Source organism: Oncorhynchus clarkii, chromosome 29 (assembly GCF_045791955.1).
Source record: "Oncorhynchus clarkii lewisi isolate Uvic-CL-2024 chromosome 29, UVic_Ocla_1.0, whole genome shotgun sequence".
Classification (NCBI taxonomy): domain Eukaryota; kingdom Metazoa; phylum Chordata; class Actinopteri; order Salmoniformes; family Salmonidae; genus Oncorhynchus; species Oncorhynchus clarkii.
In genome coordinates, this window is record NC_092175.1 from 1,583,822 (window position 1) to 1,728,000 (window position 144,179).

General features: G+C 42.1%; 3 protein-coding genes across 3 annotated transcripts; 1 reads left to right on the forward strand and 2 right to left on the reverse strand.

Moving 5' to 3' along the window:
• The first annotated feature begins 1,927 nt into the window (after window positions 1-1,927).
• Window positions 1,928-29,034, forward strand: LOC139388124 (serine/threonine-protein phosphatase 2A catalytic subunit beta isoform). The gene is made up of 7 exons (XM_071134697.1): window positions 1,928-2,337; window positions 22,337-22,546; window positions 22,866-23,039; window positions 24,911-25,000; window positions 25,505-25,666; window positions 26,440-26,558; window positions 28,195-29,034. The coding sequence occupies exons 1-7, from the start codon at window positions 2,236-2,238 to the stop codon at window positions 28,265-28,267; spliced, it is 930 nt and encodes a 309-aa protein (XP_070990798.1). The 5' UTR covers window positions 1,928-2,235; the 3' UTR covers window positions 28,268-29,034.
• A 10,783-nt stretch (window positions 29,035-39,817) lies between these two features.
• On the reverse strand, window positions 39,818-105,048 carry LOC139387925 (3',5'-cyclic-AMP phosphodiesterase 4D-like). Its single transcript, XM_071134309.1, has 15 exons — window positions 104,980-105,048; window positions 93,147-93,338; window positions 80,439-80,475; window positions 76,521-76,597; window positions 69,508-69,560; window positions 62,618-62,730; window positions 49,266-49,356; window positions 48,287-48,456; window positions 45,678-45,776; window positions 45,402-45,566; window positions 44,900-44,999; window positions 43,508-43,662; window positions 43,218-43,340; window positions 40,240-40,422; window positions 39,818-40,106 (listed from the first exon to the last, which is right to left on the reverse strand). The coding sequence occupies exons 2-15, from the start codon at window positions 93,287-93,289 to the stop codon at window positions 39,831-39,833; spliced, it is 1,785 nt and encodes a 594-aa protein (XP_070990410.1). The 5' UTR covers window positions 93,290-93,338; window positions 104,980-105,048; the 3' UTR covers window positions 39,818-39,830.
• Window positions 105,049-137,809: 32,761 nt separating this feature from the next.
• LOC139388577 (zinc finger and BTB domain-containing protein 43-like) lies at window positions 137,810-140,903 on the reverse strand. The gene is made up of 2 exons (XM_071135321.1): window positions 140,842-140,903; window positions 137,810-139,328 (listed from the first exon to the last, which is right to left on the reverse strand). The coding sequence occupies exon 2, from the start codon at window positions 139,307-139,309 to the stop codon at window positions 137,894-137,896; it is 1,416 nt and encodes a 471-aa protein (XP_070991422.1). The 5' UTR covers window positions 139,310-139,328; window positions 140,842-140,903; the 3' UTR covers window positions 137,810-137,893.
• Window positions 140,904-144,179: the final 3,276 nt, after the last annotated feature.

Here is a 144,179-nt window from a genome sequence, read left to right on the forward strand (position 1 = left end):
CCGCCCCCAGGTGGTGAGGGTAGGTAGCAACACATCTGCTACGCTGATCCTCAATACTGGAGCTTCCCAGGGGTGCGCGCTCAGTCCCCTCCTGTACTCCCTGTTCACCTACAACTGCATGGCCAGGCACGACTCCAACACCATCATTAAGTTTGCAGACGACACAACAGTGGTAGGCCTGATCACCGACAACGACAAGACAGCCTACAGGGAGGAGGTCAGAGACCTGGCTGGGTGGTGCCAGAATAACAACCTATCCCTCAGCGTAACCAAAACTAAGGAGATGATTGTGGACTACAGGAAAAGGAGGACAGAGCACACCCCCATTCTCATCGATGGGGCTGTATTGGAGCAGGTTGAGAGCTTCAAGTTCCTTGGTGTCCACATCAACAACAAACTAGAATGGTCCAAACACACCAAGACAGTCGTGAAGAGGGCACGACAAAGCCTATTCCCCCTAAGGAAACTGAAAAGATTTGGCATGGGTCCTGACATCCTCAAAAAGTTCTACAGCTGCAACATCGAGAGCTTCCTGACTGGTTGCATCACTGCCTAGTATGGCAATTGCTCGGCCTCCGACCGCAAGGCACTACAGAGGGTACGGCCCAGTACATCACTGGGGCTAAGCTGCCTGCCATCCAGGACCTCTACACCAGGCGATGTCAGAGGAAGGACCTAAAAATTGTCAAATACCCCAGCCATCCCAGTCATAAACTGTTCTCTCTACTACCGCATGGCAAGTGTTACAGGAGTGCCAAGTCTAGGACAAAAAGGCTTCTCAACAGTTTTTACCCCCAAGCCATAAGACTCCTGAACAGTTAATCAAATGGCTACCCGGACTATTTGTATTGTGTGCCCTCCCAACCCCTCTTTTACGCTGCTGCTACTCTCTGTTTATCATATATGCACAGTCACTTTAACTATACATTTATGTGGATATGTACATACTACCTCAATTGGCCCGACCAACCAGTGCGCCCACACATTGGCTAACCGGGCTATATGCATTGTGTCCCACCACCCACCACCCACTCTTTACGCTACTGCTACTCTCTGTTCATCATATATGCATAGTCACTTCAACCATATCTACATGTACATACTACCTCAATCAGCCTGACTAAACGGTGTCTGTATGTAGCCTCGCTACTTTTATAGCTTCGCTGCTGTTTTTCACTGTTGTTTTTATTTCTTTACTTACCTTTTTTTGCACTATTGCTTAGAGCCTGTAAGTAAGCATTTCACTGTAAGGTCTACTACCTGTTGTATTTGGCGCACGTGGCAAATAAACTTGGATTTGAATCAAGGCGCCCTCTCTGAAAAGGTTAATTGACCCACAGTCCCACACGGTGACATGCAAATGAGTGAAACCGATTGCACAAGTGCCACCATTCTGGAATTTATATTTTTTTTTTTGTGCGGGAGCCCCATGCCACCCCTGGCAAGATACTGCCCTGGGTGGCTGCCCATGTCGCCTATGTCTAAATCCGCCACTTCCAACAAGTGATATATGTTTCAGCAATATTGGATTTTTTTGTATTAACAGCAATGATTATTGACTATACTCCACGGATGGAACGTAAAGTCGCAGAAAATAAAGGTTGTGTTGGCAGCTGCAGAGAGGTATTTGGGTGTGCGAGACTTGACATTAGAAGGAAGCGTTAGTGTGTTTAGCAGTGATGTCCCATCCTTTCAGGCTGTTGGCCTGAAGTAGGACTAAATACATTTAAATTGTGGAGTAGGGTATTTATTATTATTATATCATTGAATTTTTGGTGAGTGTAGTGTTATATGATAGGGTATTTGTTGTATTATATATATTTTTAAAACTAATTAAGCAAAGTATAAGGGAGTTATACTCCAGTCTAGTAGATGGCGGTAATGCCAACATTTATTGGATGCCAACTGCCGTTAAACCTCATCGATGAAGAAAACGTCGATCAGAGCGGCCATTATACAGCGAGTTTCCTTTGTAGGGGGCGACAGGGAACCAACAGTGCCGTCCCTGCCGCGCCACACGGTGTATACGTGGGACATACAAATACCAGGAAGATTAACTAGCTTTGTATTGAGGATATCGGTACCGACAATAATCAGTGATTAGCTCGTTGATGATAGAGAGCTGCGCATCGTTAAGTTAGCTACAACGCCATCCATAGTTCCGGTTGACGTTATTTCATTACTTCACCATATCCACCAGTTAGCTAAAAACAGTACATCTGATCAGTTTTCAAAATGGACGATAAAGTCTTTACGATGGAATTAGACCAATGGGTCGAGCAACTGAATGAATGCAAGCAACTATCGGAGAATCAAGTGAGAACGCTCTGCGAAAAGGTAAGGACATCCAACTGAGTGCGTTTCTTCAACGCCGATAACTAGCGGACAATTTGTATGTCAGATAGCTCTCCCTGACCGAGGTTGCAGACCAAACACTAAGACACACCCTATCCCCTCAGCCCTCAAATGAAGTGGACACGTCTGATGACGTTTCATGACGTCTGACGAGTATACAGTTGCAGGGCGAGGGAGGAGTGATTTTTAAATGGACCGCCCTTGCCCGGAAATGTGTCACTAGTTCATCCCGCGATGGTTGTGTTTTCAGCCACCGGTGGTGCTTTATATGCGCTACAGTCAATTATGAGTGCATGTCTACTTATATTGACTATATAATTATTAATATATGCCTACTGTATGATAGCTAGCTAATTAATTAGCTAACTAACGTTAGCCTGCCTATCTGGAACTTCAGAAGGAAAATGTTTTACTTCTGCAATTTCCAAAAGATAACAAAAAACCATTTGCTTTTTACGAGATGTGTTTGTGTAGTCATGTGTATTAGTAGCACAATTTCTAGTTATTTGCATTTGTTTTTACTTACAATTGCATGTAGACTCCTCTATTAATGTTGTTTTTAAGGCTTTTCTTAGCGGTTGTGCAATTGCCACAAATTGTATTCAATTTGTATTCAGGCCCCGGAGTGAACATAACATAATTGTACACTAGCAAACTCAACTAAAAACGAGGGCTGTGGAGCTTACGTTGCAAACTTCCCTTGGTTGGCTAAACATTTGTACCGCCCTCCAAGATGGTGATGGGGATTCCCCCAAGGGAATAAGTCATGGGTAAGTGGACGAGGGTATGTCTTTTATGAGTTTGAACCGCAGCCCGAGTCTGTAATATCTACATGTTTCAAGCAGACCACAATAGTCCCTGTACTCAAGAAAGCGAAGGTAACCTGCCTAACCTCTTTCTAAAAATTATCAGCTGAAATTGTTGCAACCTCTGTAGCCTGTTCTACCTCTTTTGTATCGTCTGAGATCCCCAAAGATTGGAATGCTGCTGCGGTCATCCCCCCCCTCTTCAAAGGGGGAGATGCTCTAGACCCAAACTGCTACAGACCTATATCTATCCTTCCCTGCCTTTCTAAGGTCTTCAAAAGCCAAGTTAACAAACACATCACTGACCATTTCGAATCCCACTGTACCTTCTCCGCTATGCAATCTGGTTTCAGAGCTGGTCATGGGTGCACCTCAGCCACGCTCAAGGTCCTAAATGATATCATAACCGCCATCGATAAGAGACAATACTGTGCAGCTGTATTCATCGACCTGGCCAAGGCTTTCGACTCTGTCAATCACCACATTCTTATTGGCAGACTCAACAGCCTTGGTTTCTCAAATGATTGCCTCGCCTGGTTCACCAACTACTTCTCTGATAGAGTTCAGTGTGTCAAATCAGAGGGCCTGTGGTCCGGACCTCTGGCGGTCTCTGGGGGTGCCACAGGGTTAAATTCTCGGGCTGACTCTTTTCTCTGTATACATCAAATTATGTCGCTCTGGCTGCTGGTGATTCTCTGATCCACCTCTACGCAGACGACACCATTCTGTATACTTCTGGCCATTCTTTGGACACTGTGTTAACTAACTTTCAGACAAGCTTCAATACCATACAACTCTCCTTCTGTGGCCTCCAACTGCTCTTAAATGCAAGTAAAACTAAATGCATGCTCTTTAACCGATCACTGCCCGCACCTTCCCACCTGTCCAGCATCACTATTCTGGGCGGTTCTGACTTAGAATATGTTGACAACTACAAATAACTAGGTGTCTGGTTAGAGTGTAAACTCTCCTTCCAGACTCATATTAAGCATCTCCAATCCAAAATTAAATCTAGAATTGGCTTCGTATTTCGCAACAAAGCACACCTCACTCATGCCGCCAAATATACCCTCGTAAAACTGACTATCCTGCTGATCTTTGACTTCGGCGATGCCATTTACAAAATAGTCTCCAACACTCTAATCAGCAAACTGGATGCAGTCTATCACAGTGACATCCATTTTGTCACAACTCCATATACTACCCTTCACTGCGACCTGTATGCTCTCGTTGGCTGGCCCTCGCTTCGTATTCGTCGCCAAAACCTCTGGCTCCAGGTCATCTACAGCGCCGGCTTTACCTAGCAAAGACTTATCTCAGCTTACTGGTCACCATAGCAGCACCCACCCGTAGCACACGCTCCAGCAGGTATATTTCACTGGTCGCCCCCAAAGCCAATTATTCCTTTGGCTGCCTCTCCTTCCAGTTCTCTGCTGCCAATGACTGGAACGAATTGCAAACATCACTGAAGCTGGAGACTCATATCTCCCTCACTAACTTTAAGCACTAGCTGTCAGAGCAGCTCACAGATCACTGCACCTGTACATAGCCCATCTGTAAATAGCCCATCCAACTATCTCAACCCCATACTGTTTTTGTTTTTTTCTTCTGAAAAGAAGTCCTTTGCACCCCAGTATCTCTACCTGCACATCCATCACTCCAGTGTTTAATTGCTATATTGTAATTACTTCGCCACCATGGCCTTTTTATTGTCTTACCTCCCTTATCTTACCTCATTTGCACACGCTGTACATATACTTTTTTTTCTATTGTGATATTGACTGTTTGTTTACTCCATGTGTAACTCTGTCTTGTGTCGCACTGCTTTGCTTTATCTTGGCCAGGTCGCAGTTGTAAATGAGAACTTGTTCTCAACTAGCTTACCTAATTCAATAAAGGTGAAATAAAATGTTAAATGAATGTCTACCACCCGTATAGCACTCACGTCGTTAGCTAAGAAGTTGGCTCACATCAACACCATCATCCCTCAAAGACCCACTCCAATTTGCATACCCCCCCCCCAGAATGCTGTTAAAATCAAACCAACCTTTGTCACATGCACCAAATACAACATGTGTAGACCTTACTTTGAAATGCTTACTTACAAGCCTTTAAGCAACAGTGCAGTTCAAGGAAGAGTTACCAAAATATTTACCAAATAAATTAAAGTAACAAATAAAATAACAATAAGGCTATATACAGGTGTACCGGTACCGAGTCAATGTGCAGGGATTCATTGACTACAGCTCAGCGTTCGACACCATAGTGCCCACAAAGCTCATCCCTATGCTAAGGACCCTGGGACTAAATACCTCCCTCTGCAACTGGATCCTGGACTTCCTGATGGGCCACCCCTAGGTGGTAAGAGTTGGCAACCACATCTGTCACGCTGATCCTCAACGCGGGGGTGCGTGCTTAGTTCCCTGATTTGATAACTATGGGTGTGTTCTTAAATTCAATCTGGAGTGCTGGAGTGCGCTCTGGTCGTTTGTAAATTCATCAGTTATTCTGCGCTCTGGCACACTCAGATGAGAGCGCTCTGAAATCTAAGTATATTTATTTATTTATTTTTTATGTAACCTTTTATTTAACTAGGCAAGTCCGTTAAAAAAATCTTATTCTTACCCCGGCCAAACCTGGACGACACTGGGCCAATTGTGCGCCGCCATATGGGACCAATCACGACCGAGATACAGCCTACAAGCCAGAGTGACTTTATGAATGCACCCTATGTTACCATTACTGGGTGTTACCGGTTAGTTTAGCTATCCAAAACGCCACTATAGTATCGCCCAGAGCAGGTTAGTTTAATAATCTGTCTATATTCTCGATTTGGGGTAAAAAATGTATCTTATAGACGTCCGTGACCAGTTGCAGGTGATTCTACAAAAAAGTCTTCCATGTTGTGCAGGTCTTTGTTTTGGGCGAACTGTGTGGCACTGTCGTCCACTTTCTACACATGTCTGCATTACATAAAACGACTAGTTCCTGCAAAGATGCTGTGAAATGCTAGATGTGCGGCAGCTAAGATGACGAGTTGCCCGAGGTGCCTCCTCACGCAGTGCAAATAGGTTGACCACATTTAAAATACCCAAATGCGGATAACAGGATGATTTTGTGGGACATTCATGGAACAGTGTATCCAACATGAATCCATTTTTTGGGCACAAGTTCTTGAAATTGTCCACGTTGACTGACTTTCATGTCTTAAAGTAATGATGGACTGCTGTTTCTCTTTGCTTATTTGAGCTGTTCTTGTCATAATATGGACTTGGTCTTTTACCAAATAGGGCTATCTTCTGTATACCATCATTAACTTGTCACAAAATAACTGATTTGCTCCAATGCATTAAGAAGGAAATAAATTCCACAATTAACTTTTAACAAGGCACACCTGTTAATTGAAATGCATTCCAGGTGACTACCTCATGAAGCTGCTTGAGAGAATGCCTTGACAGCTTTGCACAGTATTGGCAAAGGGTGGCTACTTTGAAAAATATTAAATATATTTTGATTTGTTAAACACTTTTTTGGGGGTTGCATGATTCCATATGTGTTATTTTCATAGTTTTGATGTCTTCACTGTTCAACAATGTAGAATATATATATATATATATTTATATATTTTTAAACCTTGAATGAGTAGGTGTGTCAACTTTTGGCTGGTACTGTACATATTCAAAAATGTATCAAAACGAGGACAATATTCAGAAATTATTTCAAAACCCACACAAAGTAGGCCATTGGATTGGCAAAGATTCTTACTTCTGTTAGTGTAAAAATGCAAATGACTATTCAGACAATTTCAAAATATAGATAACCTCTCCCAACACAATTTAATAGAGACCAGGCCTGACACAAAATGTAGAAATAGTACTTTGACAACAATTTAGAGAATGGAACAAGTATTAGATAAACACAACTGTTCAGAGACTAATTTTAAACATACACATTTGCTGATAAGATTTGTAGTAAAAATGAATGTCACGCAAGTGTTTGCATTTAGTCAACAACATGTCATGGAAGTTGCTGAAGCGTGTTGCTCAGGGGCAGAACAACAGATTTTTACCTTGTCAGCTTGTGGATTAGATCCAGCAGCCTTTCGGTTACTTGCCCTATACTCCTACCCGCCAGGCTACCTGCATCCCCTGTTAGGCTAGCTTAAGACTTTTTTTAAAACCTATTTCACATGGGTCACTTTAGTGTTTGCATTTAGCCTACAACGTGTGGAACTTCTGGAAGCACGGCCCCATCCATCAAAGGGGCACAGAACACGTAGAGCACCCAAAGGAGGTTTCTACACATCTCCCACTTTTTGCCCTGCTTCCATTCCGGATGCACACAGCACACCCTCTCTTGCGCCCTTTAAACTTCACCAGGGAGTGGCTGCTTTCAAATTATGAGATACAACTCGATCTACACCCCCTGGTGCCACATTCTTGGCTTCCCGCTTCCTGCCACTATATCCATCACAAAGCGAATGCGCAAGCTGCATTTTGAATGCCTTCAGGGACATGCGCCTGTGGTTTCTGGGAAGGAGCCTTTGCAGGGTCCCCCACACAATGTAAGCATGATAATAGCAATTTTGAGCATCCCCCAAAACACTTGCTTCCACTATTTCTTGGCTGTGCGTCCAACGTTATAGTAGCTCCAGAACTGGTCGATGGTCAACCCCAACCAGTTTCTTTCTTGTTGTAATCCAGGACCAGCTCTGGAACACAGAACTGAATGTCGTTCCTGTGTTTTGATACTGGTTTTAGGGTGTCATTCTCTGAGCTATTAGAACATAGAAAGTACACCTCATTTGTCCCTCCCGCAGCACACCATAACATTATCCACAGGCCATTTTAGAATCTGACCTCTGTGGAGCTTGCATAATGGCCTTGGGGGAATTCTTCCTGTTGTGCCTTACTGTGCCACAATAGTATGTGTTAGTGCCAAGAAAATCTCTCACCAGGGGTTTGAGGGAAAATAAGATGTCATCATAGACCTGGTGATCTGACAAGAGAGAGCCCCACATGAGCTCCATGACACCTAAGGCTAAGCCAAGCTCTGTTGCTTCATCCCCCTGACCTGTGTACACACTGAAAGCAAGGCAGTAGCCAGTCAAGGAGTCAGACACCATATTTTTATCCCCCACTGTTTAGGGGCATTTACTGCTTTCACAGTAGCCTACCGTCAAATGCTATCATAGTAGTTGAAGTAGTTTGGGGAAATTCTCTTACAGTTTTCTGATTTAAAAAGCCTGACTTTGTAATTTCTGTCACATTGGCTGAATTTGGATCGAAGAAGTACATGTATTTACTAGGGATGCACCGATATGTCATTTTGGCCGATACCGATATTTTCCTTGCCAAAAAAAACAATACCGATTTATTTAAATAATTGTGGCCTTTTTAAGTATTATAGTACAGTTAAATAGTTGAAACACACACTGACCAAAAAGTTATTTTGTTGCCATCTACATATGTCCCCATTTCCGGTAAAACATAATCAAAATCTATTTCTTTCACCTACTTGCTGTGTTGTTAATCTGTTCATTCTCAACCAGGATTTCATCATACATGTCAATCAGTGAAGTTTCAGCTCTGTCTTTCCGTGGCCTTTCTTCCTCGGTTCGCACTGTCACTGTGTCCGTTTTCATCTTGTCCAGCTGTATCTAATATTTCACGTAAACCCTGTTTCTTGTCTGCATCGAAGTAGCGGTCCTTGTACCTAGCATCGAGCATGGTGGTGACACAGTGGAGGCTCAGAGAGAATGCCTGTTAAAGAAGTAGCGGTCCTTGTACCTAGCATCGAGCATGGTGGTGACACAGTGGAGGCTCAGAGAGAATGCCTGTTAAAGAAGTAGCGGTCCTTGTACCTAGCATCGAGCATGGTGGTGACACAGTGGAGGCTCAGAGAGAATGCCTGTTAAAGAAGTAGCGGTCCTTGTACCTAGCATCGAGCATGGTGGTGACACAGTGGAGGCTTAGAGAGAATGCCACCGAATCGCTTGTTCAGTACTTTTGTAAGTTTAACCCCACGGTCTGTGTCGGCAGTTTTGTTGAGCATGCGTTTCAATGCCATGACAGGGCATCACGTCTGATGCAGACACAGTTGATGAGCTTGTTTCTCCAGTCAGTTGTTTGAATGGAGCTGGGAGTGTGTTCATGTTTCAAACATGTTCTCAAATGCCATTGAACTGGCAGCAGCGGTATGAGAACCAGCACAGTCTTGTGCTTTCCTCAGTACTAAATCCTCGTCGACCCACTGTACTGTCAGACTCAGCATGTTCATGGGGCTGACATCGCTCATCCAAATGTCAGTTGTGAAGCTAATAGCAGTGACACCCATAACAAGTAGCTCATGGATGTGCTTTTCAATAATAATGTGTAACTCCGCCAGGGCAACATTTTTTTTCAAATGACTGCTTGACTTTAACTTGTTTAGTTGTTGGAAGTGTGCACTTAGTATTTTTCAGCTTTTGTTCTGTGTAGCTCTATATTTTTTTTGTGGCGTCGTTACGTCATCTACCTACGTTATATAGGTATGCACGTCATCTACCTACGTTTATATAGGTATGCACGTCATCTACCTACGTTATATAGGTATGCACGTCATCTACCTACGTTATATAGGTATGCACGTCATCTACCTACGTTATATAGGTATGCACGTCATCTACCTACGTTTATATAGGTATGCACGTCATCTACCTACGTTTATATAGGTATGCACGTCATCTACCTACGTTATATAGGTATGCACGTCATCTACCTACGTTATATAGGTATGCACGTCATCTACCTACGTTATATAGGTATGCACGTCATCTACCTACGTTTATATAGGTATGCACGTCATCTACCTACGTTTATATAGGTATGCACGTCATCTACCTACGTTATATAGGTATGCACGTCATCTACCTACGTTATATAGGTATGCACGTCATCTACCTACGTTATATAGGTATGCACGTCATCTACCTACGTTTATATAGGTATGCACGTCATCTACCTACGTTATATAGGTATGCACGTCATCTACCTACGTTATATAGGTATGCACGTCATCTACCTACGTTATATAGGTATGCACGTCATCTACCTACGTTTATATAGGTATGCACGTCATCTACCTACGTTTATATAGGTATGCACGTCATCTACCTACGTTTATATAGGTATGCACGTCATCTACCTACGTTTATATAGGTATGCACGTCACCTACCTACGTTTATATAGGTATGCACGTCATCTACCTACGTTTATATAGGTATGCACGTCATCTACCTACGTTTATATAGGTATGCACGTCAGCTTTGACATCGGTTTTGCACATCGGAGTTAGACTAGACATCGGGCCGCTATTGGCATTTTTAGCTAATATTGGCCGATTGGATGCGTCTGCATCCGCCTATGTCACACTTCCATATCTGCGTTGAAAGGTGACCGAGTTAGAGCGTTGTTTGTCAGACCATAAGAAAACCATTGGAAATCGGTCTTCTCACAAAATCATCTGGATCATCGGAACGGTATGGACTACAAACACATCTATGGAAAGATGAGACTCAAGAAAACGATGGCGCTCTACAACAAGCGTCTTAGGACTTGTCTGAAGTCGGTACAGCCGATCTGCCAACTTCTGTCTGAAGCGTCCAAACAGTTTGGGCTACACACTAGTATGATCCCTCTGTGGAAAGGTGAGACTCTCACGTACATGTTTTTCTCTAGGACGCCCACAGGCCTCACAAGACTTGTCTGAAGGTCCCCTGTACTGGAAGTATAAATGTAGACTGTTTTAATGCCAAAAATAAGTGGTTAAATACATAAATTCATAAAAAATTCATAAATTCATAAAAAAAATATAGGACAGACGCATCAGAAGGACCTTCCTATGGAATTCTTTGGTTTGGGCTAATAGCAGTAAGGTCAAATAAAATTTACATGAAGTAGCCCTACAAAAAATATTTTAAGGGGTCGTAAAATTCTAAATCAAATAAAAAAGTTATCCTTAGTATAACCTTCTTTTAAACAATTCCATGTAGCTTAGTAAAAAACCCCCTCCTCCCCCTGCTTAGATGGGGCGTAGATTCTTATGGGTTAAACACCATATCTGCTTAGATGGGGCGTAGACTCTTATGGGTTAAACACCATATCTGCTTAGATGGGGCGTAGACTCTTATGGGTTAAACACCATATCTGCTTTCAGATAACCACTTCAAAACCCCATGCCAATGTCACTTTAGGCCCAGGCTGGGTTGTGCAAGGAATGGTGAGACACAGGGCAGACACAACAGGCTGGGCTGTTGCTCCCCATAGATGCTCTTCCTCTCCATGCTCCTCCTCTCTACTCCCCTCTCCTTCCACTCCTCCCTCCCTCGTCCTCTCTGACGGATGGATAATCAGACAGGATAGAGCACACAAAGACGTTCATGGATGACCAGCAGGGTCTGATTATAACCGTAAAAGCTGTATACTCAACACAGGGCTGTTACGGTGACCGTATTACTGTCACACCAGCGTTCACGAATCATGACCGCAGTCAAATTCCACGTGACCGTTTAGTTACGGTAACTAGGCTTCTCCAAGCTCTGATGCTGCTGATGCTCATGAGTAGCCAACCAAACTTGCTAACTACCTGGTACTCAGCACTCTATTGTCCCTCTAGTTACTCTGACATCAATGCAAATGTTATCGAAAATCAGAGCCCGTATGCTCATGTTGCGCAATATTTCTATAGGCTATGCAATTGTTTGAGAAAACCGAGTGATGACCTCTATTAAAAAGAGGTACCATCAGCTTTCTATAGGCTAGGCCTACTATATTTATTTATCATTTCCTAATATTAAGCACATTGCCTTGCTTTACAACAGGAGTAAAGCCTACCTGGTTGGTATGAAAATGAACCACAGGACAACGCATCCTCCATTTGCTGTTTAAGTGCATATGATAAGTGTTTTTTTCCACCTGGCCACTGTTTCTAGACAGGTGCATGATAATGGTCCAGTCTAAATCAAAACACATTTCACACACATTATTTAGTATTAGTGATGCACCGATATTATATTTTTGGCCAATACCGATATCTGGTATTTTCCTTGCCAAAAAAAGGGTACCAATAACTAGGGCTGGGCGATATGGCCAAAATCTCATGTCCCAATATAGGTCATTTCATATCCCGATAACGATACATATCATGATATAGCACATTTTCTGTAAATGTATTTAATGACCACATGTAAAGACCTATTTCTTATTACATTTGTTAATAATGCTCAACAAATAAAAGGTACTTCTTTTATTTAGAACCTTTGTGGAAATGTTCAATTAAGCATGTAATACAATATGAATGTATAAAAGGTAAATATAGTTGTAACTATGGTTGTAAAGAATATAAATATAGGCCTAACATATATATTTAGAGGCTTGCCTGTTTTGCATGTTTTTTTGGCATTCATACGTGTCACATCAATTTGCATTTGGTACCTTGGGTCGAGTGTTGGCACCAGCTCACGAAACCCCTGTTTCTTGACCCTGTAAATTGGGGCCATGTCTTTGCAGATGTAAGATCTCTTTCCAACTTTGTGGTTCTTTGCCATATGGTGTGACGAGGGCAAAAGCCTCTTGCAACGTCTGAGTCGGGGAGTTTGTTTTGAGCACTCGACCGTAGACTCTCTCCGTACTGTTTCACATGATACTTGCGTAGGTGGTAAAAGAGGTTAGTGGTGTTTGAGCCTGTTTTCGGGACCGGCCTGCAGCATATTTTGCAGAGGACGGTTTTCTGGTCCGTCAGACTTTTCATACCCAAACCACATCCATGTGACCGAAGTAGCACCTCTTAGGTACGAGCTCCGTGTCTCTGTGCTCTCTGTCACATTCACTCTCCTCCATGTTTGTTTGTGTTGCAAATCTCTTTCCACACAATACGTGTGAAAGAACACAGAGCGTTGTCCAATTGACAAAAAAATATTGCCGAATTGGATCAGGCAGCGCACAGCAGGGCAGTGCATGGTTGACATTGAGTAAATTGCCAAGACTCCTATTTGATATAGGCCATTTCAATGAATATGTTATATTTACACAAAGAGAGAGAACAATGTAGACAGAGCTAAGAGTCTCACCAAAGCAAAGGAAAACACGTTTCTCGCTCTCTCTCTCTCAGATGATCTGGGCCAATAGCAGGAGTCTATTTTTATACTGGACACTCCAGTGTCTTATTGTTATACAAGCCAAAATGCTATATTTTCTCTCCATACGATACACAGCATAAACAGTTGAAGTCGGAAGTTTACATAGGTTGGGGTCATTAAAACTCATTTTTCAACTACTCCACACATTTCTTGTTAAAAACAATCTAAACATAGAATTGACTGAAATCGTACATCTATGCATTCCCCCCAAAATGCAGTGCATTCTTCACATCTCAAATAGTGTGAGCTATACAGCAATTGGAATACCAAATGATTTCATAAATACAGCAGTACAAATGTTTATGCAGCCTTGACAAACACATTAGTCATACTGTGACGTTCTCCTTGGGTATAATCAGGAATCGTGGCCGATATCTGACGTTATGAATATACATTGCTGTCATGTGTTGAGATAATGAAGATCACCAAATGCAGTGGTTGAGATATTACCTTCAGATTACGTTGCCTTAATGTTTTGGGAAGGTCATGACATTATCAATCCATTTAGTTGGGGTTGGTTGTGGTTACGTAACGTGTTTGCTGGGTATTTGGCAAAGGAAACATTTCTGGTTGGTCTTGGAATGTAAAACCGTTAGGAAGGGAAATTTTAAAAACGGGATTAAGTGAAGTAGAAGCAAATATGTTGAATGAGCAACTAATGAGCAAGTTTGTCAAAATCCTTTAGGCTTATACCTTTCTTGCCTGGCGACTCACCCTGAAATGAATTCCGCTGCTCAATCGATCGCTACATGCATTCATTGTGGAAAGAAACATCACTTGGCCGACGCGATGTGGATGGGTAGCCAGGAAAATATCTTTCAGCCTAATATGTATTTTTACTTAGTTTTGTAGCTCTTTTTTAGAAGCATGCTTTTTGTAATTAATTGTCTTCACCAAGTTTACCTGGAATTTAGCCCGAAAGGATTTGACAAATGTGAAATGTCCAAACTACATCTCCATGCCAGTCATTTGATTGTTTGACCTCAACCAGTTTCATGGAATATGCATTTAGATCTTGAATTACTGTGTTTGTAAGCGAATTAGAGCAGGTGTTCACTATTAGCCTTGTATTTTTTGAGGACTATTCAGCTTCAGCTAACCACCCTAAAATCTTGTTAGAAATGAACAGTAACATTATAGGTCTACTATGATCTGATATTATATATTCTGTTATGTAAAATACAAATTAATCATTGTGATCTTGCAACTTTACTAAACAAGCACCATTGTGAGAAGTGATGCATTTTATATTTATTCTAATAAGTGTTGTGACTTGATGCAATGATGTTAACCCTATCAGTCCTGAGACCCCAGCAAAAATCTGCTTTTAATGTATCTGCATGTCCAGCCCTCACATTTAGCCTTACAATGAAGAGTTTTACCATTTTCTTTTCAGGACAGTAGAAGTAGAACACAAAACAATTTGACATAAACAGTTACATTCATGAGTTTTATTGACAAATGTCAACAACAAAAAGTCTGCTAAAGCAAAAACCTGATTTAAATATAAATGTTTATGAATTCTGTAAGTACAGAAATTTTGCGCTCACTGGGAAATTAATATACTGGTCGGTGACAACTGAGTGGCGTTTGGGACTGCAACTATGTGAGCTTATTACTGTATTATAGACTAGAGGTCGACCGATTTTATTTTTTTTTTAATGATTTTTCAACGCCGAGGACCAAAAAAAGCCGATACCGATTAATCGGCCATTTAATTTTTTTTTATTTTAAATAATGACAATTACAATAATACTGAATGGACACTTATTTTAACATGATACATCAATAAAATCAATTTAGCTTCAAATAAATAATGAAATATGTTTTTAATTTGGTTTAAATAAGGCAAAAACAACGTTTTGGAGAAGAAAGTAAAAGTGCAATATGTGCCATGTAAGAAAGCTAACGTTTAAGTTCCTTGCTCAGAACATGAGAACATATGAAAGCTGGTGGTTCCTTTTAACATGAGTCTTCAATATTCCCCGTTAAGTTTTAGGTTGTAGTTATTATAGGAATTATAGGACTATTTCTCTCTATACCATTTGTATTTCATATATCTTTGACTATTGGATGTTCTTATAGGCACTATTGTATTGCCAGTGTAACAGTATAGCTTCCGTCCCTCTCCTCGCCCCTACCTGGGCTCGAACCAGGGACACATCGACAACAGCCACCCTCAAAGCATCGTTACCCATCGCTCCACAAAAGCCGCGGCCCTTGCAGAGCAAGGGGAATAACTACTTCAAGGTCTCAGAGCGAGTGACGTCACCGATGGAAAGGTAGTAGCGCGCACCCCGCTAACTAGCTAGCCATTTCACATCGGTTACACCAGCCTAATCTCGGGAGTTGATAGGCTTGAAGTCAAACAGCTCAATGCTTGAAGCACAGTGAAGAGCTGCTGGCAAATGCACGAAAGTGCTGTTTGAATGAATGCTTATTAGCCTGCTGCTGCCCACCACTGCTCAGTTAGACTGCTCTATCAAATAGGTCATTAGGTTTAGGTCATTAATATGGTCAAAACCGGAAACTATCATTTTGAAAACAAAACGTTTATTCTTTCAGTGAAATACGGAACAGTTCCGTATTTTATCTAACGGGTGGCATCCCTAAGTCTAAATATTGCTGTTACATTGCACAACCTTCAATGTTATGTCATAATTATGTACAATTCTGGCAAATTAATTACGGTCTTTGTTAGGAAGAAATGGTCTTCACACAGTTCACAACGAGCCAGGCGGCCCAAACTGCTGCATATACCCTGACTCTGTTTGCACGGAACACAAGAGAAGTGAAACCCTTTCCCTAGTTAAAAGAAATTCATGTTAGCAAGGAAATATTAACTAAATATGCAGATTTACAAATATATATACTTGTGTATAGATGTTTTTTTTTTAAAGGCAATTATGTTTATGGTTAGATACACATTGGTGCAACGCCAATGCTTTTTTCGCAAATGCGCTTGTTAAATCACACAGCGAAGTAAGCTGTGATTCAATGATAAATTAACAGGCACCACATTGATTATATGCAACGCAGGACAAGCTAGATAAACTGGTAATATCATCAATCATGTGTAGTTAACTAGTGATTATGTTAAGATTGATAGTTTTTTATAAGATAAGTTTAATGCTAGCTAGCAACTTACCTTGGCTTCTTGCTGTACTCGCGTAACAGTCGGCTTGCTACGCTGTCTCCTCCCACAATCGGTGTCCAAAAATGCAGATTACTGATTGTTAAGAGAACTTGAAATCGGCCCTGATTAATCTGTCACCATGTCCTGGGATTTCCAATGATCTACTTCAATCCAGCCCCCAAATTTCTATATTTTTTTATGCATTAAATATGATATTTGAGTTACGATTTTGAGAGTGGGTATAGGAAATAGGTATGTTCCTTGATACAGTTGGTAAAGCTGACGACTTCTCCGAGTTGAGACAGACTTAGCTTTCGGTGCGAACATATTGGGGCATCTGAACAATCTGAATGTGAAACTGCAGGTAAATTGTGTTTTTGTGCATGAACGGTATTCCAATGTGGAAGCATTCAAGGCCAAACTTATGTTGTTATCCAGACAAATGAACAGCCGTTCTCACTCATTTTCCAACATTGCCTGCACTGAACGCGCCCACATTGCAGTGCCGCACTGAGACATACAGTAGCACTTTAATCGACCTGCATGCTAAGTTTCCCCCCCGCTTCACCAAGTTAGAGACCTGAGCTGGAGCTTGTCTTTCGACAGTGAGAAAGCACCACCAGCCCCACACCACAATTGGAGCTCATCGATATCCAACGTGACAGTGCTTTGAAGGAGAAGTACAAAACAGCAACAATAGACCAGTTCTATGGCTCACTGAATGAAACAAAGTTTCCAAACGTTAAAAAGCACACACAAAGGATGTTTGTTTTATTCGGGTCCCCATATGTGTGTTCTCATTCATGAATTACAATCCCGTCATAGGTCAAATTTAACAAATGACCACTTGTCAGCTGTTCAAAGAATCTCTACATCAAAGATGACACCAGACTTTGATGCCCTTGCCCAGAGACGTGACCAGACCCATTGTTCACATTAAGACTTGAATAACCGTGACTGGGGTAGGCAAGAATTATGCCTGTTCATGGTGATTGTTATGCAGTGAGAATTCGGGCTCCAGTTCGGACTCTACAGACGTTTTTGGATAAAAGCCCCGGTCTCACAAACTGCACTTGCTCAGCCCCCGTTAATCATGCAGACTAATGGTTGGTATCTACGGATGCAGAAGAAATGGACAAATCCAAGTGTACAACTATTTAAAGTCTGTAGCTCAAACACACTATGTTTAAAAGGGGTTGGAAGTCCAAAATGCGCCAGCCATACGGTGTGACTCATTGGGTTAAAGAAGTTGAACAAGCTTGTGGTGCTGAAGGATAGCTCTGCACATTCGACCAGTTAAGGAACAACAACAATATGCCTATGACTACGTGATATAGCTATTTATAGGCTATAACCTAATATAAATGTAAATATCATTGCACTGTTTGCGAGGAGAGCTTTATTGCGAGTAGGCATTTCATTGAATTGTGTAGCTTCAATCTTGACCACATAGTGATTAGCTTGACCACATAGTTACAAAACAGTGCATTCGGAAAGTATTCAGACTCCTTGACTTTTTCCACATTTTGTTACATTTACAGCCTTATTCTAAAATGTATTAAATTGTTTGTTTTCATCAATCTACACAAAATACCCCATAATGACAAGACAAAAACAACTTTTTAGATTTCTTTGCAAAAAAAACTGAATTGACATTTACATGAGGATTCAGAATATTTACTCCGTACTTTCTTGAAGCACATTTGGCAGTGATTACAGCCTCAAGTCTTCTTGGGTATGACGCTACAAGCTTGGCACACCTGTATTTGGGGAGTTTCTCCCCACAGCATGATGCTGCCACCACCATGCTTCACCATAGGGATGGTGCCAGGTTTCCTCCAGATGTGACTCTTGGCATTCAGGCCAAAGAGTTCAATCTTGGATTCATCAGACCAGAGAATGTTGTTTCTTATGGTCTGAGAGTCTTTAGGTGCCTTTTGGCAAACTCCAAGCGGGCTGTCATGTGCCTTTTACTGAAGATTGGCTTCCGTCTGGCCACTCTATCATAAAGGCCTGATTGGCGGAGTGCTGCGGAGATGGTTGCCCTTCTGGAAGATTCTCCCTTCTCCACAGAGGAACTCAGGAGCTCTGTTAAAGTTACCATTGGGTTCTTGGTCAGCTCACTGACCAAGGCCCTTCTCCCCTGATTGCTCAGTTTGGCCGGGCGGCCAGCTCTAGGAACAGTCTTGGTGGTTCCAAACTTCTTATATTTAAGAATGATGGAGGCCACTGTGTTCTTGGGAACCTTCAATGCTACAAAAAAATATATGGAACCACACATCTGATCCCCAGCACGGGGGCCCTTCAGGGGTGCGTGCTCAGTCCCCTCCTGTGTACTCCCTGTTCACACATGACTGCACGGCCAGGCACGACTCCAACACCATAATTTAAGTTTGCCGATGACACAACGGTGGTAAGCCTGATCAACAATGACAAGACCGCATATAGGTAGGAGGTCAGAGACCTGGCCAACAACAACCTTTCCCTCAACGTAATCAAGAAAAGGAGAACTGAGCACACCCCCATTCTCATTGACAGGGCTGTAGTGGAACAGGTTGAGAGCTTCAAGTTCCTTGGTGTCCACATCACCAAGAAACTAACATGGTCCAAGCACACCAAGACAGCCATGAGGAGGGCATGACAAAACCTATTCCCCTCAGGAGACTGAAAAGATTTGGCATGGGTCCTCAGATCCTCAACGTTCTACAGATGCACCATCGAGAGCATCCTGACAGTTTGCATCACTGCCTGGTATGCTCGGCCTTCGACCGCAAGGCGCTACAGAGAGTAGTGCGTACTTCCCAGTACATCACTGGGGACAAGTTTCCTGCCATCCAGGACCACTATACCAGGCGGTGTCAGAGGAAGGCCCTAAAAATTGTCAAAGACCCCAGCCACCCCAGTCCTAGACTGTTCTCTCTACTACCGCACGTCAAGCGGTACCAAGTCTAGGTCGAAGAGGCTTCTAAAACAGCTTCTACCCCCAAGCCATAAGACTACTGAACATCTAATCAAATGGCTTTTTGCATTACCCCCCTCTTTTATGCTGCTGGTACTGTTATTGTCTATGCATAAGTCACTTTAATAACTCTAACCACATATGTGTATATTACCTCAATTACCTTGACTTACTGGTGCCCCCGCACATTGACTCTGTACCCCTGTATATAGCCTCACTATTGTTATTTTCCTGCTGCTCTTTAATTATTTGTTACTTTTACTTATTTTCTTGTATTTTTCTTAGCTGCATTGTTGTTTAAGGGCTTGTATATTCCGCTTCAGGCTTAATTTGAGCTTCAAGATTATATTATTCCATGTGAAAGCCTACACTATTTTTCTTACAAAGAATGCAAATGTTACAATGATACAACCATGAGAAATTAAACACAATGGGAAGTATAAGTTCTGACAGTTTCATTATTCTTGATAAAACGAAATACAAAAATGTGGATTAAAAATCAAGAACCGCTTCACCAGACACCGTAACTAAAGTTGGTCGTGTGCAGTAGATCATCTACTGGGTGTCAACCAACAGGAGCATAAGGCAGAATCTGTGACGGCCAGCAGCAGTAGGCAGTGGGAGGAAGAGTGTCAAATGTTCTTCTGGTTAGGGTATATTAATCTCTGGCTCCCTCTTCAGTAATTTGTCTGTTAATTTTTGGACAAACTTGCATTGTCTCCATGGTGATAATGGAGCAGCTTTCATTGCATATGGTGGGTTGATCGAGGAAGCTACAGTATCCTTGTAGTCAAAGGAATGAATATAGAACTGATGTTTTTTTTTCTTTTTTTAGAGGGGGGGGTCAGCTGAATATTGTGGAAAGATTGTTGATTCCATCAATGTAATTCTCTGCATAATTTCCAATCCCCCATTAGTTTTCTTTGGTAAATATATTTATTTCCATATACAGTGGGGAGAGCAAGTATTTGATACACTGCCAATTTTGCAGGTTTTCCTACTTACAAAGCATGTAGAGGTCTGTATTTAAAAAAAATCATAGGTACACTTCCAGATCCACATCCACATCCACATCCAGAAAAAAAATCCATCTAAAACAAAAATCCAGAAAATCACATTGTATGATTTTTAAGTACTTAGTTTGCATTTTATTGCATGACACAAGTATTTGATACATCAGAAAAGCAGAACTTAATATTTGGTACAGAAACCTTTGTTTGCAATTACAGAGATCATATGTTTCCTGTAGTTCTTGACCAGGTTTGCACACACTGCAGCAGGGATTTTGGCCCACTCCTCCATACAGACCTTCTCCAGATCCTTCAGGTTTCGGGGCTGTCGCTGGGCAATACGGACTTTCAGCTCCCTCCAAAGATGTTCTATTGGGTTCAGGTCTGGAGACTGGCTAGGCCACTCCAGGACCTCAAGATGCTTCTTACGGAGCCAGTCCTTAGTTGCCCTGGCTGTGTGTTTCAGGTCGTTGTCATGCTGGAAGACCCAGTCACGACCCGTCTTCAATGCCCTTACTGAGGGAAAGAGGTTGTTGGCCAAGATCTTGCGATACATGGCCCCATCCATCCTCCCCTCAATACGGTGCAGTCGTCCTGTCCCCTTTGCAGAAAAGCATCCCCAAAGAATGATGTTTCCACCTCCATGCTTCACGGTTGGGATGGTATTCTTGGGGTTGTACTCGTCCTTCTTCCTCCAAACACGGCGAGTGGAGTTTAGACCAAAACGCTTTATTTTTGTCTCATCAGACCACATGGCCGTCTCCCATTCCTCCTCTGGATCATCCAGATGGTCATTGGCAAACTTCAGACGGGCCTGGACATGCGCTGGCTTGAGCAGGGAGACCTTGCGTGCGCTGCAGGATTTTAATCCATGACGGCGTAGTGTGTTACTGATGGTTTTCTTTGAGACTGTGGTCCCAGCTCTCTTCAGGTCATTGACCAGGTCCTGCCGTGTAGTTCTGGGCTGATCCCTCACCTTCCTCATGATCATTGTTGCCCCACGAGGTGAGATCTTGCATGGAGCCCCAGACCGAGGGTGATTGACCATCATCTTGAACTTCTTCCATTTTCTAATAATTGCGCCAACAGTTGTTGCCTTCTCACCAAGCTGCTTGCCTATTGTCCTGTAGCCCATCCCAGTCTTGTTCAGGTCTACAATTTTATCCCTGATGTCCTTACACCCTCTCTGGTCTTGGCCATTGTGGAGAGGTTGGAGTCTGTTTGATTGAGTGTGTGGACAGGTGTCTTTTATACAGGTAACGAGTTCAAACAGATGCAGAGAATACAGGTAATGAGTGGAGAACAGGAGAGCTTTTTAAAGAAAAACTAACAGGTCTGTGAGAGCCGGAATTCTTACTGGTTGGTAGGTGATCAAATACTTATGTCATGCAATAAAATGAAAATTAATTACTTAAAAATCATACAATGTGATTTTTCTGGATTTTTGTTTTAGATTCCGTCTCTCACAGTTGAAGTGTACCTATGATAAAAAAAATTACAGACCTCTACATGCTTTGTAAGTAGGAAACACTGCCGATTTTGCAGGTTATCAAATACTTGTTCTCCCCACTGTATAATATATAAAAAGATATGCGAAGAAAATATTGTGTGTGTGTGTGTATATATATATACACACATATACACATATATATATATACGAGGACAAAGGACGTCTGACTGCTATGTCATCTTGGATGTCGTTAGTAATGTAAGAAATAAAAATACATGAATAAACAAAATACTGCAAAGTTTCCTAAGAGCAAGAAGCGAGGGAACCCTCTGTCGGGTTACTTGTCTTGCAGCTTTTCATTCACCCTCTTGAATAAATGTTTACATTTCTATACACCAGTCACTGATGTTTTCTGTAATCCACTTTTTGTTCCCCTCTTCAGGCTAAAGAGATCCTGACCAAGGAGTCTAACGTGCAGGAGGTGCGCTGTCCCGTCACGGTGTGCGGAGATGTGCACGGCCAGTTCCATGACCTCATGGAGCTTTTCAGAATCGGGGGTAAATCGCCCGACACCAACTACCTATTCATGGGGGACTACGTAGACCGAGGCTACTACTCGGTGGAAACAGTCTCGCTGCTTGTCGCACTAAAGGCAAGTGAACTCTGAACTTGATGAGTGGGCTGAAACCACAGTATTTCAGTTTCTGGTATAAAGTCTGTCTTGCCGTCAGGGGTTGGAACCGGTTCAGTGAACAGGACCAAAAACCGGAAAATGACGTAATTTTTAGAGGAACCGAAACAACCAGGAGCGAAAGTGCGATTTTCATGATTGTAAATGGTTTTGAATACGATGCAGTTTAGTTTTCACATGGTGGCACCGTGTTGCTGTCACATTCTGTGTAATGAAAAATGCCTTTAATCAAGTTTTTAGGCCTAGAGCTTTTGGAGCTAAACTCTCTCTCGCTCCGCAGGTCCGTTACCCAAAGCGCATCACGATACTGCGGGGGAACCACGAGAGCAGACAGATCACCCAGGTGTATGGATTCTACGACGAGTGCCTGAGGAAGTACGGCAATGCCAATGTGTGGAAATACTTCACAGACCTCTTCGACTATCTCCCCCTGACGGCCCTTGTGGACGAACAGGTAACACAAGTGCATAAAGTGGTGTTATTTTATGTCATTGTGTGCATCCCAAATGGCACCCTTTTTCCTTTATAGTGCACTACTTTTGACCAGGGCCTGATTTTCACCAGGGTCCATAGGGCTGTGGTCAAAAGTAGTCAGAAGTTTACTTACACTTGTAGGTTGTCATGAACTTGTTTTTCAACCACTCCACACATTTCTTGTTAACAAACTATAGTTTTGGCAAGTCGGTTAGGATATCTACTTTGTGCATGACACCAGTAATTTTTCAAACATTTGTTTACAGACAGATTATTTCACTTATAATTCACTGTATCACAATTCCAGTGGGTCAGAAGTTTACATACACTAAGTTGACTGAACCTTTAAACAGCTTGGAAAATTCCAGAAAAGGATGTCATGGCTTTAGAAGCTTCTGATAGGCTAATTTACATAATTTGAGTTAATTGGAGGTGTAACCTTGGATGTATTTCAAGACCTACGTTCGAACTCAGTGCTTCTTTGCTTGACATCATGGGAAAATCAAAAGAAATCAGCCAAGACTTCAGAAATAAAATAGACCTCCACAAGTCTGGTTCATCCTTGGGAGCAATTTCCAAATGCCTGAAGGTACCACGTTCATCTGTACAAATAATAGTAGGCAAGTATAAACATCATGGGACCACGCAGCCGTCTTACCGCTCAGGAAGGAGATGTGCGAAAAGTGCAAATCAATCCCAGAACAACAGCAAAGGACCTTGTGAAGATGCTGGAGGAAACAGGTACAAAAGTATCTATATCCACAGTTAAACGAGTCCTATATCGATATAACCTGAAATGCCACTCAGCAAGGAAGAAGCCACTGCTCCAAAACCTCCCTAAAAAAGCCAGACTACGATTTGCAACTGCACATGGGGACAAAGATTGTACTTTTTGGAGAAATGTCCTCTGGTCTGATGAAACAAAAATGTTTGGCCATAATGACCATTGTTATGTTTGGAGGAAAACATAACAAGCCAAAGAACACTATCCTAACCGTGAAGCACGGGGTGGCAGCATCATGTTGTGGGGGTGCTTTGCTGCAGGAGGGACTGGTGTACTTAAGAAAATAGATGGCATCATTAGGATGGAAAATTATGTGGATATATTGAAGCAACATCTCAAGTCATCAGTCAGGAAATTAAAGCTTGGTTGCAAATGGGTCTTCCAAATGGACAATGACCCCAAGCATACTTCCAAAGTTGTGGCAAAATGGCTTAAGGACAACAAAGTCAAGGTATTGGAGTGGCTATCACAAAGCCCTGACCTCAATCCTATAGAACATTTGTGGGCAGAAAGCGTGTGCGAGCAAGGAGGCCTACAAACCTGACTCAGATACACCAGCTCTGTCAGGAGGAATGGGCCAAAATTCACCCAACTTATTGTGGGAAGCTTGTGGAATGCTACCTGAAATGTTTGACCCAAGTTAAACAATTTAAATGCAATGCTACCAAGTACTAATTGAGTGTATGTAAACTTCTGACCCACTGGGAATGTGATGAAATAAATAAACCTGAAATAAATCCTTCTCTCTGCTATTATTCTGACATTTCACATTCTTAAAATAAAGTGGTGATTCTAACTGACCTAAGACAGGGAATTTTTACTAGGATTTAATGTCAGGAATGGTGAAAAACTGAGTTTAAATGTATTTGGCTAACGTGCATGTAAACTTCCGACTTCAACTGTACATAATAGGGTGCAGTTTGGGATATACATTGAATGTTATGCATAAGTTCAAAGGAAGCCTTCCTAATTATGTTTGTGATTTACATGTAGGGAACAACCCTCTTATCCAAAGTGACTTGTCTCACGTAAAGGTAAATCAGGTCTTCTTTCGTCCTATGCTGTAGATCTTCTGCCTGCACGGTGGCCTCTCCCCCTCCATAGACACACTGGATCACATCCGGGCACTGGATCGCCTGCAGGAAGTTCCACACGAGGTCAGTGTTGCCTGACAGAGGACCTAATTAGTCAGCCCTGTCAACCACGCAGACAGTCGGGGTAGAATACTAGCTAGCTGTCAGCACCGAGAGGGGCTGTCAGATGGTATGAGGTCGACTGCATGATGGTGTGGTGGTGTTGACCTACCTCAGTGTTAGAGCCAAGCCCCAGGTTGTGTTCAGTAGGCACCAAATGGAGTACAATAGGGAGACCTTAACTGGACCACGGTGAAATAATCATTTTGTTTTGTCTGTTTTGCTACGTCGTGCCATAATGAACATGGCCCTGGTCTCTTTTCGAGGCTTAGGCTATTCAGGTTCCAATGCATCACTGTCATTGATGGCTGCAGTCTTGTGACAAATATTAGGATTATTTCTCTCCTTTGCAATCCTACTGCCCATTACATATTTAATATGATCTCTGTGTTCAAGCCGTCCTCCATAAGGTCAGAATCCCTGTGCGGCAATTTATTGAGGGCTGCTTTTCGTGTCTGTGTGTTTCAGGGGCCCATGTGTGACCTGCTGTGGTCAGACCCAGATGACCGCGGGGGCTGGGGCATCTCCCCCCGAGGTGCTGGCTACACTTTTGGGCAGGACATCTCGGAAACCTTCAACCATGCCAACGGTCTTACCCTTGTGTCCCGTGCCCACCAACTTGTCATGGAGGTAACCCCAGTTATGCTTTTAGTTTAGGCAGTTAATGTTTATGCTCAGTGTCTTTATATACTTGGTTGGTGTAGTTTTAGTATCAAAGCATTTAGCAATTACACTGATTCTGGGAGTAAAATGCTTCTGCAGATGGTTTAGAATTTGAATTCTCCCATGGAAGAGAGGACAATTTTTCCGTTCTGTACATGGAACCTGAAGGTCTGTTAAGACTGCCCAGGGGGAATTGAATTTGAGATGTCAAAATGAACAGATATCGTGGTAAGAGCAGATGTAGCCTACACACACTTGAGTTAGCTTGCCCTCCATGTCTTTGTAGATGTTTCAGCTGGAAGCCACTGTGCAAATGTTAGCTGTTTAACATGGATAAATAATTCAGGAGTCTTGTGTACGCCGTTTTCATTTATAGTATTATCCACTACCGGCTTTGAGGGAGGAGCTGGCGGCTTGTGTCCAAAATGGAACCATATCCCGCACGTAGTGCACAATTTTTGAACAGGGCTCTCTTTTTAAAATTTGCTGAGGGGAATAGATTGCTATTTGGGACGCATCCTGGGAGTTCACCTGGCTCAGAATTCCAGGGCCAGAATGTAGAGTTGGAAATTAAGCCGTGTACTGTATACATATAACTAACTACTTCTTGTAAAGGAAGGGTTTAAGTACCTAAAATACATACATTGGATATTCCCTCAGAAAGATCTAACTAATGATTAGAATAAGCAATTTAAGGTTCACTTAACTTTTTATGGTGATGCTGATTTTTTGTTTTCCAGGGCTACAACTGGTGTCATGACCGAAACGTCGTCACCATCTTCAGTGCACCAAACTACTGCTATCGCTGTGGCAACCAAGCTGCCATCATGGAACTGGACGATACTCTTAAATACTCTTTGTAAGTGACATTGAGGTTATCTGAGGCTCTAAGGACAGGTGAACTCAGATTAGTGTTTATAACCAGGTTTCCATCCAACCAGTTCATACAGATGAATTACCTGATGCATTAGAGTCACTACCAGACTGATGGAAACAGGATATGCTGGGTACAATTGTATAAATGTCGACAGACAATTTGTTGGTTCGACACGGGATCTTTTCAAATCAAATTTTATTGGTCACATTCACATGGTTAGCAGATGTTATTGTGAGTGTAGTGAAATGCTTGTGCTTCTAGTAACAACAGTGCAGCAATATCTAACAGGTAATATCTAACAATTCCACAACAAATACCTAATGCACACAAATCTAGTAAAGGAATGGAATAAGAATATATATACATTCATGGATGAGTAACGTCAGGGTGGCATTTTTGTGTCTGTAAAATGTATAAAGTGAGGAATGGCGGTGGAAATGCATTTTATGCGCAAATATTGGTATAATAACCATCATATTGAAGTAAACTTGATGTGTTGTGTGGTCCTCCCACTATGACTCGGGAAAGCGTGCAGTTTATTAGGCCACAGATTAAATAAATGATAATGAACTGCACAGAGTGGTGAAAGTGCATGGTGAGGAGCTTGATACACCTTACTTATTCTGGTGATGTTTATTTATCAATGCATGGCTGCCGTTTGACAAAAATTGTCCTTAATAATCTCATCCAGGCACCTGCACTGTATCTGCCAGCTGTTGGCTATAGTGCACGTGCCAAGACCAGAGTGGACACATTTGTTGTATAATTCAACAGTATTTGTGACACTACATTATTTTTATTTGCAGTACGTCTACACGCATAGTCCTGTATCCGCAATAAGTCTGTTTGATTTGTGCTAATTTTCCAAAATTCAATGCATTTTTCCATGAATGCTGTGTTCTTTTGCTCATAACAATCTATGCACAAACATAACTATCAATGCTGCTGAATTCATAGTTGTTGTTTTTTTCAGCTGTGTAGCATTTATTTAGGTGATTTTTAGTTCTCAGTGATTATATTATAAATAAATAAGATATACAGTGACTTCAGAAATGATTCACACCCCTGGACTTTTTCCAGATATTGTTGTTACAGCCTGAATGTAGAATGGATTCATTTGAGATGTTTTGTCACTGGTATTGTCACACAATACCCCGTAATGTCAAAGTGGAATTAGGTGTTTTGAAATTTGTACAAATTTAATTACAAATGAAAAGCTGAAATGTCTTGAGGCAATAAGTATTCAACCCCTTTTGTTATGGCAAGCCTAAATACGTTCCAGAGTAAAACAAATGTTGCTTAAGTTGCATGGACTCACTGTGTGCAATAATAGTGTGTAACATCACTTTTGAATGACTACCTCATCTCTGTACCCCACACATACAATTATCTGTAAGGTCCCTTTGTCGAGCAGTGAATTTCAAACACAGATTCAACCACAAAGACCAGGGAGGTTTTCCAATGCCTCGCAAAGAAGGGCACCTATTTATTGGTAGATGGGTAAAAATGCCGGCATTATTGTAATTGATTGTAACTGTTCTGAAATGTTCAAATGTGCCAGTTCTGTAATGGTCTTCATTGGAGTCATCCTAATGTTGTATTTCCTGTCCTCCTCCAGCCTTCAGTTTGACCCTGCACCTCGACGCGGGGAGCCCCATGTCACCCGCCGTACCCCCGACTACTTCTTATAAACACCCACTGGCCTGGTGGTGGAGGAAGAAGACTGCAAGACCGCTACAGCAAGCAACAAACCCCAAAAACCTGTGTGCATATGACCTGTTAAAACATGAAAGCACTGACATGGACCAAAATGTGCCATATAAGCATTTAGTACATAATACAAATTGCCCTGTGTCTCATTAATGCAACACAGTGTTCCGTTTGAGCCTTTACTGTAGTTGGCTGCTGTATAATATTGATCGTAATGTTATTTTGTTCATGGGCTCTATACACAGAGAGAAAGCATCCCTATATACAGTATTTCCCATTATTGCGTCTGAGCGCACAGGCACTGCCATTGAGGCAATCTCTATTTTGAAGTGGTCGATTTTCTTCACGATTGGCTGATCTCTCCTGATTACCCGGTTGGCCATGATTTCCAACAGGGTCAGCGGGGGGGGGGTCAGCCAATGAAGTTGGCTAAAATGGCCTTTTGGCCACTAGAGGCCTCTCTGCAACTGTACATTACTCTGCACAAAAAAGGTGATAACTTGCTTACTTTCCCCACCCAAATATCACTGGACAAGGATACATTTTCCATTGGCAATGCCTGCAATGTGAATAACGGTATTTTATACAGATGCACAAGCGTACATCCCCAGCCCACTCTTCTTCACCAAACTTCTTCCTACTCTTCCCCTTGGGCTAATCTACCTGTTTATTTTTCCTCTGTATATTTGTCATGAAATGATTGCCTCTTTGATGCATCTGAACTAATAAAGTACTTTTTAATTGTAAATGACACCAAATCACTGACTCCCGGGGATATTTTCAATCAAAATGGTCCACTCATACAGTAAATCTGTGTAGCAAAATGTTTTAATAAAGCTTGGGAACCACTGTTTGAGCATTGGGAAGAGTACACTAGGCAGAGGTGGAAAAAGTACTCAATTGTTATACTTGAGTAAAAGTAGAAAGTAAATGCTATACATAAAATTCCTTTTATATTTAGCAAACCAAATGGCACAATTGACTTTTTAATTACTTTTTTTGACAGCCAAGGGCACACCAACACTCAAACGAAGCATTTATGTTTAGTGAGTCCCAGATCAGAGGCAGTACGGATGACCATGGACGTTCTCTTGAAGTGTGTGAATTGGACCTTTTTCCCTGTACTGCTAAGCATTCAAATTGTAACTAGTACTTTTGGGTGTCAGTGAAAATGTATGGAGTAAAAAATAAATTTTATTTTGGAATGTAGTGAGGTTAAAGTTGCCAAAAATATTAAAAGTAAAGTAGCCCCAGAAAATGACTAATACTTTCCACCACTGACACTAGGGTTGTAGACTGTCCTGACATTGAGCTGTAAAATCCTGGCAATATGGATTTATTTAACAGGTTTATATACTGAACAAAAATATAAACTCAACATGTAAAGTGTTGGTCCCATGTTTCATGAGCTGAAATAAAAGATCCAAGAAATGTTCCATATGCTCAAATTGTGTCCACAAATTTGTTTACATCCCTGTTAGTGAGCATTTCTCCTTTGCCAAGGTAATCCACCCATCTGACAGGTGTGGCATATCAAGAAGCTGATTAAACGGCATGATCATTACACAGGTACACCTTGTGATGGGGACAATACAAGGCCACTCTAAAATGTGCATTTTGTCACACAACACAATGCTACAGATATCTCAAGTTTTGAGGGAGCATGCAATTGGCATGCAGACTTCATTAATGTGCACCAGAGCTATTGTAAGTTAATCAAATGTTCATTTCTCTACCATGAGCCGCCTCGAACGTCGTTTTAGAGAATTTGGCAGTACGTCCAACCGGCCTGATCAACTCTTTGCGACGGAGATGTGTCATGCTTCATGTGGCAAATGGTGGTCACACCAGATACTGACTGGTTTTCTGATCCACGCCCCTACCTTGTTTTAAGGTGTCTGTGACCAACAGATGCAGATCTGTATTCCCAGTCATCTGATATCCATGGATTAGGGCCTAATTAGGGCCTAATTAATTTTTTTCAATTGACTGATTTCATTCTAACACAGTAAAATCTTTGAAATTTAAGAGCAGTTGGAGGCCATGGAAGGAGTGTTGTATGGCATTGAAGCTCGTTTGGAGGTTTGTTAACACAGTGTCCAATGAAGGGCCAGATGTATACAGAATGGTGTCATCTGACTAGAGGTGGATCAAGGAATCACCCGCAGCAAGAGCGACATCATTGATGTATACAGAGAAAAGAGTCGGCCCGAAAATGTAACCCTGTGGTACCCCCAGAGACTGCCAGAGGTCCGGACAACAGGCCCACCGATTTGACACACTGAACTGAGAAGTAGTTGGTGAACCAATCATTGGAGAAACCAAGGCTGTTGAGTCTGCCGATAAGAATACGGTGATTGACAGTGTCGAGAGCCTTGGCCATGTCGATAAAGACGTTTGCACAGTACTGTCTTTTATCGATGGCGGTTATGATATTGTTTCGTACCTTGAGCGTGGCTGAGGTGCACCCGTGACCGGCTCGGAAACCAGATTGCACAGCGGAGAAGGTACGGTGGGATTCGAAATGGTCATTGATCTGTTTGTTACCGTGGCTTTCAAAGATTTTAGAATAGCAGGGCAGGATCGATATAGGTCTGTAGCAATTTGGGTCTAGAGTGTCTCACCCTTTGAAGAGGGGGATGACCGCGGCAGCTTTCCAGTCTTTAGGAATCTCGGATGATACGAAAGAGAAGTTGAACAGACTAGTAATAGGGGTTGCAACAATGGCGGCGGATCATTTTAGAAAGAGAGGGTCCAGATAGTCTAGGCCAGCTGATTTGTATGGGTCCAGGTTTTGCAGCTCTTTCAGAACATCAGCTATCTGGATTTGGGTGAAGGAGAAGCTGGGGAGGCTTGGGCAAGTACAGTGCCTTGCGAAAGTATTCGGCCCCCTTGAACTTTGCGACCTTTTGCCACATTTCAGGCTTCAAACATAAAGATATAAAACTGTATTTTTTTGTGAAGAATCAACAACAAGTGGGACACAATCATGAAGTGGAACGACATTTATTGGATATTTCAAACTTTTTTAACAAACAAAAACTGAAAAATTGGGCGTGCAAAAGTAATCCCCTTGCAAATGTCCATTCCCTGTATCCCTAATAATTTTGTATAATTAATGATTTGCATTATTGTTTTAAAGAAAAACTGTCATCAAATTATTGCAGGTGATGCCCTATTTGGGCTTCCTAGAGAAAAGATTGTCTGGGACCAGCATTGAGGGTCCCAAACATGCTGGGTGGTTATTTTGTGACAAAGTCGACTGCTTTGTAGGTGGAGCATCAGATACGCCAACTGAGGTATACTGGATTTTGAAGAATTGGATGTATCTCACAATCAGTTAGTATCTATTCTGTGTGACATGTGTGACGTGTGTGTGTGTATAACCATCAGCTGGGCTAATGTTGGAGAAATAGTTGGATTGAAATCAGGAGAAGCCATTTACCCTTGGTGATGCGACTCTAGCATTGAACTATTCTGTCCATATTTTTTTTGGGGGGGGGGGGGGGGGGGGGGGGGGGGGGGGAGAGTTGAACAGATTAGATGAAACTTGAATTGCTTAGTGAACGTGACTTTTTTCACTCATGCTTAAACACTTCATTTTACAGGGGTGCCCGGGATTTCAAGCCGGGGATCCGCTGCGATCCAAACCTGGACATAACTGGTGTGTTTGGGATGGCGTGCAGGCACGAGCATCCGCTGAAGTTCCTGAACCTGAAGAGAGGAGAGAAGTATGTTGATGGATACATGTGGATGGATAGATAGATTGATGCCTCAGATGTGTAGCTGACGTATTTTAGTTATATAACATTGGCTACGATGACTGATGTTGAACTGTCATTTCAGGTTTGCAAATGCTGTGTTCCTGCTGGGGGACCTGAAAGCAATGCAGGGACCAAACATCACAACGTTTCTTCACTTTGACATTGCATGCCAGCTGAAGCCTCATTTAAAGGTATAATTTATTCTGTTAAAAAACAATTCATTACAGACAGTGGCCCTAACAGTATTAAGAAACAGCTAGTTGTAATTTGTCCTAGTCCCTTAATTAATCATCACCATCCATTGTAATGCTCATTATGGTTTCTGATTGTACTTTACATTTCAGGTCAATGATGGTACCAGGTGTGTGACTGGTAGTGGGCTTGCTGACGGAGAACAGCTGGAGAGGTTATGGACCTACCTTTAGAAACTTTAGGAAGATCACAAAAGAGATGACACCATCTCATCGTGTTGACACCCTCAGTGATGCCCTCCTCTACTATGCAGCCCGGGTCAGGGTATACATGTATGACTGAAAATCAGTTAAGTGTTGAGAAGACCCATTGTTCAGGATTGTGTTCTATATCATTTTGCAAAAAAATGACTCTGATGTATTTTAAACAATCTATGAAATGTATGTTCACCTTCATATGTTATAGTACCAGCAATACAACTCTGTCGGTAGAAGGTCCTAAAGGAGGAAACCGAGGCAAAAGAGGAGTTGGTGGTGCTGCTAGACAGCATTCCAGGTTAGATCCCATGTGTTTTGCTCATAATTCTTGTTAATATGTAATTATCCTTTTCTGCTAATTCAATCAGATGATTTTGAAGCAGGGCTTCAGTAGTGTTACAGGAATTAAATTGCTCTATGTTTTAATACCCAATTAAAATTAAACACTCTGTCAATTCATAAGGATTTGTAAGACCCTTATTCTATAATAATGGACAGAGCCCAGTCTTAAAGTCCATCAGCAGAGTTTATTCACGAGAGTACTGAACACGATACAGTTTACCACAGGTTACAAACTGAAAATGACATCACTAGTTTCAGCACCAACCCGTGCCATCTCCGTTCCAGTACAAAGGCTGTAGCTCAAGCCTTCCCACATCCGTCTCTCTACCAATTTAATATAATTTATGAGCCAAGGTCTTCTCGTGTAGATAAGCATTCTAGCCAGTCTGAAGATATCGTTCATTCATTTCTACCAAGGAACAGACAGTCATTGTTCTAACACTTGACCACATTTACACACATTATATTCAGTACTGGGATCAAGAAAGAAAACTCATACATATACAGCAACATAATAGTATTCTGATTAGTACATATACAGTAACATAATAGTATTCTGATTAGTCAGTCCTGATTGAAATGTATACATAATTAGTCATCATTGATAAAAATTCCCTTAACATATCCACCCTTTGATTAAATATTATACATCCAATCACAATAGTTATATTGTAATATTAATATTCCCTGTTGCAGTCAGTTTTCTTTCATTTTATGCCTAGTGAATACAACCCTGGTATAGTTTGGCTCACTCCCCTGGTGCCCCAATGAAAAAGCTCTAAGGTGAGGTTTCATTTCATTTCATCCACTTTTATCATTTTTTGTACAGAAGAGCATTTATACGTTGGATAAGAAATAAAACATTCAATCAACACAAGCTTTTCCAAATACGGCAACACCATTAAGGAGGATAGAGTAAGAATCTGTCATTTAAATCGTAAAGAAATTGAGCATTATCCAAGATTAAAATATTAAGAGTTTTACTTTAAAAGCCATGTTCAATTCTTTATTGAATTTTTAAGGGGTGGATCAGCTTAATATTGCGGAAAGATTGTTGCTTCCATCAATGTAATTGTCTGCATCATTTCCAATCTCCCATATCTTTTTTTGTAAATATACATATCCATATACACACACAACTATATAGATATATTACATACTTTTTTTTTGTTGAATATACCTTTATTATTCCCCGCAAACCCTTCCCCCAATTGGAGTAAACTAATAAACAATAACACTTAGGCTTCTACCTTCAGTTTATACATCTTATACACATTTTACAGACACAATCTATTTTACAATTAGTTATAAATAGTTATATAGTTACAAATAGTTATATTTTGTTTTGTTTTTAGTCCTTCCTTTTTTCTGTTTTTCCATCCAGTTTGATTTCTATTTGTAATTGAGCTATTTCACAACATTTCTGAACCTATATACATTTTACAGACCCCGTATGTTTTACATTGGTTATCTTGTTTTTAGTTCCACCCTTCAGCTCCATTCAACCCCTCCCATCTGTCTCTCAACATCATCCATTTTGGATTTCTATTTGCCATATATTTTTCAACTGTGCTGTGATGCTTGACAAAAGTACTGAACCTTTCTATTCTCTTAGCTTCTACAGATTCTAAAATAATTATTATATTATTGATCGATTGACTATGACTTTTCAAAACACCCAGTATTGCTATCTGCAGTGTTATTTCTAGGCAAATGTTGCAATTCTTCAGCCATTCCTGGACCTGTGACCAAAAACGAGCTACACATGGTCAATACCAAAATAAGTCATCTAATGACTCTGCCTCCTCGCAGCAAAATCTTTAGAGCTGGGAAGATTGTATCCCCCATTAATATAACATTCTATTGGTTGCAAGAATTTTGTATAATAATTAAAATGGTTAAATTTGAAGTTTTGAATCCAGTGTTTTGCGTGTCAATTCATAAACCATGTGCCATGGAATGGGTACATCAAAAATCTATATGGCACAGCTGTCAGTTTTTTGGTCCTTAAATGAAATTGGTATATGTTTTTATTTATCACACTTTTCTTGAAACATTTATGTTCTTTAATACAGGGCCGACAGACAAGTTCCTTACTTTTTCCCCCTTCTACTTGCCTCTTCCATTTTTGTGGTAACGCTGCAATTAGTTGGTTGTAATTTTGGGTAGAGCAGACATTTCCATATGTCTGTGTTATCTGCATGTGTGACAACTCCACCAGTCCTATTTATGATATCATTCACTAAAATGATACCTTTTTTAAAAATGTCTTAGAAAAATATGTTTGTTTTTTTAAATCAGTGAGTATATTTGAGTTCAACCACAATATTTGTTATATTATTTGTTTTGTCTTTATAGGTGGATTAAACTGAAAATAACGATATTTTGGAGATGATTTCCTTTTCAATCAACCGAAAGTGAGCAGGTGAATAAAGGGAAAAGGGCCATTCTATAACATGGGGTGAGACATTCTTACTAATTTACTAGAGAACAATCTTACTAATTTACTAGAGAACCATTTAAGGATTTAAGGATAACTTTTGTAGGACTGATGCCTTTAGTGAGAGGTATTTTTTGTTCATATAATTTAAAAAGCATGTCACTAGGTGTAGGCAAAAATCATAAGCAAATAGGTAAACTGTGATATGACTAAAGATTTTTTCACAAATAGACAGGTGGTTTCCGTCCATGTTAGCAATAAAAATATATTGGAGTGAGATAATTTCTTTCTTTTGGGATTTGTACAGACAGAGTATGTCCACATCCTCATCAGACCATTTATTTGCTAAACTACACGGTAATGTAAAATGTGCATTTTTTTTGTGATCCAATACGTAATATAGTTACTTAATAGTTCATTTGGTTTTAATTCAGAGAAGTTAGCAAAATTATATCGATCCTCTATGAGGCCGTGGAGAGATTATATTTGTGGTTTTAAAATAAAACATGAATCATCAGCGTACAATGACACCTTAGTTTTTAAGCCACAGATTTCTAATCCCTTAATATTATTGAGAAACTCCCAAATACAGGTGTGCCAAGCGTCATACCCACGAAGACTCTAGGCTGTAATCGCTGCCAAAGTTGCTTCAACAAAGTACTGAGTAAAGGGTCTGAATACTTATGTAAATGCAATTTATCCTTTTTAAAATTGTTATAAAATGAGCAAAAATGTCTAAAAACCTGTTTTTGCCTTGTCATTATTGTGTGTAGGTTGATTAATAAGGGAAAAAAAACAATTTAATCAATTTTAAAATAAGGCTGTAACCTAACAAAATGTGGAAAAAGTCAAGGGGTCTGAATACTTTCCGAAGGCACTGTATGTATGGTATGTATGTATGTATGTATAAATATATACATAAATATTATTACACCCTTATTATTTACGTTTTACACTAAAGAAATCATTAGCTCAAATCCCTTTGTACTTAAGTTTTGAAATGACGAAATATAAAAAATATAATCATGTGACTGCACTCTAAAGTGTAACAGATATAATTGATAATAGTTTAGTTTAATAGATATAGTTTACCAAGCTAACAGTTACTTCACAATGGAATAATTAAGCTGCACTAAAGCTACCCTTTGTTACTTTGAAAAAAAAAAAAAAAAGTAATTCAGTTCATCCAAACTACTTGGTGAAAACTTATGTAAATCTGAAATTTCATAGATAACAAATTGCAAGGATATGTTAACCGGTTGTAGAGAATAGTGAACTATATGTAATTCAACTAGTAATTTAACTAGGTTTTGCAGTAGATTACTCATTGGTTATTACTGCATTGTCGGAACTAGAAGCACAAGCATTTCGCTACACTCGCATTAACATCTGCTAACCATGTGTATGTGACAAATAAAATTTGATTTGACTTAAAACATTTACAAATTATGTAAACTACAATTTCCTTTCTTTTTCGTCATCAGATCTGCACAATTCTCACTTTAAACATTGTTTTTGTGTTTAATAGGCAAAATTACACATGACCCCAAAGTGAACTGACCTTGCAATTTAGATTTACATATGATCAAATCATCTTTCACAAATTAGTTTGGATGTAGTGAACTACATTTTCAAAGTAATTTTAGTTAAGTAAAATATATTTTATTTTAGCTAAACAAGTAGTGTGTAATTCCAGTAGTTTGCTACACCTGGCAAAAAAAGTAATTAACTGCTGAAAATACTACCTAGATTTGAATTTAGTCATACTGCAAATTGTAGTTAAATTACTAGCTGAACGAAATGCAGTTCACTACTCCCCAATGCTGTTGAGAACTAGAAATGTTTATGGAGGCTTACTGAAGGTCAATGGGGGTTATTCATAAACCTTAAAGATAGAGTCGGCGAAATGACATTGCCATGAGCAGCACCACAGATATTGCGATGAGCAAGATGAATGACTTCGCTCTCGCACAGTCACACATATTATCGGCGCATCTGCATGAGTTTGCTTCACGCGTTCACAACGTGGTTGCCACGGGACCAAAACAGCGTTTCAACACTCTTAGTTGTTACGGAAATTAACCCACTTTGCTGTTTACTTTCTGCTTATTGCCAGCAGCATACCACCCTGCATACCACTGCTAGCTTGCAGTGGTATGCAGCTAAGCAGGGTTGGTCCTGGTCAGTCCCTGGATGGGAGACCAGATGCGGCTGGAAATGGTATTGGAGGGCCAGTAGGAGGCACTCTTTCCTCTGGTCTAAAAAAAATATCCCAATCCCCCAGGACACTGCCCTGTGTAGGGTACCGTCTTTCGGATGGGACGTTAAACGGGTGTCCTGACTCTCTGAGGTCATTAAAGATCCCACGGCACTTATTGTAAGAGTAGGGGTGTTAACCCCGGCGTCCTGGCTAAATTCCCAATCTGGCCCTCAAACCACCACGGTCACCTAATAATCCCCAGTTTACAATTGGCTCATTCATCCCCCTCCTCTCCCCTGTAACGATTCCCCAGGTTGTTGCTGCAAATGAGAATGTGTTCTCAGTCAACTTACCTGGTAAAATAACAGATAAATAAATATATGTCATATTGCTGACTCTACCTTTAACAGCTGAGAAACATGTACCACCTATTTCAAAACATATTTAACAATGTATAGATAGATTGAATAGTCTATTTGGATAGAACTGATCGCTACATGCATCATACTCAGGATGTTTACAAGACATATCATATTCAAATGGAAAAATGGCATACGCACATTATTCATAATTATTATTAGTATAATATTCTTAAGGTCAGTAGTTACCAGCTTCTTTGTGTTTTGAAAAATAAAAACAGGTGGTAAATTTAAACCTGCAGTAAAGTTACAGGAATAACCCCAAAGCTCTCAAGCAGAATACCACACGTTCATATAAGATACCACTATCTGAAATACCTGGGTGAGACGTTATAAAAGACAACAAAAAAAGCAAAGACCTTAGTCATATCTACTCAGTACAAGCACACATTGCAGGAAAGACCACACCCATTATGATGCTACACACCTCTTCTCCAAATGGTTGCAATAAATTACAACGATTCTCAATTGAACATCTTCCTCTGCCTTTTCTCTTTCTGTCTCTCTGTTAGCAAAAGTACAATCTAGAAAAATGTCTGTTTTACGTACAAAACTGAGGTCAAAATCAGCGTTTTGGCTGTATTTTCTACCAGTACGTTTTCAAGGAAGTCGAACTTCAGAAAAAAAGCTATCTTTGAAATCATCTCGCAACATATGTCTTTGTCTCTCCTTATAATATAGGTTTTTATATAGGTTTTTATATAAGTTTTAATATAGGTTTTTATATAGGTTTTAATATAGGTTTTAATATAGGTTTTTATATAGGTTTTAATATAGGTTTTAATATAGGTTTTTTTATAGGTTTTAATATAGGTTTTAATATAGGTTTTTATATAGGTTTTAATATAGGTTTTAATATAGTTTTTTTTTATAGGTTTTAATATAGGTTTTAATATAGGTTTTTATATAGGTTTTTATATAGGTTTTTATATAGGTTTTAATATAGGTTTTAATATAAGTTTTAATATAGGTTTTTATATAGGTTTTAATATAGGTTTTAATATAAGTTTTAATATAGGTTTTTATATAGGTTTTAATATAGGTTTTAATATAGGTTTTTATATAGGTTTTTATATAGTTTTTAATATAGTTTTTTTTATAGGTTTTAATATAGGTTTTAATATAGGTTTTTATATAGGTTTTTATATAGTTTTTAATATAGGTTTTAATATAGGTTTTTATATAGTTTTTTATATAGTTTTTTTTATAGGTTTTAATATAGGTTTTTATATAGGTTTTAATATAGGTTTTTCAGATCGTGTTAGTGGACTGGGGTCACCTTGCAGTCCATCTTTCCCCGTCTTTGTCTGTCCTCCAATGATGCTACAGTTGGGACTGTTCCAAGCATCTTATTTGTTGCCCATGTGCTCAGTCAGGGAATCAAATAACACTTCCTGCACTGACTAGAAGTGAGGAGCTAGAGGAGAGGTGGGAGGTGGAGTTTGGCCTTTGAACTCAAATCCACTGGGCATCGACAGACATACACCTCACTCCAGACAGGCCGAACAAACAAGAACGTAAACAAAAATGGAGTCAATAAAGTTGACACATTTTCTTGAGTGCAAAAGTGTGGAGCTCCAAGGAAGAGAGTCTTAAGGGGAGGGGAGGAGGGGGGGGGGGGGGGGTCTGTGCCCCCATATCGCATCTAGTCGGAGTGTAGTGAGGAGAGGCCTGGGCTTGAGCAGGGCAATGTGCACTTTGGAACTCATGATGACTCAGTGTTACTGACATCATGGCAATTACTAGTATTCACCTCATCCCTTGATGTTGTTGTAACGTGACAGTCTCTCTTTCGCAGTTTGGCAACCCGCACCGTTTTACCTGCTGCTATGTATCAGCTCCTCTCTGCTCCTCCTCGCCCTTCTCTTTCTCTTTCCCCTCTCCCTCCACCAACTCCACCATACTCGGTACAGCGTTTTTCGAGTCACAACTATTCTTCTCCTCTTCCCCCTCCTCCGGTTGACTCCCGCTGTCTTTCTCCGTGTCCGTCTCTGTCCTCCTCCAGTGTGAGCTCGAACTTCAATTCGGCCCCAGGGAGGCAGCTGTGGTCAGATTTGTTCGGGGTGGGCAAGGGGCTCTGGGCGATGGTGCTCTTGTACCACTCCCTGTTGTCCTCCAGAGTCTCCAGGATGTCCTGGGCGTCAGGGTGCACCAGGTCAGCCCAGGTCTCCCACAGTGGGTGGACGATGCAGTCGATGAACCCCACCTGGAGAGAAAATGTGTATCAGCTTGAGTTTGTACTGAAATAAATTGTCAGGTCAGATATTGACTTTCTTTGTGTGTGTGTGGGCGCTCTTGTGCACATGTGTATATACACTATATGTGTGTACTGTACTTACCTGGTTCTTCTGGAAAGACGTGTTGTGTTTGTCACACATGGGGCTGATCTCCATGCCTCTCTCCCTCTCCCTGTCCCCCTGGCTGAAGAACTCTTCCATAATGCGGTCGGTCCACTGGCGGTACAGCTGCAGGGGCTTGGTGGGATTACTGAGGTCTGCACAGTGCACTATGTTCTGGAGTACCTGGAGAGAGAATTAGAATAGAAAATCCCCTTTATGCAAACACATGAACAACCATCACATTTCAGCCCTCACATATGTAAAACAGCAAAAGAAGCAATGATTAAAAGATCAACTGTAAACCTCTCGCATTATCAACGGCACATAAAACATTCTGCAGGCCCCAAGAGAGAGGAAGGGAGAGAAGGAGAGGGTCAGGTAAAGATGTAGTCACAAAATTAACATATGTTCTTAGTTTGACCCAGCATGCAGCATGACAACCACTGGCTAGCTACTTGTATGACTGAATGATGGAGAATGCTAGTGAGGGCAGGCTTAGCTAGAAGTGTTTGCGCGCCGGAGGCCTATGGACATGTCGACGAGCAGCAAGCTAGCACAAGCTATAGACAAGTGGATAGCTACAGTTTGCAGGCCAGTCCACATTGTGGAGGACAAAGGCTTGAGGGACATCGTTCAGATCGCATCAAACGACTCAACTTATGAGTTACCCTCGAGAGCCAGAGCCACCGTTGTTACAAGAACACACGAGCTGTACGAAAGCGGAGCAGTTGAAACATGCAACAGCTGTTGCTCTCATGGGAGAGCACTGGACTTTGGTGAGTAACCACAACTCGCTTGGGGTTACTGCGCACCACATTGAGGAATTCACACGCTCTGGCCGTATTCAAGACAGAAGAGAGGTACTATGCTGAAAAGTGCGCAGACCATTTCATGGATGTTGCAAAGCAGTCAAACATTGGAAAAAAAAGTTACCACACTTTGCACAGGCAGTGCACGGAACATAATTGCAGCTGCGAGACATCTGCCTATTGAACACCTGTCCTGCACTGCGCACAGTCTCCAAAGGTCCATCACAATGTTGGGTTTGACAAGGCCTTAGTCAAATGCAGAAAACAATGTGTGCATTTCCAACACAGCCCACCAAATTCTGCAGAGCTAGGACAACAGCAAGTTACAAATGGGTCACTCACAACAAGATGTAATTCCACTCTGGAAATGGTCAAGCGTGTCCACAGAAACCAACAACCACTGAGAGATGCTCTGGCCCAACAGAAAACAAACATCACCATGCCAACCACAGCTGAACTGGAGAAACTGCAGAACCTGGAGACACTACTGGAGCCCTGCAGGTTATCTTCTTTCTCACACTATTAATGTTCTAATATGATTGTGTGTGTCAGTGGAGGCTCTTCAGAGGAGGAAGGGGAGGACCATCCTCCTCAGTGAATTTCATAAAAATGTAAATTGTAAAACATAAAAAAAGTTATTCAATACAAAACCTAGGAGGCTCATCGTTCTCACCCCTTCCCATAGAGTTACACAGTTAGAGCGCTTGACATGTCCACCCAATCAAAGGATCAAATAATTAATCTAGTACTGAAAGCATAAGCCACAGATAGCTAGCACTGCAGTGTATAAAATGTGATGAGTAGTTGACTCAAAGAGAGAGAAAAACAATAGTTGAACAGTTTTGAGTAAATTAATTTCTTCCAAAATGAAGAAGCCAGAGAGAAAGATTTTGTCATTTCACTTATTTAGCTAGCAAATGCAGCTAGCTAGTTTAACCTACTGAAACACCCTGCTCAAACAGAGGGATGCTATGTTAGCTAGTTGGCTATGTGAGAGGGATGCTATGTTAGCTAGTTGGCTATGACAGAGGGATGCTATGTTAGCTAGCTGGCTATGACAGAGGGATGCTATGTTAGCTAGTTGGCTATGACTGAGGGATGCTATGTTAGCTAGTTGGCTATGACAGAGGGATGCTATGTTAGCTAGTTGGCTATGACAGAGGGATGCTGTTAGCTAGTTGGCTATGACAGAAGGATGCTATGTTAGCTAGCTGGCTATGACAGAGGGATGCTATGTTAGCTAGTTGGCTATGACAGAGGGATGCTATGTTAGCTAGCTGGCTATGACAGAGGGATGCTATGTTAGCTAGCTGGCTATATCAGAGGGATGCTATGTTAGCTAGCTGGCTATGACAGAGGGATGCTATGTTAGCTAGCTGGCTATGACAGAGGGATGCTATGTTAGCTAGCTGGCTATGGCAGAGGGATGCTATGTTAGCTAGCTGGCTATGACAGAGGGATGCTATGTTAGCTAGCTGGCTATGACAGAGGGATGCTATGTTAGCTAGCTGGCTATGACTATCCAACACAACACTGGAACTCTTCCAAGTAAAGGTAAGCTTTTGGTATTACTCATTTATTTCCACCGGGGCCCCCCGGTGTAACTGCTTACTGACTATACACTTTAACTTTACTGCATGATTGTAGCTGGTTTACAAACGCGTTAGTTCTATTAGCTATGCTGACTAGGACGTTACTTTAGCTAATATGGTGACAATGATGTAGGCTGTGTGTAGCGGTTTGGCTTGGAAAGGTTTTCGCCTGGTCACAGAGCTGATGTGTTGTGCATTGAAGTCCACAAGAGAAGGGACAAGGTGAGAGAAGGAGAGAGCATTGAAGGAATACAACGTGGCTACTATGAAAGTGAACTGTGTTTACGTGTGATCAGGGGTGTTGAAAAAAATAATGTTGAACTTTTTCTTATTTTTTTAAATCTGAAAAACGGAAGCAAACTGAACAAAACGGGGATAAACATATCTGAATTTCTCCAATAGAAACACTGGTTTGCAACTGTTGGACTAATGATTACACCCTATTTCAGCTAGAAGCAGGAAAGAGTGTGCAAGCGGTATTCAATGACACTTTCTACAACCTGACCATGACATTACAAAAGACGTAATTGCGACCAGTTTTGCCTGCAGGGTGACGATATGTGAAGTAGCAGCCAACCTGTAGCCTGTCATTGTAGTTATCTAGTAGTAGAACTCCAGAGCTGGTGACTTTCTTGGTCTCCACCATGGTCTTCAGGTCCGCCAGAAGATTCACGTGCTTGGACATGTCAGTAGTTAGTACCTACAGGGACAAATAACAACATGTTGAATTGGGTGCTAAACTGGAACTCACTCACTTTCATTTGACAAATATTTTGCAATATTCATATCTGTATCACTCACTCATTAATTAATTCATCCCTTTACTAGCTAGGTTCATCCACCCAACCACCCATCCATCCCACTCACTATGTCTATGACCATTTTCCGGAGCGACTGACGCTGTTTTTTGGTCAGGTTCTGGAAGATGTCACAGTTCTCTTCCTGCAGCAGCTTGAAGCCCACGGCCAGGTGGTGGTTCTCCAGGACTGACGAGTCATTGTACAGGAGGGCCAGCTCTGAGTCTGGAGAGAAAACACAGATAAAAGCACATGGTTAGAAAGCAGTTTTTCGGACATCATTTTGAATATTAGAGTAACATACTTCAGGGTAATATTCATTAGGTATTTCTAGAGAAGCACGTCCATTTTTGCGAGTGTGTGTGTGTCTGTAGATTTGATTTGGTATCTCACTCCCTCTCTTTGCCACAATCATGCACGCTGCATATTGAATAAAGTGAATCAAGTAGTCAAAGAAACATATTGGGACACTTTTACTACACACACACGCACAAGCGCACACTCTCAGACACAACACACAATGCCTACTACTCTAGACTAGACAAGTCAAATATATATCTCTATCTATTGCACATACGCAGGCGCACAGTCACACACACAAAATCACACACACGCGTGTCCACGCAAGCTCACATGGACGCACGCACGCACACACGGATTCCAAAGGATGGTCCAATTAATTTGTTGCCATGGTGGCTAGGCTAACACATGTTATGTCATATCAGGATTGCGTAACTGGTCAGGATCAAAATCCGCTCCCAGTCAATCAGCCTAGAGAACAGACAGTCCAATCCCAACATTGTATAATCTTATACTAAGACAATGAATCCGGTTTCAATATGAATCAATGTACCCTTCATTCTATCTACAATACCATGTAGTTTGAACTGAGTTCATTTGTCTTGCAAGGCAATATTTTCTAGCCTGGTCCCAGATCTGTTTTTGCTGTCTTGCCAACTATACGGTCATTGTCACGCTAAAGTTGTTCATGTCCATAGGAGATGATTATACAGCACAAACAGATCTGGGACCAGGCTACATGTTTTTCCCATTGGTAGATAACTGTATGTATTTATAACTGTGAGTACCATGTCTCCCAGCCAACTCACTCACTCACACTCTCTCTCTCGGAATGATAGAAGTCTCTTTGTGTCCTCCACAATGAACTCATATGGAGTCATCGCCTCCTGTCTGCGTGTCTAATGAAGGGGATTCCCCGAAGTGCAATGGATCCAATTCTTTTACACACTATGTTTGTAAAATAATCACTCAAAGACAAGCATTTCGACACACCCGCAATAACATCTACTAAATATGTGTATGTGAAAAATAAAAATTGATTTGAAGAGAAAAGCTCATCTTAAAACAGCCATCTACTTTAGCACTGCGATAAAAGGCAAAAACGGCATGTCATGTGAGGTCGAAAAGCTCATAACTGCAAAGCATGGGAAAGACCACTCACTGGTACTGATGAGAAACTGGTTGGAGACCCCCGGGTGGTCTACGTCATGAATAGCACTGGCAAAGATGGCAGCAAGGATTTCCAGGTCTGTGAACACAGCCTGCGAAGACAAGAGGTGTAATATGAGCACAACAAAACAATGAACACAATCTCACTGTATGAACTTCACTGTTCAATCCATCAAAACCAGGGTCATTCAAAAGGGAAGAAAACAGAGAGGGACTACCTGGACTTGTCGAATAAGAAACTATGATCTTTGTTATCCATTGCAAAATGTTTTAAACCGTTTTCTGTTGCCTGCCCTAATGAACACAACTCAGGTTACATTTAAAGCAAGTTTTAAACAAGACAAATATAAAAACAGATATAATTGCTGTGTTAAAAACACAATATTATTAACAGAACATAAGCAAAAAAGTTAAGAGGTGGCCATATTGACAGTATCAAATCCTACCAACAAAGTTTCCCCCCATAAAGAAACGGAGATGGTACATTCCCCTACCTCTAGAACAGGCGTGGACAGAAGCACGTGAGTGGATTGGGTGACATCAGCAGCATGGATGTTATTGTGATAGGCTAAATCGCCATGGTAATAGTCTTCTAGAGTCATCAGGTAAGTTATAAAAGTGTCTAATGGTATTTTGAATGTTTTAAATAAATGTCTTTCCTGAAAATGAGAGAACATGAGACATAATGTCAGAATTATGGGTCAACTGACAGCTATTCACACATACTACTCCGACACACACACACAGTAAATTCGTATAAACGTTCTTACCTGAAAAATTGTGTGCATCATTACTGTTAAAGGCCGGTTCCCCGAAAGCTCTGTGACTTTGAAAAGATTAAGGCCCCATTTATTGATGTCCTCAAGCTCCTGAAATCAGACATCATGGCCCGTTTTAGACACACCACTTTCCTCCAAACATACACTACCTGGCCAAAAGTATGTGGACACCTGCTCGGCAAACATCTCATTCCAAAATGGTGGGCATTGATATGGAGTTGGTCCCCCCTTTTGCTGCTATAACAGCTTCCACTCCTCTGGGAAGGCTTTCACTAGATGTTGGAACATTGCTGCGGGGACTTGCTTCCATTCAGCCACAATAGTAGTAGACTCACAGTCAGCGTTCCAATTAATCCCAAAGGTGTTCGATGGTGTTGAGGTTAGGGCTCTGTGCAGGCCAATCAAGTTCTTCCACACCAATCTCGACAAACCATTTCTGTATGGACCTTGCTTTGTGCACGGGGGCATTGTCATGCTGAAACAGGACAGGGCCCCAAACTGTTGCCACACAGTTGGAAGCACAGAATCGTCTAGAATGTCATTGTATGCTGTAGTGTTAATATTTCCCTTCATTGGAACCAAGGGGCCTAGCCCGGAACATGAATAACAGCCCCAGACCATTATTCCTCCTCCTCCAAACTTTACAGTTGACACTATGCATTGGGGCATGTAAGGTTCTTCTGGCATCCACCAAACCCAGATTCGTCCATCGGACTGTCAGAATGTGAAGCATAATTCAGATGGTGCAGCGTTTCCACTGTTCCAGAGTCCAATGGAGGTGAGCTTTGCACCACTCCAGCCGACGCTTGGCATTGTGCATGGTGATGTTAGGCTTGTGTGAGGCTGCTCAGCCATGGAAACCCATTTCATGAAGCTCCCTACGAACAGTTATTGTGCTGATGTTGCTTCCAGAGGCAGTTAAGAACTCGGTAGTGAGTGTTGAAACCGAGGACAGATGATTTTTACATGCTATACGCCCTTCAGCACTCGGCAATCCCATTCTGTAAGCTTGTGTGGCCTACCACTTTGCGGCTGAACAGTTGTTGCTCGTAGACGTCTCCACTTCACAATAACAGCACTGACAGTTGACCGGTACAGCGCTAGCAGGGAAGGAATTTGATGAAGTGACTTGTTGGAAAAGTGGCATCCTATGACGGTGCCACGTTGAAATTCACTGAGCCCTTCAGTATGGGCCGTTCTACTGCCGATGTTTGTCTACGGAGATTGTATGGCTGTGTGCTTGATTTTATACACCTGTCAGCAATGGGTCTGGCTGAAATAGCAGAATCCACAAATTTGAAAGGGTATCCACATACTTTTGACATCTAGTGTATTATAAGGAGAAATGATATACATTAATACACAATAACACATTTTCCATGACAAAAATGCATAACTCCGGTATAGTCTGGAATTCAACCAAAACAACATTGTAGGTTTATCCGTACTGCGCTGTACAAAATCACATTCTAAGTAAAGATGTTTCGAGACAATGTCTGTATCACAGTCTAACAACAGACAATTAAGAGACAAATAACGCGAAGCCAGTATCATCTTAATAATATAGGGTGTATCATCACAGCTACTTCGTTACTTTTCTGGATTGGGTATTCACACCACATAGCATGTTTGGTTGAATCCAGCCAATCTCCCGTATTACCACATGCCCTGTATGCCAATCAGCAATCCACTGTGGCGTAGCATTATATAGGTGACCCTTTAATTAAAGCCATTCTATTACCTGGATCTCAATAGAATCAATTTAGTCCATATCACTATATGGGAAATTTACTGAGGTGACACTTTTAGGCATCCTATCACCAGCAACTTGATTGATTTTGGCCTAAATCTGAAGTGGTGATTCGTGCTAGACGTTTAATAAGCACAAGAACATGGGTTAGCTCTGGTGGTCATCTCCAGCTAGCTACGATGGTGCTGTAAAGTACTATAATGGAACTATAGTAGGGAAAGTACTATAGTACTGTAGGAGGGAAAATGACTAGAATAAAAATAGAGTGATACAACAATGAAGAGGCCCGGGTCAGGCTACACTTCACCTTGGGAAAATTACAAAAGTCCAGAGAAAGGCCCAGGCAAAACTCAAAAGGACATTATGTAGCTAGAGGTTAACGTGGTGCACAATTGTGTATTACATCAATAACTTAGCAGACGCTCTTATCCAGAGCAACTTACAGTAGTGAGTGCAAACATTTCCATACTAGTCCCCCGTGGGATTTGAACCCACAACCCTGGTGTTGCCAGCACCATTCTCTACCAACTGAGCCACATGATATGTTCCACATTGTAACAACAACATTAAATGTGTGTGATATGTTATGATTATGATATGTTGTGATCCCAGACTGCATCTTTAAGTTCCTTCCTCAAGGGCACAACAGTATTTCTTTCCTAAGTTCATAACAGATAAATAGTTGACTTTAGTCTGTAAAACAAAAGCGCCACCAAAAGACTGCTCCTATATCTGATTGTTTTATCTACCTTAGTTGAATACCCTGATTGTAAGTCGCTCTGGCTAAGAGAAGCTAAGAGCGTCTGCAAAATGACTAAAATGTCAATATAATGTCAAAATGCTCCTTCACCGTTGCCAGTTTGTCGTCTGTCCCGGCCTTGACCCCAAAGGGGGGTATATTAGAGTTGGAGAGGCTAGTGGTCTTCACACCACTCATCTGAATCATGGGCTTGGCATTCTTCTTGTCCGTCTTCACTTTCTGCATCTCGGGGCATGGCCTCTCCGCGCTATGCTGCTTGTCTGGGGAAGAGTGAAGGAATGAGGGGATAGATATAGGACGAGAGGGAGGGACTGTTAGACAATACACAAAGTTATTTGTTGTTGTTGCATATTTAATGCTTGTTGGCTGAAGCCTAACTTGAGATCACACTCTCCAATAAATCATGCATTGATGTCAATTGGGGACTTGATTTTCACACCCTGATCTCAGGTTAGGATTGGTCCTCATTGACTAAACAAACATGGTTACATTTTATCAAACGATATGGATTGTTATAGGGCAATTCCGTAACGGATTTACACTGAGAATGGTATAGCAAAAAGTATACCAAACAAAAAACATTGATTTCAAAGTTTAACAAACCACAGAACTCTACGGACTACTTAACAATTTCACCGATTTAAAAAAAAATAAAAACACATTTACAGGAAGAACTGTGCAGATACAAAGTTGGGTAACAGATTAAAACTGAGGGATATTTTACCATCATTCTGTTACTAAACTTTGCATCTGCATATTTTTCCTGTAATTGTTTATTTGTTTTACTGTGTAAATTGTTGAAAGTAGTCATTGTGCATAGAGTTGTATGGTTTGTTAAACTTTAAAAGCAATGTTTTTTGTTTAACATACATTTTAAAGTGAAAAATCAGAGTCTCAGTGTAATTCTGTTATCGTGGAATTGCCCAATACCAAAATTATTTGGAGGCTTTTCGGCTATTGGGAGTTTCAGTTTCAGGGGACATTTTTGTGGACTGAGTGATTGAGACTCTTTACATGTACTTGTTGTTATAAGTACTGACAACCAAACAGCAAGGGCAGTCAGTCTTACCTAAGAAGGTTCTGGAGATGAACTCAGAGACCTGGGTCCCCGAGCAACTCATCTGAGACAGGTTAGACAGCTCCCTGTTCAACATCTTGAACTGGACACAGAAAGAGGGAAGAGAAAGAAAATGAGATAGAGAGGGGGGGATTACTCCTGTGCATATATGACATTGTGTAGAATATAAAAGGTAAATAATAGCATACTTAGCATACATACAGTGGGGAGAACAAGTATTTGACACTGCCGATTTTGCAGGTTTTCCTACTTACAAAGCATGTAGAGGTCTGTAAATTTTATCATAGGTACACTTCAACTGTGAGAGACGGAATCTAAAACAAAAATCCATAAAATCACATTGTATGATTTTTTAAGTAATTAATTTGCATTAATTAATTAAGGTCACAGTTATGAAAACTTAGGACACTAAAGAGGCCTTTCTACTGACTCTGAAAAACACAACAAGAAAGATACCTAGGGTCCCTGCTCATCTGCGTGAATATGCCTTAGGCATGCTGCAAGAAGGCATGATGACTGCAGATGTGGCCAGGGCAAAAAATGGCAATGTCCGTACTATGAGACGCCTAAGACAGAGCTACAGGGAGACAGGACGGAGAGCTGATCGATCGTCCTCGCAGTGGCAGACCACGTGTAACAACATCTGCACAGGAAAGATACATCCGAACATCACACCTGCGGGATAGGTACAGGATGGCAACAACAACTGCCCAAGTTACACCAGGAATGCACAATCCCTCCATCAGTGCTCAGACTGTCCACAATAGGCTGAGAGAGGCTGGACTGAGGGCTTGCAAGCCTGTTGTAAGGCAGGTCCTCGCCAGACATCACCGGCAACAACGTCGCCAATGGGCACAAACCCACCATCGCTGGACCAGACATGACTGGAAAAAAATGCTCTTCACTGACGAGTAGCGTTATTTTCTCACCAGGGGTGATGGTCGGATTCGCGTTTATCGTCGAAGGAATGAGCGTTACACCGAGGCCTGTATTCTGGAGCAGGAACGATTTGGAGGTGGAGGGTCCGTCATGGTCTGGGGCGGTGTGTCACAGCATCATTGGACTGAGCTTGTTGTCATTGCAGGCAATCTCAACGCTGTGCGTTACAGGGAAGACATCCTCCTCCCTCATGTGATACCCTTCCTGCAGGCTCATCCTGACATGACCCTCCAGCATGACGATGCCACCAGCCATACTGCTCGTTCTGTGAGTGATTTACTGCAAGGAAGGAATCTCAGTGTTCTGCCATGGCCAGCGAAGAGCCCGGATCTCAATCCCATTGAGCACGTCTGGGACCTGTTGGATCGGAGGATGAGGGCTAGAGCCATTCCCCCCAGAAATGTCCGGGAACTTGCAGGTGCCTTGGTGGAAGAGTGGGGTAACATCTCACAGCAAGTCCATGAAGAGGAGATGCACTGCAGTACTTAATGCAGCTGGTGGCCACACCAGACACTGACTGTTACTTTTGATTTTGACACCCCACCCTATGTTCAGGGACACATTATTCAATTTGTTAGTCACATGTCTGTGGAACTTGTTCAGTTTATGTCTCAGTTGTTGAATCTTGTTATGTTCATACAAATATTTACACGTTTTGTTTGCTGAAAATAAACACAGTGAGAAGATGTTTCTTTTTTTTGCTGAGTTTATCAATAGCCTCGCAAAGTCGCTGCAGCCAGACAATTTTCTCATGGATGCTGTCCGAATGTTCAACCGGTGTCGCTCATTCAGCCGACAGAAACTTTTAAGAGTCTCCTCCACCCGTTACGGGGTCTGAGCCACCGAAGACTCCCACCATTAGCTCTAACAAATTGAAAACCCTAGTCATTGGCGGCTCCATTACCCGCAGTATTAGACTTTAAAAGAATCAGCGAGCGAACATACACTGTTTACCAGGGGGCAGGGCTTCCGACGTAAAGGCTAATCTGAAGATGGTGCTGGCTAAGGCCAAAACTGGCGAATTTAGAGAGTATAGGGATATTGTTATCCACGTCGGCACCAATGATGTTAGGATGAAACAGTCAGAGGTCACCAAGCGCAACATAGCGTCATCGTGTAAATCAGCTAGAAAGATGTGTCGGCATCGTGTAATTATCTCTCGCCCCTCCCAGTTAGGGGGAGTGATGAGCTCTACAGCAGTCTCACATCTCAATCGCTGGAGGAAAACTGTTTTCTGCCCATCCCAAAAGATGATGGACTCCATCCTAGCTGGAGCGGTGCTCTCATCTCATCTATGAACATAAACATAGACAGGGCTCTAACTCCTCTAGCTCCACAATGAGATAGGGTGCAGGCCAGGCAGCAGGCTAGCCTGCCAGTTTAGGGGAGTCTGCCACAAGCACAGTCAGTGTCGTCAGCTCAGCTATACCCATTGAGACAGTGTCTGTGCCTCGATTTTTGATTGAGCAAAACAAAACATGGCGGTGTTCGCCTTAGCAATCTCACTGGAATAAAGAACTCCTCCATTCCTGTCATTATTGAAACATCACAATTTAGGGCTACTTAATTTTAGATCCCTCACTTCCAAAGCAGTTATAGTCCATGAACTAATCACTGATTAAAATCTTGATGTGATTGGTCTGACTGAAACATGACTTAAGCCTGATGAATTTACTGTGTTAAATGAGGCCTCTCCTCTTGGTTACAGTAGTGACCTGCGCATCTAGCAAAGTCAGAGGTGTTGCTAACATTTACGTTAGCAAATTTAAATTCACAAAAAAATGACTACGTTTTCGTCTTTTGAGCTTGTAGTCATGAAATCAATGCAGCCTACTAAGTCACTTTTTATAGCTACTGTTTACAGGCCTCCTGGGTCGTATACAGCGTTCCTCACCGAGTTCCCTGAATTCCTATCAGACCTTGTAGTCATGGCAGGTAATATTAACATTTTTGGTGACTTTAATATTCACATGATAAAGCCAACAGACCCACTCCAAAAGGTTTTCGGAGTCATCATCGACTCCAACATGTCTCTGAACCTACTCACTGCCACAGTAATACACTGGACCTAGTTTTGTCCCATGGAATAAATGTTGTGGATCTTAATGTTTTTCCTCATAATCCTGGTCTATTGGACCACCATCTTATTACATTTGCAATCGCAACAAATAATCTGCTTAGACCCCAACCAAGGATCATCAAAAGCCATGCAAAATTTCTTAGATGCCCTTCCAGACTCTCTCCACCTACCCAAGGATGTCAAACTACAGAAATCGGTTAACCATCTAACTGAGGAACTGAATTTAACCTTGCGTAATACCCTAGATGCAGTCGCACCCCTAAAAACAAAAAACATTTGTCATAAGAAACTAGCTCCCTGGTATACAGAAAATACCTGAGCCCTGAAGCAAGCTTCCAGACAATTGGAACGGAAATGACGCTCCACTCAACTGGAAGTCTTCCGACTAGCTTGGAAAGTCAGTACCGCACAGTATCGAAGTACCCTCACTGCTGCTTGATCATCTTATTTTTCCAACTTAATTGAGGAAGATAAGAACAATCCAACATTTATTTTTGATACTGTCGCAAAGCTAACTAAAAAGCAGCATTCCCCAAGAGAGGATGGCTTTCACTTCAGCAGTGAAAATTCATGAACTTCTTTGACAAAAAGACCATCATTAGAAAGCATATTACGGACTCCTCTTTGAATCTGCGTATTTGTCCAACGCTAAGTTGTCCTGAGTCTGCACAACACTGCCAGGAACTAGAATCAAGGGAGACACTCAAGTTTTTTAATACTATATCTCTTGACACATTCATGAAAATAATCATGGCCTCTAAACATTCAAGCTTCATACTGAACCCTATTACACCTAAACTACTGAAAGATCTGCTTCCTGTGCTTGGCCCTCCTATGTTGAACATAATACAATGGCTCCCTATGCACTGGATGGGTACCAAACTCACTAAATGTGGCAGTAATAAAGCCTCTCTTGAAAAAGCCAAACCTTGACCCAGAAAATATAAGAAACCATCAGCCAATCTTCCATTCCCCTCAATTTTTTTTAGAAAAAGCTGTTGCGCAGCATCTCAGTGCCTTCCTGAAGATAAACAATGTATACAAAACGCTTGAGTCTGGTTTTAGACCCCATCATAGCACTGAGACTGCACTCCTGAAGGTGGTAAATGACCTTTTAATGGCATCAGACCAAGGCTCTGCATCTGTCCTCGAGCTCCAAGACCGTAGTGCTGCTTTTGACACCATTGATCACCACATTCTTTTGGAGAGATTGGAAACCCAAATTGGTCTACACGGACAAGTTCTGGCCTGGTTTAGAACGTATCTGTTGGAAAGATATCAGTTTGTCTCTGTGGATGGTTTGTCCTCTGACAAATCAACTGTAAATTTCGGTGTTCCTCAAGGTTCCATTTTTAGGACCACTATTGTTTTCACTATACATTTTAACTCTTGGTGATGTAATTTGGAAACATAATGTTAACTTTCACTGCTATGCGGATGACACACAGCTGTACATTTTGAAGAAACATGTTGAAGCTGTCACGCCCTGACCTTAGAGAGCCTGTTTATTTCTCTATTTGGTTAGGTCAGGGTGTGATTTGGGTGGGCATTCTAGTTTTCTATTTTTTTGTTGGCCGGGTATGGTTCCCAATCAGAGGCAGCTGTCTATCGTTGTCTCTGATTGGGAATCATACTTAGGCAGTCAGTTTTCCACCTGAGTTTGTGGGATCTTGTTTTTGTTCAGTTACTGTGTAGCCTGCAGAATGTTATGTTCGTTTATCTTTTGTTGTTTTGGGGTCTTCAGCTAAAATAAAGTAAGCTGTACACTTTCTACGCTGCACTTTGGTCTTATTCCGACGACAGACGTAACAGAAGCCCCAAAATTGGAAGCCTGTGTTTCAGACATAAGGAAGTGGATGGCGGCAAATGTTTTACTTTTAAACTCGGACAAAATAGAGATGTTAGTTATAGGTCCCGAGAAACAACGAGATCTTCTGTTGGATCTGACAATTCATCTTGATGGTTTCACAGTCGTCTCAAATGAAACTGTGAAGGACCTCAGCGTTGCTCTGGACCCTGATCTCTCTTTTGACAAACATATCAATAATATTTAATGGACAGCTTTTTCCCATCTTCATAATATTGCAAAGATTTGAAACTTTGTCCAAAAATGATGCAGAAAAATGTATCCATGCTTTGATGAAACAAAAAAATAGAACTGTTTGGCCATAATGACCATCGTTATGTTTGGAGGAAAAAGGGGAGGCTTTGCAAGCTGAAGATCACTATCCCAACCATGAAGCACGGGGGTGGCAGCATCATGTTGTGGGGGTGCTTTGCTACAGGAGGGACTGGTGCACTTAGCAAAATAGATGGCATCATGAGGAAAGAAAATTATGTATATATATTGAAGCAACATCTCAAGATATCAGTCAGGAAGTTAAAGCTTGGTCGCAAATGGGTCTTCCAAATGGACAATGACCCCAAGCATACTTCCAAAGTCCTGACCTCATCCTATAGAAAATTGGTGGGCAGACTGAAAAAGCAAGGAGGCCTACAAATCTGACTCAGTTACACCAGCTCTGTCAGGAGGAATGAGCCAAAATTCACCGAACCTATTGTGGGTGCTTGTGGAATGCTACCCGAAACGTTTGACCCGACTTAAACAATTTAAAGGCAATGCTACCAAATAGTAATTGAGTGTATGTAAACTTCTGACCCACTGGGAATGTGACCTCACAGTGAAATGCTTACTTACAGGCTCTAACAGTGCAAAAAAGGCATTAGGTGAACAACAGGTAATTAAAGAAATAAAAACAACAGTAAAAAGACAGTGAAAAATAACAGTAGCGAGCCTATATACAGTAGCGAGGCTATAACAGTAGCGGGGCTATATACAGGCACCGGTTAGTCAGGCTGATTGAGGTAGTATGTACATGTAGATATGGTTAAAGTGACTATGCATATATGATAAACAGAGAGTAGCAGAGGTGTAAAAGAGGGGTTGGGGGGGTCACACAATGCAATTTGGTTAGCCATTTGGTTACCTGTTCAGGAGTCTTATGGCTTGGGGGTAAAAACTGTTGAGAATCCTTTTTGTCCTAGACTTTGCACTTCGGTACTGCTTGCCATGCGGTAGTAGAGAGAATAGTTTATGACTGGGGTGGCTGGGGTCTTTAACAATTTTTAGGGCCTTCCTCTGACACCACTATGTGTAGAGGTCCTGGATGGCAGGCAGCTTAGTCCCAGTGATGTACTGGGCGGTACGCACTACCCTCTGTAGTGCCTTGCGGACAGAGGCCAAGCAATTTCCATAACAGGCAGTGATGCAACCAGTCAGGATGCTCTCGATGTTGCAGCTGTAGAACCTTTTGAGGATCTGAGGACCCATGCCAAAATCTTTTTAGTTTCCCGAGGGGGAATAGGCTTTGTTGTAGCCTCTTCACGACTGTCTTGGTGTGTTTGGACCGATCTAGTCTGTTGGCCCCGTCAATGAGAATGGGGGGGGGGGGGTGCTCAGTCCTCCTTTTCCTGTAGTCCACAATAATCTCCTTAGTTTTGGTTATGTTGAGGGCTAGGTTGTTATTCTGGCACCACCCAGCCAGGTCTCTGACCTCCTCCCTGTAGGATGTCTTGTCATTGTCGGTGATCATGCCTACCACTGTTGTGTCCTCTGCAAACTTAATGATGGTGTTGGAGTCGTACCTGGCCATGCAATCGTGGGTGAACAGGGAGTACAGGAGGGGACTGGGCACGCACCCCTGGGGGGCTCCATTGTTGAGGACCTACCCGCCAGGAAGTCCAGGATCCAGTTGCAGAGGGAGGTGTTTAGTCCCAGGATCCTTAGCTTAGTGATGAGCTTTGAGGGTACTATGGTGTTGAACACTGAGCTGTAGTCAATGAATAGCATTCTCACGTAGGTGTTCCTTTTGTCCAGGTGGGAAAGGGCAGTGTGGAGTGCAATGGAGATTGCATCATCTGTGGATCTGTTTGAGCGGTATGCAAATTGGAGTGGGTCTAGGGTTTCTGGGATAATGGTGTTGATGTGAGCCATTACCAGCCTTTCAAAGCACTTCATGGCTACGGACGTGAGTGCTACGGGTCTGTAGTCATTTAGGCAGGTTGCCTTCGTGTTCTTGGGCACAGGGACTATGGTGGTCTGCTTGAAACATGGTCGTCCTGGTAATCCGTCTGGTCCCGCAGCCTTGTGAATATTGACCTATTTAGAGGTCTTACTCACGTCGGCTACGGAGAGCGTGATCACACAGTCTTCCGGAACAGCTGATGCTCTCATGCATGCCTCAGTGTTGCTTGCCTCGACGCGAGCAAAGAAGTGATTTAGCTCATCTGGTAGGCTCGTGTCACTGGACAGCTCGCTGCTGTGCTTCCCTTTGTAGTCTGTAATAGTTTGCAAGCCCTGCCACATAAGACAAGCGTCGGAGCCGGAGTAGTACGATTCAATTTGCCTGTTTGATGGTTCATCGGAGGCCATAGCAGGATTTCTTATAAGCTTCCGGGTTAGAGTCCCACACCTTGAAAGCGGCAGCGCTACCCTTTAGGTCAGTGCGAATGTTGCCTGTAATCCATGGCTTCTGGTTGGGGTATGTACGTACAGTCACTGCGGGGACAACGTCCTCAATGCACATATTGATAAAGCCAGTGACTGATGTGGTGTACTCCTCAATGCCATCAGAAGAATCCCTGAACATGTTCCAGTCTGTGATAGCAAAACAGTCCTGTAGTTTAGCATCTGCTTCATCTGACTACTTTTTTATAGACCGAGTCACTGGTGCTTCCTTCTTTAATTTTTGTTTGTAAGCAGGAATCGGGATGATAGAATTGTGGTCGGATTTACCAAATGGAGGACGACGGAGAGCTTTGTGGCGTCTCTGTGTGTGGAGTACAGGTGATATAGAATTTTTTTCCCTCTGGTTGCACATTTAACATGTTGATAGAAATTAGGTAGATCTGAATGCACTGTATGTGTGTGATGACTTGGCCGGGTTTAGTAAAGAGCATTCTTGCAGAGACACTCCCCAGTTACTCATTCTTACTTAACTGCAATACAACTGAACTCATGAACTCTATTATGTGATGTGATGCATGTAACGGTGACTAACCCCATTCTGTACAAATTTGCGCAACAGCGACATTCAAACGAGGCTGCAATGAAAACTAATGGGACTGCAGCGACTGTGTTGACATCAACATCTGGGGTGTGAACTACGTTTCTATTCAAGCGTTGATTGACATGGTAATGGCCCGACAGTATTGGAGAAAAGTGGAAAAAACGGACCCCTCCGATGCTGTACGTTAAATTGTTGCGTGTCATGACATAAAGCAACTAATTCTGTCATACATCCTGTCTCCACCAGGTGTAGCACACCAATCACCGTTTAAAAACAAGAAAAGGGACAGGGTAAGGGGGGATACCTAGTCATTTTTTGCATCATAACTGAAAGCTATCATGACTCTCAAAAGCCTCTGTTTACATCTGAAGATCACATTAGCACCGGCCTAAAACCCTGATTCAAATTCGACACAAACCTTCAAATGTGTATATAAACTCTTTATAGTGTTTTATTTACATTTTAGAGGTGATAAGGTGGACAAAAAGTTATTTCCCCACATGGCTCATCTCCCCCTTTCACTATCACGCAGTAGGTTTCACTTCCCCACCCGCCATTTTTAAAAAGACCCGAAGGAGCTCATTGCCTTCTTGAATCATGCAGAGATGGGCATCATCTCGTCATTGATTTTCTTGGAAAAGGGTTGGAAAAGGGGAGAAATTTTGCTTTACAATGGTATTGACATTACAGTTGATCTGGATGTATTACGTTTTTGGGGCGCTAAAATAAGGTCAATTGTACAGACCAGCACGATGTACAAAAGTGAGTTAGTTCATGCTAGGTGAGTCAAGTTGGAATCCAAATGAGAAAAAGGGCACTGGATCAGCACAGAGGTGTATGTTATGGTATGGTCTCTAATAAAGTAGTATAATCAAACTGTGACCTTATGTGATGAATGCAATCACATTAAGGAATATTTAACATGCCTGCTAAGAGAGAGACAGACGCACACGCATACCCACAGTCTTGTCTCCTGTCTCTCTCTCCCTCTGGCCACTGTTGCTGCTCTCACCCAGAGCACAGGGCCGGGATTGAATTGATGTCAGGGTTTGCAGGTCTGTGCACAGTGTGAATGTGTGTGCTATCATCAGTATGCAGCTGGGCAGAGCGATGCAGGTGAGTCAGGCGCATGCTCAGTGCTGCGGGAAAAACAAGAAAACAAAGGGAGTGGAAAAGGGGAAAGGAAGGGTTGAAAGAGAAAGGGGTCATATTGCACTTCTTAAGGCTTCCACTAGATGTCAACAGACTTTAGAACCTTGTTTGAGGCTTCTACTGTGAAGTGGGTGCGAATGAGAGGGGATTGAGTCAGATGTATGCCGGAGAGGCATGAGCTGACCACGCACGTTCACGTGATAGTTAGCTTGCATTCCATTGCAATTCTACAGACAAAGGAATTCTCCGGTTGGAACATTATTGAAGATGTATGTTAAAAACATCCTAAAGATTGATTCTATACATCGTTTGACATGTTTCTATGGACTGTAACGAAACTTTTTGACTTTTCGTCTGCACCTAGTGATCGTGCGTCATGAATTCTGCTTTTTGTGACTCCTCTCTTTGGCTGGAAAAATGGCTTTGTTTTTCTGTGACTAGGTACTGACCTAACATAATCGTTTGGTGTGCTTTCGTCGTAAGGCCTTTTTGAAATCTGACACTGTGGCTGGAGTTACAACAATTGTATCTTTAAAATGGTGTAAAATACTTGTTTGAGGAATTTTAATTATGGGATTTAATTTAATTATTTCTGTTGTTTTGAATTTGGCGCCCTGCAGTTTCACTGGCTGTTGACGAGGTGTCCCACATACCCTAGTGAGGTTAAGGGAATGTTCTCCTTAACTTTAAAACCCAAAAAAACATTCTAAAAGGGTTTTTACTAACATACATGGAATATTTCCCTTACAGCAGCCATCTAACGAAGCATCGGGAGTGCTGGCGTTCTCATTGGTGGTGACGCCGGGTCCGGGGGGCCGCCGCCTATAGAACCGGGGGTGCCTAAGCCAGCACGTCTGGCTTCCACGCCCTAGCTGGCTCGAGAGGTTTTCTTGTCCCGGTTGGCTCAGCAGGCGCCCATCCCACGTCAGGTCTCAGCCGGCTCACCAGGCGTCTACGCTTCAGCCGGCTCATCAGGCTCCCACCTGCCAGCGGGATCATCAGTCTGTCACGCCTTAACTGGGTAGTCAGGCTCCCACGCCTCAGCCAGTTCGCCAGGCTCCCATGCCCCTACCGGTTTGTTGGGACTGGGTATACCCAGTTGTTTGTGCCTGTCTTGTTTCATGCTTGTTCCTTGTTCCTCATTAAATGTTGACTCCCCGTACCTGCTTCTCATCTCTGGCGTCGGTCCTTACACTTTCAGAATTGTTAGCTGGGTTTTGCTTCCCATTGATAAATTGAGTAGAAATCGTGCACCAATAACATGTTATAAGCCTGTTATTAATTGTGATTTTTAATATAGACAACATGAAAGAATGTTAAAATTAGGGAAAATCTCTCTATATTTTTTTACCATTCTGACATTCTCCAGTTGCGTTCGAATTTGACCATTGTGACATGGATCAATGCATATCCACTTTCTATGTTGTGGAGGACCAAGGCAGTCAGCCCACGACTGGCATATTCACACACTCTGGCCCAGATCTGTGGCATCGGCCCAGGGAAGAAGAGCCGCACACAGGAAGAGCCGGACTGGTACACCAGGCTACCCGGACTGGCCCCGACCTTCTTTCCAGCACACACACACACACACACACATCAGTTGGCAACACACACACTTACTAAAAAAATCACTCTGTCAGAAAAATTAACCCTTACATACACACATATTATTATCCGCACAAACACACACATATACACACACTGCCATAAAAATACTGGGCCGTAGATTATTGCTATAATCAGTTGATATCTTCCAGTCTAACAAATACAAGGTGTTGCAGTAATGGGCAACATATGTGTCACATACTGGAAAAAACAGTCGTTTGCACGCTAGAGGTCAAACCAGAACCTGTGACAAAAACAGCAACAAAGCACACACACGCACGCACAAACTGCCCCAAACATAGTTCCCTCGCGATACACAGTGACAAAACTACTCAGGCAGAAACACATTCTGCTGCCTTTCATTCCTCTTCGACATGGTCGAGCATACTAATGACATCAGTTATCGACTGGAGACAACTCCGGAGTCTCCCTGAGACTGGCTCCCTGCGACGGACATCTTGGATCTAAGTGAGGTGCTATCCAAGAGCCTGTCTAGCTGCTGCTACGTGAGCTGATCAACAGTGGGGCAGCGAGTCTGACTCTGTGTGTCTCGCTAGGCTAGTTATTAGCTGCTCCCAGGGGGAACACACAGGTAAATGACTGGGTAATATGACAATTTATTAGCTACACTTAAGAGACCTACACCCCATAGGGCGAGCAAGGGTTAACTAACAGCGCCATCAAATAAGAAGCCGCTTGGAAAGCAGCGAGCAGGAAGTGATATAACCAGAAACAGCAGTACTGTACACATGTTCAACTGAAACACCCCTATAATAAGGAATTCAACCTGCAGTATTACTGTTCTTTCCAACAAACCGCATCCTCTACAAGACAGTCAACAATCCATCCACCTGTAACCTTCATATATGTCATGTGACTGTGGACAAAAAGAGAATTGCTCATAGGTGAAATCGTCAGTGTATATCGTGCCTGGTACACAACATGAGTACTGTGCATTTGGGTGCAATAATTAAATATGCAGGAGATTTTTGACCCTTGAGATATAACCTAAGGCTGTAGTTGTGTTATTGTCATATGTCTCATGATGGTGCTGATGTTCTTTGTACATTTCAGTATCTTACTGGGCTCAGAGAGAGAGAGAGAGATGTGACTGGTCACTTATGATCACACTCTGTGTCCTCTCTCCATCCCGTTTTGAGACTTAGACCTAGGTCACAGACCATGTAGGCTTGCTGTAAAGCGCTAGCTCAACCAAATCCACTAGAACGTCATGCCTCTGCCCTGTTGCTCACACTCTTTCACCCAAAGCATACGCACCTAGAAATCAAATCAAATTTTATTTGTCACATACACATGGTTAGCAGATGTTAATGCGAGTGTTGCGAAATGCTTGTACAAGTAATCTAACTAACAATTCCAAAACTACTGTCTTGTACACAGTGTAAGGGGATAAAGAATATGTACATAAGGATATATGAATGAGTGATGGTACAGAGCAGCATAGGCAAGATACAGTAGATGGTATCGAGTACAGTATCTACATATGAGATGAGTATGTAAACAAAGTGGCATAGTTAAAGTGGCTAGTGATACATGTATTACATAAGGATACAGTCGATGATATAGAGTACAGTATATACGTATGCATATGGGATGAATAATGTAGGGTAAGTAACATTATATAAGGTAGCATTGTTTAAAGTGGCTAGTGATATATTTACATCATTTCCCATCAATTCCCATTATTAAAGTGGCTGGAGTTGAGTCAGTGTCAGTGTGTTGGCAGCAGCCACTCATTGTTAGTGGTGGCTGTTTAACAGTCTGATGGCCGTGAGATAGAAGCTGTTTTTCAGTCTCTCGGTCCCAGCTTTGATGCACCTGTACTGACCTCGCCTTCTGGATGATAGCGGGGTGAACAGGCAGTGGCTCGGGTGGTTGATATCCTTGATGATCTTTATGGCCTTCCTGTGACATCGGGTGGTGTAGGTGTCCTGATATTGATGCGTTGTGCAGACCTCACTACCCTCTGGAGAGCCTTACGGTTGAGGGCGGAGCAGTTGCCGTACCAGGCGGTGATACAGCCCGCCAGGATGCTCTCGATTGTGCATCTGTAGAAGTTTGTGAGTGCTTTTGGTGACAAGCCGAATTTCTTCAGCCTCCTGAGGTTGAAGAGGCGCTGCTGCGCCTTCTTCACAATGCTGTCTGTGTGGGTGGACCAATTCAGTTTGTCTGTGATGTGTATGCCGAGGAACTTAAAACTTGCTACCCTCTCCACTACTGTTCCATCAATGTGGATAGGGGGGTGTTCCCTCTGCTGTTTCCTGAAGTCCACAATCATCTCCTTAGTTTTGTTGACGTTGAGTGTGAGGAACATGTGAGCCTACTGTAAAGAGCTATCTCAAAATACACTAGCCAACACCATGCCCACTGCCATGTGGCAGTTGGTCTCACTCTTTCAAACAAAGCGTATAGCGAGTATTGTGAAGATAGCTACTACTTAATTATTACTACTAATACTAAGTAGATAGTGGTCTTACCTTGGTGGAGGCCCTCTCGCTGACAGAGTGTCTGGTCTGCAGGGTCTCCAGCTGGTCCAGGCACCAGTCCAGCTCCTCCAGCATCTCCGTGGCCAGCTTCTGGTTGGCCTCCTCTGGAAGAGGGAGACAGGGGACAGGGACAGGGAGCGGTGGTGAGTGGTGGTGGTCAGTTTTGAGGGGCTTGACAGGGCTGTGCGATGTCATCTCTTGTGTTTCATCGGTGATGACTCCGTAGACGAGCACCATGCCCAGGTTGCCAGTGTGGAAGCATGGGTGACTCTTCATAGTAAGGGGAGCTCAGGGTGCAAAATCTGGCAATGGTGATGATAGCGTCTCCCCAGAGAGAGATTTAAAAGGGGGAAAAACTTGTGTCTGAGATGGTCTCTAGTTGCAGCTAAGTGTCTTTGATAACCACTAAAGCGTCAATCACCCATCTGTCCCTCTCCTGATAGTAGTTACAGTAGTAGAAGTAGTTCTAGAATCCCAAGGAGCGAAAGTTCCACTGAGGGCAGTTATAGTATTCACAATGCACAGTTCTACAATCCAGAGTGAGAGGTTCCACAACATACAGTTTGAGTATCCACAGTTCTAGAATCTAAGGGGGAAATAGTTCTATAGTGTCACAATAGAATGAGTCCAGCCTTCCAAAAACACAGTAAAGCAGCCCCCCTGCTCCACGAGTAGAAAACAAAACACACACGCATGAAATCCAGTGGTTACACACAAATCTTTCAACGGTCCGGACGGAGATGTGCTTTATCCAGCCCAAAAGATTCCCAGATCTGGGATAGCAGGAAAATCTGTGTCATGCATCACTCCATGATCCACACCAGGCTACCCAGACTGGACGGGAGTCACAGATTCAAATCTGAAAATGTTTGAAGTTGCCTCTAACTACTGAACCAGGGTCAGATGTCTACTGAACCCCCTAATGGTTAAGGTTGGGCTAAAATTAGGGTAACTTGGTCCTAGGTCTTTACCACAGGTGCAACACAGACAGATACAGTGCCTTGCAAAAGTATTCATCCCCCTTGGTGTTTTTCCTGTTTTGTTGCATTTACAACCTGTAATTGAAATAGATTTTTATTTGGATTTCATGTAATGGACATACACAAAATAGTCCAAATTGGTGAAGTGAAATGAAAAAAATTACTTGGTTCAAAAAATAAATAAAAAATTCAAACGGAAAAGTGGTGCGTGCATATGTATTCACCCCCTTTGCTATGAAGCCCCTAAATAAGATCTGGTGCAACTAATTACCTTCAGAAGTCACTTAATTAGTTAAATAAAGTCCACCTGTGTGCAATCTAAAGTGCCTTGCGAAAGTATTCGGCCCCCTTGAACTTTGCGACCTTTTGCCACTATTCAGGCTTCTAAACATAAAGATATAAAACTGTATTTTTTTGTGAAGAATCAACAACAAGTGGGACACAATCATGAAGTGGAACGACATTTATTGGATATTTCAAACTGTTTTAACAAATCAAAAACTGAAAAATTGGGCGTGCAAAATTATTCAGCCCCTTTACTTTCAGTGCAGCAAACTCTCTCCAGAAGTTCAGTGAGGATCTCTGAATGATCCAATGTTGACCTAAATGACTAATGATGATAAATACAATCCACCTGTGTGTAATCAAGTCTCCGTATAAATGCACCTGCACTGTGATAGTCTCAGAGGTCCGTTAAAAGCGCAGAGAGCATCATGAAGAACAAGGAACACACCAGGCAGGTCCGAGATACTGTTGTGAAGAAGTTTAAAGCCGGATTTGGATACAAAAAGATTTCCCAAGCTTTAAACATCCCAAGGAGCACTGTGCAAGCGATAATATTGAAATGGAAGGAGTATCAGACCACTGCAAATCTACCAAGACCTGGCCGTCCCTCTAAACTTTCAGCTCATACAAGGAGAAGACTGATCAGAGATGCAGCCAAGAGGCCCATGATCACTCTGGATCAACTGCAGAGATCTACAGCTGAGGTGGGAGACTCTGTCCATAGGACAACAATCAGTCGTATATTGCACAAATCTGGCCTTTATGGAAGAGTGGCAAGAAGAAAGCCATTTCTTAAAGATATCCATAAAAAGTGTTGTTTAAAGTTTGCCACAAGCCACCTGGGAGACACAACAAACATGTGGAAGAAGGTGCTCTGGTCAGATGAAACCAAAATTGAACTTTTTGGCAACAATGCAAAACGTTATGTTTGACGTAAAAGCAACACAGCCCATCACCCTGAACACACCATCCCCACTGTCAAACATGGTGGTGGCAGCATCATGGTTTGGGCCTGCTTTTCTTCAGCAGGGACAGGGAAGATGGTTAAAATTGATGGGAAGATGGATGGAGCCAAATACAGGACCATTCTGGAAGAAAACCTGATGGAGTCTGCAAAAGACCTGAGACTGGGACGGAGATTTGTCTTCCAACAAGACAATGATCCAAAACATAAAGCAAAATCTACAATGGAATGGTTCAAAAATAAACACATCCAGGTGTTAGAATGGCCAAGTCAAAGTCCAGACCTGAATCCAATCGAGAATCTGTGGAAAGAACTGAAAACTGCTGTTCAAAAATGCTCTCCATCCAACCTCACTGAGCTCGAGCTGTTTTGCAAGGAGGAATGGGAAAAAATGTCAGTCTCTCGATGTGCAAAACTGATAGAGACATACCCCAAACGACTTACAGCTGTAATCGCAGCAAAAGGTGGCGCTACAAAGTATTAACTTAAGGGGGCTGAATAATTTTGCACGCCCAATTTTTCAGTTTTTGATTTGTTAAAAAGGTTTGAAATATCCAATAAATGTCGTTCCACTTCATGATTGTGTCCCACTTGTTGTTGATTCTTCACAAAAAAATACAGTTTTATATCTTTATGTTTGAAGCCTGAAATGTGGCAAAAGGTCGCAAAGTTCAAGGGGGCCGAATACTTTCGCAAGGCACTGTAAGTGTCACATGATCTGTCACATGATCTCAGCATATATATAACCCTGTTCTGAAAGGCCCCAGAGCCTGTAACACCACCAAGCAAGCAGCACCATGAAGACCAAGGAGCTCTCCAAACAGGTCAGGGACAAAGTTGTAGAGAAGTACAGATCAGGGTTGAGTTATAAAAAAAATCAGAAACTTTGAACATCCCACAGAATACCATTAAATCCATCATTAAACAATTAAAAGAATATGGCACCACAACAAACCTGCCAAGAAAGGGCCGCCCACCAAAAATCACAGACCAGGCAAAGAGGGCATTAATCAGAGAGACAACAAAGAGACCAAAGATAACCCTGAAGGAGCTGCAAAGCTCTACAGCAGAGATTGGAGTATCCGTCTATAGGACCACTTTAAGTCGTACACTCCACAGAGCTGGGTTTTACGGAAGAGTGGCCAGAAAAAAAGCTGGTACTTAAAAAAACAAATAAGCAAACACATTTGGTGTTCGCCAAAAGGCCTGTGGGAGACTCCCCAAACATATAGAAGAAGGTACTCTGGTCAGATGAGACAAAAATTGAGCTTTTTGGCCATCAAGAAAAACACTATGTCTGGCGCAAACCCTGAACTTGCTTCCCGACTCTCAGCGCACACCTCCCATCACCCCGAGAATACCATTCCCACAGTGTGTCAGCATCATGCTGTGAGGATGTTTTTCATTGGCAGGTACTGAGAAACTGGTCAGAATTGAAGGAATGATGTATACAGGGAAATAAATACAGGGAAATTCTTCCAGAGATTTGAGACTGAGACAAACCTTCCAGCAGGACATTTTTTTAAATCTTTATTTAACTAGGCAATTCAGTTAAGAACAAATTCTTATTTTCAATGATGGCCTAGGAACAGTGGGTTAACTGCCTGTTCAGGGGCAGAACGACAGATTTGTACCTTATCAGCTTGGGGGTTTGAACTTGCAACCTTCCGGTTACTAGTCCAACGCTCTAACCACTAGGCTACCCTGCCGCCCCTGTTGACCCCAAGCATACTGCTAAAGCAACACTTGAGTGGTTTAAGGGGAAACATTTAAATGTCTTGGAATGGCCTAGTCAAAGCCCAGACCTCAATCCAATTGAGAATATGTGGTATGACTGAAGTATTGCTGTCCACCAGCGAAACCCATCCAACTTGAAGGAGCTGGAGCAGTTTTGCCTTGAAGAATGTGCAACAATCCCAGGGGCTAGATGTGCCCTGCTTATAGAGATACCCCAAGAGACTTGCAGCTGTAATTGCTGCAGATGGTGGCTCTATAGTATTGACTTTTGGGGGGGGGGGGGGGGGGGTGAATAGTTATGCATGCTCAAGTTTTCTGTTTTTTTGTCTTATTTCTTGTTTGTTTCACAGGAAAAATATTTTGCATCTTCAAAGTGGTAGGCATGTTGTGTAAATCAAATGATACAACCCCCCCCAAAAAAATATATTTTAATTCCAGGTTGTAAGGCAACAAAATCGGAAAAATGCTAAGGGGGTTGAATACCTTCGCAAGCCTCTGTATGTCCTGTTCTAAAACTTTGCTCTCACCTCTGCTCCCTCTCCGGCCTCTAGATCACCAGGCTGCTCGTTATGGCGCACACCTGTCACCAGCGTTACACGCACCTGCGTGTCATCAGACTCACCTGGACTCCATCACTTCCCTGATTACCTTCCCTATATATGTCACTCCCTTTGATTCCCTCCCCAGGCGTTATAGTTTATTTTTCTTGTCTGTGTGCAGTTAGTGTTTCTTCTTTTGTATTATGTTGTGTTTATATATTAAAACACTCCCTGAACTTGCTTCCCGACTCTCAGCGCACACCACTGACTAGTTGTTCTGATTGTTAAAAACATACAAAGAAAACATGATGACACACACAACACTCAGAGTATTCCGCCAGTGGGATTGTGAATGGTAGTGAGTCAGCCTGAATATTCTCACGATTAAGCCGCATTAGTAAATGATGCAGGGGCATTTTCGCTGAGCCACATATTCCCTGTGTTTTTACTTAATCCCAGATTAGGGCAGACAATGCTCTAGACATCTGGAAAATTGATACGTCTAAAATTCTGTGTCTTTACAAATATAGTAATTTACCAACAGTATTATGATGTCCTCATGAGTTGTGAGGCAAAAGCAAATGAACACCACAAATTGGTATAGATAATCTTTTAAAAGGCTCCGAAATACCCTGCCATGGTGACTCAAGTATGATAAAATTCACTAGTGTAAATCTGTTACCTTTTAGGACAAATGGCATTCTACTAAAATGTGTCCCAGCATCAGCATGCAAAGGTAGTTATGGTGCTATGTCTTGAGGTACAGTACCAGTCAAAAGTTTGGACACATCTACTCATTCAAGGGTTTTTCTTATTTTACTATTTTCTACATTGTAGAATAATAGCGAAGACATCAAAACTTTGAAATAACACATATGGAATCATGTAGTAACCATAAAAGTGTTAAACAAATCAAAATGTATTTTACATTTGAGATTCTTCAAAGTAGACACTTTGATGACAGCTTTGCTGGTAATGTATGTTATTTGTTGATATTGTGATAGTATTTGTGCTACACTAAGTCAATCGTCAGCAAACAATATCGCTTGGTAGAATTAGCTAAAGGGCTACCTAGTACGATAACTTTGGATTTCCAAAATCTCTGCCCAAGTACCCCCAGTAATTCCCCTTGTTTTATTGCTATACTATTGCACATGTGATTTAGCTAATCAAGGATTAGTTGACTCAAGGAGAGGTTTGGGAAACCTTACCATAGGTTCCAAACCTTTACCATTCCGGGGACCACCAAATCACTGTCAAAAGCTCTTTATGACCACCATTTGTGGAGTCTCAGAATTCTTTACACATAAAATATCTTGGCAGTCAAATTTGGACGATTTTAGCAGTGAATGTAACAAATTAAAGGTCTATTATTATTATCATTGACATTGTAAAGTAATGTAAAATTGACCTGGTAAAGTAATGTAAAATGTACATTGTAAAGTAATGTAAAATTGCTTATAGGACTGTTTATACTTCCAACTGTTATTATAATTTTGTACATTAACCTGTTGAGTCTATGGGGGCGCTATTTCATTATTTGGATAAAAAAACGTGCCTGTTTTAAGCGCAATATTTTGTCACGAAAAGATGCTCGACTATGCATATAATTGACAGCTTTGGAAAGAAAAAAGTCTAACGTTTCCAAAACTGCAAAGATATTATCTGTGAGTGCCACAGAACTCATGCTACAGGTGAAACCAAGATGAAACTTCAAACAGGAAATGAGCAGAATTTCTGAAGCTCTGTTTTCCAATGTCTCCTTATATGGCTGTGAATGCACCAGGAACGAGCCTCCGCTTTCTGTCGTTTCTTCAAGATGTCTGCAGCATTGTGACGTATTTGTAGGCATATCATTGGAAGATTGGCCATAAGAGACTACATTTTCCAGGGGTCCGCCCGGTGTCCTTTGTCTAAATTGGTGCGTAATCTTCAGTTGCGGGCATTTTCTCCTGGGATTCAAGACAGAAAGCACACTTCCACTAACGATATATCATCGAAGAGATATGTGAAAAACACCTTGAGGATTGGTTCTAAACAACGTTTGCCATGTTTCAGTCGATATTATGGAACAGAAATTTGAACATGCAACCTGATGTAAGACACAACAACAAGAGTGGGTCGTGTTCATTAGCCACAAACCAGAAGAAAACAGACTTAAACCGGGAGAGACTAACTGAACTGGTACAATAAGAAATGCTTATTTCTGTTTTCTGTTGCATGCCCTAATGAACACGAGCTTGGATTGAGGCCAACTGAAGCTTTGTCCTCTAGCACGGCTCAATAGATAATACACTTCAAAAGTGTGTGTGTGTGTGTGTGTGTGTGTGTGTGTGTGTGTGTGTGTGTGTGTGTGTGTGTGTGTATTGGTCTTACCTGAGTAAGAGGACTTGATGATGGGTGGTTGTTGGTTACACATAGGGGACCACCTGGTGAAGGAAACCACAGAGAAATAAGTGTTTGATCAGGAATGCCTTTCCTTCTCCCAACAGAAATAAAGAATATATGTCAAATGTTTTAACTATTTTGCTCAATAACAATAAATACAACGAAATACAACGATTGTGTTTTCTTTGTTTTAGTGTTGGTCAGGACGTGAGCTAAGTGGGCATTCTATGTTGTATGTCTAGTTTGTCTATTTCTATGTTTGGCCTGATATGGTTCTCAATCAGAGGCAGGTGTTAGTCATTGTCTCGGATTGGGAACCATATTTAGGTAGCCTGTTTTGTGTTGGGTTTTGTGGGTGATTATCTTCTGTCTTTGTGTCATTGCACCAGATAGGACTGTTTCGGTTTTCACATTTGTTGTTTTGTATTGTGTAGTGTTCTCGTGTATGGTCTTTATTAAACATGTCTAACCACGCTGCATTTTGTCCTCCTCACCTTCAACGGAAGAAAACCGTTACAGAACTACCCACCACAACAGGACCAAGTGTAACAGTTGTTAACTTTTTTTTTTTTTTTTTACTATGTGAATTTCACCAGGTTCATATATCAATATGTTGTGTTGATTTGTTATGCATGCCTGCATCCTGGGAGAAGGGGAGTATGTACTTACGTTTTGCCCGGCGTGCTCGTGCTCAAATCATTTTGATGCACTGAGAGAGGTAGGCACGCTTTTTCTGTCTTCAGAAAAGTTTGATTCTTTTAAGTAAGTACAAAGTCATACACACAGTGTTTTGTTCATGAATAATGATGTATATTTAGAGGTTACTCATAAGTGGATGGTATTGTTAAGATGCACTTGTAATTGTACTTTTTAGGATGATATCAACATTCTGAATTCAACATGTGGTTAATAGCTAGCTAAGGTATTAGCAGGCTATTGTATGTGTGAACGATGGCTAGCTCCTCGAATGATCCCAATCCCTCCTATTGTGCATCTGTTGTAGAAAGAGGCGACGATTCTCAGAACATATGTGCTCTACCAATGTTTTATTTCCTTTTGGATGCAGGTATGTGGTTTTATCTATGTAAAATATGTTATGTATAATAAGGAGAGAGTGTATTAATTTTTGTATTCGAAAATCATTTTGATGCACTGAGAGAGAAAGAGGCGACGATTCTCAGAACATATGTGCTCTACAAATGTTTTATTTCCTTTTGGATGCAGATTTAGGATGCAGAGAGTCAGTTCTGCTTGATTAAAACTACCTGATCTCCAAAGTCCACGTTTATAGTCTATCAACCACACACAACGCAGGGTTACAGCGGTGCAGTATAGCACCGGCTACACAAGCAGCGTGGTAACAGGCAGCGGCAACAGGAGCAGTGCAAGAAGGAGGAATGGACATGGTATGACGAGTTGGACGGAAAAGGTCCCAGGGCAGAGCCAGGGGAATATCGCCGCCCAAAAGCAGAGCTGGAGGCAGCGAAAGCAGAGAGGCGGCATTATGAGGAGCTAGCTGGAAGCCCGGGAGGCAGCCCCCAAAATTTATTGGAGGGGGCACAGGGAGAGTGTGGCAGAGTCAGGAGTCAGACCTGAGCCAACTCCCCCTGTTTACCGTGAGGAGCCAAGGATGGAATCAGAGCAGTCGGCGAAGTTGAGGTGTGCGTCTGAGAATGTGGAGGAGTTATTGGACAAATTGGGGGAGAGTGAACGGAGGGGAGATTATGAGACATTCGAGGAGGTGTTGATGAAATTGGAGGAGAGTGACGAGAGAGAGCTGTCGGTTTGGCGCAGTATGCATGGCACTTGTCCTGAGGTGCGTGCTAGCCGTCTGGTTAAAAGACTGTGCCAGCCTCACGCACCAGGCCTCCTGTGCACCTCCCTAGCCCTGCACGTCCTGTGCCAGCTCAGCGCTACAGTGCTCCTAGCAGTGCTAACCATGGCGGGCGTTGTACTGGTCAGGCACCGTGTTATGCAGTGGAACGCACGGTGTCCCCAGTACGCGTGCTTAGCCCGGTGCGCTACATCCCAGCTCCCCACATCTGCCGGGCTAGGGTGAAGATCCAGCCAGGGCGGATGGTGCCAGCCCTGCTCTCAAGATCTCCAGTACGCCTTCACGGTCCAGTCTATCCAGTGCCACCTACACTCACCAGCCCTCCGGTTGCAGCCCCCTGCACCAGGCTTCCTGTGCGTGTCCAGAGCCCAGTACTCCCTGTTTCTCCTCCCCGCACTCGCCCTGAGGTGCGTGTCCTCGGCCCAGTACCACCAGTGAGGGCACCACGCACCAGGCCTACAGTGCGCCTCATCTGTCCAGAGCTGCTAGAGTCTCCCGTCTGTCCAGAGCTGCTAGAGTCTCCCGTCTGTCCCGAGCTGCTAGAGTCTCCCGTCTAACCAGAGCCGCTAAAGTCTCCCGTCTGTCCAGAGCAGCCAGAGCCGCCAGTCAGCATGGAGCCGCCAGAGCCGCCAGTCAGCATGGAGCCGCCAGAGCCGCCAGTCAGCATGGAGCCGCCAGAGCCGCCAGTCAGCATGGAGCCGCCTGAGCCGCCAGTCAGCATGGAGCCGCCAGAGCCGCCAATCAGCAAGGAGCCGCCAGTCAGCATGTAGCCGCCAGAGCCGCCAGTCAGCATGGAGCCGCCAGAGCCGCCAGTCAGCATGAAGCCGCCAGAGCCGCCAGTCAGCATGGAGCCGCCAGAGCCGCCAGTCAGCATGGAGCCGCCAGAGCCGCCAGTCAGCATGGAGCCGCCAGAGCCGCCAGTCAGCCAGGATCCGCCAGAGCCGCCAGTCAGCCAGGATCCGCCAGAGCCGCCAGTCAGCCAGGATCCGCCAGAGCCGCCAGTCAGCCAGGATCCGCCAGAGCCGCCAGTCAGCCAGGATCCGCCAGAGCCGCCAGTCAGCCAGGATCCGCCAGAGCCGCCAGTCAGCCAAGAGCCGCCATTCAGCCAGGATCTGCCAGAGCCGCCATTCAGCCAGGATCTGCCAGAGCCGTCAACCAGCCTGAGCTACCTCTCGGTCCTGAGCTGCCCCTCTGTCCGGAGCTGCCCCTCGGTCCGGAGCTGCCCCTCAGTTTGTTTAGTCCAGTGGGGCCCTTTTAGTAGGGTTGCCAATCCTAGGTTGGTGGCGAGAGTCGCCGTTCCTAGGAGGAGACTAAAGCGGACAAAGACTAGGGTGGACTGGGGTCCACGTCCTGTGCCAGAGCCACGCTGCATTTTGGTCCTCTCCTTCAAAGGAAGAAAACCGTTACAGGGATTTCTTTTTGTCTCTTCAGAGAATTTGCAGACAGCCTATAGGCCAATATGCACAAAGGTATGTTAGTCACCACAGGCCCGATTCCAACCCGGGAAGTTATGCCTTTCTTCGCCTTTCCTACGCACTTCTCAGTAGTTGCTATTCAGATTTACCTTATGTAGGTGCATGACAGACTTTGCAGGCATGGTTTCCTTGCGCACGCTGAATAAATGTTATTCAACCTCTAAAAACCCTCCCAATTGATGGCCAACAGATTTTCTTGTGGACTTTTTCATTCAATAGGGTTTTCAGTACATTTATCTTAAACCATCCTTTTAAATACGGTGTACCTTCAATTAGAATTTTGTCAACAGAACGGGTTCGGAAAATAGGGATCAGTGAAAGAAAGCCATCTAAATATATACATATTTGTCTCTGTTTCAGCACCAAGTGGTTGATTTAAAAATACTCTGATCTTGATTATTTAGGCAAATTTCAGGGTTAGGAAAGTGTGTTTGAATCCTAACGATTTAATCAGCCTACATGGCTTATTTTTTTATATTATCAAATGTTACAAAATGATCCTCAGCAACAACCAAATGGCTGTGACATAGCCAATTTACTGTTAGTTCAGTTGGTAAAGCCTATTGTTATTAGGACTACTGACATGCGATATTGGTAGTGGCCAATATTTAATATGCTAGAAATCGGAAACAGAGAAAATCGGGGCAGCCTATAATTAAGACATTCAAGAGTGCCCAGCCCTGCAAGTTAAAAGCTTGTAGAATTTAAATTCTGCAAATTGACGCAGCATTTCATAAACTTCACTGTGGGGAAGTTGATACACTATATACAAGAGTATGTGGACACAAATTTGTGGATTCAGCTATTTCAGCCAAACCCATTGCTGACTGTTGTATAAAATCGAGCACACAGCCATGCAATCTCCTTAGACAAACATTGGCAGTTGAAGGGCCTTACTGAAGAGCTCAGTGACTTTCAGTGACTTTCAAGGTGACTTTCAAGGTGGCATCATAGGATGCCACCTTTCCAACAAGTTAGTTCGTCAAATTTCTGCCCTGCTAGAGCTGCCCCGGTCAACTGTAAGTGCTGTTATTGTGAAGTGGAAACATCTAGGAGTGATAATGACTCAGTCGCAAAGTGGTAGGCCCCATAATCTCACAGAACGGGATCGCTGCATGCTGAAGCATGTGGCGTGTAAATATCATCTGTCCTCGGTTGCAGCACTCACTACCGAGTTCCAAACTGCCTCTTGAAGCAATCTCAGCACAATAACTGTTCATCAGGAGCATCATGAAATGGGTTTCCATGGCAGAGCAGCCGCACCCAAGCCTAAGATCACCATGCGCAATGCCAAGCATCGGCTGGAATGGTGTAAATCTCGCAGCCAATGGGCTCTGGAGCAGTGGAAAGGAGTTCTCTGGAGTGAGGAATCACGCTTCACCATCTGGCAGTCCGGCGGCCGAATCTGGGTTTGGCAGATGCCAGGAGAACGCAACCTGCCTTAATGCATAGTACCAACTGTAAATTTTGGTGGAGGAGGAATAATGGTCTGGGGCTGTTTTTCATGGTTTGGGCTAGGCCCCTTAGTTACAGTGAAGGGAAATCTTAACGCTACAGCATACAATTACACTCTACATGATTCTGTGCTTCCAACTGTGGCAACAGTTTGGGGAAGGCCCTTTCCTGTTCTAGCATGACAATGCTAAAACCATTATTTGCACAAAGCGAGGTCCATACAGAAATGGTTTGAACGAGATCGGTGTGGAAGAACTTGACTGGCCTGCACAGAGCCCTGACCTCAATTGGAACACTGACTGCGAACCAGTCCCGATTGCCCAACATCAGTGTCTGACCTCACCAAGTCCCTGCAGCAATGTTCCAGCATCTAGTGGAAAGCCTTCCCAGAAGAGTGGAGGTTGTTATAGCAGCAAAGGGGAAACCAACTCCATATTAATTACCCTTTTGGCAATGACTGGTTTCACCCCTCCATAAGGTAAAATAGATCTAAAACAAGTGTAATTTAAATATACAATTCCTTTATCCAAACGGATTGCTAATTTACCTAGCTCTTATAAATAGCTCTTATCAAGTTGTAAATTACAGTGCATGGAGAATTATGTTATTTCTATTGGAAAAAATTTAGTATATGCTTTTTCCACTTGGAACCCGGCAGGTTTGCTCTTCTTTGGGGTAGGGGGCAGTATTTTCACGTCCGGATGAAAAGCTTGCCCAGAGTAAACGGCCTGCTATAAAGCCATACAAGCTAGAATATGCATATTATTAGTAGATTTGGATAGAAAACACTCTGTTTCTAAAACTGTTTGAATGATGTCTGTGAGAATAACAGAACTCATATGGCAGGCAAAATCCTGAGGTTGGTTGATTTTCAACTCAGCTCCTATGGAAGATATAGTGGGATATTGGTAATGTTGCACTTCCTAAGGCTTCCACTAGATGTCAACAGTCTTTAGAACCTTGTCTGATGCTTCTACTGTGAAGTGGGGCCGAAGGAGAAGGGAATGAGTAAGGTCTGCCATGAGCTGACCATGCTCTGGCCATGTGCGTTCACATGAGATGGAGCTCTGTTCCATCGCACTTCTGAAGACAATTTGGTTGGAATATTATTGAAGATTCAATGCATCATTTGACATGTTTCTACTGACTGTTACGGAACTTTGACATTTTGTCTGTTTTTAGTGAACGCGCTTCGTGACTTTGGATTTGTTTACCAAACGCGCTAACAAAAGTAACTATTTGGACATAAATGATGGACATCCCCGAACAAAACAAACATTTATTGTGGAAGTGGGAGTCCTGGGAGTGCATTCCGACGAAGATCAGCAAAGGTAAGTGAAGATTTATAATGCTATTTATGACTTTTGTTGACTGCATAATATGGCGGATATATGTGTTTCTTGATAGTGCTCTGAGCGCCGACTCAGATTATTGCATGGTTTGTTTTTTCCGTAAAGCTTTTTTGAAATCTGACACAGCGGTTGCAGTGGATCTAAAATTCCATGCATAACACGTGTATCTTTTAGCAATGTTTATTATGAGTATTTCTGTAAATTGATGAGGCTCTCTGCAAAATCAAAGGATGTTTTGGAACTATTGAACGTAACGCGTCAATGTAAACTAAGATTTTTGGATATAAATATGAACTTTACAGAACAAAACATACATGTATTGTGTAACATGAAGTCCTATGAGTGTCAGCTGATGAAGATCAAAGGTTAGTGATGAATTCTCTCTCTATTTCTGCTTTTTGTGACTCCTCTCTTTGGCTGGAAAAATGGCTGTGTTATTCTGTGAATAGGCACTCAACTAACAATTGTTTGGTTTGCTTTTGTCGTAAAGCCTTTTTGAAATCGGACAGTGGCTGGATTTACAACAAGTGTATCTTTAAAATGGTGTAAAATACATGTATGTTTGAGTAATTTTTAGTATGTGATTTCTGTTGTTTTGAATTTGGCGCCCTGCAGTTTCACTGGCTGTTGAAGAGGTGGGAAGCTACCATCTCATGTACCCTAGAGAGGTTACGTCAAGGTCAGAATATGGCGTATCTGTAGACAGCCACACCTTCATTTCTTAGATCTCCACCCAGAACGAATAGCAGGTGAATAGCATGCTATTGTTGTGCTGAAGTTCAAGGTCAGAATACAAATGGAGAGCAAAATGCATAAAAAGGAATAACATTCAACTTAACTCAGGTCGGAGTGGGGCCATAATGCACAGGCTATAGTTCTACTCACTTGTTTGAAGCTCTATCTTGCTGCAAGTTGGTTAGTGCAGCAAGGTTATTCCGTAAGGTTCTCAAACTTGCCAGTACCTACACAGGGCAGGATGCAGTTTGGAACATCAGACACTATGTGAGATACAGTATTGTCAACAGCAAGACATGTAAACAAATTCATTTCTTAGTTTGTACACAATGTCTTAGTTTACCCCAAACATTTTGTCGTTTACCTCATAGTAATACACTGCTCAAAAAAATAAAGGGAACACTAAAATAACACATCCTAGATCTGAATGAATGAAATATTCTTATTAAAAACTTTTTTCTTTACATAGTTGAATATGCTGACAAAAAAAAAATCACACAAAAATTATCAATGGAATCAATTTATCAACCCATGGAGGTCTGGATTTGGAGTCACACTCAAAATTAAAGTGGAAAACCACACTACAGTCAAAATGAGGCTCAGTAGTGTGTGTGGCCTCCACGTGCCTGAATGACCTCCCTACAATGCCTGAGCATGCTACTGATGAGGTGGCGGATGGTCTCCTGAGGGATCTCCTCCCAGACCTGGACTAAAGCATCCGCCAACTCCTGGACAGTCTGTGGTGCAACGTGGCGTTGGTGGATGGAGCGAGACATGATGTCCCAGATGTGCTCAATTGGATTCAGGTCTGGGGAACGGGCGGGCCAGTCCATAGCATCAATGCCTTCCTCTTGCAGGAACTGCTGACACACTCCAGCCACATGAGGTCTAGCATTGTCTTGCATTAGGAGGAACCCAGGGCCAACCACACCAGCATATGGTCTCACAAGGGGTTTGAGGATCTCATCTTGGTACCTAATGGCAGTCAGGCTACCTCTGGCGAGCACATGGAGGGCTGTGCGGCCCCCCATAGAAATGCCACTCCACACCATGACTGACCCACCGCCAAACCGGTCATGCTGGAGGATGTTGCAGGCAGCCGAACGTTCTCCACGGCGTCTCCAGACTGTCATGTGTGCTCAGTGTGAATCTGCTTTCATCTGTGAAGAGCACAGGGCGTCAGTGGCGAATTTGCCAATCTTGGTGTTCTCTGGCAAATGCCAAACATCCTGCACGGTGTTGGGCTGTAAGCACAACCCCCACCTGTGGACGTCGGGCCCTCATACCACCCTCATGGAGTCTGTTTCTGACCGTTTGAGCAGACACATGCACATTTGTGGCCTGCTGGAGGTCATTTTGCAGGGCTCTGGCAGTGCTCCTCCTGCTCCTCCTTGCACAAAGGTAGCGGTCCTGCTGCTGGGTTGTTGCCTACGGCCTCCTCCACGTCTTCTGATGTACTGGCCTGTCTCCTGGTAGGACCTCCATGCTCTGGACACTACGCTGACAGACACAGCAAACCTTCTTGCCACATCTCGCATTGATGTGCCATCCTGGATGAGCTGCACTACCTGAGCCACTGGTGTGGGTTATAGACTCTGTCTCATGCTACCACTAGAGTGAAAGCACCGCCAGCATTCAAAAGTGACCAAACATCAGCCAGGAAGCATAGGAACTGAGAAGTGGTCTGTGGTCCCCACCTGCAGAACCACTCCTTTATTGGGGGTGTCTTGCTAAATGGCTATAATTTCCACCTGTTGTCTATTCCATTTGCACAACAGCATGTTAAATGTATTGTCAATCAGTGTTGCTTCCTAAGTGGACAGTTTGATTTCACAGAAGTGTGATAGACTTGGAGTTACATTGTGTTGTTTAATTGTTCCCTTTATTTTTTTGAGCAGTGTATATAGTACCAGTTAAAAGTTTGGGCACACCTACTCATTCAAGGTTTTTTCTTTATTTTACTATTTTCTACATTGTAGAATAATAGTGAAGACATAACTATGAAATAACACATATGGAATCATGTAGTAACCAAAAAAGTGTTATGCAAATCAAACTACATTTTATATTTGAGATTCTTCAAAGTAGCCGCCTTGATGACAGCTTTGCACACTCTTGGTATTCTCTCAACCAGCTTCATGAGGTAGTCACCTGGAATGCATTTCAATTAACAGGTGTGCCTTGTTAAATGTTTATTTGTGGAATTTCATTCCTTCTTAATGCGTTTGAGACAATCAGTTGTGTTGTGACAAGGTAGGGGTGGTATACAAAAGATTACCCTATTTGGTAAAAGTCCATATTATAGCAAGAACAACTCAAATAAGCAAAGAGAAATGACAGTCCATCATTACTTTAAGACATGAAGGTCAGTCAATATGGAACATGTCAAGAACCTTGAAAGTGACGTCGCAAAAACCAGCAAGTGCTATAATGAAACTGGCTCTCAGGAGGTTCATTAGAGTTACCAGCCTCAGAAATTACAGCCCAAATCAATGCTTCACAGTTCCAGTAATAGAAACATCTCAACATCAACTGTTCAGAGGAGACTGCATGAACGTGGCCTTCATGGTCGAATTGCTGCAAAGAAACCACTGGTTGTGCTGCTGCTCCAGTTTCAACTGTTCTGCCTGCGGCCATGGAACCCTGACCTGTTCACCGGATGTTAAATCTTGTTCTGGACCTGCTGTTTTGTACTCTCTTCCTCTACCGCACCTGCTGTCTCGAACTGAATGATCGGCTATGAAAAGCCAACTGACATTTACTCCTGAGGTGCTGACCTGTTGCACCCTCTACAACCATCTGACCCTGCTGGTCATCTATGAACGTTTCAACATCTTGGCCATGTTCTGTTATAATCTTCACAGCCAGAAGAGTACTGGCCACCCCTCAGAGCCTGGTTCTTCTCTAGGATTCTTCCTAGGTTCCTGCCTTTCTAGGGAGTTTTTCCTAGCCACCTTGCTTCTACATCTGCATTGCTTGCTGTTTGGGGTTTTAGGCTGGGTTTCTGTATAGCACTTTGTGACATCGGCTGATGTAAAAAGGGCTTTATAAATACATTTGATTGATTGATACTAAAGGACACCAATAAGACAAAGAGACTTGCTTGGGCCAAGAAACACGATCAATGGACATTAGGCTAGTGGAAAACTGTCTTTTGGTCTGATGAGTCAAAATTTTAGATTACGACCGCTTTGTCTTTGTGAGATGCAGAGTAGGTGAACAGATGATCTCCGCATGTGTGGTTCCCACCGTGAAGCAGTCTGTGATTTATTTAGAATTCAAGGCACACTTAACCAGCATGGCTATCACAGCATTCTGCAGCGATGCGCCATCCCATCTGGTTTGCGCTTAGTGGGACTATTATTTGTTTTTCAACAGGACAATGACCCAACACACCTCCAGGCTGTGTAAGGGCTATTTGACCAAGAAGGAGAGTGATGGAGTGCTGAATCAGATGACCTGGCCTCCACAATCACCCGACCCCAAACCATATGAGATGGTTTGGGATGAGTTGGACTGCAGAGTTAAGGAAAAGCAGCCAACAAGTACCCATTATATGTGGGAACTCCTTCAAGACTGTTGGAAAAGCATTCCAGGTGAAGCTGGTTGAGAAAATGCCAAGATTGTGCAAAGCTGTCATCAAGGGAAAGGGTGGCTACTTAGAAGAATCTAAAATATATTTTCATTTGTTTAACACTTTTTTTGGTTACTACATGACTCCATATGTGTTATTTCTTAGTTTTGATGTGGTACTGGTATATATATATATATATATATATATATATATATATATATATATATATATATATATATATATATATATATATATATATATATATATATAGAAGGAGGTACTGATGATGCAAGTGAAGTATATCAGTCCCCAAAAATGTAACAACCTACTGGGCACAGACGTCAATGCCATGTCTATTCCAAGTTGGTTCAATGCAATTTCATTGAAATGATGTGGAAACAATGTTGATTTAACCAGTGTGTGCCAAGTGGGAAAGGTCTAATAACTAATAAACATCATGAATGTAAAGCATACTGTAATGATAAGACACTGACCTGTGCAAATGGCGTGACTTTCAAGTCATCCCAATGGCTGTAAGAGAGGAAGAAGAGAAGGAGGAAGATTATTAATTTACTATGTGAAAACATACACAATCACGGCTCTCCTTTCTAATTGGAAAAGTAACAATGAGAAAAATCTCATTCATGTTAAGGTATCACATTCATTTGTCAACACAGATTAACCATATACAGAGATAGAATTAAAGAAATCAATATACAATTATGTTTTGATATATTTATGATTATATTTCGGGAAATGTTCAATGTAGATGTTCTGTATTGGAATATAGTTTGTCTGTGTATCAAGGTAAAGCAAGGCAGGGGAAAATACACACTGTCAAAGCAAACAGCATCAAATCATGTAAATTAAAAGTCATCCAGATCCACCAGTGAATGGGGAAGTATCAGATGTGTGGGGAGAGAGGCAGCAAGACCATTGAACCAAGTGAATAGCAGGGCCTATCGAGCTGGCTTAGAGTTGAGGAGCTTGGTGATGCAGAGATATTCCAGGTTTATATGATCAGTCCACACTAGGAATGGATGTTCCGCCCCCTCTAACCAGTGCCTCCACTCCTCCAACTCCATCTTCACTGCGAGTAGTTCTCGATTTCCCATGTCATAATTCCTATCAGTGTGACTGGAATCAGATCTCCTCTCCCTCCTACGTTCCTGTAGCCGCCCAACGATCCGTATGGTCAAGGCGATTAGAGAGTCGAGCCTGCCCAAGGGCAGGCAGAGGTCAGTAATCCGAGAAAGAGTCAAACAGGGACAGAATGAAAGGCAGGCATAGGGTCAGGGCAGGCCAAATGGTCAGAACCGGGAGGACTAGAAAACAGAAACTGAAGCTACTGGAAAATGGCAAAACATGCTGGTAATACCTGACAAGATGAACTGGCAACCGACCAACAGAAAACACAGGTTAAAGTACACAGAGGATAATGGGGGAAAATAGGAGACACCTGGTGGGGGGGTGGAGACAAGCACAAGACAGGTGAAACAGATCAGGGTGTGACAGCCATTATTTGTCCAATTCAATCTGACCCAGTAAACAGAGGTACTGCAGAAAAGGCCCATGGAGTTGGTGGAAGAATTCTTTAATTCATGGGCACTTGCTCAGCTCGGCCAGGGGCGCTTTATTAGGTCAGGTGGAAATGTCCACCAGATCTCAAATCATTAAAAGGAGTAAATCACCAATCGCCCGATCTCACCTCTTTCTCTTCCTTAACCCAGTCTAATCCAGAAGATCTGTGCGTCCATGAATCCACCCAAATCTACCGAATCTGTTACCTTTTCATCTGAACGATCATTGTGATCGGGAGAGCGGCCATCAGTTATTGTTTATAGTTATTAGCGCGTAGCGCGGCTTGGAGCGAAAGACACAGTCACCTTCTCAAATGAATTTGTGCATACCATAATATTGTATATGTTTTAATGTAGTTTTGGTTCTGATAATGTAATGGCTTTAGATTTAGCGTAATATGTATCCCCATCTGCTGACAATATGTATCCCCATCTGCTGACAATATGTATCCCCATCTGCTGACAATATGTATCCCCATCTGCTAACAATATGTAGCCCCATCTGCTAACAATATGTAGCCCCATCTGCTGACAATATGTAGCCCCATCTGCTGACAATATGTAGCCCCATCTGCTGACAATATGTATCCCCATCTGCTGACAATATGTAGTCCCATCTGCTGACAATATGTAGCCCCATCTGCTGACAATATGTAGCCCCATCTGCTGACAATATGTATCCCCATCTGCTGACAATATGTATCCCCATCTGCTGACAATATGTATCCCCATCTGCTGACAATATGTATCCCCATCTGCTGACAATATGTAGCCCCATCTGCTGACAGATTGATGGCAACACATTCCAATTCTGTGGATGTTTGTCGAAGCAAAATTGTGTTTAACATCTGTAGGTATCTTGCATTTTCATGTGAGAATTCTGATTGAATAGATGACCAGTGTACAAAAACATCAAAACGCCTAGCTTTGGTCCTGGGCATTATCGCTAGCTTCGCTACTATTTTGTAAAGAAACACACACTAACGCTCACTGGACCACAGCAACCAAACGCCTAATATTGCAATGACTCCAATTCTGTTCAAATTAATATTTGTAAAGGAGGTAATAAAATAATCAGGATGGAGTTGGAGTAGAAGGAAGTTTCTAAAACTTCTTCTATACACGCCATGCAGTCTTCTGAGCAAATATGAGGCCCAGATTACAGTACTGATCTCAAGTCTAAACCCGTAAGTAAACCAGACTTTGATCCATCCATTCATGCCATGGAAAGGTGCACCACTGGAGGATTTGGGGGGTTTAGACTCTCAGTAAACTACACACAATACCCCAAAATAACAAAGCAAAAACAGCTTTAAAAAGAGAAGGTGACAAAAAGAAATACCTTATTTACATAAGTATTCCGACCCTTTGCTATGAGACTCAAAATTGAGATCAGGTGCATCCTGTTTCCAATGGTCACCCTTGAAATTTCTACAACTTGATTGTAGTCCACCTGTGGTAAATTCAATTCATTGGACATGATTTGGAAAGGCACACATCTGTCTATATAAGGTCCCACAGTTGACAGTGCATGTCAGAGCAAAAACCAGGCCATGATTTCGAAGGAATAATCCGTAGAGCTCTGAGACAGGATTGGGTCAATGTAACCATGTAACCATGTAACCAAGCATCATGCTGTGGGGGTGTTTTTCAGTAGCAGGGACTGGGAGAATAGTCAGGATCGAGGCAAAGATGAAAGGAGCAAAGTACAGAGAGATCCTTGATGAAAACCTGCTTCAGAGCCCTCAGGACCACAGACTGAGGCGAAGGTTCACCTTCCAACAGGACAACGACCCTAAGCACACAGCCAAGACAAAGCAGGAGTGGCTTCAGAACAAGTCTCTGAATGTCCTTGAGTGGCCCAGCCAGAGCCCAGACTTGAACCAGATCAAACATCTCTGGAAAAACCTGAAAATAGCTGTGCAGCAACGCTTCTTATCTAACCTGACAGAGCTTGAGAGCATTTACAGAGAAGAATGGGAGAAATTTGTATTATCATACCCAAGAAGACTCAAGGCTGTAATCGCTGCCAAAGGTGCTTCATCAAAGTACTGAGTAAAGCGTCTGAATATATATATATAAATGTGATATTTAATATATTTTTAAAATATATTTGCAAAAAGAAATTGTCTGTCATTATGGGTTATTGTGTTGTCATGACGTTGGCCTCTTGTGTATAACAAGTCCCATCCCCCTCTCCCTGCCTCTCCCTTGCCTCCTTCAACTAAGCTGCTGTGGTCAGAGAGACGTCGTAAATTCCTGAGGATCTCCTCATGGACACACAGTATAGAGAGAGTACATTTTCATAGAGAACAAAGCAATTCCTTCCACCTCACAGAACTTGAGGTACGAACAAATTTCATGTTCCGGAGAAAGTATAAAAGATGGGTGAAGAATCCAGCTACGAACTGGTCTGTTTGTCACAACTTGGGGAAGCTCATGGGAGACGGTGTGGCCACATTACCATAACGCTGTTTATATAATAGCCTCAGATATGAGGTTTACATCTAATTGTTGTATAAGATGAATGAGTGAGTATGATACTGTTTGTAAAAGTGTATGATTTTGGCTGTTTAATGAAGGAAAACTCAAAAAGGGAATTGGATTTGAACTAAATCAGAGGACCGCCCCTGAGCCCAGTTAGGGTCAGGCGTCCTGGGACAGCCCTTTTCTGCCAATCTGAATAAAACCCAACTTTGAGAAATGATCACCAGACCATGTTTTTCTCCATTAGGAGGAGACAAAGGTTGTAGACCATTGCTGAATATTTGAACCATACCACGTGGTTAAACTCTTAGACTATCGATACCGACAGAATAAGAACAAGTCTTTGATATTAATTACTAGTCTGCAGCTAGGAATTCGGTAGCATTGAACGCGAAGAACGACAACCGCCGAAACATCCATTCTATAACGAAACAAATGAATGTCACTCTTAACTATCCCTTTTAACCACACCCTAGAGAGAGTGGGAGAGAGACGGACAATTCTACAATAGAAACAAACTTTTCACCGGAGATCAAGACGACACACTGAGCGTAAATATATATATTGATTGCAATTGTTCCCGAATGAGTGAGCGTTCATGTGTAAAGGATTAGCATTTCAATTGTTATAATTATCAACTCTGTAGTGACTTATTAGTCGACCCCCACTTCCCCTTTTGTCTAACAAGCCGCCATGCCAGTTTAGCCCACTAGGGCACATTCTCCTATCATTTCATGTAACCATATTTACTGTTTGTTTATGCATTTCTGTGAATTACTTAGTTAGTAATAAATAAATGATTTAAGACAATTGATGTGTGGATGACTCATAGTGAAGACTGGGTTTGTGCAGATAACCAACAATTTACGACGTTTGGAATGAGACTAACGTGAGGTAAAGTAAATAATTCATTAATTCGAAGACTAATTGATCAGATAAAATATCTGATAAGTTATTTTAAGAAATTATAACTTTGTAATCTGAATATTTGTCCTTGGTGCCCCGACTTCCTAGTAATTACGGTTACATGATTAATCAGTCTAATCGTGTAATACTAATTACAAAGAATCTTTGATAAAAACTATGTATTCAGTTTAATGATAGTGTTACGCCCTGGTCTTAGTATTTTGTGTTTTCTTTATTATTTTGGTCAGGCCAGGGTGTGACATGGGTTTATTATGTGGTGTGTTTTGTCTTGTTTTTTTTGTAGGTATTGGGATTGTGAATTAGTAGGGTTATCTAGAAAAGTCTATGGTTGCCTGAAGTGGTTCTCAATCAGGTGTTTATCGTTGTCTCTGATTGGGAACAATATTTAGGCAGCCATATTCTTTGAGTGTTTCGTGGGTGATTGTTCCTGTCTCTGTGTTAGTTTGCACCAGTATAGGCTCGGTCACTTTGGATTTTCTTTTTTCGGAAGAGAACGTGAGCCGGGTGCGCCATTCTCCTTGCGGAGATGGTGCAAAATCCATCAACATGGTCGGTCCCTGGGATTGGGCTGGCTAACACGATTCGGTTTGCTTGGAAGGAAAAGGAGTTGGAGCCTTTAGGGCGGGAAACTTTTGGAAGGACAATTTTGATGGGGATTCTAAAGCTGACGGTGAAGGACGTGTTTTGCTTCCAAGGCAACTCGTTGGAGGGAGCATACGACGTGGCACTACATACGGAGGAGAAACACGATGAGATCCTGAGAAGGGCAAGAGCAGTGGGAGGTGAGAGGCCGATGTGCCACTATGAAATAACAAGCCTGGCGAGGAACAACTTTACAGTTGTAACTGTCAACATTTTACAATCCATACGTTAAGGACGAAGAGGTGAGGGCCTTTCTGGGGAGAAACATGGATAGCGTCTCCTCAGCAAGGCACCTCAAAGACTCCCTTATGTTTTGGATATGGAGGAGAGGCTTCCAGGCCCTCCTCAGGGAGGACCCAAAGGGACATGGTGGCTACCTCCATCCTCCTGCTATGTTCTCCCTGGGGGCTGACAGGGGGACGTTGTTTTATGCACGTCAGCCTCCATTTTGCAGGCGCTGTATGGCCTATGGCCACATCTTCGCCTCGTGCAGCGCAAGAAAATGCAGATTTTGTGGATCTGGGGAGCACGAGGCGAAGGATTGTGACGAGCCTAAGTGGCTTGTCAGCACACCTGTGGCGGGGGTGCCCAGCTCGTCAGAGGTCATACGCGTCTGTGGCTGGGGGGGAGCAGGAGCGGGGGATGGGGGAAGAAGAGGAGGGGAAGGAAACGCCTCATGACCAGAGTACAGGCCCAGAGGGGAAGGTCGCAAGGAAGGAGGAGGAGCAAGAAGCGGCGGATGGAAGGGAGAAGGAAACGGAAGGCACGGGAGTAGGAGAACCAGGAAAAGCGGCGGAAGAAGGCAAGCGATTGGAGGAGCATGAGAGAGAAGAAAGCGAGGGAGGGGTGGTGGAGAAGGAGACGGTGGAAGAGCAAGTGGAGTGGGGGGAAAGTGCCCTGGTGGAAGAGATGAGGGGTATGGGGGAGGAGCTGGCGGGGGGGGGGGGGGGGGTGTGTATCTCTCCACTGTCGCCATCACCAAAGAAGAGAATGAAGAGGGTGCGATTGGCCGACAGTGAGAGGGAGGGGATGGCCAAGGGAGTGATGGGGGTGGGAGAAACCTCGGGGTTGCTGCTGGTTTCCCCAGGCCCTCAACTTCTGTTGGGTGGGGACACACCTAACAAGACTCAGGACTGGGTGCAGGAGGAGGTGGGGAGTTTTTTGTTTGGGGACTCAGCCTCCCCTATTTTTTTTTTCCAAACCAGCTGCAGCGCTGGGGAGGGGGAGGAGTGTGGGGGTAGACCCAGGGTGCAGGGCACCCCGGAGCCTAACACTATTCCTGCATCCTGGGTTGGTGAGATGGAGGAAGAGGGGGGGACGTCGAGAGTACGGATGGTGTTATCACCGGTAGATATGGAGCAGGGGAGCATCGGGTGAGTCTCCTGTTTTTGTTTTTTTCTGTCTGGGTTTAGTATTTGAGTGTATTACATGTTTTTATTTTATTCTTTCATGGGGTCTAATTTTACTTTTGTTAGTTTAAATGTAAGGGGTTTAAGGGATTGTGTTAAGAGGAGGGCGGTTTTTAGTTATTTGGAGGGTGTGGGGTTTGATTTTTGTTTTTTACAGGAGGTTCACCTGAGGGATGGAGGGGATGTTAGTAGGTTTAAGAAGGTGTGGGACAAGGGGGTCGGTTTGGGGTATTGGGGGGTGCACTCATCGGGGGTAGGGATTTTGTGTGGGCACAGGGAGGTAAAAGTGGAAGGTTCTTTTGTGGTGATGCAGGGGAGGATTATGGGGGTGGATGTCACGATAAGGGATTGTACATTTAGATTAGTGGTGGTGTATGGGCCACTGTGTGTCACAAATAGGAAATTAGTGATAGGGGGAGATTTTAAAGCAGATTTAGGAATAGGGGGGGATAGCAGTGCAGGCGCCATCACTGGGTTAATGGCTTGCCATGATCTGGTTGATGGTGGCCTGCACACTACTCCGAAAATGGCCGGTCCTACATGGCGCAACTCCAGGGGGGTTGTGCGGAGGCTCGACTATATTTTTGTACCCAGGTCTTTGGGTCAGTTGTCTGGGCGGCTGTTGCCTGTTTTCTTTTCGGATCACGACGGCGTGCTCCTGCAGGTGGGGTCGCCAGTCTGCCTCTTTGGTAGGGTGTACTGTAAGTTAGATCGGGATGTGCTGGAGGAGCAGGCTTTTGTTGACGTTTTTTTTGGTTTCTTTTGGAGGCTTGAAGGCCTCAGGTCCATGTGCGAGGGGGTGTTAGAGTGGTGGGAATTAGTTAAGGTGAGGATTAGGGCTTTTATAATAGGGTATTGCAAGAGGAAAAAAAGGGAGGAGAGGAGGGAGGTGGATCGTATCCAAAGGTTAATTTAACTCGAGTCCGAGGCAGGCAACCTCGGTGGGTTGTTTGACTGGGAGAGATCCGCAACCCTAAAGGCGCAGCTCAGGGAGTTGCAGGAGCGAAAGGCTTGAGCTTTCCTGGAGCGTGCGCATAGTGGCTTTCTAGAACACAATGAGACTTGTTCTGCTATGTTCTTTAAGTTGGTTGGGGCAGGACAGAGTAGGAAGGTAATGCATGGCGTTAGGGAAAAAAATGGTAGTATAGTTAGAAAACCAGAGGAAATGGTCAGGGTGACAACTGATCATTTCCAAGGTTTATTTAAGGAAAGGGAAATAGATGTAGAGCAGGGAAATGTGTTTTTAGAACACTTGTCCAGGCGGTTGCCGGAGGACATTAGAGAAGTGATGGAGGCCCAGATCTCACTAGAAGAGGTTGAGAGCGCTCTTAGGAGTATTTGGCGTACATCTACGGTTTTCAGAGTGCCACCCGTTACCCTTATCACCAGACACAAAATCAAGGACACTGAGCCATAGTCGCTACGGTTTTCAGAGTGCCACCCGTTACCCTTATCACCAGACACAAAATCAAGGACACTGAGCCCTAGTCGCTACGGTTTTCAGAGTGCCACCAGTTACCCTTATCACCAGACACAAAATGAAGGACACTGAGGCATAGTCGCTACGGTTTTCAGAGTGCCACCCGTTACCCTTATCACCAGACACAAAATCAAGGACACTGAGGCATAGTCGCTACGGTTTTCAGAGTGCCACCAGTTACCCTTATCACCAGACACAAAATCAAGGACACTGAGCCATAGTCGCTACGGTTTTCAGAGTGCCACCAGTTACCCTTATCACCAGACACAAAATCAAGGACACTGAGCCATAGTCGCTACGGTTTTCAGAGTGCCACCCGTTACCCTTATCACCAGACACAAAATCAAGGACACTGAGCCCTAGTCGTTACGGTTTTCAGAGTGCCACCAGTTACCCTTATCACCAGACACAAAATCAAGGACACTGAGCCCTAGTCGTTACGGTTTTCAGAGTGCCACCAGTTACCCTTATCACCAGACACAAAGTTTTGTCCACTGGCAAATGAATTACTTTCCATTCAGATGGTCTTAAATAAGGTCAGTTAAACACCAGTTAGACCTTGGTGCAGCACAGGAGTCAGGTAGATGGAGCCTAGCTTGTACTCTGTTACCTTGTTCAAAGGGAATGCAGTTACATAAATAGCCAATTTGCATCCTCATGTGGAAAGAACTGCAAAACAGAAGGCAACATTGAAAGCAGGACTGTGCGGTTCCTTTTTATTATTACTTTTTATTTGGTAAATATTTTATTTTCCTTGAACTGCACTGTTGGTTAAGGGCTTTTCAGTAAAGCATTTCACGGTAAAGTCTACACTGTTGGTTAAGGGCTTTTCAGTAAAGCATTTCACGGTAAAGTCTACACTGTTGGTTAAGGGCTTTTCAGTAAAGCATTTCACGGTAAAGTCTACACTGTTGGTTAAGGGCTTTTCAGTAAAGCATTTCACGGTAAAGTCTACACTGTTGGTTAAGGGCTTTTCAGTAAGCATTTCACAGTAAAGTCTACACTGTTGGTTAAGGGCTTTTCAGTAAGCATTTCACAGTAAAGTCTACGCTGTTGGTTAAGGGCTTTTCAGTAAGCATTTCACAGTAAAGTCTACACTGTTGGTTAAGGGCTTTTCAGTAAGCATTTCACAGTAAAGTCTACACTGTTGGTTAAGGGCTTTTCAGTAAGCATTTCACAGTAAAGTCTACACTGTTGGTTAAGGGCTTTTCAGTAAAGCATTTCACGGTAAAGTCTACACTGTTGGTTAAGGGCTTTTCAGTAAGCATTTCACAGTAAAGTCTACACTGTTGGTTAAGGGCTTTTCAATAAGCATTTCACAGTAAAGTCTACGCTGTTGGTTAAGGGCTTTTCAGTAAGCATTTCACAGTAAAGTCTACACTGTTGGTTAAGGGCTTTTCAGTAAGCATTTCACAGTAAAGTCTACACTGTTGGTTAAGGGCTTTTCAGTAAGCATTTCACAGTAAAGTCTACACTGTTGGTTAAGGGCTTTTCAGTAAAGCATTTCACAGTAAAGTCTACACTGTTGGTTAAGGGCTTTTCAGTAAAGCATTTCACGGTAAAGTCTACACTGTTGGTTAAGGGCTTTTCAGTAAGCATTTCACAGTAAAGTCTACACTGTTGGTTAAGGGCTTTTCAGAAAGCATTTCACAGTAAAGTCTACGCTGTTGGTTAAGGGCTTTTCAGTAAGCATTTCACAGTAAAGTCTACACTGTTGGTTAAGGGCTTTTCAGTAAAGCATTTCACGGTAAAGTCTACACTGTTGGTTAAGGGCTTTTCAGTAAGCATTTCACAGTAAAGTCTACACTGTTGGTTAAGGGCTTTTCAGTAAGCATTTCACAGTAAAGTCTACGCTGTTGGTTAAGGGCTTTTCAGTAAGCATTTCACAGTAAAGTCTACACTGTTGGTTAAGGGCTTGTAAGTAAAGCATTTCACAGTAAAGTCTACACTGTTGGTTAAGGGCTTTTCAGTAAAGCATTTCACAGTAAAGTCTACACTGTTGGTTAAGGGCTTTTCAGTAAGCATTTCACAGTAAAGTCTACACTGTTGGTTAAGGGCTTTTCAGTAAGCATTTCACAGTAAAGTCTACACTGTTGGTTAAGGGCTTTTCAGTAAGCATTTCACATTAAAGTCTACACTGTTGGTTAAGGGCTTGTAAGTAAAGCATTTCACAGTAAAGTCTACACTGTTGGTTAAGGGCTTTTCAGTAAGCATTTCACGGTAAAGTCTACACTGTTGGTTAAGGGCTTGTAAGTAAGCATTTCACAGTAAAGTCTACACTGTTGGTTAAGGGCTTTTCAGTAAAGCATTTCACAGTAAAGTCTACACTGTTGGTTAAGGGCTTTTCAGTAAGCATTTCACAGTAAAGTCTACACTGTTGGTTAAGGGCTTTTCAGTAAGCATTTCACAGTAAAGTCTACACTGTTGGTTAAGGGCTTTTCAGTAAGCATTTCACAGTAAAGTCTACACTGTTGGTTAAGGGCTTTTCAGTAAAGCATTTCACAGTAAAGTCTACACTGTTGGTTAAGGGCTTTTCAGTAAGCATTTCACAGTAAAGTCTACACTGTTGGTTAAGGGCTTGTAAGTAAGCATTTCACAGTAAAGTCTACACTGTTGGTTAAGGGCTTGTAAGTAAGCATTTCACGGTAAAGTCTACACTGTTGGTTAAGGGCTTGTAAGTAAGCATTTCACGGTAAAGTCTACACTGTTGGTTAAGGGCTTGTAAGTAAGCATTTCACGGTAAAGTCTACACTGTTGGTTAAGGGCTTGTAAGTAAGCATTTCACGGTAAAGTCTACACTGTTGGTTAAGGGCTTTTCAGTAAAGCATTTCACGGTAAAGTCTACACTGTTGGTTAAGGGCTTGTAAGTAAGCATTTCACAGTGAAGTCTACACTGTTGGTTAAGGGCTTTTCAGTAAGCATTTCACAGTAAAGTCTACACTGTTGGTTAAGGGCTTGTAAGTAAGCATTTCACGGTAAAGTCTACACTGTTGGTTAAGGGCTTGTAAGTAAGCATTTCACAGTAAAGTCTACACTGTTGGTTAAGGGCTTGTAAGTAAGCATTTCACGGTAAAGTCTACACTTGCAGTATTCGGCGCATGTGGCAAATAGAGTTTGATTTGTGGGAGGTTAAGACAGACATATACTGTATGTATCCTATATCTAGACACAAGCCAGGGTGACTTCAGTCCCTGTTTGATCCTCCTGTTGTGAGGATCTCAAAACAGAGATAGGAAAACATTGAGGACAGTGATCTGGTATGTAACTATAGGGCAGATGGATAGAGAGCGAGAGGATGATGAGCAGGAGGAGGAGATGGAATGGAGGATTCCTATTGTATCCGGAGCGATAGAATGATAGGTGTAGGCAACCCTGGTCCTGAGTGCCTTAGGTACTGGAAGGTTGAGTTCCAACCAGGCACCACACCTGTCTCTACTAATTACCTACCAACTGAGCTAATTGATCCATTGATTGATTCATTGGCAACATTTTACCAATCTGGTCTCTAATTCTAAAGCAGAACAAAAGGTTTTGAATTAACTCCTGCTCTAGGGGCTCCATCAGAAGTCCTCTTACTGAAGTAGGCCAGGATGAGTGACTGAGTTAAAAGTATATGATGACTCCAGCAGGCGTGCACAGGGCGGTTTATAGCAATAACTGATGTAGTGCGGCGTCATGCTGTGTAAAAGAGAGAGGGCCTGGTGCCCTGGTCTGTAATGTCTGTTTAAATACCTTGATGACTAGTGCGAACAGACTCATGATATTTCCCTGGGAAAAGAGTCAAACATTTGTAGCAGGGGGAAAAAGACTAGCATAAGATTTACTACTTGAGATGACAGTCACTAGCCCAGATTCCAGGACAGAAAAGTCCCATTTCAAGTAGCATTATTTTTATCGATTTAATAATAGCTTGATGCAAATATTTGAAACTTGGGAGGGATTCGTTGGGAGGCATTTGAATTAAATTCAGCGACAGGGTACATATTGGCAGGCCGATGTGTGATTTACAATTGCGGCAGCTGAATAACAGGGGCCCACTGATTACTGCAGGGCAGTTTAGTACTGGATCTTTTCCTAGGGGCCCTATCCTAACTTCACGTTCGGCCCGACCTGACCTCAACAAACTCTCTGGGAGACAAAATGGAACTTAACAATTGAGTCATGTTTGGGGGGCACCTCAGTCATATAATTTCAATCACTGTGAAAGACCACTATTTGACTTCCCATAACATAACTAAATGCCTCTTCTGGTGGGAACACGTGCTTGTTTTAACCATTTAGCTGGTTAGCTAGACATAATAAATGACCCAACTAAACGCAGTTGTACAGATGTAGGATCTTAATTTCAGCCAGTTTGCTACAGCAGAATAATAATCCTACAGCAACGGGGATTGTGAATTATTATATGGATTATAATTAATGGACATTTCTGTACGGGTTGATACATTTCTGGTAAGGCAAAATCAAGTCTGACATTTCATAGTGGAAATGACACATTTCAGAACCTCAAATACACTACATGTTTTAAATTGCCTGCATTGCAGGAATGGGTGATCAACTGAAGATTCTACATCTATAATTTGTATTATTACAGAAAGAAAGTCACAACCAACAGAGGTAAGCAGAGGGAGACACAGAAGAGATGAAGTACAAGAGATGTGTAGGATTTGCTCTCACATGTCTCTGTTGATGGAGGATTTTCTGGACATGGACCTGGGTGAAAGGTCGTAGTCCGAGTGTGACCGGTAGAGGAAGGACTCTCTCCGCAGGCTGTGGACAAAGTTGGCCTGCAGGATGAGCCCTGACCCCGGGCTGACCATGGGGTCCAGCGGGATAAGCCCTGACGACGAGTCATTATCCACGTCGAACCTACGAAGAGAGAGAGACAGAGATGGAAGGTTAGAGGAGAGGTGTTTACATTCACAATCTTTCATTTTAAGCTGAGAATACATGGTTTTGCTCATTGGTGAGCCCCTTTTTAATTTTTAATTTATGGGAAATATTTCTGGATACATTTTTTACATTTACCCAGAGGTAAAAGTTACATATTGAACAACCTGATTATAGCCTCTGTAGAACTATAGTGTGATAATAAGCAACATGGGTCAGGATACTGACTATTGGAGAAGAGTGTACAATTTCCTGACAGACAAACACAGGTGAATTGCTGTCACACCATCCTTCGCTTTGGCTCCCCCTCCTGTCCAGCTCAGGCGTTGAGCATCGCCGGCTTTCCAGCTGCTCCCGAACCAACTGCTGGCAAACTCCCTTCACTCATCAACCGGACTTGTCTCGTCATCATTACACACACCTGGTTCCAATCCCCACTCTATCACTGTATATATACTCCTGCCATTTGTCTTTGTGAATGTTACTTGTTTTCTTGAGAGGAATCGCTCCTATTTCCTGATTAATTTATATTTTGCACCTTGGGTTCGCCCTGTGCCTTTTTGTTTATGAATATATATTTTGAGCACAACAGCGTTTGGGTTTAGTCCTGCTTTGATCTATGGTGCTTAAATAAATGCAGTAGTTCTAAACCTGTGGCTGTCTTCTGCCTAATCCTCTCTACTCCAGTGACAGTTGCCTAATGGTTTACTCAAGATACAATAACCAGGGATGGGGAGTAACGGATTACAAAAGAAACTGTATCTCTAATCTGCGAGTTGGATAGACTTCAACATCAACAAATTATTGAGATAGCAAAGTGTCACCCATAGAGATCCTATTAAATAAATGAAGTATTCTAATTCATAATTCTATGGGGTCACCTCAAAAAAAAAAAAAAAAAAAAATAGGCCTAAAGCAAATGCAATATATGGCATTACATTTTTCATATGTCATGCAAATAGCAATTTTCAGCGGTACTCAGAAGAATGCCATTCCAGGATAGCAGCGTGCATTTTATTTAAATGTTTTGAAGCAACGTGCCCTCCATGACAAAAACATAAACAACAGAGTAGGCTAATGAGGCCTTTGTATTTGGTTTATGTTCAGGTAAAACAATTGGAAAATTCAATATTTCCAAGTCCTTTTCTCGAATCACAAGGTATTTAATGAATTGAAATCACTGGAAAAGTGACAGACTTTGGTTTTTTTGTCACGTTCTGACCTTTATTTCCTTTGTTTTGTCTTTTATTTAGTATGGTCAGGGTGTGAGTTGGGGTGGGCAGTCTGTTTGTTTTTCTATGTTGGGGTTTTGTGGGTGTGCAATCTAGGTTATCTATTTCTTTGTTTGACCTAGTATGGTTCTCAATCAGAGGCAGGTGTCGTTAGTTGTCTCTGATTGAGAATCATACTAAGGTAGCCTGGTTTTCACTTTTGAGTTGTGGGTGTTTGTTTCCGTGTGAGTGTTTGTTGCCACACGGTACTGTTTCGGTTTTCGTTCATGTTCACGGTTATTGTTTTGTATTTTCATAGTGTTCAGTTTATATCTTAAAATAAACGTTATGGACACTTACCACATACCGCAATGGTCAAAAAAATGGTCAAAGACTCCAGCCACCCTAGTCATAGACTGCTCTCTCTGCTACCACACGGCAAGCGGTACCGGAGCGCCAAGTCTATGTCCAAGTGGCTTATAAACAGCTTCTACCCCCAAGCCATAAGACTCCTAAACAGCTAATCAAAGGGCTACCCAGAGTATTTGCATTGTCCCCCCCCCCCCACCCCTCTTTTACGCCGCTGCTACTCTGTTATTATCTATGCATAGTCACTTTATTAACTCTACCTACATGTACATATTACCTCGACTAACCGGTACCCCACATATTGACTCTGTACCAGTACCCCCTGTATATAGTCTCCACATTGACTCTGTACTGGTACCCCCTGTATATAGTCTCCACATTGACTCTGTACCGGTACCCCCTGTATATAGTCTCCACATTGACTCTGTACCGGTACCCCCTGTATATAGTCTCCACATTGACTCTGTACCGGTACCCCCTGTATATAGTCTCCACATTGACTCTGTACTGGTACCCCCTGTATATAGTCTCCACATTGACTCTGTACCGGTACCCCCTGTATATAGTCTCCACATTGACTCTGTACCGGTACCCCCTGTATATAGTCTCCACATTGACTCTCTACCGGTACCTCCCTGTATATAGTCTCCACATTGACTCTGTACTGGTACCTCCCTGTATATAGTCTCCACATTGACTCTCTACCGGTACCTCCCTGTATATAGCCTCCACATTGACTCTGTACCGATACCCCCTGTATATAGCCTCCACATTGACTCTGTACCGATACCCCCTGTATATAGTCTCCACATTGACTCTGTACCGGTACCCCCTGTATATAGTCTCCACATTGACTCTGTACTGGTACCTCCCTGTATATAGTCTCCACATTGACTCTCTACCGGTACCTCCCTGTATATAGTCTCCACATTGACTCTGTACTGGTACCTCCCTGTATATAGTCTCCACATTGACTCTCTACCGGTACCTCCCTGTATATAGTCTCCACATTGACTCTGTACCGGTACCCCCTGTATATAGCCTCCACATCAACTCTGTACTGGTACCCCCTGTATATAGTCTCCACATTGACTCTGTACTGGTTCCCCCTGTATATAGCCTCCACATTGACTCTGTACTGGTACCCCCTGTAGACAGCCTCCACATTGACTCTGTACCGGTACCCCCTGTATATAGCCTCCACATTGACTCTGTACTGGTACCCCCTGTAAATAGTCTCCACATTGACTCTGTACCGGTACCCCCTGTACATAGCCTCCACATTGACTCTGTACTGGTACCCCCTGTATATAGCCTCCACATTGACTCTGTACTGGTACCCCCTGTAAATAGTCTCCACATTGACTCTGTACTGGTACCCCCTGTATATAGTCTCCACATTGACTCTGTACTGGTACCCCCTGTATAAAGCCTCCACATTGACTCTGTACCGGTACCTCCCTGTATATAGCCTCCACATTGACTCTGTACTGGTACCCCCTGTTTATAGTCTCCACATTGACTCTGTACTGGTACCCCCTGTATATAGCCTCCACATTGACTCTGTACCGGTACCCCTGTATATAGCCTCCACATTGACTCTGTACCGGTACCCCCTGTTTATAGTCTCCACATTGACTCTGTACTGGTACCCCCTGTATATAGTCTCCACATTGACTCTGTACTGGTACCCCCTGTATATAGTCTCCACATTGACTCTGTACCGGTACCCCCTGTTTATAGTCTCCACATTGACTCTGTACCGGTACCCCCTGTATATAGTCTCCACATTGACTCTGTACCGGTACCCCCTGTATATAGCCTCCACATTGACTCTGTACTGGTACCCCCTGTTTATAGTCTCCACATTGACTCTGTACCGGTACCCCCTGTATATAGTCTCCACATTGACTCTGTACTGGTACCCCCTGTTTATAGTCTCCACATTGACTCTGTACTGGTACCCCCTGTATATAGCCTCCACATTGACTCTGTACTGGTACCCCCTGTAGATAGCCTCCACATTGACTCTGTACTGGTACCCCCTGTATATAGCCTCCACATTGACTCTGTACTGGTACCCCCTGTAAATAGTCTCCACATTGACTCTGTACCGGTACCCCCTGTATATAGTCTCCACATTGACTCTGTACTGGTACCCCCTGTATATAGCCTCCACATTGACTCTGTACTGGTACCCCCTGTAGATAGCCTCCATATTGACTCTGTACTGGTACCCCCTGTATATAGCCTCCACATTGACTCTGTACTGGTACCCCCTGTAAATAGTCTCCACATTGACTCTGTACCGGTACCCCCTGTATATAGTCTCCACATTGACTCTGTACTGGTACCCCCTGTATATAGCCTCCACATTGACTCTGTACTGGTACCCCCTGTATATAGCCTCCACATTGACTCTGTACTGGTACCCCCTGTAGATAGCCTCCACATTGACTCTGTACTGGTACCCCCTGTATATAGCCTCCACATTGACTCTGTACCGGTACCCCCTGTAAATAGTCTCCACATTGACTCTGTACCGGTACCCCCTGTATATAGTCTCCACATTGACTCTGTACCGGTACCCCCTGTATATAGCCTCCACATTGACTCTGTACTGGTACCCCCTGTATATAGCCTCCACATTGACTCTGTACTGGTACCCCCTGTAAATAGTCTCCACATTGACTCTGTACTGGTACCCCCTGTATATAGTCTCCACATTGACTCTGTACTGGTACCCCCTGTATATAGCCTCCACATTGACTCTGTACTGGTACCCCCTGTAAATAGTCTCCACATTGACTCTGTACCGGTACCCCCTGTACATAGCCTCCTCATTGACTCTGTACTGGTACCCCCTGTAAATAGTCTCCACATTGACTCTGTACCGGTACCCCCTGTATATAGTCTCCACATTGACTCTATACCGGTACCCCCTGTATATAGCCTCCACATTGACTCTGTACCGGTACCCCCTGTATATAGCCTCCACATTGACTCTGTACTGGTACCCCCTGTATATAGCCTCCACATTGACTCTGTACTGGTACCCCCTGTAGATAGCCTCCACATTGACTCTGTACTGGTACCCCCTGTAGATAGCCTCCACATTGACTCTGTACTGGTACCCCCTGTATATAGCCTCCACATTGACTCTGTACTGGTACCCCCTGTAAATAGTCTCCACATTGACTCTGTACCGGTACCCCCTGTATATAGCCTCCACATTGACTCTGTACCGGTACCCCCTGTATATAGCCTCCACATTGACTCTGTACTGGTACCCCCTGTAAATAGTCTCCACATTGACTCTGTACTGGTACCCCCTGTATATAGTCTCCACATTGACTCTGTACTGGTACCCCCTGTATATAGTCTCCACATTGACTCTGTACCGGTACCTCCTGTATATAGTCTCCACATTGACTCTGTACCGGTACCTCCCTGTATATAGCCTCCACATTGACTCTGTACTGGTACCCCCTGTAAATAGTCTCGCTGTTGTTATTTTACTGCTGCTCTTTAAGTACTTGTTACTTTAATTTCTTATTCTCATTCATATTTTTTTAACTGTACTGTTGGTTAGGGGCTTGTAAAAAAGCATTTCATTGTTGTATTCGGCACATGTGACTAATAACATTTCATTTGATTTGATTCCCCTTGTATGATGGGGGAACCATACCACACCAGGCCCCTATCTACATTATCATTGGCCTTATCTGTTTCAATCCAATCCCTGAAGACAATTCAGCCAAAGTGGGCCACTTCACAAGGAGGCCTATATCGAGGCCTGGGGCTGATGAGGCCTGTGTGTATTCATGCTTACGATTGTCCTCTGTCTCTACTATGACCATGCTCTCTCCAGTACGTCATTCTTTGTGTGACGCAGAGGGCCAGGCTCTATAAACATAAATGCCAACATGACATAGTTATTCCATTAGATAAAAAGTATAACAACGACATCTCCTGTGTCTTGCTTCATATCGGTGTCACAAGTGTTTTGTGTCAATGTTCTTAAGTTAGAAGTTGTACAGCCTACTTCTCAAAGATGGGTACAGTACCAGTCAAAAGTTTGGACACATCTACTCTTTCCAGGGTTTTTCTTTATTTTTACTATTTTCTACATTGTAGAATAATAGTGAAGACATCAAAACTATGAAATAACACATATGGAATCATGTAGTAACCAAAAAATGGTTAAACAAATCAAAATGATTTTGGTTTCTCAAATGACTGCCTCACCTGGTTCACCAACTACTTCTCAGACAGAGTTCAGTGTGTCAAATCGGAGGGCCTTTTGTCCGGACCTCTGTCAGTCTCTATGCGGGTGCCACAGGGTTCAATTCTCTGGCCGAATCTTTTCTCTTACACATCAATGATGTCGCTCTTGCTGCTGGTGATTCTCTGAACCACCTCTATGCAGACAACACCATTCTGTATACATCGGGCCCTTCTTTGGACACTGTGTTAACAAACCTCCAGACGAGCTTTAATGCCATACAACTCACCTTCTGTGGCATCCAACTGCTCTTAAATGCTAGTAAAACTAAATGCATGCTCTTCAACCGATCGCTGCCCGCACCTGCCCGCCCATCCAGCATCACTACTCTTGATGGTTCTGACTTAGAATACGTGGACAGCTACAAATACCTAGGTGTTGGTTAGACTGACAGCTACAAATACCTAGGTGTTGGTTAGACTGTAAACTCTCCTTCCAGACTCACATCAAGCATCTCCAATCCAAAATTAAATCTAGAATCGGCTTCCTATTTCACAACAAAGCATCCTTCACTCATGTTGCCAAACATACCCTCGACTTCGGCGATGTCATTTAAAAAATAGCCACCAACACTCTACTCAGCAAACTGGATGTAGTCTATCATAGTGCCATCCGTTTTGTCACCAAAGCCCCATATACTACCCACCACTGCGACCTGTATGCTCTCGTTGGCTGGCCCTCGCTTCATATTCGTCGCCAAACCCACTGGCTCCAGGTCATCTATAAGTCTTTGCTAGGTAAAGCTCTGCCTTATCTCAACTCACTACTCACCATAGCAGCACCCACCCGTAGCACGCGCTCCAGCAGGTAAATTTCACTGGTCACCCCCAAAGCCAAGTCCTCCTTTGACCGCCTTTCCTTCCAGTTCTCTGCTGCCAATGACTGAAACTAATTGTAAAAATCACTGAAGCTGGAGACTCATATCTCCCTCACTAACTTTAAGCATCAGCTGTCAGAGCAGTTTACAGATCATTGCATCTGTACATTGCCCATCTGTAAATAGCCCACCCAACTACCTCATCCCCATATTGTTATTTTTTTGTTGTTGCTCCTTTGCACCCCAGTATCTCTACTTGCACTTTCACCTTCTGCACATCTATCACTCCAGTGTTTAACTGCTAAATTGTAATTATTTCTCCATTATGGCCTATTTATTGCCTTACCTTCCTAATCTTACTTAATTTGCACACACTGTATATAGACTTTTCTATTTTGTTATTGTCACGCCCTGACCTTAGAGATCCTTTTAATTCTCTATTTTGGTTAGGTTGGGGTGTGACTAGGATGTGCAATCTAGGTTATCTATTTCTTTGTTTGGCCTGGTATGGTTCCCAATCAGAGGCAGCTATCTATCGTTGTCTCTGATTGGGGAACATACTCAGGCAGCCTTTTTTTCACCTTAGTTTGTGGGATCTTGTTTTTGTACGGTTGCTTTCCAGCCCAACAGAACTGTGTGTTTCATTTTGTATTTGTTGTTTTATCGGTGTCATCAAATCAAATCAAATCAAATCAAATCAAATCAAATTTTATTTGTCACATACACATGGTTAGCAGATGTTAATGCGAGTGTAGCGAAATGCTTGTGCTTCTAGTTCCGACAATGCAGTAATAACCAACAAGTAATCTAACTAACAATTCCAAAACTACTGTCTTGTACACAGTGTGAGGGGATAAAGAATATGTACATAAGGATATATGAATGAGTGATGGTACAGAGCAGCATAGGCAGATACAGTAGATTGTATCGAGTACAGTATATACATATGAGATGAGTATGTAAACAAAGTGGCATAGTTAAAGTGGCTAGTGATACATGTATTACATAAGGATACAGTCGATGATATAGAGTACAGTATATACGTATGCCTATGAGATGAATAATGTAGGGTAAGTAACATTATATAAGGTAGCATTGTTTAAAGTGGCTAGTGATATATTTACATCATTTCCCATCAATCCCATTATTAAAGTGGCTGGAGTTGAGTCAGTGTCAGTGTGTTGGCAGCAGCCACTCAATGTTAGTGGTGGCTGTTTAACAGTCTGATAGCCTTGAGATAGAAGCTGTTTTTCAGTCTCTCGGTCCCAGCTTTGATGCACCTGTACTGACCTCGCCTTCTGGATGATAGCGGGGTGAACAGGCAGTGGCTCGGGTGGTTGATGTCCTTGATGATCTTTATGGCCTTCCTGTGACATCGGGTGGTGTAGGTGTCCTGGAGGGCAGGTAGTTTGCCCCCGGTGATGCGGGGGTAAAAGACGCTGCACCTTGGTCTACTCCTTCCAACGACGAGCGTAACAGTTATTGACTGTATGTTTGTTTATTCCATGTGTAACTCTGTGTTGTTGTTTCTGTCACACTGCTTTGCTTTGTCTTGGCCAGGTCACAGTTGTAAATGAGAACTTGTTCTCAACTGGCCTACCTGGTTAAATAAAGGTGTTCTCAACTAGCCTACCTGGTTAAATAAAGGTAAAATATAAAAAAAATATTTTATATTTGAGATTCTTCAAACTAGCCACCTTGATGACAGCTTTGCACACGCTTGGCATTCTCTCAACCAGCTTCATGAGGTAGTCACCTGGAATAGATTTCAATTAACAGGTGTGCATTGTTAAGATAATTTGAGGAATTTCTGTCCTTCTTAATGCGTTTGAGCCAATCAGTTGTGTTGTGACAAGGTAGGGGAGGTATACAAAAGATAGCCCTATTTAGTAAAAGTCCATATTATAGGCAAGAACAGCTTAAATAAGCAAAGAGAAACGACAGTCCATCATTACTTTAAGGCATGAAGGTCAGTCAAACCAGAAAATTTCAAGAACTTTGCAAAAAACATCCTTTGCTGCAGAGGATAAGTTCATTAGAGTTAACAGCCTCAGAAATTGTAGCCCAGGGCCTCCTGAATGGTGCAGTGGTCTAAGGCACTGCATCGCAGTGCGAGCTGTGCCACTAGAGATCCTGGTTCGAGTTCAGGCTCTGTCACAGCAGTCTGCAACCGGGAGACCCATGGGGCGGAGCAGCGTTGTCCGGATTAGGGGAGGTTTTGGCCGGCAGGGATGTACTTGTCCCATTGCGCTCTAGCGACTCCAGTGGCAGGCCAGGCGCATTCACACTGACACGGACGCCAGGTTCCGATCTCTTCTTTTTCCTGCAGTCTGAACAGCCAAAAAGCATATGGTACGGTGTTTCCTCCAACACATTGGTGTGGCTGGCTTCCGGGTTAAGCGGGCATTGTGTCAAGAAGCAGTGCGGCTTGGCTGGGTGGTGTTTTGGAGTAAGCACGGCTCTCGACCTTCGCCTCTCCTGAGTCCGTACGGGAGTTGCAGCGATGGGACAAGAATGTAACTACCAATTGGATACCACGAAATTGGGGAGAAAAAGGGGTAAAAATAAAAGAAAAAAGAAAGAAATTGCAGCCCAAATAAATGCTTCACAGAGTTCAAGTAACAGACACATCTCAACATCAACTGTTCAGAGGAGACTGAGTGAATCAGGCCTTTATGGTCAAATTGCTGCAAAGAAACCACTACTAAAGGACACCAATAAGAAGAAGAGACTTGCATGGGCCAAGAAACAAGAGCAATGGACATTAGACCATGGAAATCGGTCCTTTGGTCTGAGGAGTCCAAATGTGACATTTTTGTTTCCAACCACTGTGTCTTTGTGAGACGTAGAGTTGGTGAACGGATGGTCTCTGCATGTGTGGTTCCCCTCGTGAAGCATGGAGGAGGAGGTGTGATGGTGTGGAGGTGCTTTGCTGGTGACTCGGTTGCAGATTTATTTAGAATTCAAGGCACTTTTAACCAGCATGGCTACCACAGCATTCTGTAGTGGTACACCATCCCATCTGGTTTACGCTTAGGGGACTATCATTTGACCCTACACACCTCCAGATTTTGTAAGGGCTATTTGACCAAGAAGGAGAGTGATGGAGTGCTGCATCAGAAGACCTGGCCTCCACAATCACACGGCCTCAACCCAATTGAGATGGTTTGGGATGCAGAGCAGAGTGAAGGAAAAGCAGCCAAATTCTTCAAGACAGTTGGAAAAGCAATCCAGGTGAAGCTGGTTGAGAGAATGCCAAGAGTGTGCAAAGCTGTCATCAAGGGAAAGGGTGGCTACTTTGAAGAATCTCAAATATAATATATATTTTGATTTGTTTAACACTTTTATGGTTACTACATGATTTAATTTGTGCTATTTCATAGTTTTGATGTCTTCACTATTATTCTACAATGTAAAAATAAAGAAAAACCATTGAATGAGTAGGTGTGTCCAAACTTTTGACTGGTACTGTATATCAGCATGCACTATCAGTATTTACAAGCTCAGTTTGCCCGCTCACAATGCATCATCAAACACACTTTTTGCCCTGTTTGCTCAGTTAGTTGCAACATGATGCCAACAATGCCATAAAGTTGTGACTGCAATCCCTATGCAGTTGGTATAAGGTAGCACATTACACATCACTATTCCCTAACGTCGCTCTGGAAAAGACAATCTAATCTGATTGCATCATACAGCCTACATCATTCAGGCTATTATGCTAAGCATTATAGCGGTATTCAATGGTCATGTTGCCGAAAAAGTGACATATTGCAGCTTTAACAGGCTAGTTAGCTGCCGTAGCTACCACAAGTTATTGTCAAACTGTCAGAGTAGTTTTCAAGCAATAAGATATGCCAAATAACAGTCTAAAAACCCGTAAAAGGCTATGGCTTGAAATATCTGATTCCATATGCTTTTTGGCTGTTCAGACTGCAGGAAAAAGAAGAGATCGGAATCGGATATGCAAAGAAAATTGGATTAGAGTCACTTCAAACTGTCAATGTGAACAATGTTATAGTTTTAGTGCTAGAGCATGGCTCTCCAACCCTGTTCCTGGCGAGCTACCATCCTGTAGGTTTTTTTCCAACCCTATTTTAGCGCAGCTGATTCTAATAATTAGCTAGTTGCTAAGCTGAATCAGGTTTGTTACAACTGTGGTTGGTGTAAAAACCTACAGGAGGGTAGCTCTCCAGGAACAGGGTTGGAGAGCCCTGTGCAAGAGCAATAGCAAAATTGTCCACCCCTATGGGTCTCCAGGACCCGGATTGGGAAACATTGCACTAAGCCATTTGAACAAAAACAGTCAGATATGCTCTGCCGATAAACACACTAACATAATGTACCTTAATGCTCTGTATGGTTTACCTGAATGTCATGAAGTGCTGTAGTAAGTGGTTGTTAGGACAGTGTGTTACCTAAGAGCTCACCTCACTAAGCTGTACAATACCAGAGCTTAGAAAGTGGAGAAGCTGAGAAAAGCATTTTGGCAGCAACATGTGGTACATAAACAGAACAGCAAGGACATATCTGGCAGCGCTAGGCTCATGCTGTCGCTAGAATAAGGCCTCTGACTCCATCACAACAGCAGTGATATGGGGACTTTCAGAAGCTATTCTGAATGTTAAAAGAGACTATTGTAAGAGACAAGCACTAGTTTAAGGTACCACCAAGTGTATTGTATTAAAAAAGAGAGCACCAATTCGAGACACAGAAACACGATTACCCCTGTACAATTTTAGAAGCCTCCCTACTTCTTCAACTGACTGTATTCAATTTATTCGACATGGACAATGAACATGAATTTCTAAATACTAAATACTTCTAAATGTGCCCCCCAAAATATATATATTTCCTCTGCATCCAATCACTAACTAGATCGAGAGAGGAGCACAGTGCACTTCACAATAAAAACAACCCGGCAACAAGGGGTCCTACCTGTAGGATCCAAGACCTGGCCGGGAGGCACAGGAGTCCAGGTGCACAGGCCAGAGGTCCCGAATGTGTGGTCTAGAGGGTCCATGACAGACCTCCCAGAAGGGGACTGGAAGCAACACAGCAGAGGGAGGTTGACTGCGTGTCAAGATAAAATGCTGCTGCAACTCTGTTGTACTTCCTGAAGATGCTTGCAAGACACTCAAAGCTCTCTTCATTACCTCTCACTTTCATTCTTTCGCTCTCTCTCTCCAACCAGACACTCCTCCATTTGGCTCTGGTGCAAAAGGGCCAGTTCCCCTCCCTTTATAAGCTTATTAGTGAATGTGCTCACTGTAGGGCTTGCCTAGGCCTCTCTGTCACACAATTGTGGTAGCAGCAGAGTAAACTAGGCTGTGTTGTTGTACAGTTTTGCATGATAACAAACTAGCATCCAGGTTACTGCACTAATCTAATGAAATAGAAACTGAGTTAGAAGAAATTAGTCTTCTTTTATGGACACTTAAATTAGATGAGTTCCATTTGCAGTCAGTCGCAGTGTGTTCAAACTGTGTGTTCAAAGTTCATCCACAGTGTTTCTGTATTTTCTCTCTCAGGAAAGACAGTAGGTCAACACAGAGTTGACAACCCCACAGTGACACTCATCAGGACTGTGGTTTCTGAAACATATTCTTCAACTGAGAACTACTTTATTCATGTTTTTCTACTGCAAAGGAAATACTCTTCAACTGAGAAAGGGCAGCAAGTGATTTCAAATAGGTGAACTCTCTCACACCATTCACAAATTCAACCAACCGGCTCGATCTTATGTAATAAAATTTGAAATTGTGTTTCTTACATTGGATAAAAGTAGAGACTCAGAGCTAGAAAATGGTATATCATACACTACAGTTGAGGAACAATGGGAAAGTAATTCTGCTTTGGAAGCTGATAAACTTGTAACCTCACTTTTGAGAAAATGGCCCTTGAATGTTTGGGAAACCTACTGGAGAGCTCTTCTTTGTCTACACGTATTCAGTATTGTTCACACCCTCTTAAGCTAAAGCCCCACCCATCTCTTTAAGGATTCACATGTGAGGCCATATACTAAACAACCAAATATTTCAAGATTAAATACTATTCTATGGATGTGTTCATAAATTCAATCTTGAGTGCCAGAATGACTCTGGGCATTCGTAATCTCGGAGCATTCACAGCGCACAATGGACGCTCTGGCCGAGGAGTAGGGTTGATCCAAGCGTTCTGACCTAACAACAGCAGTCAGGCACCAGCAGTCTCACCCTAGCAGAGATGGTTAGGCTGTTTTTGTTATCCAGAGCGTTGGTGACTGTAACTGTGCTGCTGGCAACAATTGAATTACATTTGTTTGCCTACTTTTTTTTTTTCAATTTAAAGTTTTATTAAAACCTCTTACTTCTACCCCTTCCTTTTTCGAAAATTCTGTTAAAAATCGCGCAACTTTTCAGCGTCCTGCTACTCATGCCAGGAATATAGTATATGCATATGATTAGTATGTGTGGATAGAAAACACTCTGAAGTTTATAAAACTGGTTAAATCATGGCTGTGACTATAACAGATCGTGTGTTTCATTGAAAAACGCAAGAAAAACTGCTCTCTGAAAGCAAAAAATAATTTCCATAAGTCACTTCCACCAGTTGTTAAAAGAGAACAGAATTTAATGGCAATCTGCCTGCAATTCATACAAATTCCGCACGATGGCGCCATTGTCCTAATTTTCAATTGAATTAATTGTTGGAAAATCCTTCTATCTGAACTCCATTTTCCCAGTCTTCACCCGGATGCAGTTGAGGGAGATATCAGATGGCATTGTTTTTGAAGTGAAGACCTATTGAAGAGACATCGCCCTGTAATCATTTTGATAGATTATAAACGTTTACTAATACCTAAAGTTGGATTACAAAAGGATTTCGAAGTGTTTTGTGAAAGTTTATCGTCGACTTTTTTAATTTTAAAAAATTACGCAGCGTTTAAAAACGATGATTTTTTCTGAATGACACAACTTCCATACAAAGCTATTTTGGGTATATATGGACCGATTTAAACGAAAAAAAGACCCAATAGTGATGTTTATGGGGCATATAGGAGTGCCAAGAAAGAAGCTCGTCTAAGGTAATGAATGTTTTATATTTTATTTCTGCGTTTTGGGTAGCGCCGGCTATCGCAAAATCTGTTGTTTACGTGTCGAGCTGGCATTTTGGGGGGTGCATGCTATCAGATAATAGCTTCTGATGCTTTCGCCGAAAAGCATTTTAAAAATCTGACTTGCTGGCTAGGTTCACAACGAGTGTAGCTTTAATTCAATACCCTGCTTGTGAATTTTGATCAAAGATTGAGTTGTAACGAGTACATTTAGCATTTAGCGTAGCGCATTTGCATTTCCAGGGGCATACTTGGGACGTCTGCGTGTCAAGTATTCTCAAGAAGTTAAGTTTTCTTGTTTTTCATTCAACCAACAAAACACATTCCACATTCACAGATGTGACAGGCTTAAAAAAAAATAAAAAAAATAAAAAATAAAAAAATAATAATACTTTTGAAAAAATAAAAATACAATTAAAATGAATGATAAAGTCAAATAAAAGCATTTATTTTTCTTAATCTATATATTTTTCTTGGTACATATATATATATACATACATACATACATACATACATACATACATACATACATACATACATACATACATACGCACACGTACTCAAAAACTAAATAAAAACATTTAAAATTATTTTTTTTTTAAAAAACATATAACACTTGCAGCAGCACTATCAAGGTTCTTATCAGCTATTTCAAGCATTCGCTGAGACGACGGCCAATAATTCGTTTTTAGGTTTTACAGTACCTTACACAACATGTATCTGCGCATTTCCCTAGTCACCCCGTTCACTCTGTCCAGTTTAAAATATAGTTGAATAGTGGAGACCAGAGTCTTTTACTGACACCAGCCATATTCAATGTGTGTTGAGCGTTTGTAAATTCATCAGTTATTCTGCTCTCTAGCACACTCAGACGAGAGCAGATGGCCAGACTGAATTTATGAATGCACCCGAAATGGTTACTTGCATATTGGAGTCTTTTGTTAAGACATAGCTAGCTAAACAATGAACCATAATCCCAACCCATGACGTTACTACCCTACATGAATCTGCAGGTAGCTACCCAACCAGGTTCAATGTTAGCTTGCTAACATTAGGCTATAACTAGCCAAGCAAATGGCTCTGAGATATGAATAATAAGATCATAAACGTAATGTTAACTAGCGAGACAGCCAGCTTTCGTCAGCTAGCTAGCTAACAGTACACTTTAACTTGAAATGAAAAGACTATGTCAAAATTAAAAACGTGTAATATCTGAAAATGTAGCTAGCTAGACTATCTTACCAGTGGTCTGAAATCGGAGTAGATAGCCAGAGTGAATTTACCAGCTACCGACCCCCACGACGCTGGGAGTCAAGGAAGGAACTGACGGCATAGGCAGGGGTCCTATTGATGTCCAGGGGAGGGGTGTCGTGGGGGATGGCACCAGCCAAGGAACCAAGAACCCCCGGGCTGAAAAGACGGTGAGATACGATAGTAGATGGGGAGTTGTAATCGATATGTTACCTTATTGACTAGAGGTCGACCGATTAATTGGAATGGCCGATTAATTAGGTCCGATTTCAAGTTTTCATAACAATCGGAAATCGGTAATTTTGGACGCCAATTTTGCCTGGGTTTTTTTCTTTATTTTTTTACACCTTAATTTAATCTTTATTTAATTAGGCAAGTCAGTTATTTTCAATGACGGCCTAGGAACGGTGGGTTAACTGCCTTGTTCAGGGGCAGAACGACAGATTTTTACCTTGTCAGCTCAGGGATTCAATCTTGCAACCTTACGGTTAACTAGTCCTACGCCTGTTGCGCGAATGCAGTAAGAAGCCAAGGTAAGTTGCTAGCTAGCATTAAACTTAATCAATCATAATCACTAGATATAACTACACATGGTTGATGATATTACTAGTTTATCTAGCGTGTCCTGCGTTGCATATAATTGATGCAGTGCGCATTCGCGAAAAAGGACTGTCGTTGCTCCAACGTATGCCTATCTTAAAATCAATACACAGACTATACATTTCAACTATGACAGACAAAATGAGAAACAAAATCCAGAAAATCACATTGTAGGATTTTTTATTAATTTATTTGCAAATTATGGTGGAAAATAAGTATTTGGTCACCTACAAACAAGCAAGATTTCTGGCTCTGACAGACCTGTAACTTCTTCTTTAAAGGCTCATCTGTCCTCCACTCGTTACCTGTATTAATGGCACCTGTGCACAACCTCAAACAGTCACACTCCAAACTCCACTATGGCCAAGACCAAAGAGCTGTCAAAGGACACCAGAAACAAAATTGTAGACCTGCACCAGGCTGGGAAGACTGAATCTGCAATAGGTAAGCAGCTTGGTTTGAATAAATCAACTGTGGGAGCAATTATTAGGAAATGGAAGACATTCAAGACCACTGATAATCTCCCTCGATCTGGGGCTCCACGCAAGATCTCACCCCCCTGGGGTCAAAATTATCACAAGAACGGTGAGCAAAAATCCCAGAACCACACGGGGGGCCTAGTGAATGACCTGCAGAGAGCTGGGACCAAAGTAACAAAGCCTACCATCAGTAACACACTACGCCGCCAGGGACTCAAATCCTGCAGTCCCCCCTTGCCAGTACATGTCCAGGCCCGTCTGAAGTTTGCTAGAGAGCATTTGGATGATACAGAAGAAGAATGGGAGAATGTCATATGGTCAGATGAAACCAAAATATAACTTTTTTTTCGTGTTTGGAGGACAAAGAATGCTGAGTTGCATCCAAAGAACACCATACCTACTGTGAAGCATGGGGGTGGAAACATCATGCTTTGGGGCTGTTTTTCTGCAAAGGGACCAGGACGACTGATCCGTGTAAAGGAAAGAATGAATGGGGCCATGTATCGTGAAATTTGGAGTGAAAACCTCCTTCCATCAGCAAGGGCATTGAAGATGAAACGTGGCTGGGTCTTTCAGCATGACAATGATCCCAAACACACCGCCCGGGCAACGAAGGAGTGGCTTCGTAAGAAGCATTTCAAGGTCCTGGAGTGGCCTAGCCAGTCTCCAGATCTCAACCCCATAGAAAATCTTTGGAGGGAGTTGAAAGTCTGTGTTGCCCAGCAACAGCCTCAAAACATCAATGCTCTAGAGGAGATCTTAATGGAGGAATGGGCCAAAATACCAGCAACAGTGTGTGTGAACCTTGTGAAGACTTACAGAAAACGTTTGACCTCTGTCATTGCCAACAAAGGGTATATAACAAAGTATTGAGAAACTTTTGTTATTGACCAAATACTTATTTTCCACCATAATTTGCAAATAAATTAATTAAAAATCCTACAATGTGATTCTCTGGATTTTTTTCTTCTAATTTTGTCTGTCATAGTTGAAGTGGTACCTATGATGAAAATTACAGGCCTCTCTCATCTTTTTAAGTGGGAGAACTTGCACAATTGGTGGCAGACTAAATTATTTTTTGCCCCAAGGTATATATTTTTAAACCTGCATATTTAGCTAAAAGAAATCCAGGTTAGCAGGCAATATTAACCAGGTGAAATTGTGCCACTTCTCTTGCGTTCATTGCACGCAGAGTCAGGGTATATGTACAGTTTGGGCCGCCTAATTTGCCAGAATTTTACGTAATTATGACATAACATTGAAGGTTGTGCAATGTAACAGGATTATTTAGACTGATGGATGCCACCCGTTAGATAAAATATGGAACGGTTCCGTATTTCACTGAAAGAATAAACGTCTTGTTTTCGAGATTATAGTTTCCGGATTCGACCATATTAATGACCTAAGGCTCGCATTTCTGTGTGTTATTATGTTATAATTAAGTCTATGATTTGATAGAGCAGTCTGACTGAGCGATGGTAGGCACCAGCAGCTCTGCTGTTTATGACTTCAAGCCTATCAACTCCCGAGATTAGGCTGGTGTAACGATGTGATGTGAAATGGCTAGCTAGTTAGAGGGGTGCGCGCTAATAGCGTTTCAAACGTCACTCGCTCTGAGACTTGGAGTAGTTGTTCCCCTTGCTCTGCATGGGTAACGCTGCTTCGATGGTGGCTGTTGTCGTTGTGTTCCTGGTTCGAGCCCAGGTAGGAGTGAGGAGAGGGACAGAAGCTATACTGTTACACTGGCAATACTAAAGTGCCTATAAGAACATCCAATAGTCAAAGGTATATGAAATACAAATGGTATAGAGAGAAATAGTCCTATAATAACTATCACCTAAAACTTCTTACCTGGGAATATTGAAGACTCATGTTAAAAGGAACCACCAGCTTTCATATGTTCTCATGTTCTGAGCAAGGAACTTAAACATTAGCTTTCTTACATGGCACATATTGCACTTTTACTTTCTTCTCCAACACTTTGTTTTTGCATTATTTAAACCAAATTGAACATGTTTCATTATTTATTTGAGGCTAAATTTATTTTATTGATGTATTATATTAAGTTAAAATAAGTGTTCATTCAGTATTATAGTAATTGTCATTATTACAAATACATTTTAAAAATCGGCCGATTAATCGGTATCGGCTTTTTTTTGCCCTCCAATAATCGGTATCGGCGTTGAAAAATAATAATCGGTCAACCTCTATTATTGAGCCTCCAGAGGACCTTGAAGGGCCCCACAAAACGGGGGCTCAGCTTCCAGCAGGGTAGGCAGAGCGGGAGTTCCTGGTTACGAGGCAGATGTGATCACCAGGATGGAACACAGGTGCTGCTGTGGCGGTCCGCCTGCTCCTTCTGGCAGCGGACGGCACTTTGGAGCCTTAAATGGGCAGCGTTCCAAACCTCCTCGCACGCCGGAACCGCTAGTCCATTGCAGGTGTTTCGGTCTGGCTCCGGATCCATGGGGCCAGGGCCAGCTGATATCCCAGGACGCACAGGAAGTGAGTTAGCCTGGTGGAGGAGTGACAAAGTGAGTTCTGAGCAATCTCCACCCAGGGAAGGAACCAGGCTCACTCCCCCTGCCGATCCTGGCATTGACTCTTAACTTCTTGGTGACAGTGGGCAGTATTTTCACGTCCGGATGAAATGCATGCCCAAATTCAACTGCCTGCTACTCATCCCCAGAGGATAAGATATGCATATTATTAGTAAATTTGGATAGAAAACACTCTTAAGTTTCTAAAACTGTTTGAATCATGTCTGTGAGTATAACAGAACTTATTTAGCAGGCGAAACCCAGAGGACAAACCATTTAGTTTTTTTTTTTTTAGGTCACTCTCTTTTCAATGGGATTTCATTGGGAATCCAGATTTCTAAGGGACCTTCTTGCAGTTCCTATTGCTTCCACTGGATGTCAACAGTCTTTAAAAAATGGTTGAGGTTTTTCCTTGGTGTAATGAAGAGGTACGGCCATCTTGAACGAGGGTAACTTGAAGTGTACTGTTAGATAGAGGCGCGTGACCAGAAAGCTAGCTACAGTTTGTTTTCCTCCTGTATTGAACACAGATCATCCCGTCTTCAATTTTATCGATTATTTACGTAAAAAAATACCTAAAGTTGTATTACAAAAGTAGTTTGAAATGTTTTGGCAAAGTTTACAGGTAACTTTTGAGATATTTTGTAGTCACATTGCGCAAGTTGGAACCAGTGTTTTTCTGGATCAAACGCGCTAAATAAATGGACATTTTGGATATATATCGACGGAATTAATCGAACAAAAGGACCATTTGTGATGTTTATGGGACATATTGGAGTGCCAACAAAAGAAGCTCGCCAAAGGTAAAGCATGGATTATATTTTTATTTCTGCGTTTTGTTTCGCGCCTGCAGGGTTGAAATATGGTTTCTCTCTTTGTTTACGGAGGTGCTATCCTCAGATAATAGCATCGTTTCCTTTCGCCGAAAAGCCTTTTTGAAATCTGACATGTTGGCTGGATTCAAAACAAGTGTAGCTTTAATTTGCTAATATTGCATGTGTGATTTAATGAATGTTAGATCTTTATAGTATTTTAATTTGGCGCCCTGCATTTTCCCTGGCTTTTGGCCAGGTGGGCCCACATATCCCAGAGAGGTTAAGAAACTTACACAGCTCCTAGTTGGTCTTCTCCACCTACTCGTTGGACTGAGGCCGATACCTGGATGTGAGGCTGGCCGACTCCCCCAGCTTCTCCATGAAGGCTCTCCATACCACGTTCGGAAACAAAGACCTACTGGAACAGTGCCTCAGCGACCTGTAGAGCGGTAGGGAGACAAGAGATAGGGCTAAAATGGCAGGATTTGGAGAATATGTCCACAACAACCATAACAGTGGTGAAGCCATCAGGCGGGGGAAGATCAGTAACAAAATCTATGGACAGATGGGACCAAGGCCACTGAGGCACGGGAACAGAGCAGGAGTTGACGTAGTGGGCGGAGTATGCCCAGCCTTCTGAAAGTATAATTTAGCAATGATTGGCTGAGATAATGGATGAGCTGGACATGCCAAGGGATGAGCTGGACATGCCGAGAGATGAGTTCAGATTGGTCTGCCACGTAGCAGGCTTCTGTCTATGACATGAGATGCTCTGTATGTGTAGATAACCCTTTCTACAGTGGCTTTTTTGAAAAATATCATGAAGAACTGCAAAAGTATTACTACTCTTCTCAACATTGCTGCCCTGAATTTAACATGCGGTATCGACAAAGATCAGTGGGAAAAAGTTCTGATGGGCTACTTTCTGGAGGACGATCGTGCCATGCGGACTCTGAAAATGAATCATACAAGGAAATATTTTTTATTTAACTTTCCCATGACAGTGGTGGGAAAAAATGGTGATCAATAGTGTTGTTGTCACGGAAGAAGTTGACCGAGTTTTTAAATCAGTGGAATGCCCAGTGGAAGCAGAGTATGATTGCAAATACGGTGGGAGTCGAAAAGAGAACACAGAAACCTGTTGTATGAATCAAATCAAATCATATATATTTATATAGCCCTTCGTACATCAGCTGATATCTCAAAGTGCTGTACAGAAACCCAGCCTAAAACCCCAAACAGCAAGCAATGCAGGTGTAGAAGCACGGTGGCTAGGAAAAACTCCCTAGAAAGGTCAAAACCTAGGAAGAAACCTAGAGAGGAACCAGGCTATGTGGGGTGGCCAGTCCTCTTCTGGCTGTGCCGGGTGGAGATTATAACAGAACATGGCCAAGATGTTCAAATGTTCATAAATGACCAGCATGGTCCAATAATAATAAGGCAGAACAGTTGAAACTGGAGCAGCAGCACGGCCAGGTGGACTGGGGACAGCAAGGAGTCATCATGTCAGGTAGTCCTGAGGCATGGTCCTAGGGCTCAGGTCCTCCGAGAGAGAGAACGAAAGAGAGAAAGAGAGAATTAGAGAGAGCACACTTAAATTCACACAGGACACCGAATAGGACAGGAGAAGTACTCCAGATATAACAAACTGACCCTAGCCCCCCGACACATAAACTACTGCAGCATAAATACTGGAGGCTGAGACAGGAGGGGTCAGGAGACACTGTGGCCCCATCCGAGGACACCCCCGGACAGGGCCAAACAGGAAGGATATAACCCCACCCACTTTGCCAAAGCACAGCCCCCACACCACTAGAGGGATATCTTCAACCACCAACTTACCATCCTGAGACAAGGCTGAGTATAGCCCACAAAGATCTCCGCCACGGCACAACCCAAGGGGGGGGCGCCAACCCAGACAGGATGATCACATCAGTGACTCAACCCACTCAGGTGAGTCTTCAGTAAAGACTTAAAGGTTGAGACCGAGTTTGCGTCTCTGACATGGGTAGGCAGACCATTCCATAAAAATGGAGCTCTATAGGAGAAAGCACCTGCCTCCAGCTGTTTGCTTAGAAATTCTAGGGACAATTAGGAGGCCTGCGTCTTGTGACTGTAGCGTATGTGTAGGTATGCACGGCAGGACCAAATCAGAGAGATAGGTAGGAGCAAGCCCATGTAATGCTTTGTAGGTTAGCAGTAAAACCTTGAAATCAGCCCTTGCTTTGACAGGAAGCCAGTGTAGGGAGGCTAGCACTGGAGTAATATGATCACATTTTTTGGTTCTAGTCAAGATTCTAGCAGCCGTATTTAGCACTAACTGAAGTTTGTTTAGTGCTTTATCCGGGTAGCCGGAAAGTAGAGCATTGCAGTAGTCTAACCCAGAAGTGACAAAAGCATGGATTAATTTTTCTGCATCATTTTTGGACAGAAAGTTTCTGATTTTTGCAATGTTACGTAGATGGAAAAAAGCTGTCTTTGAAATGGTCTTGATATGTTCTTCAAAAGAGAGATCAAGGTCCAGAGTAACGCAGAGGTCCTTCACAGTTTTATTTGAGACGACTGTACAACCATTAAGTTTAATTGTCAGATTCAACAGAAGATCTCTTTGTTTCTTGGGACCTAGAACAAGCAGGTCCTATAGCATGGTCAAGCAAGTTAATGTTCCCAAGATTTTTAGACCACTAAACAACTATTGATTCAGAACCACAGGGAGTTACCGCAAGTCACAAAGAAAACAGGAGCTGCCTCCACTATTCCAGCACCATTTCAACTTCAACATTTCAACATCATCAAATCACCTATGCTTAGTCGAATACAAGTGACAACTAAAATACAAAAACAATTTAGTCCAATCATCGTAAGCTAAATATGAGTTGGCTGTCCATGGTTCTGATTTTTCTGTGTGCGTGCGTTCGTGCAAGTAGAAAAACTTGTTGACTCGCCCTACTTGCAGTGAAACGCGTATGCCATCCCCCTCTCTTTCATGTTGACGAAACGGTCTATCACTGTCATAAAGTACACGCTTTTAGTTTTTGTCGTCCTTGGCTACCTGGTTAATATGCTTGCTCACTAGCCTAACTTCCATTCATGGGCAACGTTAGCTAGTTAACATTAGCCTTATACATCTAGCTACATATTGAACTTCCATCCTCTCAGACCAGGGACACAACAATGGATGAATTAATGGTTGGATCAGAATCACGATTATAATCATTGGCCAGTATAGAGAATTAAGTAAAACCACAAGTTCACATCCCTATTTCTATCAATGGCTAATTTAGGAAAGGGACAATTTTAGCTAGCTGGCTAGCTAGCCACCAGAGGACAACAACACAACGAGATGCAACAATTCAAGTTGTTTCTGTCAGTGACGTTTGGCTCTCAATGGGACAATACTACTCCTATGAACCTATAAGTGTCACGGAACCACAGTGAGTCTATGCAGTTCATGCTCATCAAGTCTTCTCAGGTACCCGTAGTATTGGGGTTTTCATGGCTGGAGCCCGTTCTGCCACACTCATTGCCTGAAGTCGGACCTCTCCTCCATTACCGCGGAGTACCAGGACCCCCGGGAGGTTTTCAGCAAGGCCTGGCCACTTCGCGTACCACATATCGACCCTATGACTGCAGGATCGACCTTCTCCCGGTCACTACACCACCCCAGGACGTCTGTATTCACTGTCGGGTCCAGAGACCAAGGCTATGGAAACATACATTGAGGACTCCCTGGCTGCAGGGTGTATCCTTCCTTCTACCTCCATTGGTGTGGCGAAGAGGGACAAATCCCTGCACCCCGTGCATCGACTACCGGGGCCTTAATGACATCACGGTTAAGAACCGCTACCCGCTACCACTCATTGCCTTGGCTAAGTTGAACCTGTGGAACGCCTACCATCTGGTGTGGATACGGGAAGTGACGAGTGGAAGACAGTATTCAACACGGCTAGCGGACACTACAAATACCTGGTGATGCCATTTGGTCTGACCAACGCTCCTGCTGATTAACTGCTTTTTCCGCCACATGTTGAACCGGTTCGTGTTCGTCTACCTCGACGACATCCTCGTCCTTTCCCGCTCAGCTCAAGAACACGTTCTCCACATCCGACATCTCCTTCCTAGGATACATCATTGCTGCTGGTAATGTGCAGATGGATGAGTCCTCAACTGGCAGCTTCATTAAATTGTTCCCGCAAAACACCAGTCTCAACACCAACACTGAAGAAGCAACTCCGGGATGCTGGCCTTCTAGGCAGAGTTGCAAAGAAAAAGCCATTTATCAGACTGGGCAATAAAAATTCATGATTAAGATGGGCAAAGAACACAGACACTGGATAGAGGAACTCTGCCTAGAAGGCCAGCATCCCGGAGTCGCCTCTTTACTGTTGACGTTGAGACTGGTGTTTTGCGGGTACTATTTAATGAAGCTGCCAGTTGAGGACTTGTGAGGTGTCTGTTTGTCTAACTAGACATTCTAATGTACTTGTCCTCTTGTTCAGTTGTGCACCGGGGCCTCCCACTCCTCTTTCTAATCTGGTTAGAGCCAGTGTGTGCTGTTCTGTGAAGGGAGTAATACACAGCATTGTACGAGATCTTCAGTTTTTTGGCAATTTCTTGCATGGAATAGCCTTCATTTCTCAGAACAAGATTAGACTGACGAGTGTCAGAAGAAATGTATTTGTTTCTAGCCATGTTGAGCTCGTAATCGAGAGATGATCTGGGTGGTCATCTCAGTGTCTGCCACTGTGCCCGCTCCACAGCAACAGGACGGACACACAACACGACACAGTGGAGCCTAGGGTTACGGAGTTCACATGCATTTATGAAACTAAATGTTGATTTGATATCATGGGACGCGTCTGTTATTGTCTAAAGACTAAGACACCAGCACGTATTCCGTGAAGCACAGCGATACAATGTCATTCACATATCAACCATCATCATACCTGTTACACAGTGGTACACCACAATACTATCAAGTCATTCACACACATAATCTAAAAACAGAAGAAAAAAACAAAGGGGGCCACTTACTAGATGTTGGGGGAGATGTAGTGGATCTTGGAGCAGTTCTTATCTGCCACAATCATGCCTTCTGTGGCCCTGATGTCAGCACCAAGAACTAGCCCATCCTTCAGGGATGAAAACAAAGTTCAATCAAATAGTATACATTTTTGAAAAACATTTTTGGAAAAGAGTAGCCACATTGCATGCATTTCTTGCTTAATGTTTGATAGCTCTGAAATTTAAAAAAATGTTCATACATGACATCCCATTTAACCAGATACAGGATAATGGAATTATAGAGCGCTCAGTCTGAACTTGGGCGATTTCAGGAAAACACAGTATGTCTTATCAGTACATTTTTGGAATGTGATCCTTATCACTTTGGTAGAGGTGAAATATACCGAGCAAAAATATATAGGCAACATGTAAAGTGTTGGTCCCATATTTCGTGAACTGAAATAAAATATCCCAGAAATATTCCATACTCACAAAAAGCTTATTTCTATAAAATGTTGGGCACAAATGTGTTTACATCCCTGTTAGTGAGAATTTCTCCTTTGCCAAGACAATCCATCCACCTGACAGGTGTGGCATATCAAGAAACTGATTAAACAGCATGATCACTACACAGGTGAACCTTGTGCTGGGGGACAATAAAAGGCCACTAAAATATGCAGTTTTGTCACAACACAATGCCACAGATGTCTCAAGTTTTGAGGGAGCCTGCAAATGGCATGCTGCCTGCAAGAATGTCCACCAGAGCTGTTACCAGAGAATTTATGTTCATTTTTATACCACAAGCCACCTCCGTTGTTTTAGAGAATTTGTCAGTACGTCCGACCGGCCTCAACTTCGGTTTGCTTAAGTCAACATTGTCAGAGTTCTCCATGGTGGCAGTGAGGTTATGTACGAAAGCATGTTCCAGTTCCCACCAATATCCAACAATTTCACACAGCCATTAAAAAGGAGTGTTACAACATGTCACAGGCCACAATCAATAGCCTGATCAACTCTATGCAAAGGGAAGATGAAGAGCTGCATGAGACAAACCGTGGTCACACCAGATACTGACTGGTTTTCTGAACTACTCAACTTTTTTTAAGCCCCCTTTTCTCCCCAATTTTGTGATATTCAATTGCGATCTTGTCTCATCACTGCAACTTCCAACGGCTCGGGAGAGGCTAAGGTCGAGTCATGCATCCTCAGAAGCTTGACCTGCCAAATCACGCTTCTTAACACCTGCCATCTTAACCCAGAAGCCAGCCACAGCAATGTGTCAGAGGAAACAGACATCCAACTGACAACTGAAATCAGCCTGCAGGTGCCCAAGTCCGCCACAAGGAGTCGCTAGAGCGCAATGAGCCAAGTAAAGTCACTATTAACACGAATGTGGACAAAATGGTGTGGAAATTCAATATCCAATGTAATGCAAAATATTCCTCCTTGGTAAATCCTGCCTTAGAAAGTAACAGCTAGGCCAGCAGACTATTTGTCAAAACTAAAGGTTAACTTACAATTGTGTGCATAATGGCATGGTGTTTTATGTACACTTCCAATGAAGTAACCTCATAGGCCTATGCTTATTATCTTGTGAATGTAAGTTACGGATTGCGTGGAGAAGGATACCGAGTCCCTGTCGGGCTCATGGGCTGCCCCCAAACCCCTGTCATGGACCTTGCACAGGGCAGGGGTTTGGGCAAAGCCCCGTCTGAGACAGCAATTTTACGGCAGTGGCGTGTATTCATTCATGGATGCCAAGGGAAGCCAGGCTTCCCCAAAAAATTGACCAAGAAAAAATACTGTCAGAGAAACAACAAACCATGTTGAAATATATGAATTCACACATCGCCACACACTACAACCCCCTATTAGAAATCCACCATTCAGATTTCCACACAGAGGAAGACAACACACATTGGACATCAGATACGGCGGCAAAAATACTTAAACATTGGATGGAACAGCTAAAATAGTGGGGGAGGGTTTGCATACATCACAGCCCCTCCACCAAGACACACACATCCTTAACCTTTCATCCACATTTCACCTATCACTCGCTGAGACTCGACTGCTGGAGAGGGGACTCACTTTTATCCCCACATCACTGCAGTCTGACTATGGGGACCTCTAGAGGGACATCTACAGGTATCATAGAGCTCTGAAACTTTTGGATCACTTTGACTATACATCTGACTACCGAACCCTACCATTCACAGCTCCAAAATGACGGACAATATCAGCACCCATTAGGAAACTCATTAAAACCAACACACACATCATCAGAGAATTCCATACCGCCACCATAACTTCACAACAGAATATCACAGTAGAAGAAAGACAAGCCATAGCTAAATTAAGGAGACACAAACATATAGCCATAAAACCAGCAGACAAAGGCTCAAAGATAATTATTATGGACAACCAACAGGAAGCCCACCACCAACTCTCTAACACACAGCACTATACTCCTATCCCTGCCTCTACACAGATAAATAAAAAATAAAAATTAGACAGATAATATCAGACCTCTATGGAAAGAAATACATTACACATAGACAAAGGGAATATCTAGATGGACCAAACGTACCCAGACAGACTCGTCTATCTCCTCCCTAAAAGCTTCTTAGGGATCGGCGCCCCGTGGGAAACCAGAGTGATGGCTAGAACTGGGACCTTTCTCTTGCATTTCAAAGATGGTGGTAGAAAAAACATGGTAGGTGTTTTCTTTGTATTTTCTTCTACCAGATCTATTGTGTTGTATTCTCCTACATTCAATTCACATTTCCACAAACTTCAAAGTGTTTCCTTTCAAATGGTACCAGGAATATGCATATCCTTGCTTCAGGGCCTGAGCTAGAGGCAGTTAAATTTGGTAAATTTGTCATTTTAGGCGGAAATTGAAAAAAGGGGGCTATCCCTAAGTAAGGTCCATCAAGCACCAGATACCTGGACAGTCCCGTTTGAGGTCTCGAAGGGAAGACCTATTGTGTCAGACTGTGGGAGTGTGTCCTCGTCAGCAGCCTAATTCTTTGACTACTTCCTCTATCCCACCTCACAAAGGCACCTTAGCTAACTGAAGGACACATACCACTTCATAGACACAATTCACGACATTCCAGTCCTAGCAAATGCACACCTATTTACTATAGATATAGATTCTCTCTACACCAACAAAGATATTTTGTCAGGTTTAGCAGCAGTGAAATCTGCACTCCGGAGATATCCAGATCCAGATAGACCAGACTCACACCTCCTACAGCTTCTAGAACTTGGATAAAGAAACAATGATTTCCCATTCAATAATAAACACTACTGGGACGGCGATGGGTAAGAAGTTTGCCCCAACCTATGATAATATTTATATGGCAGACTGGGAGTTGACAGCCTTGGATAAATGCCCATTGCGTCCCATGTTTTAAAGACGATACCTGGATGATATCTTCGGAGTGTGGGAACATGATCTGGTACATTTCACAACATTCATTGAAATACTCTATTACCATCATCCGACCATAACAGTTAAATATGTCATTCACCCACATACAATCAACTTCTTGGACACAACCTTTTTTCCCCAGATACTGACACGTCTCTTTACAAACAAAAGTATATTTCAAGGACACAGACACACGCCCTACTCCACAAGTACAGTTATCACCCAAAAACACACATTCACTGGCATTGTCAAATCACAACTCATTCGATTTCCTCATTCGATTTTGTAGACTATGTACATAACAGAAAGACTTTCATTCAGCCACACAGACCCTCTTTAGTGTACTGGGGAAGAGGGGATGCTCAAAGCGGTCATTGAGGTATATAAAGTCAAACACACTAACAGGCTTTACCCAGAACAGAATGCTTGATCCGCCCAACCCTAACACACTGGCAGGCCTCACCCAGAACAGATTGCCTGAGCCCCCTAACCTTAACCCGAACCCCAACCCTAACCATAACCCTAACCTTAACCCTAACCTCCATAACTTTCCCTGCAGAACTCTGGACCAGGCACTGACTTCTGACCTGGGCGAAACGCCCACATCTATTGTTAAACCTTTCCCGATTCAGGGTCCGTATCCCTATCCCCCCATCCTATCCCTGTCCTCCACCCTCAGACCTTTCCCAGGCCCGTTGTTCCTATCCCCCCAAAAGATACTGATCCACAGATTATACCCCTCATCAAAACCTTCTCAAACATAAATAGACCCCTTCATTCCAGACCCAAACCGCATTCATCCAAACACAACATACCCACTCCAGGAATTCAGACCTACTGTATATCAGCATGCTGCAGGAACCACAATCGAAGGGAACTCTTAGTCTATGCATAATGTTCCAATAAACCACCTATAGAACGACAGTACGATAGACAATTCCCACACATTCAAAATCCACATGCACAAACCTACAGTCCTATTCCTCAACTCATGACCATTCAGAGCACCAACATTGTATATGCCATAACATGCACATTATGTCACAACATTTATATAGGAGAAACCAGTCTCACAGTCTTGACACGCCTCAAACAGCACATCTACACAATTGAATAAAACATATTACAAACACACCTGGAAAAACACGTTCAAAACCACCCTACAACCTTCCTGTGCATCACCGGTCTGGAGATGAAAGCCTCCAGGGAAGAGCAGCTGAATCCAGGTGGATAGCAAAACTTAAGACCCAACCTCCCTGTGCATCACCGGTCTGGAGATGAAAGCTTCCAGGGAAGAGCAGCTGAATCCAGGTGGATAGCAAAACTTAAGACCCAACCTTCCTGTGCATCACCGGTCTGGAGATGAAAGCCTCCAGGGAAGAGCAGCTGAATCCAGGTGGATAGCAAAACTTAAGACCTTGGCTCCACTTGTTATGAATAGTAAGGAGTAGTATAAAGCATTGACTGTGGGAGTTGGTGAGGGCCTAATTAAGAGAGCTGGAGGGGCCACCGACACAAGGAGGAAGTTCAATAAAAAAGTATGTATTTATTTGCCAAATCTGGTTTTGTCTTTTTTATATTTAATTGTATTTCACGGTAATGTCTTCACTTGTATTCGGCGCATGTGGCAAATAAAGTTTGATTTGATTTAGTCGGGCTAATAGGAAACATTGTTTGCATTATGAGCTATACCTGCTACAGTACTACAGTAAAATTGTGAAAAACAAGTTTTCAAAATGCCTCCAGCTGTCCATCACTACTGTAAATAAAAACACAGCATCATGTTTACATCTTGTTTACATTCTTTATGGTAACCACAATGTCACAAATAATTTGTTGCCTCCTTTCCAATTGCTTTTAGAGTTTGGGATTTTCAAATGTGCGCTGTGAGAATATAATTATAATAATAATAATCTCTTAGTAAATAAATATGCATTCTGAACGGAAAATGACGAGCAAAAGATCCTCGCAAAAAAAAATATTTTAGAGACTATAAGTGTACATGGCATCCAGGTCATTTTAGAGAATATAATACTGTACATGGCATCCAGGTCATTTTAGAGACTATAATAGTGTACATGGCATCCAGGTCATTTTAGAGAATATAATAATGTACATGGCATTCAGGTCATTTTAGAGACTATATAGTGTACATGGCATCCAGGTCATTTTAGAGACTATAATAGTGTACATGGCATTCAGGTCATTTTAGAGACTATAATAGTGTACATGGCATTCAGGTCATTTTAGAGACTATAATAGTGTACATGGCATCCAGGTAATTTTAGAGACTATAATAGTGTACATGGCATGCAGGACATTTTAGAGACTATAATAGTGTACATGGCATGCAGGTCATTTTAGAGACTATAATAGTGTACATGGCATCCAGGTCATTTTAGAGACTATAACACTGTACATGGCATACAGGTCATTTTAGAGACTATAATAGTGTACATGGCATCCGGGTCATTTTAGAGACTATAATAGTGTACATGGCATCCATGTCATTTTAGAGACTATAATAATGTACTTGGCATCCATGTCATTTTAGAGACTATAATACTGTACATGGCATCCAGGTCATTTTAGAGACTATAATAGTGTACATGGCATCCAAGTCATTTTAGAGACTATAATAGTGTAACTGGCATCCATGTCATTTTAGAGACTATAATACTGTACATGGCATCCAGGTCATTTTAGAGACTATAATAGAATAACTGTTATCCGTGTCATTTTAGAGACTATAATAGTGTACATGGCATCCAGGTCATATTAGAGACTATAATACTGTACATGGCATCCAGGTCATATTAGAGACTATAATACTGTACAAGGCATCCAGGTCATTTTAGAGACTATAATAGTTTACATGGCATCCATGTCATTTTAGAGACTATAATAGTGTATAATGGCATCCATGTCATTTTAGAGACTATAATAATGTACATGGCATCCAGGTCATTTTAGAGACTATAATACTGTACATGGCATCCAGGTCATTTTAGAGACTATAATACTGTACATGGCATCCAGGTCATTTTAGAGACTATAATACTGTACATGGCATCCATGTCATTTTAGAGACTATAATACTGTACATGGCATCCAGGTCATTTTAGAGACTATAATAGTGTACATGGCATCCAGGTCATTTTAGAGACTATAATAGTGTACATGGCATCCAGGTCATTTTAGAGACTATAAGTGTACATGGCATCCAGCTCATTTTAGAGACTATAATAGTGTACATGGCATCCATGTCATTTTAGAGACTATAATAGTGTACATGGCATCCAGGTCATTTTAGAGACTATAATACTGTACATGGCATCCAGGTCATTTTAGAGACTATAATACTGTACATGGCATCCAGGTCATTTTAGAGACTATAATACTGTACATGGCATCCATGTCATTTTAGAGACTATAATACTGTACATGGCATCCAGGTCATTTTAGAGACTATAATAGTGTACATGGCATCCAGGTCATTTTAGAGACTATAATAGTGTACATGGCATCCAGGTCATTTTAGAGACTATAAGTGTACATGGCATCCAGCTCATTTTAGAGACTATAATAGTGTACATGGCATCCAGGTCATTTTAGAGACTATAATAGTGTACATGGCATCCAAGTCATTTTAGAGACTATAATACTGTACATGGCATCCATGTCATTTTAGAGACTATAATAGTGTACATGGCATCCAGGTCATTTTAGAGACTATAATAGTGTAACTGGCATCCATGTCATTTTAGAGACTATAATAGTGTACATGGCATCCATTTTAGAGACTATAATAGTGTACATGGCATCCAGGTCATTTTAGAGACTATAATAGTGTACTTGGCATCCAGGTCATTTTAGAGACTATAATAATGTACATGGCATCCAGGTCATTTTAGAGACTATAATAGTGTACATGGCATCCAGGTCATATTAGAGACTATAATACTGTACATGGCATCCATGTCATTTTAGGGACTATAATAGTGTACATGGCATCCAGGTCATTTTAAAGACTATAATAGTGTAACTATTATCCATGTCATTTTACAGACTATAATAGTGTACATGGCATCCAGGTCATTTTAGAGACTATAATAGTGTACATGGCACCCAGGTCATTTTAGAGACTATAATACTGTACATGGCATCCAGGTCATTTTAGAGACTATAATACTGTACATGGCATCCAGGTCATTTTAGAGACCATAATAGTGTACATGGTATCCAGGTCATTTTAGATACTATAATACTGTACATCGCATCCAGGTCATTTTAGAGACTATAATACTGTACATGGCATCCAGGTCATTTTAGAGACTATAATAGTGTATATGGTCATTTTAGAGACTATAATAGCGTACTATAATAGTGTAACTGGCATCCAGGTCATTTTAGAGACTATAATAGTGTATATGGCATCAGGGTCATTTTAGAGACTATAATAGTGTATATGGCATGCAGGTCATTTCAGAGACTATAATACTGTACATGGCATCCAGGTCATTTTAGAGACTATAATAGTGTACATGGAATCCAGGTCATTTTAGAGACTATAATAGTGTACATGGCATCCAGGTCATTTTAGAGGCTATAATAGTGTACATGGCATGCAGGTCATTTTAGAGACTATAATAGTGTACATGGCATCCAGGTCATATTAAAGACTATAATACTGTACACGGCATCCAGGTCCATTTAGAGACTATAATAGTGTACATGGCATCCAGGTCATTTTAGAGACTATAATAGTGTACATGGCATGCAGGTCATTTTAGAGACTACAATACTGTACATGGCATCCAGGTCATTTTAGAGACTATAATAGTGTACATGGCATCCAGGTCATTTTAGAGACTATAATAGTGTACATGGCATCTAGGTCATTTTTAGAGACTTTAGTACTGTACATGGCATCCAGTTCATTTTAGAGACTATAATAGTGTACATGGCACCCAGGTCATTTTAGAGACTATAATAGTGTACATGGCATCCAGGTCATTTTAGAGACTATAATACTGTACATGGCATCCAAGTCATTTTAGAGACTATAATACTGTACATGGCATCCAGGTCATTTTAGAGACTATAATACTGTACATGGCATCCAGGTCATTTTAGAGACTATAATACTGTACATGGTATCCAGGTCATTTTAGAGACTATAATACTGTACATGGCATCCAGGTCATTTTAGAGACTATAATAGTGTACATGGCATCCAGGTCATTTTAGAGACTATAATAGTGTACATGGCATCCAGGTCATTTTAGAGACTATAATAGTGTACATGGCATCCGGGTCATTTTAGAGACTATAATACTGTACATGGCATCCAGGTCATTTTAGAGACTATAATACTGTACATGGCATCCATGTCATTTTAGAGACTATAATAGTGTACATGGCAAACTGTTGACGAGTAGAAACAACAACAAAAAAGTTAGATTTTATATAGGCCATTCATTGTACGGTAGAGACACATTAGCGCCTTGGGAACCAAAAGAGTAATCAGTGCTCTTTCTCCCCCTTGCGCTGGTGTGAAGCAATGAAACAGTGACACAGGGTACCGTACTTAACCACAAATTACCTCTAAATCCCGCTGAATAATCTCAAAACGTTTAGTTAAGGAACCACTGTATACAGTAGATGCAGACGCTTGGGCTTGCTGTCCCACCTCTCCTGCCACACATCTATCAGAATGGCTCTAATCTTACATTTGGCTTCATCTACCTCTCCCGGTCATACTTTATGAACTCCTCTCCTGCCACACATCTATCATAATGGCTCTAATCTTACATTTGGCTTCATCTACCTCTCCCGGTCATACTTTATGAACTCCTCTCCTGCCACACATCTATCATAATGGCTCTAATCTTACATTTGGCTTCATCTACCTCTCCCGGTCATACTTTATGAACTCCTCTCCTGCCACACATCTATCATAATGGCTCTAATCTTACATTTGGCTTCATCTACCTCTCCCGGTCATACTTTATGAACTCCTCTCCTGCCACACATCTATCATAATGGCTCTAATCTTACATTTGGCTTCATCTACCTCTCCCGGTCATACTTTATGAACTCCTCTCCTGCCACACATCTATCATAATGGCTCTAATCTTACATTTGGCTTCATCTACCTCTCCCGGTCATACTTTATGAACTCCTCTCCTGCCACACATCTATCATAATGGCTCTAATCTTACATTTGGCTTCATCTACCTCTCCCGGTCATACTTTATGAACTCCTCTCCTGCCACACATCTATCATAATGGCTCTAATCTTACATTTGGCTTCATCTACCTCTCCCGGTCATACTTTATGAACTCCTCTCCTGCCACACATCTATCATAATGGCTCTAATCTTACATTTGGCTTCATCTACCTCTCCCGGTCATACTTTATGAACTCCTCTCCTGCCACACATCTATCATAATGGCTCTAATCTTACATTTGGCTTCATCTACCTCTCCCGGTCATACTTTATGAACTCCTCTCCTGCCACACATCTATCATAATGGCTCTAATCTTACATTTGGCTTCATCTACCTCTCCCGGTCATACTTTATGAACTCCTCTCCTGCCACACATCTATCATAATGGCTCTGATCTTACATTTGGCTTCATCTACCTCTCCCGGTCATACTTTATGAACTCCTCTCCTGCCACACATCTATCATAATGGCTCTGATCTTACATTTGGCTTCATCTACCTCTCCCGGTCATACTTTATGAACTCCTCTCCTGCCACACATCTATCATAATGGCTCTGATCTTACATTTGGCTTCATCTACCTCTCCCGGTCATACTTTATGAACTCCTCTCCTGCCACACATCTATCATAATGGCTCTAATCTTACATTTGGCTTCATCTACCTCTCCCGGTCATACTTTATGAACTCCTCTCCTGCCACACATCTATCATAATGGCTCTAATCTTACATTTGGCTTCATCTACCTCTCCCGGTCATACTTTATGAACTCCTCTCCTGCCACACATCTATCATAATGGCTCTAATCTTACATTTGGCTTCATCTACCTCTCCCGGTCATACTTTATGAACTAATTTGACTTTGTATTAGAGTTCCCCAACTGGCGGCCTGGTTTCTTTTTTGTTGTATTGTTTGTTTATCATTGTATTTGACATTTGTGTGACTGTCCTTGTCCATCAGTGTATCAGTGTTCTGTTACTTGTCATGTTTTGTATTTTTTTGTGGACCCCAGGAAGAGTACCTGCTGCTTCTGCAAATGCTAATGGGGATCCTAATAAATAGGTAAATGGCGTTGTTTGGCCCAACACAGTATCCAGAAAATATATCATGGGGGAGTTAGGTACTGTGGTAAATGTATTCCTTTTAAGCAAATGAATTCACATTTAAATAATTCTAGTATAGCTTATAAACTAGTTATGTAATTCTAAGACCTGTTTACAGCTGGTCTAGTGTCTAGCTTATTAAACTGTTAAAGAGCTCTACCATTTTAAAAACCAACTACTTTAGGCCATTGACAGCCATGTCATTTTAAGCCATTTCAAATAGTTATAATGCACAGTAATAATGTTCGGTGGCAGGACTTGAGCTATTATCAGACCTTCCGGGTAAAAAAAAACATACCTGGAAATTATAAAAACTATATTCGCTTTTGGCTGAAGCCGAAAACGACAGAAATTCAAAAGCTAATTTGACCTATGCACTAACAAGGCTTTTCAGCATAAGCAGTTTGACTACTGCTAGAGTACTGTAACTTTACTGATTTACTGTACATCAACAACAGATGTACTCACATTGGATGGGTTGATTAGGACTCAAGCCTTCTCTCAAAAAGCCTAATACATCCTCCTAGAGTAGGTTTACCACATTCATGTACTTTGTAATGGACCCCAGAAAGAGTAACTGCTGCTTTCACAACAGCTAATAGGGATCCTAATACAATACCAAATGTAAACATGTTTTTCAGGTAAGACACACATGCAATCTGCCATCTGGAAATATGTTCAATGCTCCTAATCTTGATATATGGTTGTTAAAGTGGCAATCTGCAGTTCAAACAACAACAAAGCCGGCACCCAACCACTGTTTTGGCAAAAAGCTGAATAATTGGTGGTGGAGAAATAACAATAATGTAACCCACTCTCCCATATAGCTATGGATACAAAACGACAATGTTAACCATATTCAGAGGCAAAACCGTGTTGGTTTCAGATTACATTGTTTACAAACAATTGAGTACAACAAGCATATATTTTGGGTTCTGATGGGATATGACAATTGGACTAAGTACATGAGGCATTTCATATATAAGTTATATTCTTCAAGAATCAATGGGTATGTGTAAATAAGTTGTAAGTTAAAAAAAATTGATTAAGCAATTACAAATTGACCCTTTAAATACTATAACTTATAAATGCCTCAAGTGCATAGCGCAACTGTCTTACCCTAACATAAACCAAAATATAAGGCTGCATTACTCCATTGTTTATAACAGGAACATAAACATGTATAGCTTTAAAATGTGTTCAAAAGCGGTCAACTAACTTGTCTCAGTAGGCTTATGTATTAAGCTTGGTCAAATGTCAGGTTAAGGAGCTGTTTTGCAGACACAGATTACAACCAGTCCTGGACCATAAATGCTCCATTGATCTTGCTTTTGAATCCAGGACTAGGCTTAATCTGTGTCTGGGAAAACCTCCCCATATAATGTTTAAATGAGTGGAATGGGATTATGTTTTACATGAAAAAACACGTTTATATTACCAAGTACATGAATGTGGTAAACCGACTCTAGGAGTTCATATTAGGCTGTTTGAAAGAAGGTTTGAATCCTAATACACCCATCCAATGTGAGTACATCTGTTGTTGAAGTACAGTAGATCAATAAAGACACAGTACTCTAGCAGTAGTCAAACTGCTTATGCTGAAAAGCCTTTTGCATAGGTCAAATAAGCTTTAGAATGTCCTGTCTTTTTCAGCTTCAGACAAAAGCTACTATTTCACTTAAAACATTGTTTTTTTGTATTGATAGTATTCTACAGCATACTTCACACATCTATAGTAAGCACTACATGATTCAGGGGGATACTAGTGTGTAGTATAGTATTATACAGTATACTACAAAATGATGTAGTAAGCACTACACAATTGAGGAATACTACAGTGTGTAGTATAGAATTCTACAGAAGTCTATAGTAAGCACTACAAGATTGAGGGATACTAGCGTGGAGAATAGGATTCTACAGTATATTACAGTTTGCTTCAGAATTCTATAGTAAGTACTACAGTATCCTATAGTAAACTGTAGTATTCATTTGTGGGGTTGCATGGAGGGACATGTCAATGCTGAATTATGGCACTTAAGCAAATCTTTATTCATATTAAATATCTGATTTATTGAATTTTCCACATTGTCTATATTAAAAGGGCACTTCCTTTAATATAACAGACTCATAACATGCCATACTGGTGTACAATTTTTACATAAAATATAAAAGGTGTGCAAAAGAGAGTCTTTTAGTGGAACGACCTGTAACGGTCTATGGCTTCCTAGTCTAGTGATCAATATGAAACCTGAGACTCAGCACGCATTGAAGTGAGTGATTAGTTACAGTGCCTTTAGTTATAATCTATTTCATCCATTTTGAATCCAGGCTGTAACACAACATAATGTGGAATAAGTCAGGGGGTATGAATACTTCCTGAAGGCAGTAAAGCATCATACTTTCACAAAGATGACATGATCGGTATGAGGATTATGTCATGTGGGTCAACCACACGCGGTAATAGGAAAGGTAATAGGAAATACTTACTACATTCTGTGGACAACCCTACGTTATTTGACCGTCTCAAAATATACCACCCTGTGGTAGGGTGTCATAAGTTGTTCCATTCATACAGCATAAGAGAAATAGTCCACAGGTAATATCATTGAAATAATTCCTTTAACCTAGTGAAGTAGAGATTTCCAAACAACATCACCTATGAAATGTTACACAGGGAGCAAACATTTATTGCTGAAAACATTTTGTTTGTACAAAACATTCCAAGTTCTTCTATAAGAAGAAAATATTGAAAATGGTGACAAAGAAAGTTTTAGGAAAGAGTTCTGGAAAAATGGGAGCAACTTTTGTTAGATAGTAAAAATCTAAAGACACATGCTAATTTATGTGAGGTAGTTTTAGTTTCACCGCTAATATAATGGACACGGAAGCAGAAACATCTTCCCAAACAAGCGCAATTGGTCCTATTGCTTAATCATTGTTTTTTATCCTCAAAATAAAGTCAGCTTGCTCTTTATTTTCCCAGGACACCTGTAATACAGTCACAAAAGTAGCAACTAACTAGTGCTAAATCTCAGAGTGTTCACTTTAATTTGATTTAACAGTACCTAGGCCTATCATTCCGAGGAATTTATTTTCAATTGATAATTAGATTACACTTCTCCAGATAACCTACAGAACTTCTGATAAATGTGGAAGCAAATACCGTAGCATCATTTCAGATACCATATTTTGTACCGCATACAGTAGACATAGAGGTCCTACTTTGAATCAAATGCACCAATGTTAGCTTTCACATGAAAAAGACTGTCACTCTAAAATGATTGTCTTTTGTTTCGTTAGCAGCCGATACAAAAATACAAGTTGCATACTAGTAATCAAGAATCCTGAAAAATAATGAAAAATGACCTGTTCCAGACACTTGCAATACCTTTGTTGGTCCAGGTTCTTTTCACCTTACAGCAGGACAATAACCGAAAAACACAAGGCTGAACAGACACTGGAGTTGCTTACCAAGATGACATTGAATGTTCCTGAGCGGCCTAGTTACAGTTTTGACTTAAATCTACTTGAAAATCTATGGCAAGAAATTACAATTGTTGTCTAGCAATGATCAACAACCAACTTGACAGAGCTTGAATATTTTTTTAAGAAAAACGTGCAAATATTGTACAATCTAGGTGTGCAGAGCGCTTAGAGATTTACCAAGAAAGACTCAAAGCTGTAATCACTGTCAACCGTGATTCTAACGTGGATTGACTCAGGGGTGTGAATACTTATGTAAATTACATATTTCTGCATCTCATTTCATTTGCAAACATTTCTAAAAACATGTTTGATCATGGAACCTGATCAAGGGATACTAATAGGTGTAGTATCGTATTATTCAGTATACTACAAAATGTCATCACTAATATAAGGAAGCAAAAGCAGAAACATCTTCCCAAACAAATTCAGTTGGTCCTGTAGTTCAATCATTATGTTTGTTTATCCTCAAAATGAAGATAGTTTGCTCTTTATTTCCCAGGGCACCCGTAATACATAGTCACAAAAGTAGCAACTAGTGCAAAATCTTAGACTGTCCACTTGAATTTTCTTTAACAATACCTAGAAAGCTATTGGTGAACAGATTGTGGCATATTCCTCGTTGTGGTGGTATCAGTACCAATTGTCACCTTTTTTTACAAAACATTGTAGGATTTAACGTTCATTCTACAAGGATCATATCTTAAATTCAAAATCCATTAACACGTGCTGATTAAAAAAATAACAATATATCAACAATGTCAGTCATAAATGATCTAAAAACAATATTTATTAGGCTATAAGAGTAGTAAGAAACCACAAACTATATTCAATATGTTGATTATCAGATGTTGTGTAACTACAAACTACAGTACAGTAATCTTTTTGTGCATTTGTACATTTATTTATACCTACTTCCCGAAAATATAGTTAAATATTTTATGATAAATATGTTGAGGTTTTAGTGTATGTAATTGAGGTTTCCAGTTAAACATATCAATTGTTGTTTGGAAATATAACATCAGTCAAATCCTGTTTGAATTGAAATAGTATAAACTGTAAAACCGACCTAGCATCACAAACCTAGCAAGCGAAACAGTCTTATGACTTATCGCAGGCATCATTTTAAAATTAGGCATACTACCTTTCTTGTATTATTTTTCACATAACTCTTTATGTGGCTGACTGAACAAAAGTGTGAAGAGACTATCTAGCAGGTAGCCTACTGGCAAAAAGTCACTAGAAAAGGCATGCTCTGGTTCAAACTAGGTTTAAGTGCCTTTAAGAATACTATTTCCAAAACTGATATGCATGACTCATTAAACTTAAAGTAACTGTCCAGGGAAAACCTAACTTTTAAAAGTATATATTCTGTTAACTCAAACCCAAATCATTTTGTTGACTCGTTTCATACTCAGATTTGTGGCCAAAGCATAAATTTGAGAAAAAAAACACAAAATCCACCTCAAACTTGTATCTCAAACAGACCATTTAAAAAATACTTGCTATTTACCCATAGAGAATGATGTCACCCTGCCTCATTGGCTGAGCAGGGCAATCTTCAGTCAACTTGCATGAATTTTTTTTATGAACAGTATACACCCACACCATTCTGTTGTTGGGGTACGCACACACAATTCCAACCCAGAAAAGCTGTGTTTTAACATGCCTAATTACCCATTTTTGGAAGGAAAACCATTTCACTCAAATTGTAATTAATTTTAGGGTCATATTTCATAGAAATCTGGAAACACTGGATGGTTACTTTAAGTATGTTCAATAAGTCAAAAACGTGTGCTAATATCATAAGTACTATTCCATTTACATAGCTCAACAGCCTCACAAGTTATGTTGACCTAACTTGGGCTACACAGTACATTGGCACACCTTAACAAACCATACTCACCATCATTGAACATACCATCATTTTCTACAACTGTACACGTATGTCAAAGATACACTGTCTCATTTACATGATTCCACTCCCAAACCATGAATAAATAAACTATTAATACACGATAAACAGGAGAATCCCTGATTTTCAAGGTGACAGATATGAGAAGTCATCGGAGGATAAACAAGTAAGGTTTCAAAATGGCCACTCCTCTGGGGAATGGCTGGCTAATTGACAAGATAAATGGCACAACTCTCCAACATCCAGTCCTGAGGGCGAAAAAACGCCCTACCACATAGTTAACAAAAGAAAGGCCCATATATGGTTTAAACCAAGTAAATATAATGGCTTTAGCCAGTGTGCTATTGATGCGTCTATGTGAGAACATTGAGGTAACATGGACCCCACTTTAGATGTGTGACCAAACCCACTGTCTATTTACAGTGCCTTCAGAATGTATTCACACCCCTCGACTTTTTCCACATTTGGTTGTGTTACAGAATTCATTTAAAAATGGATTAAATGTAGATTTTTCCCCACTGGCCTACACACAGTACCTGATAATGTCAAAGTTGAATCATGTTTATACATTTTTTACAAATTAATTAAAAATGAAAAGCAGAAATGTCTTGTGTCAATAAGTATTCAACCCTATAAGTTCAGAAGTAAACATTTGCATAAAAGCCACATAATAAGTTGCATGGACTATGTGCAATAATAGTGTTGAACATGATTTTTGAATGACTACCTCATATCTGTACCCCACACATACAAATAATTGTATGGTCCCTCAGTCAAGCAGTGAATTTCAAACACAGATTCAACCACAAAGAACAGGGTGGTTTTCCAATGCCTCGCAAGGCTATTGGTAGATGGGTTCAAATGGGAAAAGCAGACATTAAATATCCCTTTGAGCATGATGAAATTATTAATTACACTTTGGATGGTGTATCAATAAACCCTGTCCCTACAAAGATTCAGGCGTCCTTCCGAATTCAGTTGCCGGAGAGGAAGGGATTTCACCATGAGGCCAATGGTGACTTTAAACAGTTACAGTTTAATGGCTGTGATAGGAGAAAACTGAGGATGGATCAACAACATTGTAGTTACTCCACAATACTAACCTAAATGACAGAGTGAAAAGAAGGAAACCTGTACAGAATAAAAATATTCCAAAACATGCATCCTGTTTGCAAAAAGGCACTAAAGTAATACTGCATAAAATGTGGTAAACGAATTCACTTTTTGTCCTGAATACAAAGTGTTATGTTTGGGGCAAATCCAATGCAACACATTACTGAGTACCACTCTCCATATTTTCAAGGATAGTGGTGGCTGCATCATGTTATGGGTATGCTGGTAATCGTTAAGGACTGGTGCTAAATGGTGCTAAACACAGGCAAAATTCTAAAAGAAAACCTGGTTCAGTGTTTTCCACCAGACACTGGGAGATTAATTCACCTTTCAGCAGGACAAGAACCTAAAACACAAGCCCAAATCTACACTGGAGTTGCTTACCAAGAAGACAGTGAATCTTCCCGAGTGGCCGAGTTGCAGTTTTGACTTTAATCTTCTTGAAAATCTATGGCAAGACCTGATAACGGTTGTCTAGCAATGATCAACAACCAATTTGACAGAGCTTGAATTTTGAAAAGAATAGCACGCAAAAGTTGCACAATCCAGGTGTGGAAAGCTCTTAGAAACTTTCCCAGAAAGACTCACAGCTGCTACAAAGTATTGACTCAGGGGTGTGAATACTTATGTAACTGAGATATTTCTGTATTGTATTTTCAATAAATTTGCTAACATTTATAAAAACATGTTTTAACTTTTTCATTATGGGGTATTGTGTAGATGGGTGAGAAGTAGAATAAATTAAATGTTTTGAATTCAGGCTGTAACACAACAAAATGTGGAATAAGTAAAAGGGTATGAATACTTTCTGAAGGCACTGTACATGCACTCCATGTTTCTCCTGTTAAGTAGCTATAGCAGTCCACACACCACAATTTCTGAGGTTCTGATTCTGACTCGGCAGAACTGAGTAGCTGACTAGACTGCAAAGCTGGCGTCCCAGGATTCTGATCTTGGATCAGTTTGTATGTGACGGTTGGCTCAGGCCGCTGGCCCGTTGTAAATCTATAAGGGTAAATCCATTTGAAGTCGATCACTTTTTGATTTAAACAACACTTTCCATACATGTTTGCCCATGGAAGAAGTGATCAGAAAATGACTTTTTGGACCTGAATGCCAAAAAAATTAGAAGATAAAGGTGCTCAAAGTTGACCCATGTCACCATACCATGAGACATCCCTGTCTTCATTACTGATTAAAAAAAAGATAAACGGTTGAGTTTGATGTCATTTAAAAGATGACAAAGTGTTATCAAACTATTTCATGATTTACTTAATATTATATTTAACCTTGTCACTTGTGAGTTCCAAATATCTCTTATCGGTCACACCAGCGTGAGTTGTTTAATACACGTGAATGTCTGGACATTGCATCCAAAAATAAACTGGTCATATTCAGAGCATAACTTTGTGAGGACTGTGATTGTGCTAAATGTTTCTGTGAGAAAACAGTGTGGCCGGCTCAAACACTGACTGCTGGGTCAATCAAAACTGGATGTTCTAAATAAGCGTTCTAATCACACTGGTTTGAGCGTACGCTGCAGGGACCACGATACAATGATCACACCCTTGTGTTGGTACGTGTCAAAGGGTTAAAAAGTGTAAACATTTTTTTAAACCTTTAACTTCAATTATCTAAAAATGTGTAAACTCTGACTCTATTTCACATCATCTGAGGTTTTTGTGTTTTGCCCACCAACAGTTGAGACACAACTTGCTCTAGAATACAAGGTGGGTATCATTTCAATCATAGAAATGTAATGGACCTATCCCTTCAGACCACTGCAATTTAGCTGGGTTTAAAAAATAAAACATATTTAACCTTTATTTAACTAGGCAACTCACTACTGAATAACCACCAGGTACACCACTGAAATTATCATTGAATAAAATGTTAACTTTAACTACTACCAGTCTACCACAAAGGTGACCGCCGGTCAACCCACCATTAAATGTACACTTAAATCGTCATGTCTATTCTATTATCTATATTTCCAATTATCTATTTTATCTATGCTCCGTCAAGATTGTGGCTTTGAGTCCCACGAGGGACAAGTATTTTTATTTTTAAATGAAAAAAAAATAAAAAATGTGTGCAATCACACATAAGTCGCTCTGGATAAGAGCATCTGCTAAATGAGAAATGTAAAAATGTAAATTCCTATGATTTCAATAGGTTTCCTATGGAGGATTGACAGTATCATTTAAAACAACAGATATTCCCATTCAAGTCAACATTCTCTGATGTCTGGACCTCCAACCATCTTTGTGGTTCCACTTGAAATGTAAATGTTATTCCCATTTTACTACATTTATTAGCCAAACCATTATGCCCACCCTGTATTCAAGAGCATGTTGTGTCTCAACCGATGGCAAAATATATCAAATAGTTTGACAACCCTGTTTGTAAGCTTTTCAAATGATATAAATCTAATCCGTTTATCTTTTCCAGTGATGAAGACATGGATGTCTTATGGTATGGTGGGGTATGAAGAATGGGTAAACTTTGAGCACCTTAATCTTTTGAATATGTTGGCATTCAGGTAAAAGAAAAAGCTGTTTCTGAGCACATCTACAATGGGCAAATATGTATGGAAGGTTTTGTTCAAATCAAAACAGGTGGATTAACCCTATATCCACCTAAACTGATTGGAGGGTGGTCATCCAAGCTAGTGTGTTAATCTGATCCAGGATCAGCAAATCTGGGAAGCCTGCTCAGTGAAACTGATACGGGACTGTGGGAGATGATGAGGTGAACTGTAGTTGGAAATCTGATCTGGGGTCAGCAGATCTGGGCAGCCTGCTCGTTGACGGCAGTCCGGGCCTGGTGGGCCCTGGTGCAGGAGGACGTGTGTCTGTTGAAGCTGTCCCGCCACATGAAGCGCTTGGCACACAGGCTGCACTCGTAGGGCTTTACACCCGTGTGGATTTTCATGTGGCCCACCAGGTGGTGCTTCATCTTGAAGCTCTTACCGCACACGGCGCAGCCATATGGCCGCAAGCCAAGGTGCATGCTCATGTGCCGGTCCCGTTGGCTTTTGTGGGTGAAGCTCTTGCCACACTGGCAGGGGTACAATTTGTAGACCACTGAGGCAAAGCCCGAGTGGGAAGTCTCTTCCTGGAGGCCACTGGGGTTTCCTTCCAAACCACCGCCACTCTCCTCACACCCTGTTGCACCTCCTAGCAGGTCGTTCTTTAGCCCAAGCGGGGTCCCTTCGACCTTGTCGGCGGAGAAGCCCTCCATGGATGTGCCATAAAAGTCCAGCGGGTCCTCCTCCAGGCGATCCTCCAGCTGAGCTGCCAGCTTCTCGTCGATGCTGTGGCCCAGGGAGCTCTTGCTGGCTGAGGCCTGGGAGAGGTTAAAGTTAATCTGCTCGGGGTCAGTAACCGCAGGGTCCCCGCTAAACAGAGCCCTGCCGCCCCCGCAATCCTCACGCCTCTCTGACTTCACATGGACCCATTTCCTGTGGCCCATGATGCTGGGTGGGACGTAGGCTGGTCTGGAGTACTGGTAGTCCCCCTCACCAACCTCCTCGTCATCCCCGTCCTGGCTGGTGGCCTCGCTATCTGAGCCGTCGTGGTCGACCGGCGGAGAGCAGCTGCCGCCGGGCTGGGTGCTGTTGTTCTCCAGAGAGGATGGGGAGAAGCTGTTCTCCAGGAGCTGATCCATTTCCATCTTGGCAAAGCCCTCCACTGCTACTCCACCGGCCTCCAGGCCCATGGAGCCATCCCCAGGGCTGTGGTAGCTGCTGTCCCCAGGGGAAGGCCTGTCCCCAAGCCCACCAGAAGACTTGTGCACTAATGTTCTTGCGCCGCTTCCTACCACCTCTAACAGCTCAGTGCACTTGTCCACCACGTGCCACATCTGGAGGAAGCTTGCTGCAGTGAGGAAGGCTACCACTTCGCCGGCCGGTAGGTGCAGGGTGCCTGTGTAGCAAGAGAGGAGGAGGCGTTCAAACACGCATGGGTGCATGACGTCGGGTAAAACACAGCGGGCGCTGTTTTTGAGGAGGACCTGGTCGCAGAAGTAGGGCGAACTGGCGGCCAGGACGGCCCGGTGAGCACGGTACTGGTGGCCCTGGATGACCACGATGATGTCACAAAGCTGGCCCCTCTGCCGTTGCTGGTTGAGCTTCTGAAGCAGGGATCCAGAGAAGTTTGGGAAATCCACGCGGAGCACGTTACCCTCGGACTCCATGGCAGCCAGGGTTCTAGATCTAGAACATGTAGAACATCAACAAGTCATTCATTATGTTGAAGTTAAATATGTGGGTTCTAGATCTAGAGCGTAAAGGTATTACTGTACATAGGCCTAGTACTTTGCAATCCACTCATGTTTTAACTTTGCGAGCACAGTTTCTGTGATATTCCTTATATCACTGAAACAACAGAAAAATGCACTTTCACTCCCACTTGATGTGATAAAAAAAGATTTGTGATTAACTATCCATGCCAGTTTAAAAGAAGTTAGACAAATATTTCATAATTCTATTAATCATGAGATCACATGGAGTAGCTAGAACTTGCTAAAGATGGCCATAAAATGTACATAAGTGGGGTTTACTCACTAACCACCTTCGATCCACAGTGTTCATGTGAGCAAAGTAATACCGTACAAAACCTTTTTTTGAATTATTATTACGAAAATGAATGACAGCTGTGATGGAAACTGGAAGGTTCGGTACAATTTTATAACTGCCTACAGACAACGTGTTCATTCCACATGGTGGGACCTTTCTGTGTCGGTAACATGTATTATGCTAGAAATGGCGGTGGAAACGCCTTCATGCGCAAATACTGATTTAAAAACCATCATATTGAAGCAAACTTGGGAGTCAGGCGATGATATGGTGTGTGGTCCTCCGCACTACGACTCGGGAAACCATGCAGTTTATTTGGTTACAGATGAAGTTAGTTGTGAGGAACTTCGCTAGGGTGCTGAAAGTGCACGCTATGAGCTTCATGGTCTTTTCCAATAAATATCGAGGGACTCATTCTGGTGACATGATGATCGATGCTTGACAAAAACAAATATCCATAATAATCTCATAATGTAGACTAGCCTACGCGCACTGTATCTGCGAACTGTTGGTTAGAACGCATGTGCCAAGACCAGAGGAGGCAGGCTATGTAGGCAACAGTTTTTGTGACAAAACTATTGGTTGAGTTGAAAATGCGATGGAAACACATTTAGATTTGTATTATGTACATGAAAACGTAATAAAAATTTAATGCTGTGTGTCTACGTCATCACGCACTTTTTCTCCGCAACAAGTCAGTTTTGGTGGAAACACTCCACTTGACGGAAAATGCAAATATTTTCTTTATGCAGATTTTAGAATATTCGCATGAAATCTGTCGCCAACTAGCTAATGATACTCAATGACAGAAGCTGTCACCAAGCAAATACAATTGAATACTCACAATGAAGAAAAAACGTAGGTAAGCCATATAGGTTTGGATTTCCAACATCTGCAAACTGTTATGTGCAGATTTGCATTCAGAACACTGCGTACAAGTGTAAACATTTCCATTTCCCGTGTGATTCACAAGATGCTGAAAAAACAATGTTGCAGAAGCTGGCTAGCTGAGCTATGGCGCTAACCCAAGTAGAATGCACGGAATACATCAAATTCTTAGGATCATGATGAATTCCTAGGTTTTCAAGAATGACTGACCATACGTAAATATCTAGGTGTCGTACATGCATGAAAAATAGAGTTGTCTCACCTTTGATTTCATTTTGATCTTTTGATTTAGAATACAACAGTCACCTCTCTTCCGAGTTCCACCGGATTTCTTTCAGGTTACGTCATCACGTCGCCAGGAATCGCATGGCGCGTTATGAGCAATGTAAACAAACTCACCGGCAGCCCGCCCCCACTGTCTGGTTTCCACAAGATAACACAGCAACAAAGTCACAGTCACAAATCAAATCGAATGTAATTTGTCACATGTGCCCAATACAACACCCAACACCTTACCGTGAAATGCTTATTTGCAAGCCCTTAACCAACAACGCAGTTCAAGAAATAGAGTTAAGAAAAAATTTACTGAATAAAATAAAGTAAAAAATGAAATAAAAACGAACACAATAAAATACCGAGGCTATATAAAAGGGGTTCCGGTACCGAGTAAATGTGTTAGTCGAGGTAATTTGTACATGTAGGTAGGGGTAAAGTGACTATGCATAGATAATAAACAGATAGTAACAGCAATGCAAAATCAAATGTAAATAGTCTGGGTGGCCATTTTATTCATTGTTCAGCAGTCTTATGGCTTGGGGGTAGAAGCTGTTAAGGAGCCTTTTGGACCTAGACTTGGAGCTCCGGTACTGCTTACCGTGCGGTAGCTGAGAGAACAGTCTATGACTTGGGGGACTGAAGTCTTTGACAATTTCTGGGGCCTTCCTCTGACACCGCCACGTTAGTATATAGGTCCTGGATGGTAGGAAGCTTGGCCCCAGTGATATACTGGGCTGTACGCACTACAATCTGTAGTGTCTTACAGCTGGATGCCGAGCAGTTCCAATACCAGGCGGTGATGCAACCGGTCATGATGCTCTCGATGGTGCAGCTGTAGAGCTTTTTGAGGATCTGGGGACCCATGACAAATCTTTTCAGTCTCCTGAGGGGGGAGTCAACTTTTGCTACAAAAGTTTTATTTTAGGTCTTAATTTAAGGTTAGGCATAAAGTTAGCATTGTGGTTAAGGTTAAGTTTAGATTTAAAATCAGGTCTTAACTGACGACCCAACTGTCTGAGTTGCCATATCAGTTTGAATGGCAGGTGAGGGTTCCGGAAGGTTGTAGGAGGTTTATCTGACATATTCTTACTCCTGTAGATTCCTAATGTTGACCTACAGCAACATTGTTAATTGTAAAAGTTGAAATAATGAAAGATATGACTTTCAAATTACATGTTTCTGTTCATCTCATCCTATATCAACAAAATAAAAATGAAATACTCCCTTGTTTGTGCAATGTAGTGAGACGATGAGCTGATATTTGACAGAAAAAATAAGAGGGAAACAGTTATTTGGTAGGACTATTCTTCCAACCACATTCATACATCTTTGCAAGAAAATAACATTGGGTTATTTATGAAATAAGGTGTGAACAACAGCAGGTGGCACTATTGACTGAACCAAGAGAGCTTTCAGACGACTGCATGTCCAGTTGGGATCTTTCACAGGGCAGGCCTAACCAGTGAACTTGAACTGTAGGAATGTTTTTACCCGTTAAAAGTAAAGAATGCCGAAATGTCATATTTCTCTGATGACAGTTATTATGCATTATAATATGGTTTGAACACTCGACACCTTACACCTTTGCTCCACCATTACAGTCAACTAATTTTATAAATAAGAGAAAAACATTTTTTTTCCTTGCGCAATTAGCTCCAGACAATTAATGGAAATCCAAGATTCCTTGACAAGACACGTACACACACACAAAACTAACATACACACACACACACGCCATGCCTATAAGGGTTACAGGGGCTCCCTGAGTGTTCCCTCAGATTTTTCGCGTATATACAGTTGAAGTCGGAAGTTTACATACACTTAGGTTGGAGTCATTAAAACTCGCTTTTCAACCACTCCACAAATTTCTTGTTAACAAACTATAGTTTTGTCAAGTCGGTTAAGACATCTACTTTGTGCATGACACAAGTCATTTTTCCAACAATTGTTTACAGACAGATTATTTAATTTATAATTCACTATATCACAATCCAGTGGGTCAGAAATTTACATACACTAAATTGACTGTGTCTTTAAACAGCTTGGAAAATTCCAGGAAATGATGTCATGACTTTAGAAGCTTCTGATAGGCTAATTGACATCGTGAGTCAATTGAGGTGTCCCTGTGGATGTATTTCAAGGCCTACCTTCAAACTCAGTGACTCTTTGCTTGAAATCATGGGAAAATCAAAAGAAATCAGCCAAGACCTCAGAAAAATAGTCTGGTTCATCTTTGGGAGCAATTTCCAAACGCCTGAAGGTACCGCGTTCATCTGTACAAACAATAGTACGCAAGTATAAACACCATGGGACCACGCAGCGGTCATACTGCTCAGGAAGGAGACGCGTCCTGTCTCCTAGAGATGAACGTACTTTGGTGTGAAAAGTACAAAGCAATCCCAGAACAACAGCAAAGGACCTTGTGAAGATGCTGGAGGAAACGGGTACAAAAGTATCTATATCCACAGTAAAACGAGTCCTATATTGACCTGAAAGGCCGCTCAGCAAAGAAGAAGCCACTGCTCTAAAACCGCCATAAAAAAGCCAGTTTACGGTTTGCAACTGAACATGGGGACATAGATCATATTTTTTGGAGAAATGTGCTCTGGTCTGATGAAACCAAAAGGGAACTGTTTGGCTATAATGACCATCGTTATGTTTGGAGGAAAAAGGGGGAAGCTTGCAAGCCGAAGATCACCATCCCAACCTTGAAGCCTGGGGGTAGCAGCATCATGTTGTGGGGGTGCTTTGCTGCAGAAGGGATTGGTGCACTTCACAAAATAGATGGCATCATGAGGGAGGATATATTATGTGGATATATTGAAGCAACATCTCAAGACATCAGTCAGGAAGTTAAAGCTTGGTCGCAAATGGGTCTTCCAAATGGACAATGACCCCAAGCATACTTCCAAAGTTGTGGCAAAATGGCTTAAGGACAACCATGTCAAGGTATTGGAATGGCCATCTCAAAGCCCTGACCTCAATCCTATAGAAAATTTGTGGGCAGAACTGAAAAAGTGTGTGCGAGCAAGGAGGCCTACAAACCTGACTCAGTTACACCAGCTGTGTCAGGAGGAATGGGCCAAAATTCACCCAACTTATTGTGGGAAGCTTGTGGAAGGCTGCCTGAAACCTACTGGGAATGTGATGAAAGGAATAAAAGCTGAAATAAATCATTCTCTCTAATATTATTCTGGCATTTCACATTCTTAAAATAAAGTGGTGATCCTAACTGACCTAAGACAGGGAATTTTTACTAGGATTAAATGTCAGGAATTGTGAAAAACTGAGTTTAAATGTATTTGGCTAAGGTGTATGTAAACT

Excerpts from the sequence above, each read along its gene's own strand:
- LOC139388577 (XM_071135321.1), bottom strand. The coding sequence starts at position 139,309 with ATGGAGTCCGAGGGTAACGTGCTCCGCGTGGATTTCCCAAACTTCTCT.
- LOC139388124 (XM_071134697.1), top strand. The coding sequence starts at position 2,236 with ATGGACGATAAAGTCTTTACGATGGAATTAGACCAATGGGTCGAGCAA. Across the intron at positions 23,040-24,910 it reads CGGCCCTTGTGGACGAACAG|ATCTTCTGCCTGCACGGTGG; the intron begins GTAACACAAGTG and ends CCTATGCTGTAG. Across the intron at positions 25,001-25,504 it reads TGCAGGAAGTTCCACACGAG|GGGCCCATGTGTGACCTGCT; the intron begins GTCAGTGTTGCC and ends TGTGTGTTTCAG.
- LOC139387925 (XM_071134309.1), bottom strand. The coding sequence starts at position 93,289 with ATGGTCAGCCCGGGGTCAGGGCTCATCCTGCAGGCCAACTTTGTCCAC. Across the intron at positions 43,663-44,899 it reads CCAGTTTCTCATCAGTACCA|ACTCAGAGCTGGCCCTCCTG; the intron begins GTGAGTGGTCTT and ends TTTTCTCTCCAG. Across the intron at positions 43,341-43,507 it reads GGAAAATGGTCATAGACATA|GTACTAACTACTGACATGTC; the intron begins GTGAGTGGGATG and ends TTGTCCCTGTAG.